General features: G+C 42.9%; 5 protein-coding genes across 6 annotated transcripts; 3 read left to right on the forward strand and 2 right to left on the reverse strand.

Annotated features, from left to right (window-relative positions):
- Positions 1-7910: 7910 nt before the first annotated feature.
- On the reverse strand, positions 7911-10226 carry LOC144608665 (uncharacterized). Its single transcript, XM_078426651.1, has 3 exons — positions 10178-10226; positions 9645-9756; positions 7911-8820 (listed from the first exon to the last, which is right to left on the reverse strand). The coding sequence occupies exons 1-3, from the start codon at positions 10224-10226 to the stop codon at positions 7911-7913; spliced, it is 1071 nt and encodes a 356-aa protein (XP_078282777.1).
- Positions 10227-14737: 4511 nt separating this feature from the next.
- Positions 14738-34497, forward strand: zpr1 (ZPR1 zinc finger). The gene is made up of 14 exons (XM_078426700.1): positions 14738-14976; positions 16368-16529; positions 18875-18965; positions 19374-19444; positions 20092-20178; positions 20876-20998; positions 23563-23616; positions 23824-23890; positions 27173-27243; positions 28649-28738; positions 28923-29033; positions 30396-30485; positions 32145-32210; positions 33120-34497. Exons 1-14 carry the CDS (start codon positions 14794-14796, stop codon positions 33255-33257), a joined length of 1404 nt encoding a protein of 467 aa, XP_078282826.1. The 5' UTR covers positions 14738-14793; the 3' UTR covers positions 33258-34497.
- Positions 34498-36175: 1678 nt separating this feature from the next.
- On the forward strand, positions 36176-52070 carry bud13 (BUD13 homolog). The gene is made up of 11 exons (XM_078426753.1): positions 36176-36318; positions 38394-38478; positions 39746-39827; positions 40652-40706; positions 41565-41914; positions 42382-42662; positions 45902-46016; positions 48433-48571; positions 49126-49310; positions 49454-49535; positions 51155-52070. Exons 1-11 carry the CDS (start codon positions 36194-36196, stop codon positions 51246-51248), a joined length of 1593 nt encoding a protein of 530 aa, XP_078282879.1. The 5' UTR covers positions 36176-36193; the 3' UTR covers positions 51249-52070.
- LOC144608641 (uncharacterized) lies at positions 51817-73691 on the reverse strand. The gene is made up of 8 exons (XM_078426615.1): positions 73612-73691; positions 70942-71051; positions 69512-69648; positions 67392-67569; positions 62459-62666; positions 60359-60491; positions 58421-58536; positions 51817-52309 (listed from the first exon to the last, which is right to left on the reverse strand). Exons 1-8 carry the CDS (start codon positions 73689-73691, stop codon positions 52204-52206), a joined length of 1068 nt encoding a protein of 355 aa, XP_078282741.1. The 3' UTR covers positions 51817-52203.
- Positions 73692-78034: 4343 nt separating this feature from the next.
- Positions 78035-107359, forward strand: LOC144608653 (T-cell surface glycoprotein CD3 delta chain-like). Of its 2 annotated transcripts, none has more exons than XM_078426632.1 (7): positions 78035-78149; positions 78253-78318; positions 100671-100691; positions 101646-101837; positions 104627-104758; positions 105823-105866; positions 106806-107359. In XM_078426632.1, the coding sequence occupies exons 2-7, from the start codon at positions 78264-78266 to the stop codon at positions 106863-106865; spliced, it is 504 nt and encodes a 167-aa protein (XP_078282758.1). In that variant the 5' UTR covers positions 78035-78149; positions 78253-78263; the 3' UTR covers positions 106866-107359. The 2 variants fall into 2 exon arrangements, with proteins under 2 accessions (XP_078282758.1, XP_078282757.1); XM_078426631.1 differs by lacking the exons at positions 100671-100691; positions 101646-101837; positions 104627-104758; positions 105823-105866; positions 106806-107359 and adding exons at positions 86201-86221; positions 87850-88041; positions 88380-88502; positions 90663-90709; positions 92647-94005.
- The last annotated feature ends 12083 nt before the right edge of the window (positions 107360-119442 follow it).

The raw sequence follows: 119442 nt of genomic DNA on the forward strand, positions 1-119442 counted from the left end.
GTGATGTTTCGGGTCGAGACCCAAAACATCACCTGTTCCTTCTCTCCAGAGATGCTGCCTGTCCCGTTGAGTTACTCCAGCATTTTGTGTATATCTTCGGTTAAAACCAGCATCTGCAGTTCTTTCCTACACAGCACTCAGAGGACATTGATTTGAGATAATCGGCAAAGTAAGCAGAGGGGAGACGTGGGCATCATTACACAATGGGTAGCTATGATCTGGAATGTACCCTGAGAGAGGGTAGAAGTAGACATAACTTCCCTACGCAAAGTGGATGAGGGGAAATAAATTGTCCTGGGGTAAGAATATGGATGGAGGAATTAATGCCTTAAAACAAACATGATGAGTCTGAAGAAGGGTTCTGACCCGAAAGGCCACTATTCTCTTTCTACAGAGATGCTGTCTGACCCGCTGAGTTACTCCTGCATTTTCTGTCTATCTTCTGTATAAACGGACATCTGCAGTTCCTTCCTACACATGATGAGCCAAACAATCCCGCACCCGAGGAAGGATTCTAATCAACCTCATTTGAGCTGTCCAAAATTTGTCATAGCATTTGTAGCATATGTGGAAATGGCTGTACAAGGGTAATCATCACTGTCAGCCTGACTTTTCTTTACCATTGAGTCACAGAGGCAGATAGCACAGAACCAGCCCTTTAACCCTCTGAGTCCTTGCAGATGGCAGCACGGTGGCGTAGCAGTAGATCCAGACACAAAATGCTGGAGTAACTCAGCGGGTCAGGGAGCATATCAGGAGAGAAGGGGAGGGGTGATGTTTCTGATCGAGACCCTTCTTCAGACTGCAGTAGAGCTACTGTCTTACAGTGCCAGAAGCCCGGGTTCGATCATGACGAAGGGGGCTTGCCCATATAGAGTTTGTACGATCTCCCCCTGACCTGTGTGGGTTTTCTCCGAGACCTTTGGTTTCCTCCTACACTCCAAAGACATACAGATTTATAGTTTAAATGACTTGGTATAAATGTATAAATATAAAATTGTCCCTTGTGTGTGCAGGGTGGTGTTAATGTGTGGGGATCGCTGGTCGGTGTGGACTCAGTGGGCCAAAGGGCCTGTTTCCGCGCTGTATCTCTAAACTAAACTAAACTAAACTAAAAAGATCATCAATGTACGCTAATCCCACCTTAATCTCATTTTTTTAATTCACCCGCTTTCTCATCAACCTTCCCCAGTTTATACCACTCACCCACACACAAGGGGTAACTTGAAGTGGACAATTAACCAACCAACCTGCATGTTTTTGGGATAGGGAGGGAATTGGAGAACCTGGAGGAACTCATGCGGTCACTGGGAGAACGTACATACTTCACACAGGCGACACTCAAGATGAAGATTGAACCTATGGCATATGGCAGTAGCTCTGCTAGTTGTGTCACTGGCTACTAGCACAATGCCAGGTGGCTCACACATCTTTGGGGTAATGGCAAGGCTGCGAAGACTACAGCAAGTGACACTGATTAAGTGAGCGTAGAATCGTTACTACAAAAGGTGCTTGAGGAGAATGGCAGGCTGGATATATTGGAACATTAAACTATGATAAGGCACAGGAAGTGTTTAATACATATTTGAAGCAGCTTTTCGCTGTTAACAATATAACAAAGTATTGGGAGGAGGGGACGGCAAGCAGAATAAGTACATTTACTTTACAGGAAAATTATTCTTTTAGCAGAAATAGATTTGAACACCTCTACATTGGAAGGATATTCTTGCTATTGAGGGCGTGCAGCGTAGGATCACTAGGTTAATTCCCGGAATGGCGGGACTGTCGTATGTTGAAAGGCTGGAGCGATTGGGCTTGTATACACTGGAATTTAGAAGGATGAGGGGGGATCTTATTGAAACATATAAGATAATTAGGGGATTGGACACATTAGAGACAGGAAACATGTTCCCAATGTTGGGGGAGTCCAGAACAAGGGGCCACAGTTTAAGAATAAAGGGTAGGCCATTTAGAACGGAGATGAGGAAGAACTTTTTCAGTCAGAGAGTGGTGAAGGTGTGGAATTCTCTGCCTCAGAAGGCAGTGGAGGCCAGTTCGTTGGATGCTTTCAAGAGAGAGCTGGATAGAGCTCTTAAGGATAGCGGAGTGAGGGGGTATGGGGAGAAGGCAGGAACGGGGTACTGATTGAAAGTGATCAGTCATGATCGCATTGAATGGCGGTGCTGGCTCGAAGGGCTGAATGGCCTACTCCTGCACCTATTGTCTATTGTCTATTGTCTATACTTAGTCTTTTGATATGTATTTGACAGCCTCACCGAGACAGTCAAATATTAGGTGTCCACTTTAATACAGTGCCCCAAATAATTGTCTAAAGTTATAAATCTGGTACATGGGAGTCTAAATCCAAGAGATGATACGTCATAGGGGATTTGACATCCTTCGCACTGATGCCGTCGAATATTAGACTCCTACTTTAATCCAGTGCCCCCAATAATTGTCGAAAACTATAAATCTGGTACCTGGAGTCAAAAGCCAAGAGATGCAACTGAGGCAATTGAATGGACAAATCCGCACATCTCTGTAACTGTGGGATCCTCTGAGATTTAGCATTTGTATACTTACACATTTCAATCATTCAACCAAGATTTTTACTACACTAGATGTCACATTTAATATAGTGCATTGGGTTATTATTGCCATGAAAAAGGCATAAAAGAACCAAAGGGAGTTGTGTTCTGTGCAAGTGCAGATATGAACGTATGTGATGTATCTAAGCCAATCTGTGGGGTCGAGGAAGCATCTTCTCCATTGGGACAGGGTTACGCAAAAGCCAGGAAACCACATTATTGTTGCCAAGACAACCATTCAGATCAAATGTACATTCAGGTTAAGCTCAATGCTTCAAATGCAACAAAATGGGACACATTGTGCAAGTCTGCAAAGTTGATGAAGTGATAAGGTGCCACATCAAATATATTATTGTGGAAAATAAAGGCTGATAGTAGAGTTGGTAATGTACTTGATTGAAGTCTGGCTCGTTCACAGAAAGCAGAGCAAGTCAGCATAAATGGTCCTTTTCTGATTGGGAAGATAAAATGGTTAGTGTGTCTCAGGGATTGGTGCTGGGGCATCAACATTTATGAGCTTACATAAATGACCTGCATCAAGGTATGGTGTTAAATTTGCTGATGACACAATGATAGATGGGATATATTATGTATCATTACACTGATGGCATATAAGAGGTTACAAAGGGGCAGAGAGGTAACACATCATCCTGTGATTATTTATGACTACAGAAACGTCATTCTGACCTTCTACCATCGACTCACAGGGCTGAGTCATTAATAGTGCTGTGGACTTGGCTCTGGGTTTACCTGCCTGAGAATCATTCAGTTCTGTGGTTTTGTTTTGTTTTAGTTTTAGAGATACAGCTTTGAAGTAGGCCCTTCGGCCCACCGAGTCCACGCCGACCAGCGATCCCCACACATTAACACATCTTACACACACTGGGGACAATTTACACTTATACCAAGCCAATTAACCTACAAACCTGTACGTCTTTGGAGTGTGGGAGTAAACTGAAGATTTCGGAGAAAACCCACGCGGAGAACGTACAAACTCCATACAGACAGCCCCCTTAGTTAGGATTGAACCCGGGTCTCTGGCACTGCAAGCAATGTAAGGCAGCAACTCTACTGCTGCACCTATTCGTGTTCAGAGTTGAACAACACTTTGAATCAATGCAGCATTCAGTCAAGTCAAGTCAAGTCAATTTTATTTGTATAGCACATTTAAAAACAACCCACGTTGACCAAAGTGCTGTACATCAGTTCAGGTACTAAGAACGAACATACAATGGCACACAAACATAACAGCACATACATAAACAGTTCACAGCGCCCCCTCAGAGGGCCTCAAACGCTAGGGAATAGAAATAGGGTTTGAGCCTGGACTTAAAGGAGTCGATGGAGGCGGCAGTTCTGATGGGGAGAGGGATGCTGTTCTACAGTCTAGGAGCTGCAACCGCAAATGCGCGGTCACCCCTGAGCTTAAGCCTAGACAGCGGGATAGTTAGTAGCCCCAAGTCGGCCGACCTGAGGGACCTGGAGATAGAGTGGTGGGTTAGAAGATTTTTGATATGGGGGGGGGGGGGGGGGGGCAAGCCCATTTAGGGCTTTGTATGTGAATAGGAGGAGCTTGAAGTTGATTCTGTATTGTACTGGGAGCCAGTGGAGAGAGGCCAGAATCGGGGTAATGTGGTCCCTTTTACGGGTACCCGTCAGGAGTCTCGCTGCGGTGTTTTGGACCAATTGCAGGGGGGACAGGGATGATTGGCTGATCCCAGTGTATAGGGAGTTGCAGTAGTCTAGGCGGGAGGAAATGAGTACGTGGATGATTTTTTCAATGTCGTCAAATTGGAGGAATGGTTTGATTTTAGCTATGGTACGAAGCTGGAAGAAGCTGGCTTTTACCACAGTGTTGACTTGCTTGTCAAACTTTAATGCAGAGTCAAATATCATGCCAAGGTTTTTGACATGCGGTTTGACTAGGGAGGATAGGCTTCCAAGGCTGCCTGTTATTGTTTTGATGGAGTCGGAGGGTGGGTGGGGGGCGAATAGGATGACCGAGCTTTTGCGGTTGCAGCTCCTAGACTGTGGAACAGCATCCCTCTCCCCATCAGAACTGCCCCCTCCATCGACTCCTTTAAGTCCAGGCTCAAAACCTATTTCTACTCCCTAGCGTTTGAGGCTCATTGAGGAGGCGCTGTGAACTGTTTTGTATGTGCTGTTATGTTTGCGTGCTACTGTATGTTTCATTTTTTTCCTTAGTACCTAATCAGATGTACAGCACTTTGGTCAACGTGGGTTGTTTTTAAATGTGCTATACAAATAAAATTGACTTGACTTGAATTGACCTCAGACTTGCTCTCGTTTAGTTGAAGGAGGTTCTGTGCCATCCAACATTTTATGTCCTCAAGGCAGTGCATGAGGCAGGAACTCATTCTGCTGATCTCCTCAAGTCAAGTTGAGTTATTGGCATGCGTACAAGTTCGGTGAGGTCCAGGTACAATGAAAATCTGCTTGCAACAGCATCACAAACACATACTGTAAACTCAAAAAACACACAAAAATATAAATTACATATCAATTAGAATCATAGAGTCTTACAGTGTGGAAACAGGCCCTTTGGCCCAACATGCCCACACCGGCCACATGTCCCATCTACACTAGTCCCATATGCCTGCATTTGGCCCATATCCCTCTAAACCTGTCCTATACATGTACCTGTCTAAATGTTTCTTAATGCTTCTTACACATAAATTCAACAAGACCATGAAAATAAAATGACTACATTGAACAAAACATTAGTGTAAGAATACACCATTAGAAAACAAGGCAGGATGAGGGTTGTGCAGGTCAGTTCAAGAACCTAATAGTTGTGGGGAAATAACTTTCCAGGCAGTGTGGGACTTCATGTTTCTGTAACTTCCATCAATTAGTGGCAGCGAGAAGAGGGCATGACTTGGATGATGAAGATCATTAACTATAGATGCTGCATTCTTGAGGCAAAGCCTCATTTCGATGCTTTCGATGTTGAGGAGGACAGAGTCCACCACTACCTGCACCCCCATATTTCTGTGTGCTGGAATTGCCATTCCAGGCCGTGATACATCCAGTCAGGATACCTTCTACAGTGCATCAGTGTAAGTTTGTTAAATTATTCCGTTTTTATATTAAGAAAGTAGAGGCAATGGTGTGCCTTCTTCATGATTACATCTGTGCAGTGGGCCCAGGATGGGTTATCCAAGATCCTAATGCCCAAGAATCTGAAGCTGCTACCTCTTTCCACCACCAACCTACCCCAATGTAAACTACCACATGGTCTTGTCTTACCGTTTCTGCAGTCAACATTTAGTTCCTTGGTTTTGTTGATATTGAGCGGGAGGTTGCTGTTGCAGCACCACTCAATTAAGTGTGCCATCTTTCTCCTGTATGCTGACACATCACCTCTGGTGATTCAGCCATCAATGGTGGTGTCATTCACAAATTGATAAATGGCATTATAGTTGTGCCTAGCCGCACAGTATTGGGTGTGGGTGAACTGAGGTCTGCCAACGAGGTCTTGCTTGAGCAAGGTAGGGATCCATTTGCAAAGGGAGGTGGAGGCCCAGGTCTTGGAGCTTGTTGATGAGACTGGAGTGTTGAACGCCAGGTTGTAATTGATGAACAGCAGCCTGATGTTTGTGTTGCTGTTAACCAGAGGGTCCAGAACAGAATGCAGAACCAGTGTGATGGCTGATGATGGTGACCTGTTCCTATCTTCTGCTTCACCTGATCTCCATTTTCAAACTCGCTGTCCCCACCAATTACATCCAGTCTCACTCTCTAATCTGTTCAATCCCTCCTCGATGCCTGGCCTCATGATCTCCTGCCCTGACTAAAGGTTTCTGTCCCCTGTCTCCATGTTTTGATCTTTATGATCTTCCAGCAGGCTGATAATAAAAAGCTGATATGAAAGGGGGAGTTGACTTCAGAGCATGAACCAATCTGCCGACACCACCATAGCATACATGGTGTGTAACAGCAGATACTCAAGCACAGTTCTGAAGTGGCGTGGGAACATTGTGCGTGTTCAGCAGACATGTGCATGTGAACAGGGATATGGGATTTTCTATCCCCCAGATATATCTCCAGTAAATCTGTTTGTCAGAAACTCAGTTGTAAATAATGAGGAACATTTTAACAGAAATCATGAAGGTGTAGATCTACTGGTGAAATGGCAAATGATACTTAACACAAAGGATGTCATTAAAATGGAAAGGGTGCAAAGTAGATGAGCGAAGACGTAACCCTTGCATCCCCTCTCACTCTGTCCCAGCCCCACACTAGTCGTTGTATTAGTTTCACTGTTGTCCTGTTGGGCTTCATTGTCCATATAACTCATTATCACCCAGCCCACAGCAAACAATGCTCCATTGTGCGCTCCACTTTCTTTGATCATCATTACTTTTTTACATATCTTTAATTCATTTGTTCTATATCTCTCTATATCACCGTCTACATCTCTCGTTTCCCTTTCCCCTGACTCTCACTCTGAAGAAGGTTCCTGACCCGAAACATCACCTATTCTTTTTCTCTGGAGATGCTGTTTGACCCACTGAGTTACTCAAGCTTTTCGTGTCTATCTTTAGTGAAGACATTGGCCAGTCTGGATGGTTTGCACTATAAAGAGCAGTTGCACAGGCTGGGGGATTTTTCTCTGGACAATGGGAGGCTGAAGGATGATGAGGTGAATAAATTTGGGTGAGTTTTGCACCAAATATCAAAATTGGCAGATTCAGTTGGCTGCTGCAAACATGAAGGCATTCCTTGCTTTATTAACAGAGCAATAAAGTAGATACCCATGAGGTTGTATTAGACTCCCGATTGGGACATAGTTCAATTACTGGACTGAATTATGGGCAATAAACTTTATGAAGGACTTCAAAACAAGTGTTTAGAAAATGTTCGACCAAAGAGGATATATGCGGTTTCAATGAAAACCTTCAAAATGGTATTGTACAAATGTTTGAAGGAGATATTTGCAATGAAATGAGATGAAATTGTGTGGGAAAATAGTTTGCACTGCCTTGCACTCCGAAAGATATGTGTGCAGAATCGGCTGGCTGAATGGCTTTGTTCTGTGCTATGTTATTTTCATGATTCTACAAAAAGCTATTTGGTCACACATAGTAAAAGCAAGGAAACATTTTAGTCATTAAATTCATTCATTCAAAGTTTTAATGAAGATATTTTACAGATTAAACACTAGAAATGCAGTCACTAATTTTTTTATCTTTTCCTCTCTGAAAAAAATAAATATATTTAGCATATTATAATTTGGAATAATAAGAGGACCCCATTATCCTGACACATGGATTGACTGAGTCACTTCCGGCGTCTCAATTAGTTCTGCAGATTCTGCCAGAAGTCGTCCCATACAGTTGTGAGCTTGGTTAGAAGATCCTGCTGAAAGTTGCCTCCATTCAGGGCAAGTCTCTCTTGCATCTCCCTCACATTCTGACTGATGATCTTGTTCAGCTGCTCAGTGTAGGGGGCCACGTTCTGATGGAACTCCTCGATTCTCTGGTTGATGTTGGTGTTGAGATTTTTGATGTATGGGGCCAGGTTCTGGTCCATGCTTCCCACGTTCTCGTTAAGTTTTACTTTCAGTTCGGCGATGTAAGGGTTCAGCCTTTGGTTCAGATCTTCCACGTGCTCGTTGACCTTTGTCTGGAGCACCTTAGCATAAGGCACCACCCTCTGGGTCATTTCTGCAATCTGTTGGTTCATCTTCAGCTGGACATCTTCGGTGTAGGGAGCCAAGCTATTGCGCAGCTCCTGGACATTCTCATCAAATCTGGAGCGAAATTCTTCAGCTTTGGCAGCCACATTCTGCCTCAGGATGTCCATATTTTCATCAAGCTTCATCTGGAGCTCTTCAGTGTAGGGAGTCAGGACTTCCCTCAGGTTCTCTGCACTCACTTCCAGTTTGGCCTGAAGCTCTTCAGTGAAGGGAGTCAAACTCTGCCGAAGCTCCTCTGCATTCTTTTTCAGCTGTTGGCGAAGTTCTTCAGTGTAAGGTGTCAACTTCTGATGAAATTCTTCAATGTTCCTGCTGATTCTCTGATGAACTCCTTCCGCAAAGGGAGAAAGTTTCTCCTTCAGGTCTTCCAGCTGCTCTCTTATCTGCTGGCGAAGGCTCTCAATGTCTATTGTCATCTTCTCATGGAGACCATCTGTGAAGGGAGTCAACTTCTGTTGGAGATCCTCAGCATAGTCATTGACACTCTGCAGATTGTCCTCGATAAGGTGACTGGAAAAGAGAGACAATTGTTTCTTAAACTTGTTGGGAAAGGACATTTGGATCAGAAAGCCTTTTGGAATTAATTCCAGGTGTTTCTTGGTAACACGTGATCAGATTCATCTAATGTCTTTCATTCATTCTGTTCTCCTACTATTTCATTTTGGGTGGTAAAATAAAGCATTGATTTCAAACAAATAGGTTGAGGTCTCCTTTTATGCTGGGATTAAATACTTCTAACAGAGCAATTATACTGCTTGCTTAAACTCCACCAGAACTAGAGGTGCCAAATAATCTAAGGAAAAGGGATGGTTAATGGTACAAAGATCTTAGAGTTTAGCAAGTGGCCAACTTCAAGGAAAATCAAGATTAGAATGAAGATCAAACATTGAGTAGAAATTGGGCATCAGTGACTGGGAGCAGTAATATACACTGCACAATACTTCGTTTTCAACTATACCTGAGCTTTATCTGTATTCTGACACTTCCTGCACACGCATTTATATTTATGTCTGCATTTCCCATTTCTTTATTTAAATGTAGCTGCATCCCACCTGATGTAGTGCCGCTCCAAAGTCTGAGTCTATACCTGCATGTGCTCACAGCTTTATACAGTGATCACGCTTAGTTGCAGGAATAGATTTCAGTTGTTGAGAGTCTGTTCTGCCATCCCCACCAGGCAACTTCCTTTATTTCAAACATCAGTCTCATCCCAGTTTGGCCTCAAACAGGCGGAGAAAGCCACACTTTAATCTATCAGTCAACGTACTTGTGAAACATTTACTTGTTCTCTCATTTCTAGCTCTGCTGCATGTGACATAACTACCAACACTCACTTGAGTTGTTGCCTGATTTCCGAACCTTCGTTTAGGTCATTGTTGGTCAATTGGCTGATGTAATCCCAGAATGCATCTTGAATCTGATCTCTACTGAGTTCAGCCTGGGAGCCTGTATGAAAACAAAAGAACAAAGTTGGGGTTCAGAGTGGTAACACAGGAACAAGTTCATTATATCTAACATTCATTGCACAGACAAGCAGCTTGCAATGGCCCATGATACTTCACCATGTCTCATCAAGCCATAAAAGAATAATCTGGTATCCCTCCCTGGAGATGAGTTTGGATGTTTCTTAGAGTAATGTCACTTGTCTTTTGGAACCTGGATTTAAAACTTGTCCAGGATGAATGCTGAAACAAGTCTTTCACCAGGGAAGAAACACTGGTCTCTGAGCTCAGGGTCTGAACATAAAACTGGGCTGAACAGATGGAGTGCCGGCCTTTTGTCCAAACTCCATAAACTCAAAAGAGATAGTAAAAAATTAACAGTTCAAGTATATTTAAAACAAAGCCATAAATTTAAAAACTCATACCTGTCATCAAGGTAGCAGCTGCTAACAAAAGGATTGCCCGGTGATACATGGTTTCACAATGCTTGTTTTACTGTTCAGAAAATCTGTGAAAATAAAGAAAAAGATTTGTCCAAGATTTAACTCCAATTCCATTATCACCAGTTATTCCTTTCTAAGTGGAATATTTTCTCACTGATAATTTTGCACACTGGATATTCCTGCCTCACTCTGAACTCCACACAATTCTACCCTGCTACTTGAATGAAAATAGAAAAATGAATTCTTGATGCAATGGATTTTCTTCAAACAGTTATCTAAACACCACAACCTTACACCAAAACGTTTGCCAAACAGATGCATAAATAATTGCACTCTCTGTGTCTTCTTAATTGCACCTCAATCAAGCACAGAAGTTGCTCTCTAGAGCTCCTCTTACCAGCCTCTGCTCTGCTCCTCCTCCTCCTCCTCCTCCTGAAGCTCTGTGACTGGGGCCCACAAGTGCTCTCTTTTTAAGGGCTCCTTATCACCAGTTGATAACAAATTGGTCTGCTTGTATTCGATTCATGGACTTTCCCTGACGCCGAGACAACGTGGAACTTCCAACAATCCTGTCACTCTGAACTGTGATGTGTTTCCTTACATATGATTCCAACTCAACCAAAGGGATCAAACTCCAATCAGCAGGTATTCCTTGGTACAAAGGGCATATATTGATAACATCCAACAGTTGAATGTTCAAAGGATTTTATTTGTGTGAAGGTGATTAGTGATAATTACTTTCAAATGGTGCTTTATTTCAATGGTGCTTTATTTGTCACATGTGCAACTGCTCAGTGAGATTCTTTTTGCATTTTACACATGCAGGTGCCATCATATTTTGCCGCCATTTCCAAAGTCCGGTCCACCCATGCACTCAGTCTACTGGAATGGCTCCCAATCCAGGTAAGCCCCAGGCTCCTGCAGGGCCTCCCTCCAGTGCCATCAAACAGATTGAACGTCCCTCTCCTCGCCCAGCCATCTTTGTGTACCGGGGGCGCCTCCTGCCGCCAACCTTGAAGGTGCTGGAGTTATTACCCCAGTTCACCCCTCCTACCGGCACTTGGTCCTCATGTCCGACGTCTCCTGCAGCTCCCTCCTCATCCATTCTCTGGTCATCGGGGACGGGTAGGGTCCACACCTGGTGGCCTCCCTCAAAAGTCTGGGTCCGCTGAGCATTCAGGTCCTCCAGACGGGTTTCCGGTTCCATGGCCGCAGCACCTTGGGAAGGCTTAAGGACATAGATTGAAGAAGAAGCAAAGGAAGATGGTCATAGGTGTAAACATCACCAAAATTTGCCCTGGTCTGATGTTACAACCATGAAAGCACACCAATGCCTTTACCTACTCAGAACTCTAAGGATATTCGACCTTGGTGTGGCAACTGTTCTGCTCAAGACCCGAAGAATCTGCAGAGCTATGAATGCAGCCCGGTCCAACACACAAACAAGCCTCCCCCCATCAACATTTCATGCTGCCTTGGGAAATCAGCCAAAATAATCATGACGGCTCACACCCTAGACATTCTCTCTTCTCCACTCATCCATCAAGCACCCACTCATCCATCAAACAACGGGCCACAGTTTTAGATTAAGGGGTAGGCCATTTAGAACTGAGACGAGGAAAAACTTTTTCAGTCAGAGTTGTGAATCTGTGGAATTCTCTGCCTCAGAAGGCAGTGGAGGCCAATTCTCTGAATGCATTCAAGAGAGAGCTAGATAGAGCTCTTAAGGATAGCGGAGTCAGGGGGGTATGGAATGAGCTTCCGGTGGAAGTGGTGGAGGCAGGCTCGATTTTATTGTTTAAGAGTAAATTAGATAGGTATATGGATGGGAAGGGATTGGAGGGTTATGGTCTGAGAGCAGGTAGATGGGACTAGGTCGGAGAAAGTGTTCCGCATGGACTAGAAGGGCCGAACTGGCCTGTTTCCGTGCTGTAATTGTTATATGGTTATTATATGGTATGGGGAGAAGACAGGAATGGGGTACTCATTGAGAATGATCAGCCATGATCAAATTGAATGGCGGTGCTGGCTCGAAGGGCCGAATGGCCTCCTCCTGCACCTAAATGAAATAAAAATATTGAAAATCTTGAAAGCATGTACTGCCAGATTCAAGGACAACCTTCCCTGTTGTTATTAAAATCTTAAAAGGACCTCTCATATGCTAATGATGAATTCCCGACCTTTCAATCTACCTAATTGTAGTTCTTGCACTTTTTTTTAATCTGCACTTTCTCTGTAGTTGTAACATTACATTCTTCACTCTGTTTAGTTTCTTCTTACACTGTGTAACCCGCATCAGGTCATCTCTTTTTCTCTACGGATGCTGTTTGACCTACTGTGTTTCTCAGGTCATAAGATGGTCAATTCATGCCAAATGTTTTTGAGATATCCTGAGAAGTTAAGGTACACAACAGCCTCTGTTGCTTTTTAAAAGCAGGGACTAATTGAATTCCAGTGTTATTCAAATCAGTGCAGGTGAGAAAGAATGTGGGAGGACATTTTGCAATTATGAGAATATAAGAAATGGAAGTAGGTCTAAGTTATTGAAGCCTTGCACATACTCCACTTTCAATCAAGGCTAATATTTTACTTGAACAGTTTAGTTTACCTCAGTACCACTTGCCATTTTTAACGGTGTTTCCCTGATTATCAAAAACTGTATTGATCTCTGGCTTGAATAAATTCAGCAACTGAGCCTTCAGAATCCTCAGGTGCAGTGAATTCCAAAGCAACACTACCGTCTGAGTCTAAAAATCTCTTTTCATCTCAGACCTGGACCTCCAACCCATTATTTTGAGATTATGACCTCAGCTTCTAAACATTTAAGCCAGGGAAAACATCAATAAATAAAATAATATTAAAACTGTAAGTGCTAGAAACCAACACAATGGCAGAGATAGAAACACTCTGCTGGTCAGGTAACATCTGCTGAAAGAGAAAAAGAGTTAACCTTTCAGGTCAAAGATATACTGTCATAACTAAAATTTTAAATGCGTTTCTATCTTCCACAGTTGCTGCCTGACTGAATGAGCTTTCAGCATTTCTGTTCTTATTTTAACATCTTGCCTGCTTGTACCTGCCAAGCCATGTATTTATGTTACAATGTGATCACCTTTCATTAGGGTTGCCAACTTCCTCACTCCCAAATACGGGACAAGGTGACGTCACTGCCCCGCGCCCCACGTGATCTCACCCAGCCAGTAGCCACGTGCTCCCACTCCACCAATGGCAGCCTCCTGGCCCGGGCGGCTGCCATTGGTGGAGCGGGAGCACGTGGCCGCTGGCTGGGTGAGGTCAAGTGGGGCGCGGGGGAGTAAACGTCACCCTTTGCCCCTTATTTGGGTGTGAGGAAGTTGGCAACCCTACTAATACGGGACAAGTGCGGTCCCGTACGGGACAAACTAATTTAGCCCAAAACACGGGATGTCCCGGCTAATACGGGACAGTTGGCAACCCTACCTTTCATTCTTCTAAACTTTGGAAAACATAGGCCCAATCTCACCTCTTGCAACAATCACACACTCTCGGAATCATACTGGTTTGGAGGCTTTGTTGCAATTCCTCATCCCAAAAAATATTCTTCCTTGGAGCCACAAGGGGCAGCAGATGCAGGAATCTTGAGTAAAACTCAAAGTGCTGGAATAACTCAGCACTTCCTTGAGTAAGGAGGTCAAAGCCCTACACAATACTCCAGCCACAGTCTCTGGCCCTGTATACTTTCCATGTGATGTCTTAATTCTTACAGTCAATTACTCTTGCAAGAAAAGCCAATATAACATCTGGTGCAAGAGATGCCTTCCAAAATGCAGCACCAGCAAACTATCTTTCAGTGATTCAGCCTAGTGGGGCGTCCAGTCTCTGTGAGCCTGTCCATTTCAAAATATCACCTGTCCATTTTCCCCAGAGATGCTGCCTGATCCACTGCATTACTCAAAATGATTTCATTTTATCATTATATAAGAAAATAACTGCAGATGTCGGTACAAATCGAAGGTATTTATTTCACAAAATGCTGGAGTAACTCAGCAGGTCAGGCAGCATCTCAGGAGAGAAGGAATGGGTGACGTTTCGGGTCGAGACCCTTCTTCAGACTGAATTTTATCATTATATCTTTGATCTAAATCAGCATCTGTAGTGGTACCTTTCAATTATATTCTCTATGAACATTTGTAGCTTTTAATCTCATGTCATTTAAAAATTATACTTTTATACTTTAATTTATATATAAATTATACTTTATATCTGCACTTTACCATTGCTCTCAAGAAGGATAAACTCTGCATTTACTATCCCCTAAATGCAACATAAAACAATTGTTTTTTCACAGCACCCTGTGTCTGTTTTTTGTAAACGAGCATCTCCAGTTCCTAGTTGTGTAAGGATGGCTGGTGGTGGTTTAATTGGAAGATAGACACAAAAAGCTGGAGTAACTCAGCGGGACAGGAGAGAAGGAATGGGTGACGTTTCGGTTCAGGTCTGAAGGAGGGTGTAACATTATTGCCTGCAGTGTTGCCGAGGCTGGTCCTCCCAGCGAGGGGGCAGTGCAGTGGCTGCGGTGGAGGGGAGTGTCGTCGTTGCTCCTTACGACTGGGAGGCAGATGCGTGAGGCCGAGGACCAGGACCAGGACCAGGCCCGGGACGGGACGGGAGGCGAGATGTCGTTGAGCACCAGCGAGGACAGCACAGGCTCCGGGACGATGTTCCCCGAACTGAGCGCCGAGGATTCGGACGATTTCGGCCCGACGCAGATCGAGAGTCTGTGCATGAACTGCTTCCAGAATGTGAGACAGGGCGGGGGGGGGAAGGAAGCTGATGGCGGGGCGGAGGGTGAGGGTCGGCGGCCTCCCTGGCATCAGTGGGAGGTGAGGGTGAGGGAGATGGACATTAATGTGAGGGTGATGGACATTAATGTGAGGGTGAGGGAGATGGACATTAACGTGAGGGTGATGGAGATGGGCATCAGTGTGAGGGTGAGGGAGATGGGCATTAAGGTGAGGGAGATGGGCATTAACGTGAGGGTGAGGGAGATGGACATTAAGGCGAGGGTGAGGGAGATGGACATTAAGGCGAGGGTGAGGGAGATGGGCATTAACGTGAGGGTGAGGTTTGGCGGCCTGGCATCAGTGGGAGGTGAGGGTGAGGGAGATGGGGATTAATGTGAGGGTTAGGGTCAGTGGCCTGTCATCAGTGTGAGGGTGAGGGTGAGAGATGGCATCAGTGTGAGGGTTAGGGAGATGGGCATCAGTGTGAGGGTGAGGGAGACGGGCAATAATGTGAAGGTTGGCTGCCTGGCATCAGTGGGAGGGTTAAGAACCTGGGCATTAATGGAGTGGGAATGAGGGTGAGAAGCCAAGGCATTAATTGACGGTTAGAGGCCTGGCATTAATGGGAGGGTGAGAGTTAGGGGGCTGGGCAATAATTGGAGTGTGACGGTTAGGAAACTGGGGATTAATGGAGTGGGAATTAGGATTAGGAGCCAAGGCATTGAGTGTTACAGACCTGACATTAATGGGAGTGTGAGGTTGGTGGCCTGGGCATTAATTTGGGGTGAGGGTTACAGGCCTGGGAGTAATTGGGGAGGAGAGGGATGGTTAGAGGCCTGGGCATTAATTAGGGGGTTGAGGGTCGGGTTTGGTGTGGGTTAAGGGCCTTGTTGCTGGCAAGGATATTGATGGATGGAGAATGGGCAGTGGTGAGGATTTGTCATTGAAATTTAAGGTGAATTGGGCATTCATGGAGGATGTGGTCTATGGACAATTGTGGGGGATCTTGGGGGGGTGAATAGTGTAGATGTGGTCTGAGGATGGGTTGCGGGTACTGGCAGAAGAGGGGGTTGAGTGCTGATGTTGGTTGGGGATGATGAGGAAGTTTCAGAATGCAGATCTTTTTCACGCCTCTTAATTTTGTTCACTTGACTCTGTGGGGAATATTGTCAAGAATTGTAACTGGTTAGCAGAAACAAGAAACTGCAGACGCTGGTGAATGTACAAATGGTCACAAAGTGCTGGAGATTGCAATTAGTTGCCATCTTTATTAAATGGAAGCAGCAGTCGTTATTGTAATGTTCTAAACCCATGATTAGATGCTTCATCTTGGGAATTACATACTTTATTTTTGTTTTGATGGATGATGTAGATCAATAATTCCTTCTATTTGTGTTTGGCTATTAAAGGGGATGACCAGGTTGCTGTTGACAAAGATTCCGTTCTTCAAAGAAATTATTGTTAGTTCATTTGCCTGTGAAAACTGTGGTTGTGTGAATAATGAGATCCAGTCAGCTGGGATGATCCAGGAGCAAGGAGTGCAGTACAGTCTGCATGTTTCTTCCAGCCAGGTGAGCCTCTCGTAAACAATCCCAGACTCTTCCACCCTATCATCATTGTATGTTCAAACTCCAGTATCAGTTTGTTACCCTTTTCTTTATTGCTTCTGAAACTTGCTGCAGAATGATGATGAGACTTTTCTATTATGCAGTATATCACGTGACCATGTGCAATGTGGGGATTTGTTACTGTGCATCCTAATGCAAGTTAAAGCTTTTATACCAGCTGTGTTACTTGCACCATCACCAAAATCTTAACTGACTTAATGGTGTTTTGCTAAACTATTAGACCAGGAAAGTCTTGGGCTAGTCCTTGTTCTGCACTTTTAGCTAATAACAGTTGTAGAGGGTAATAGCAAGGCATTGTTGGTTGGTCCCAGGACAGGGGGTGACTCAGGAGAAATTCAGCACGACTTGCCTAATTGAAATGAGTTTGTCTCGTATTTCATGAAAGGATAGTGGATGTAGATTTAATAATTTTCAACATAAATTGGATATTTAAAGGCAATATTTACATGCCTATGAGGAAAGAGTAGTTGAGGAAAGCGTGATCAACTGGGTAGCTGTTTGAAAGGTTTGACATTGGCCATCAACTGTCAGGGTGGCACATTGGCGCAGCGGTAGAGTTGCTGCCTTACAGCGCCGGAGACCTGGGTTAGATCCTGACTACGGATGTTGTCTGTGTGGATTTGTACATTCTCCCTGTGACCGCATGGGTTTTCTCTGGGTGCTCCTGTTTTTTTCCCCACACTTCAAAGACATACAGTTGTGTAGGTAATTGGCTTTGGTAAAATTGAAAATTGTCCCTAGTATGTTGGTGTTTGGGGTAGTCAGAGAGAGAGTATGGAAACATGCCCTTCGGCCCACTGTGTTCGCTGGTTGGCGTGGGCCATAGGGTCTGTTTCCGTGCTGTATCACAAAAGTCTACTGTGACTTCTAACGGTGGTAAAAAAAATGTATGTGTGATTTTATAGATTGTTCATAAGCTCAGCAAAAAGTGTTTCCAGCGGGGTTTCTGGAAAGCCCCCCCCCCCCCCCCCCCCCAGAATATTCACACTCTTGATGCCACTTTTTTTGGGCGGGGGGTGGCGGGAGGTAGAGTGGTTTAATTAGCTTGGAACTGGAGTACAATCCACCGGGTGGCGCCAGCAATGGCTGCCTCGCCAACAGTCTGTCCCTTCCTTATTTGTTGTCTTATGTGTTAAATGTATGTTTTAGTGTTATTTAGTTTGTTTTATGTGGGGGGGGAGGGTTGGGGGAAACATTTTTAAAATCTCTTACCTCGACGTAGATGCGATTTTTTTTCTTTTCTGTATCGTATCTCCGTCTGCACTGCGGCCTAACATCGAAGAGTTGGCGGCCTCTGCTGGAGATCGACTTTGGGAGCTCCAACCGCAGGAGCGTGCAGGACTTACCATCGTGGAGCTCACGGTCACCTAGCCAGGGATCGACCTCAGAGCTCCAACCGCGCGCGGGAGCCTGCAGACTTAACATCGTGGAGCTTGAAGTCCCTGGTTAGAGGCTGACTTCGGGAGCTCCAAGCTGCAGGAACTTCGACCGTCCCGACGCAGGGGCTTCGACCGCCAATTGCGTGGGCTTCAATCACCGCAACTGCGGTTGGTTCGATTGCCCCGACTGTGGGAGAATAAGGAGTAAGAAGATTGGACTTTATTGCCTTTCATCACAGTGAGGAATGTGGAGAATCCGCTGTGGTGGATGCTTATGTTAACTTTTATGTAGTTGTGTGTCTTATTGCTTTAATACTACCATCTGCAGCATCCCAGATTTTGATTGCTCCTGCTTGCCTATCATGCATCAAGCTCTCATAATGACAATCCTCCCTAATTCTTCCACTTTTGATTCTTCACTTTTCTCCTAATGCAAGACTACTTGACACATGCTGCTTTGGCCAGGCTTTGTCATCTACTCTAATGTTTGATTACCTGGCCTGCTGTGAAATCTTTGGGTGCATTCGCCACTCCTGTGAAACATTTTGATGATTTGCTCCATTTCTGGTGCAGTATAAATAATTGTTGTTGACGTGTTTAGTCAGAGTTTGGATTTAGTTCCTGGTGGGAATGACATTAAATAGTTTTGAGCCCTGAGGATGAATATTGGATCTCATTTTTTGATTGCTGCACAGTGAGTGTTATTTTCCATGTGGTTCTTGTGAAAGGACAGTATACATGTGGCTATGATTCTTTGAATAGTTTATAGGCTTTTTCGGTTGAGATATAATACTGGGAAATATAATTACAGGGAAAAATGCCACATTGATATTTATTAACTCAACTCTTCAATTACATTCTCAGACTTAATCTGACATATCATTATTCATGCTTTCCTGTACTACGCAGGACCTAAATCGCGAGGTTGTGAAAGCTGACAGTGCGACGACCAGAATCCCTGAACTTGATTTTGAGATTCCACCATTTACTCAGAAAGGAGGTAAGACGATCATTGGATTAAGCAATCCCTGTAAAATTCGCAACTGAAGTTACAAAGGGAGTTGGTCATGATGGTGTTTGACCTGGGAATATCTTTAGTCTGAAGTAGGGTCCCGACCCAAAACATCACCTATCCATATTCTCCAGGGATGCTGCTTGACCCACTAGGTTACTCCTGCACTTTGTCTTTCTTGGGGTTGTCTGTTGTAGGCATCAGGAATGTTTGCTTTAGTAACATGAAGATATGATTGAAGAGTTTAATTCTATAAGTGTATGAAGTTAAGGCGTTTCAAGGATTATGTTTGTATATTGGTTGTAATAAATGTGAATGCTCTATTGAATGCAATGATTCACTATTTTTAACAAATTGAAGAATTAATTCTCATACTGAACTATTCTGTTTCTGCAGTTCTTTCTACCGTCGAGGGTATAATCGACAGAGCGATTGGGGGTTTAGAGCAAGAGCAGCCTATAAGGAAGGTAAGTGCTTTTGAATAGTGGGGTATTTCTCTTGCGTTTGGACTTTGCAGAACTAGTTTCACACTAAGTGCAAGAAACTGGATTCAGTTCTGAATGTGTGTTTCACATCTGTTCAATCAAAACCTCACCCATCGTTCAAATCACTAAATGAACACCATTGGAAACAAAATGGATTTAAAAAAAAGTAAAACTAGGGGTTGGTATTGTGGAAGCATACGATCCTTGGGAAAGATGAATACTTTGAAGATATGGATATGAAAGAATCACTCAAATCTGAGCTTAGATTCAACACGTGGAATCTAGGATGAAGGAAGGATGAGAAAGTATTCATAGGCCGAGCACATGGAGTTCAAGAGAAGCTGGAATGTTCAAGGAATTCATTCTGTAGATAGTATTAAGAAATTATATATAAGGAAGCATTGTGGAAAGATTAGAGGCCAGCAATAAGAGAGATTAACTATCAGATAAAAAGCTTGTACTTGTGTAGTCTCAACATGCTGAATTCCATCCCTTGATGTGAAAGCAGTAATCCAGACTTCAGTTAACTTTGAACACTGCCAACAGTTCCTAAATCTATATTGTGCCATTTATTCAGGAACGTTACCGAATAAAATATTTGGTTAACTGTGTGCCTCTACTGATTGCAGGCAACCAATCCAGAAGTGGCTTCCAAGGTTGAGGAATTCATTGAGAAGCTAAAGAAGTTGAAGGAAGTCGAGACTCCCTTCACACTGGTAAATGACATGCTGCTTGTCTGTTGTGGTGTGTCACTGCTGATTTTCTTACGGTGGGACCATGTTTGATTTCACATTTTGCAGGTGGGCTGTCCACCCTATCTATGTCTCATAATTTTATATACTTCTATCAGGTTTCCTCTCAGCCTCCAATGCTTCAATTGAAACAATTCAAGTTTTTCCATCCTCTTATAGCTAATGCCCACTTATCCACGCAGAATTCTGGCAAACCTCCTCTGCATCTTCTCCAAAGTCCTCCACATCCTTCCAGTAACGGGGCGACCAGAAATGCACATAATTCAAATGAAACCCAACCAAAGTCCTATAAAGTAGCTTCATGACTTCCTGACTCTTCTACTCAATGCCCAGACCTGTGACGGCAAGCATGCCATACGCCTTCTTTACCACTTCTTCTACCTACCAGAGGACAGGATTTGTATAAATAGACATTTTGAATATTATAAGGACTGAAATCACCACATTTAATATCAGATTTGGGCTATGGCCAGTATTTTTTGTTTTATTTAATTGGTGACAGTGGAACGCATTATTAGAGTTGGTGATTGAAAGGAGGGACGTGCTTATTAATATCGTTGGTTGAAGGACATGGTGAATAAAGGAATGGTGTAGATTATGATATGACGTGATGAGCACCAACGATAATTTATTTATTTCTTGTTTCTGTTATCTTGTACAGATTATTGATGATCCTTCTGGGAACAGCTTTATTGAAAATCCGTATACCCCTCAGAAAGATGAGGCCTTAACAATTACTTATTACAAACGAGATGCTGAACAGGACAGTATGTTGGGAATCCAGGTAAGCACAATTTCACAGGTGTGTATGTATGCTAAATTATTTGTGTATTTTAAATTGTGTGCTTGAAATCATTGTTTTTGATCTTTATTTTAATGGATTAAAAGTGGCCAACAATTGGTGGACTTCCGACTGAAAAAATATTCCAGATGACCTCCCCTTGTAAAATCCATTCAAGTAAGCTCAAGCAATTGTTTAAGGGGATGCCTTTAGCAGTGAAAATAACATACCGAAGAAAATGTTTTTGAAAGACAAACTTGACCGAGATGTCTGTCTCAGACACAGCTGTTTTTCAGTGTGTCATGTCTGATGGTCTTGTTTAAAATAAGAGTTAATCTTAGACTCATTAGTGGAGGGCCCTTCACCAGCTGCAATGGGTTAGGCTCAAAGTTGAGGAGAACCTCTGTACATTAATGAAACTGCAGCATGTGGTGGGTTTACTGGTGCAATTCCCTTGTATATATCATTCATGGTACCTCGGAACCAATATAGGTAGAAACTCCACAAATAACTTGTTCGTCATTCCCCAGTGATTAAGTGAGCAACTTGTCTGACCAATAATAACGTCATGTGTAAGAAAAGTAGATGTGAGCATCAAATTACAATAGGAGACGGGGATAAATGCTTGTAGATCATTTAAATCTCATGAAAAGGGACAGAAAATAATAAAGAGATTATTTGCTAGATTACAGTCAGATAAAAGTGTGGTTGGGGCATCGTTGAAGTTTAGCAAGTATTTCTGAGCACACAATTTAGGAAGGACAATAGCCTAGTTTATGAGAATTACACCAGTTTAATAGATTACTAGGTAAGTTTGGAATTTAGAAAGTAGGGGCAATGGGTGACCTAATTAGACTTAAATATATTAGACCAATATATTCTGGAAATTGATAGCGTGGATGAGGAGAAATGATTTCCTCTGACTAGGGACTCTAGTACTGAAGCTACATGGTTTTAAGTGCTGAATTTGAGAAACACGTATATGTGGAAATGTTGGTAGAAGTTTTAGATGTTTCTTTTGCAAGCAACAGTTGATGTTAGGCCAGCTGTTCAGTCTCAGACTTAAATTTAGCCAATGTATTAAGTGCTATTGAATGAGGACGGGTGTATGGATATGGATTTTAGATCGGCTGTGATCTCATTAAATGCCAGACAAACTTGAAGGATAAAATAATTTATTCTTGTGTCCCTATATGAACTATATTTTAAAAATCCACAAATTTTATAAGATTATTATGACATAACTGCCAAAAGTAAGAGAAGAATTTGCTTGGAATTATTGTACAAAAATGGCCAATTCAACCCTTGTGCCTCTCCTGTTCCTGTTTTATTCCTTCCTTCCTTCTTCTGCCTGGCTGGCTTCCTCTGAATGCATTTGAGTAAACAATTTGATACAAGTTAGTGAGGTACGCAGGGATCAGCGCTTTGGCCCCAGCTATTCGCGATCAATGTTAAGGGTTTGGCCGGGGGAACTAATACCTTATTTTTCACATTACTGATAGTGCTAAACTCGGGTGGTATTGTGAATAGGAAGGAGGATTTAGAGAGACTTCAAGGCCTATGAAAAAGCTGTGCACGAGAACATGGGTGAAGGGAATATAGTGTAAAAAATGTGAGGTTATTCACTCTGCTGTACGTAAAAGAAATGTAAAGTGTTTGTTAATCTGCAGTTTTGGTGTTCAAAGGGCCTTTGTTGCTGAAGGTACAGCAAGCAATTAAGAGGGCAAATTTTATTTTGAATGTGAAAGGAGTCTTAATGTGATTGTTGAGATTGCGACTGGAGAATTGTGTACAGTTTTGGTCTCCATACAAAAGAAAGATTGATCGAGTAGGTTCCAGGGCTGATGGGTTTGCCAGATAAGGACCTTCAGTGGACTGGGATTGCATCCGTCAGAGTGTAGAAGAATGGGAGGTCTCATCAAAAGCATGCTGATTTCCTAAAGGATTTGACAGATTTGATGCAGGGAAGATGTTTCCTGGGTTGAGAAATTCAGAAATAGGCCATTTAAGACTGAAATGAGGGGAAATCTCTTCATAGGATGGTGAACCATCTGAATTTTCTACCCTGAGTGGCTATAGAGGCTCAGGCATTGATTCATTTAAAGTAGAGGTCAATTGATTTCTGGACATTGGCAATCAAGGGATATGGCAACAGTGCGGGAAAACAGAGCTGATGTAGATGATCCATCATGATCTTAATGACTGATGGGGTGCCTCGAAGGGCCAAATTGCTCCTATTTCTATGTTCTTACATTAGTAGTTGTGTCATGACAATTTTTTTCAAAACTCCAATTCGAGGCACAAACGGTGATACAGTCTTTGAAAATATATATTTTTTGTGTGGCCATTACAGTCAGATGAATTTCCAAAGCTGATTGTGGAGATCCTGAATAGCGCCCAGATTCAACCATCCTCCTTGGAGGTGAAGGCAACCGAGACGAGATTTTCAATTGTTCGGTAGCCATTTGCAGTGGGACCATTGAGCAGCTTGGCTAAACAGTGACGATGAAAACGAAATGAAGTCTGATTGCCAACGATCATTTTTAATTTGTTTGCTCTCTTTACAGGAATGTGCACAAGAGGAAAAGACTGAAAATACCATCGCAGATTTAAGAAATGAAGTAAGTTTTTCTGTGAGGACTTCAAAGTAAAATGTATTGACTGGTTCATTCTCTTGCATAGGATCTCCCATTGAGATGGAGTTTAATCACTCAGTAAAGATGCGCTCAACCAGCAACACAGAAAATGATCACCTAGTATTTTGGAAGTGTGGAAGGAAGAAGGGAAGTTGTGTTGATAAATTAAGACATTTTCACTTTTTCCTATAGGTGCTGAAATTTCCTACCAACTGTCCAGCATGCAATGTGCCGGCTGAAACTAATATGAAGCTAGTACGTATCCTTTTACACGTGTGTGAATTTGCAGGTAGGAATGAAGCTGTTTGTTGGATTATATTGTTCAGCAAAGGTTAAATGTTGGACATATTAATTTTATTCAAGTTATTTTATTTAAAAAGCACAAATCAATGAAATCTTTTGACATTTTCTTTCATCCACTGATTGCATTTGATGGATGGTGTAAGTGCCTTTGCTTCTTGTTCTCTCAGAACTTTGCTCCAGAACCATTCTTTACACAAACCTAAACAATTTAAGAGTATCAAGCTGTAAGGGATCTTTTCTGCAACTACATTTCCATTGTTTGCTGGCAAGAATATTTGTGAACACAGATCTATGGATTATAATATAATGGATATTATAGTGAACAGTGGTAGTGGATATGTGTGTGAAACTGTATTCATGGGTACAGATATCTCTTGGGACTGTAAAATGTTGGATTACTTCTCCTGGCCGGACCTATGTTCAAGATTTTATTCTTGTGAAAAACAGACATTTCTACCTGAATGTGAGGAATTCACAGATAAAATGGGTGCATGAAGCTCAATGATTTTTATTTAAGGAAAATATAGAGGAAATGTGTTGGCTTCTTAGGGGAGGCTGAAGTGATTACTGTTAGACAAGAACATTTGAACAGATAATGTTTTGGCAGAAAAAGAACTTATGGATTGTTTTCTGAATGGCCTGAAATATTACCTTCAGGATTTTTTCTTCTAACTAACAACAGCCACTTTAAGAACTGCATTAGTTTCAAAATCGGCGGATCGTGATTATATATGTTTTTTCCCTTTTCCTTTATCAGTCCATACAGAGGAAATGGCTGGACTTGTCATTATCGCACCAATAACAAGCCCCACCATCAATCTAATCATTTTTGTTGGAGTACTATGTTAGTAATCCTGGGTGGCAACCTGATGGTGGTAGCAGGGCCGTCTTAACGCATGGGCCTGATGGGCATTTGCCCGGGGGCCCACGAGCATAGGGCCCCCATGCTGATCTGTGTATGTTAAGTGACTTGCAATAAATAAATACTACTTTAAAAATGTAGGTTCAATAACTGCTTTTTTCGCAACATTTTCAGTGCTTCTCACAGCGATCCATAAGTGCTTTTCGCAACAATGTAGCACCCTAAGTCCATCGCTAAGTGCTTTTCGGTAAGTGCTTTTCGCCGGCACGACGGGGGGGGGCTGGTAGGGAAAGGGGGGTGGGGGAGAGTAACGGTAGGGGCCCCAGTACACTGCTTTGCCCGGGGGCCCATAATGCTGTAAAAACGGCCCTGGGTGGTAGGATAGTGTTGCTAGATACTAAAAGCTGGAGGATCTCAGCGGGTCAGGCAGCATCTCTGGCGAAAAGGAATAGGTGACGTTTTGGGTCGAGACTGAGTCTTGAGAAGGGTGGCGACCCGAAATGTCCTTTCCTCCGGAGATGTTGCTTGATCCGCTGAGTTTCTCCAGCTTTTTGTGTCTATCTTCGGTTTAAACCAGCATCTGCAGTTCCTTCCTACACAGCATAGTTTTGCTGTTTGGAATGGTGAGCTGGACAAGCCAGTGTGTCTTTGGCAAAGGAAAACATTATCATTGTATTGGGGCAAAGACCAATTGCTCATTACTAGGCTAAGTATGACTAAACAAATATGGCGCAGAAGGGCAATTCAGCCTGTGATTCACCAGGTCTTTGTTGTTCATTTACACTTTCCTTATTTACTGGTAACTAACTAAAATGTCCAACGATAAACTAATGCATCACTCCATAATATGCTTTGACTTAATTAATGTGAAATATTTCCTAACAAATAATGTCGGTGAAAATGTGACATATTTTGAGATTAAATCTTCAGAATACATTGGAAATAATGCACCATTCTGGAATCACTTAAAAGATCAATCAACATCAGGGATGGAAAAGACAAGTTAATGTTTTAAAATGTAAACTTCTCATCGTATATTTAAGAACGAATTTCAGCTTGTCCCACATTAGCAAGAACTGCGAGTCCCATTTTAAGGTGCTTGATCTGGAGGGAGGTGGTTACTGGTCAACTAAAATGATTACAACTAGATGTAATTAAAATGATCTGAAAAGTAATGTGCCTGCATGCTTGGTAGGACTTGAAATGGCTTGGCAAAACTTGCAATGACTTGGCTATTCATGCATCACATCCGTAGTAGCCTATAACAATAGTCAAAGTAGCAGTATTCAGCTTTATCTTCCAACTGTTTTATTTCCCGAATAGTTTTATGGTCAGAAACGGAGAACTTTAATAATAATAATAATAATGTATTTTATTTATATAGCGCTTTTCATATACTCAAAGACGCTTTACAGAGATTTAGAGAACATAGGGAAATGAATAAATAGATAAATAAGTAAATAAATAAACGAACAGAGAAAGGAGACAGAAGGTGAGGTGACCTTCAGTGGTTGAAGGCAGTACTGAACAGGTGAGACTTCAGCGATGTTTTGAATGTGGTGAGTGTGGAGGAGTCTCTAACGGTTTGGGGTAGTGAGTTCCATAGGGTGGGAGCAGCGATGGAGAAAGCCCTGTCCCCCCAGGATCTGAGTTTGGTCCGGATGTGGGGGGATAGGAGATTGGCAGCAGCAGAGCGGAGGGTGCAGGTGGGAGTGTGCCTGTGGAGGAGGTCAGTCAGGTAGGATGGGGCCAGGTTATGGAGGGCTTTGTAGGTTATGAGGAGGATTTTGTACTGGATTCTCTGGGGGATGGGGAGCCAGTGGAGTTTATAAAGGACGGGGGTGATATGGTCACAGATCGGGGTGTGGGTGAGTAGACGGGCAGCGGAGTTTTGAATGTATTGAAGTTTACTGACGATTTTTGAGGGTGCGCCATAGAGGAGGCTGTTGCAGTAGTCCAGACGGGAGGTGATGAAGGCGTGGATGAGGGTTTCTGCAGCTGTGGAGGAGAGGGATGGACGGAGACGGGCAATGTTTTTGAGGTGGAAGAAGGCTGTCTTTGTGATGTGTTTGATGTGTTTGTCGAAGGAGAGGGTTTGATCAAAGATGATTCTAAGATTCCGGATGTGAATTCATTTCTGACTACTTCACTGTGTCCTCAGGAATCGTGAATATTATTCCTTGGAATTCATTATTTCAGATGCTGCTTGTCACAAATAAACTAAACTTGTAAATAAACTAAACTCAAATAATTAATTGCTGGCAAGCCCAAGCATGGCAGACTCACTGCCTATCTTGCAGTCACATTGTTAATATGTTTGAAATTAAGTCTTGATCTGGAGTCCTGTCAGTGGCTTCCTTTACCAAAGGCTTCCAGAAATCCCACACTTCAAGGAGGTGATCATCATGGCAACAAACTGTGAAACATGTGGACACCGGACCAATGAGGTAAATCGTTACTTGTTGGCTCAGGTTTTTAATGTGTGTATATTTATTTTACCCCTCCTGTTCTTTATTTCGTAAAGAAATTGATTCCCCTCTAATTGTTCCTGTATCCTGAGCCATTCCAGAAGCACGTGGAGCGTCTGGCGACCTCATCCACAGTTACTGACAAAACTGGTGTGGATTAATATAATTAAGAATAACTATGGGTAACTGGTCTTCCACCACCCATACACCTACTGCCTTCAAAGATTTGTGAAGGAGTTGCAGGTTTGCATGTTCACTGATGCACTTGTGTTTATGCTGTAATAATAAGGCACTTATTTTGTCCTCCTCAACACAAGACATACACCGATCAGCCAAAACATTATGACCACTGACAGGCGAAGTGAATAAAATTGATTATCTCGTTACAATGGCACCTGTCAAGGGGTGGGATATATTAGGCAGCAAGTGAACAGTCAGTTCTTGAAATTGATGTGTTGGATGCAGGAGAAATGGGCAGGAGTAAAGACCTGAGCGACTTTGACAAGGGCCAGGTTGTTAAGGCCAGAGGACTGGGTCAGAGCATCTCTGAAACGGCAAGGCTTGTGGGGTACTCCTGGTCAGCAGTGGTGAGTACTTACCGATAGTGGTCCGAGGAGGGACAAACCACAAACCGGCGACAGGGTGTTGGACGCTCAAGGCTCATCAATGCGCGAGGGCAATGAAGGCTATCCCGTCTGGTCCGATCCAACAGCAGGTCACAGAAAATTTTAATGGTGGTCACGGGAGGAATGTGTCACAATATACAGTGTATCGCACCCTGCTGCGTATGGGGCTGCACACGGAGGACCAACAACATATTAGGCAGGTGGTCATAATGTTTTGGCTCATCAGGTCATAATGTTTTGGCTGATCGGTGTGTGTGTAAATATATAGCCCTTGCAAAAGTGTATTTCAAAGAGTAACCATTAAAATGTATTAAACCTCACAGGGGATGTTGAGTAGAATTATTGACTAGCACATCGGCAAGAGCTGCTAACAATTTGCTTGTGTTCTGGTTCTACATGCATGGAGGATTCTAATCTGGTCAATGCACTGTTCAATTTATTCTCGTGGTCACTAAACGGGTAGATACAAGTGATCTTTTATGTCCTTCCGTTAAAAGGTGAGAAAACGAAAGACCTTTAGTGGCTTGTGCTGCAATGTTTGCATCCATTGTTGATTGTGTTGCACATTTTAGTAAAGTAGGCTGCATTGCTCACTGATGTGCCCACAAGGGTACTGGAATGTGGCGTTAAAAGCAAAACACCCACCCTTTGGATGGTACCTTCTTCAGGTGAGTGGATTGGGATGAATGAAAGTAAGAAAAAAACCTAAAAGCTGGAATTATACAGTGACATTCATCAGAGTATTTTTCTAATTGTAGGTTAAGTCCGGAGGAGCGACTGAAGCTTTGGGTACCAAAATCACACTACGTATTACAGACCCATCGGACCTGACCAGGGACCTGCTCAAGGTATACCATCTTTTTAGTGCTACTTAGATGTTGAGTTTTTTTGTAAGATGGGCAAACCTACTTGAATTTGTACATTTAACCTGGTTTATAATTTTACATTTATCCCTAAACTTTTTCAAAATGTTATTTGCAAATGTCCTGTGCTTTTCGTGGCCATGCTTTTAATTATGTCCTTGTTTTTCAGTCTGAAACCTGCTTTGTATCTATTCCAGAGCTGGAATTTGAGCTGGGCATGGGAATTCTTGGAGGAAAGTTTACTACCTTGGAAGGACTGTTGGCAGATATAAAAGAATTGGTAATCACCTTTATAATCTCACAAACTTTCAGGTGTGAAAAGCAAGGATACGTAACAAAGGTCATTGTGGGTCCTTGTGCTGCAGCTTTTATGAAGGGAAGGGAAGGTGATCTCCCGGTTGCTAAACACTTTAACTCCCCTGCCCATTTCCATACCTTTCTGTCCTGGCCCTCCTCCACTGTCAAAATGAGGCCCAATGCAAATTGGAGGAACAGCTCCTCATATTTTGCTTGGGCAGCTTACAACCCAGCGGTATGAGTATAAACTTCTCTAATCAAGTAATCCTTGCTTTCCCTCTCTCTCTCCATACCTTCGCCCATCCTAGTTCTCCGGCCAGTCTGGCTGTCTTCTTGATTACATTTTTATCTTTGTAATCTTCGTTGTCACGCTCCTTTAGCTAACAATGATCTATTCTACATTTTCCTTGAACTCCATCCACTTTGATATCTCGTTTTCACACCTTACATTCTTTATCTGTGTCCCTCTCCCGTGACTCTCAGACTGAAGAAGGGTCTCGATGCTAAACGTCACCCATTCCTTCTAACCAGAGATGCTACCTGTCCTGCTGAAATACTCCAGCATTTTGTTCCTATCTTCAAGGGAAGGAAATGGTTTTGCTCCTCTCCTCTAGCAGTCCCAAAAGAAAAGTAGCACTGATAAATTAAAAAAAATCAATCTAATCAGTCAATGGGAAGCATCAGCAGGGAGAATATTTTCACTGAGAAATGTTTGGAATAATTTATGAAACAAGGCAATACCAAAAGTTATTATTTAAAATGCACAATCGAAATATTTGTCTTCGTGTCTTTTTAAATGTTGTAATTGTACCCGCCTCCACCACATCCTCTGGCAGCTCATTTTATATGCCCACCATCCTCTGTGGAGTAACCTGCCCTTCAATTCTCCTTTAAATCTTTTCCCTCTCACCTTAAATGTATGCACTCTAGTTTGAGACTTCTCAACCCTATTCACCTCTCTATGTCCCTCGGGATTTTATAAACATTTGAGGTTTATAAAATCATATCCATGCTCGCGTATCAGAAGCAGGAATATGAATCCTGAAATATATATTCGTCTGCTCAATTTGTAGCAGAAATCTATCTGAAATGTTCCACTGTCAGGGTGAGCAGTGGAGTGAGAGAGGATACTAGAACATTATAATTCTAGTGATCTTGCATGATTTTTATTGATGTACTGATAGTAAGGTAATCACCGGCAAGAACATGGGAACAAGGGAGCAAATGGAAAAACTGTAAGGTTACTTGTGAGTCAACTTTTGTTTTGTTAAACATTGTTAACAATATGATAGCTTTTGTGGATTGAAACACTGAAAAAAGGCTTTCATATTCTCTCCTTTGTTAGATTGTGGCAAAGAACCCATTTTATGTAGGAGACAGCAATGTTCCTGAAAAATATGTAAAACTTAAAGAATTTGCAGACAAGTTGAATGAGGTAAAGTTTTTATTTACATTTTGTATTTATCATATCATATCATATATATACAGCCGGAAACAGGCCTTTTCGGCCCACCAAGTCCGTGCCGCCCAGCGATCCCCGTACATTAACACTATCTTACACCCACTAGGGACAATTTTTTTTTTTTTACATTTACCCAGCCAATTAACCTACATACCTGTACGTCTTTGGAGTGTGGGAGGAAACCGAAGATCTCGGAGAAAACCCACGCAGGTCACGGGGAGAACGTACAAACTCCTTACAGTGCAGCACCCGTAGTCAGGATCGAACCTGAGTCTCCGGCGCTGCATTCGCTGTAAAGCAGCAACTCTACCGCTGCGCTACCGTGCATATATATTCCAAGTAAACGAATGATGTACAGGTGCTCCTCAGTTTAGATGGGGTTCTGTTCCGAGAAACCCATCACAAACTGAAAATATCGTATGTTGTAATGCATTTAATAAACGTGATCACGTGGCTGGAAGCGAGCTGCGGCTCGTTACGCGTCGCTGCCGTTTGCACCATCGCAAAGTCGAAATATCACAAGTCGAAGCATCGTAAGCCAGGGAGCACCTGTATAAAAACCAACAGCTGAGGGAACTTGGCTTTAGGATCAGGCAGCATCTGTGGAGGGAAATGGACAGTGCGTTTCAGGTCAGGACCCTTCTTCAGACTGAAACATCATCTGCCCATGTCCCTTCACAGATGCTGCCTGACTCGCTAAGTTCTTCCGGCAGTTTATTTTTCGTACAAGATTCCAGCGTATACAGTCTCTTGTGTTTCCAAAGTAAGGTAGATTTCCAGTTCAGTTTACTCAGAATATGCACAATGGCAGAATGTCATGGTAAAACTGCAACTGAGTATTGTTGCAGCTCATCTTGTCTGAATGAATTCTGGCGGGTACACTGATTACACAGGAAGCTAGTATCAAACCAAGGACTAGTGATTACCTTGGTTAAAAATAATATATCATAACAAGAGTAACTGTGGTGATTGCAAAGTTTGTACTTTTCCTCATGATTGGGCTTTATGTGAGCCATGTTCCTAATTCTAGCAGTATAATGTTTACAGGACTTTCTGTTCTTCTGTAAAGGACAGTCAAACAAAGCAAATTGTAAAGTGAGGGAGCCTGGTACCTGCCACTGTAGCTGTGCACAAAGAAAAGAAAATCTTTGACAGGTCAATAAACCTCCACTTGTATTTGGTGATAGAATAGAGAAAATGGTTCAAGCCCATGCATCTTGAATCCCAGCGGGGTATGACTAAAACAGGTTCTGAACCAGTTCACCGTATCCATTTTGTCCCCTTTTATCATATATCCATCCATCATATATTTCACTGTGATATGAGTCATTTGTCCATAGTAATCTAGATGGAACAATCTTCCATTTATTCTGCAAGATTATTAAAACCATTGTTTATGTTCCTTTTGGATTTGGTGCAATCTCGTGATGTTGTACTGAATTAATTCATTATGTATGAAGTTGAAATGCCAGGTTCTCTATGCATCTACAAAGGATGACCCACCAATGTATGAGTCACATTTTTCATTCATCAGGATTCCTCAATTGCATGCAGCTGTGTTATTTTTTGTGGATCATTTTGATTTTTTTTTTGCTTGTGATAAACACTTTGAATTATGATATCCCTCTTCAGATTATGCTGGTTAAAAAAGAAGCTCACCTTATTCTTGATGATCCAGCTGGAAATAGTTATCTCCAGGCAAGTACTAATGCAATTACTTCAATGATGTAAAAACAGGAAGCTTGAGCAAATAGTGGAAAAGCAAATAGTAACTTCACGGGTGAAAAATGAAAAATTACAGCAATGAATGAGGCCATTTGGCCCATCATATCCATGTCAGGAGTCAATGTTTTTTTTACCCAAGTCCATTTGTATGGTTTTTACATGTGAAATTTTGTTATGAAGCTGAGCACTGAACAGTCACTATTTACAGACGAACCAGTCACAAAATATTGCTTATTTTTCATGTATTCACTAGTTGGATGTATATTTAACTGGCAAGTCGAATATTTTATGCTTCTGCTTATGCTTAATTGCTCCTGAATTGAGAATCAACTATCTTGGTGGCTCTGGTGTTACATACAAGCCAGGATGTGTCAGCGGGTAGACATAAAGTGCTGGAATAACTCCGCTGTCAGGCAGCATCTCTGGAGAAAAAGGATGGGTGACATTTCAAGTCGGGATCCTTCTTTAGATCTAGGTCAGCAGGTTTCCTTCCCAAAACGCTACTTATGATACCAGATTTTTTTCTGACAACCCAGTAGATTCACAATGATTATATGTGAGACTGGACCAGATTTCAAATTCCCCAACTACCGTGGTAGGATGCAAACTTTTGTCTCTAGATCAAAAGTCCAGATCTCTGACTGTATCCAGTCACTGAGCCTCCATGCTATTGTACTCGCCGTCTCCATTCAGTGAATGATCAAAATGGCCAAATGCAGACTCTGTGGGTCTTTTGCAGTGACAACGAACCGCTTGATGTAAAAAGGCTGATTCTTGAAGAGATTTTGCAGAGTAGAGAATTATAGACACTGCAGAAAATTATCCACCTAATTGTTTTTCTCCTGTCATTACTAATGTTGAATGTTTTTTTTCTCTCTGCAGAATTTGTATGCCCCAGATCCTGATCCAGAAATGAAGATTGAGAAATATGAGCGCACGTTTGAACATAATGAGGAACTTGGTTTGAATGAAATGAAAACTGAAAATTATCAGCAGCAGCAGCAGATTGCATCAACCTGAATTGAGAGCAGGTTGTAGTGGAAGAGACAATGTGACATTTTCAAGATGTGTTCTTGTCAAAAGGAACCCTATTTAAGTAAAGGACAAGACATTGGATTATTTATAGAGGAACGTGACATGAATCTGAACATGTTCAAACAAGATTAAAAAAAAAAAACTTCCTGAACATTTGCGTGATGTGTGATGGAAGAAGATTTTTCTGGGGCATGTACCCAATCATCTATTCTGCTCCATTCCTCTCCTGTTTGGGGAGAAGATCTCTGTATATTTCCTGATCAGGGTGAAATAAGGGGAACTTACAGGCAATGACCTACTTGCTGCATCTGAAATGCAACCATCCACCATAATTCTGCTGGGAGACTTTATGCAATTTGATTTCCAAGAACTATTTCACAGTCTTAATCTTGAATAACCTTATTCAAACTTTTTATTTCACGTCCCAAAATGGGCTGAGTTTCCTCCATATCTTAAAGACATGGCTGAAAGGTGGTATCTACATTATTTGCCAATTGTCTGTAGACTATAATGCATAAAATGACTCGGCCTATTGAAAAATCCCAAGTACATTTGCATGTCCGGACAGGGAACATTCATTAATACAAAGTGGAGAAATTGCAGATGTTGGATAGTCTGAAAACTAAACAATAAGATGCTGCATTCTTGAATCATGTAGCATCTTTACATTTTGCTGTCAGTTTGAAACAATTTGTTCCTATTTCCATTAATAAATGTCCCCTATGTTCCTAGTTTTGTTGTAACTTTTCATACCCTTTGAAAGTGTAAAATTCAGTCACAAGGTATCTAATAAATATCATGAGTATCCCCTGTAGTTTTTCTCCTGACCAGCTGGCAAAAACAAATCTAAATAAAATGCGTTAATGATCAAAATGACCAATCGAAGGTATTTATTCACAAAATGCTGGAGTGACTCAGCAGGTCAGGCAGCATCTCAGGAGAGAAGGAATGGGCGACGTTTCGGGTTGAGACCCTTCTTCAGACTGAAATTACCAATGGAAGGTGTTAAAAGAGACTCAACTGAATTTCCAATCTGTATGGAATGGTGACTTCTGTCTGGTCCACTAGGTAAAAGATGTATGAAAATTAATGGCTTAGACTTGCTCATATTATTCTGTTTTGTAATTGAGGAGAAAAGGTCTTTGGAATCTTGTCATGAAGACTGAAATTCTGTCATTTGTTTCATGTTGGCATTTGAGGCTCTTTCCCTCCAATGTTCATTATTGGGCAAAATATGAACATTCCAGATTGTTCTATTTCAGAGGAAGAAAAAATAAATAAATCCAATTTTAAGAACTGGAAAAGGGGGACCTCTACTCCTTGAGTTAAATATGCTTGAAGTTTGAATGAAAGGGAATCTTTCTTTCATTTGCCCAATTAGACATGTTGGTCTGACCTGATCCTTCAAATCAGTTTCATTTTAGTATAATGTAATCTTTGAAAGCCTCCTATCGCTCATAACTATTGATCGCTACAAAGAGGCAATGATCAGACCAGATAGAAAAGATTCTCATTTAAGTTGAGTACAGGTGGTGACTTACAGGGCAACATATTCCAACAAACCATCAACCTTTACGTATAAAAGATTTCAGTCACTCTCAAAACTTGTCCAGCTCCTTTTTCAAAAATCATTGATTTCATTTTCAAATTGTTTAATTTGAACCACCTCATCTTATTAATTAAAAAATAATCTAAAACATAGGGTTGGCAATTGCCAATATATACTTCTTAATAAGCCTTGGAACCAGCACTTTGTAAATATTTTTGTAACTTTTGGCAGCACATTGGTGCAGCTGGTAGAGCTGCTACCTCACAACTCGGATTCGATCCTAATCGTGGATGCTGTCTGTGGAGTTTGCATAGTCTCCGTGTGACAGCGTGGGTTTCATCCGGGTGCTCCAGTTTCCTCCCACATCCCAAAGATGTGCGGGTTTGTAATTTAGTTGGCTACGGTAAATTACCCCTCGTGAGCGGGGCAAGTGGATGAGAAAGTGGTATAACAGACTTAGTGTGAATGAGTGATCGATGGTCGGCATGGATTCCATGGGCCAAAGAGCCTGTTTCCATGCTGTCTAAACTAAGATGCTAACTGATCAAACTTCCTGATTGTATCCATGGACTCTTCACACTTTTAAATTCTTCTATCTGTTGACTTTCTGATTGGTGTTTAACAAAAACCTTGTAATTGGTGCCTTGTGCATTCTCGATTTGTACACAACATATTTCCTCAAGTGAGATTTGAGGTTATTCATTAATTAAGCCAGTGCTGGAAATTTAAAAATAAATACTGGAAGCACTGTATGTGCAAGCAGTATATGTGGTGAAAGAAACTGATTCACTTTTTTTGGTCAAGGACCCTTGATCAGTTCTGGGAAAAGTGAGAAAATTAGTTTTAAGTTGTGAAGAGAGCAGGGAAGTGTCTGTTAAAGTACGGACATAAGTTTAGTTTAGAGATACAACATGGAAACTCCCACGTGAATTAAATTTGCAAGAATGAAGGGGTTCTGCAAAGTGTGGAAAGTGAAACAGTAAACTACTTCAATTCTGAGAATCATCAGAAATGAATTAGCATGAGGCTTGGGTGTTTTAAGTATATCATATCCAGTCTTCAATCTCCACCTCTAAGTTCATTATAAAAGGGTTAAAACACACTGATGAAATTATTCAGTCATTGTGATTGTTATTTTGCCATGTCTGCAATAGGGGCCAAAAGATCAAACCAGATCATGTAAAACTCCAGGACCATGAGAAAATTCCCAATGTCTCCTTCACTAAGATGGCGAAGGCGCCTTTTATATGGAGATGACGATTTTTTTGGGGGGGGGGGGGGGGGAGGGTTCTCCTTGACCAAGATGGCGTCGCGACGACGTCATGACGCCAACGTTGCTTAGGTGACGGGCGCGGTGCTGGTTGGGATTGCCATGGCGGCGCTCAGCAAAGAGGAGTATTTGAAGCGGTACCTCAGCGGCTCCGAGTCCTGCAAGCAGGGGGACCGGGAGCTTCCAGCCGGGAGGAAAAAGCGAAAAGCGAAGACCAAAGGCGGGGGGTAAGAACCCCATTAGTTGCCGAGGCCCGCGGGCTGCGACCGGTTAATGGAGCGCCCGCTTTAAATGGTGTCAGGAACGGCCCATGTTCAGGCGCAGGCAGCTACTAGGGGAGAGGCAGTTATAACCCCCACCATAAACGTAGCTCCTATGTCGTGAGCGGTAACCCTCATACTGGACGCAACTCAGCCCACTTCAACATCTAATCACTACCCGACTCACTCCGACCTGCGCTAGTAAAACAACCACTTATGAAGTGTTAGAAAATAACTGCAGATGCTGGTACAAATCGAAGGTATTTATTGCACAAAATGCTGGAGTAACTCAGCAGGTCAGGCAGCATCTCAGGAGAGAAGGAATGGGTCGTTATGAAGTGTAATCAACCAGACACAGAATTTGCCCTCGTGTGCAGTTCTATTTTAAAAACAAACTCTGAAGAAGAGTCTGGACCCGAAAAGTCACCCATTCCTTCTCTCCAGAGATGCTGCCTGTCGCACTGAGTTACTCCTGCTTTTTGTGTCTATCTTTGGTTTGAACCAGCATCTGCAGTTTCTTCCCTACACACGTCACTCATTAAATAAGAAATACCGTGCAATCAGTACGTCACGCTATTTACAAATCACCAATACCACTCATTTGGCCTCTTTGAACAATATATCCTTCAAGTGTTTGAAGGACTGTTACCCGGGACTGTCCCTCAGTGTTTAAGGAACTTCAGATGCTAGAGTGCTGGAGTAATTCAGTGAGTCAGGCAGCATCTGTGGAGGGAATGGATCGGCAACATTTTCAGGATGGGTATGGGGGTATGGGGGTAGATTGTGGTATGGGGGAATAAAGCCTACGAATAGGTGCTACAGGTGAGGGGGATTGATAGACAGATGGATGGAGCAAGGGTCAACTGTTATAGAACTGAACAACTGAAAAGGAGACCGAGGACTCTCAGATAAGGAGAGAAGAATGAAATGTGAAGCCAGAAGAAGAGATATAGTGGAAGGGATGTGGAGGAAGTAATGTAGGAGACATGGGGGAGGAGGGGGGCATTGGAAAAAGAGACATGAACACCCCTTTCCACATTCTGCAACTCCTTGGTTCACATCCCTTCCCACTCAAACGGTCCCCTCCCCAGGTACTTTCACCTGTAGGGTATGTATCATGTTTGCTCAATCCTCCTCCCCAGTAGCCCTTGCATGTGAGACATTCACATGCACTTCTTCGAACCTCATCCACTACATTTGGCTCCCTATGTGGCCCCTTTTACATTGACAAATGTAGATTAGGCAGCCATTTTGCTGAACACGTGCACTTAGTCCTCCAAGAGATGCTGGATCTTCCTGTTGCTAAACCATTTTAACCCCCGTTTCCATCCTCACACCAATATGTTTTGAATAGGGCCTCCATTGCCAAATGGAGGCCACATGTAAACTGGAGGAACAGCACGTCGTATTCCACTTGGGTAGTTTACAACCCAAAGGTATGAACCATTGAATTCTCCAATTTTAAGTAACATCTCCCCCTTCCCCCTATCTCTTTCCTGTTGTCCCCCTTACCTGCCACCCTCCTCCCCCCCCCCCCCCCCCCCCCCGTGCTGTGTACACGCATTTCTCTCACTATCTGCCCCTCTTTCTCCCTCCTCCACCTATATCCCTCCCACTAGCTTTACATTGCACTCTTGAATTCCTTTCCATCAGCAAAACCAAGCATAGACTTAGGGTATAGTTTCGCCGAACACTTGCGCTAGGTGCGCCCGGTCTGCTGAATTTTCCCATTGCTTTCTGTTTTAACTCCCCTTTGCATTCCCATAACAGATTCGTCATCCATGATACTGCACTGTATACCCGTTCCTAGGTCATTATATCCTTTATAAAGTGTAGTGTCTAGAGTTAAACAGACCATTACTTTATAGTTGTTTGGCATAAGCGCTTTGTTTTTTTACCATTGTTGTTTTATCATTGTGGTGCAGGCAGCTTTCTATTTTTATTTTGCTATTTAAACATTGTTCTTACTAAGCATTTGTATGACGTGGTTCTGACATTAGCTCACAATAAGTTGAAAATCTCTCCTTGTTGTCATTACACAGAATGCGGATTGTGGATGATGATGTGACTTGGAAGAACCTTGCGACGTTGGAGGTGGAGTCTGGTGATGATGATGAAGATCCTGTGGTATGTATAGACAGATAACTTTATTCCTGGAAATTGCTTTCTGCCCTGACGCTTGTCACATCATAACATGGCAACTCAAATAGTATTTTTAATAGTAGTCTGAAAGATTGCTGCTAACTGAATGGTGCAGGAAGCATAGTATTGAAAAATGTGCTGCATCCATTTGAACAATTCCAAAAGATATCCTTTTTCTCTTCCAAATGTCTTTCCAAAGTATCCTTATCAAAAGTTAGTTCATTTTGTTTACTTTATTATTGTCACATGATCCAAGATACAATGAAAAGGTTTTTGTTGCGTGCTATCCAGTCAACGAAAAGACTATACACAATTACAATCAAGCCGTTCACGGTGTACAGATTAGGATTAAGGGTATAACATTTAGTTCAAGATAAACTCTGATTAAGGATAGTTGAAAGGTCTCCAATGAAGTAGATGGGAGGTCAGGACCACACTCTAGCTGGTGAGAGGACGGTTCAGTTGCCTGATAATAGCTGGGAAGAAACTATCCCTGAATCTGGAAGTCCTTTGGTGTGCAGGGGGCACTCCTAAGGACTTTCTACAACACTGTGGTGGCATCAGCCATTTTCTATGGAGTGGTCTGCTGGAGCAGCAGCATCTCAGCAGCAGAGGAGAAGAGATTCTACAAGCTGATCAGGAAGGCCAGCTTTGTCCTGGGTTGTCCCCTTGACTCAGTACAGGTGGTGGGAGAGAGGCGGATGATGGCAAAGATAACATCGCTGCTGGGCAACGACTCCCACCCCGTGCAGGACACTGTCACTGCACTGAGTAGCTCCTTCAGTGACAGACTCCTTCACCCCAAGTGTGTGAAGGAGAGATATCGGAGGTCCTTTCTTCCCGCTGCTGTGAGACTGCACAACCAGCGCTACTCCCAGCAGACCAGTCAACAGTAACATTAAAGGAATACACAGTAAATGATGACAATTTATCCTTGTCTTTATTTTTATTTATAATGAATGTCTCTTGCTATCCACTTTGCTGCTGTAACACTGCAAATTTCCCCGGTGTGGGACAAATAATGGAATATATTATTATATATTATTACCCTTCTCAAAAATAATCCGTAACACTTACCTCTTTAAGCAAAGTCTTTCCTCATCTTTTCCAATATTTTTTTCAGCTTAGTGCCAGATATTTTGGTGATGTTCCTGTGGAATGTTTTGGAACATTTTACGACATTAAAGGCATTATGTTACTGAAAGTCAACGTTATATTGTATTTCATGTTCATTCCAAGCCTTCTTTCTTAGGTTGCAGAATTAATCGATGAGAGACCTGTAATTATTCAGCAAATGGAAGAATTTCGATCCAGCAAGTGGAAAGTTTTAGGCGGTATGTGGTAAAATCAAGATGTCAACTTTTCTGAATGGTTGTATATCAGTTTCATGGTGGGATTTTGAAATCCTGTCAAAAGCAACAGCGTCCCTTTTGAATGCATTATTGAAATGAAATGTCAACATTGCTGCCATGGCCAGAATCTGTTACCCACTCCCGGGTACCAAAGTATTAATGGGCCATCTTGAACCAAATAGTGTGTTGGGCTACTTCAAAGGGCCATTCAGAATCGAACATGTTATTTTGGAGTCATGATCACAAATAGATCTGGTTTGATGGCCGCTCTCTTGTCCTAAAGGATTGAACCAGGTAATTGGAGCTGGAGCACTACTGTTTTCCCGTCATTTTGTTTGAAGACTTCATTAAATACTCACATTTAGGTTAAGGTGAATTTGGATTCAGTGCCACATATGTTTAAATTGCCAGGTGAATTCTGGTGATTTCCTTGCCGTCCCCACAACACCCACCCTTCAGTTCAAGAAAATTGGCAAATAGAGACACTGATAGTTAACCTTTATCCTCATCAATTAAAAGGAAGTAATAAACAAACTGGGGAACTCAGCAGGTCAGGCAGTGTCCACCATGGTGGGAAATGGATTGATGACTTTTCATGTGAGGCCCTTCAACCAAAAAAGCGTCATGACCCAAAATGCCATCTGTCCATTTCCCTCAACAGATGCTGCCTGACTCGACGAATTCCTACAGCAGTTTGTGTTTTACCCTAGATTCCAGCATCTGCACTCTTGTGTCATCATTAATAAGATGTATTAGAGAATAACGCCTGCTTTAAGGGCCATTAATGCTTTTGTGTTTTCTTTTAGATGAAAATACAGACTCACAGGGCTCAGACCTGTTTTTACAAACACAAACTGGCAGGTAAGTTTGAATTGCTGGACGCTGCTCTTTTGTCTATTATTGATGTATCTAATGCTTGCTTCAATACCTATAAGGAAACCTCCGGTTTTGGAGGCATTAGATATCATAAATATTGGAAGAGGAAATCCATGACTAAAGGGCATAACAAATAAGATGAATGCTAATATCTTCAGAAAAGTCAGTAAAGAGGTACATAGAGTAGATTAATTTCAGAGGAAGTTCGATATGCACACTTGGGTGAAACAAGCTGAAGAATGTGCGGTAATAGTAGATGGTAGGAGAAGATGTGGTGCATAAATACCATTAGCAGTCAGATGGTCTATTTCGGTGCTGCAGGCATTTATATTCATTTGCTGATTCTTCAAATGGGCATATCACTCAGTTCTTCATTCACTGCCCTTCTTTGGGCCTGTTTACAATAGATGATTAACCTACCGTTTGGGGTTTTATGAGCATTTTTCCAACACCAACACCAGACAACCCAAGATGGTTCACAGGAGCTTTATAAAACCATGATAAAGAAATGATAGGGTGGATGATTAAATCCTTGATAAAAGAATTAGGTTTCAATAATCTTTTTGAAGGAGAGAGAGAGAGAGAGAGAGGGCTAAAATTGATTGCAGAGAGGATTTTTGCTGAGGGTTTGGATGGTTGAAGGCAGGACTTCTAATGGTGGAGTAGAAGCAAACATATCATTTGCAATGCAGTCGATAGAGACATGATGCCTTTACACTTGTTGTACAGCCAAACTAATAGAAAGTATTGTGTAGACAATTAAAGTGGTGAGTAAAAGTGCTGACATTGTTATTGAACCAAGAACCTGTATTTTTGATACACGAATGTGTGTTTTTCTTTTAGTTCATTACCAGGTTTTGATTCTCTACCAGGAAAAGGGATGAATTATGGTTCTCAGCTTTCTAAGAAAAAAGTGGGAGCAGATTCACCTGACCACTCAGCGACCAGAAGGCAACGCCATGATTCATCAGATGTTTCACCTGGTCCGGACAGGTGGACCGATTCTCCTGACCTTTCACCATCTCGGAGGGGACGCCACGATTCTCCTGACCTTTCACCGAGGAAAGGACGTCATGATTCTCCTGACCTTTCACCTCCAAGGAAAGGACGTCATGATTCTCCTGACCTTTCACCTCCAAGGAAGAAAAACGCAGAAAAATCAAGCAGATCAACAGACTTGTCACATGGAAAGAGTATGTATTATCTCCCTGACTTTTCCCCTAGCAGAAAAAATACATCCTGACATCTTTCATCATCTAGAAATGCAAAAAACTGTTTTGACTTTAACCTATCTCCAACCCATAAAGTATATTTCCCAGAGACAACGGGAGATGGGGAATTGGATTGGAAACACTGCAACCCAATTTCCTTTTTTAATATTTGCTATCAACTCAAGCAATGCTAAGTCAAGATAGATGCAGCACATATTAGATGCAGAATAAACTCACACAACATAGTTTAAACGAATAATTATAAGAAGGCTAAGTATAATGCAAGTTGAATGTAAAGTCATCATAATGGTTAATGAACTACCTGCTCCATCTCCTGTGTGGCCAAGGCTTTCATCTTGATGTCTAGATGTTGCTGATTTGTGCCTGGCTTTGCAAAATTATATATTTTAAAATACTGATTTTTGATTGTGAAAACCTTTCTTACCTAGCATTGTCTCCAACGAGAGACAAGGACAGAAGAGCAAGAGGATCTCCACGGAAACCAAAGGATTCTGATTCTGACCTTTCACCCCCACGAAAGGGAGGTCAGCATTCTTCTGACTCAGACCTGTCGCCACCACGCAGGAAGAAGGTGGAGATTGAAACCTCAGACTACAGGTCTGGTTCAGGAAATGCATATCCATCGCCAACTCAGCAGAGGCAACGTACCCATAAGCAAACTTCCTCAAGGGGACAAGTTGTCAGTCGAGACTCAAGTCCGAGCAGAAAGGTAGGACCAAGTGCTGATCTACTGGTATGATTTAGTAACAGCCTGCAGAGCAGTCGGTAGGTCATGTCAATGTTGACATTCCTATGTGAGATCCTACCAATATTGTTTGCTGCTTTGGAGCACTTTGGGAGGATTAAATATGATCTATAAAAGAGACTTTGTAGATAACTGGTTTGGAGCTAGGCAGTATTAAATTGGATTTCTTTCCCTTCTAAAGCATTTTCTTGTAAGGCATGTTGATATTGCCTTGTGCAGTTTATTGAACAGGAATATAGATGGCAAGGTACACCAGGATAAGAATCCATCAAATATTCCCCTTCCCCTCTGCCCCAACCACCCCTTGTTTTTGTAAATGGTATTCTCTACATCGGATCTACTGACATGGTTTCCATTCGCCTAATTTTGATCTGGCTGATGTATAATCAGGAACCTAAGGGCCAAGGTCTGGTCATGAAACTTATGGAATATATTTCCCTTTCACTTTTCTCTCCTAAGGAAGAGTGTTGTCGGGAAGGCTACAGTTGCAATGCCACACCTCAGACAACCATTTTGATTTTCTTAAGGATCTATGTCATAGAATAGAATAGCCTTTATTGTCATCCACAAACATGTTTTTGGACGAAATTACATTACCCACAGTCAACAATGAGAGGCAATTAAAAAGAATGTAATAAAACACACAATCACAGAAACCAACATAAAACAAAAAACATCCATCACAGTGAGTCTCCTCCAGTCACCTCCTCACTGTGGTGGAAGGCCAGAATGTCTTTCTCTTCCCTGCTGTCTTCTCCTGCGGTCAGGCAGTCGAAATTGCCACATCGGGGCGGTCGGAGCTCCCGACATTGAAGCCCCCGCCGGGCGGTGGAAAATCCCGCGGCCTATTCTAGGCCGCCCCGAACGGTGAAATGTCCGCAGCGAGCCGACCCAAGCCTCGCGATTCGGGGCGGATGACAACGCTACCGCTGCCGGAGCTCCCGAAGTCGGCCCCCACCCAGGGACCTGCGAGCTTCTGCCGTCCACAGGGCCTGTGGCCCACGGCCGAACTCGCAGGCGAAGGCGAGTCGCAATTGCACTCGCAGCGCCACCACAGCCTCCGAAGACAGCCAACTCCGCAGGTGGTGAGTACAGTCCGCGGGCTCTGCAAACCAGAGCCCCAGGTGATCCCAGTTGGAAGCCGCCAGCTCCAGGTGTTTGGCTGATGGTAAGCCGCAGCGTGAACGGAGACACGACCCAGAAAAAAGGTTGCGTCTCCGTTCGGAAGACCATTTTTATAGGTCCCCCCCCCCACACATAGTACACAACCACAAAAAAGACTACATCACATCCAACACCTACAATTAACACAAAAAAAACAAAAAGACAAACGGACTGCAGGTGAGCCGCATCTGCTGCGCAGCATCATGTCTGGAGGAAATTCAAATTATGCTCAAAGGTTGATTCTAGAAGTTGAGTTGTTTGATGAGGGAAGTTGAACTGATTGGATGAATACCAGTTTAGAAGAATGAGAGATAATCAGCAAGACAAAATTTTGAAAAAGATTTGATAGGGTAGATGCTGAGGCAATGTTTCCCTCAAAATAGAGGTTTTGGAATAACGAGTCTCCAAGTTGAGAAGGAATTTTTCTCTTGGATTTGTAAATGTTTGTATCTCTACCCACACACACACATATTATTTGTATGAGAAAAAATATATATATGAAGACCGCAATCAACAGATTTTTGTAATAAAGGGGAGGGTTTTAGGAAACAATCAGGATAGTGAAATGAAAGAAAGAAAGCTATTTTCTTTGGAAAGCAAAGACAGGTTTGAACTCGCATAAATCTTACATTATGGAAGAGTGTACAACAAGCGTGATCAACTTTTGGCCATTTTCAGGTCAGCCGAAGTCCTATACTTTTTTTAAATACTTCTGCAAAACTGTACATGGAAGACCGTGCATGGAAGGCCCATAAGAACACCAAAGCATGTCCAAATATGAGGCTGAAGCCTGCTTCAACAATAGCTAAAGATTTTCACCCTTACTTTGCTTGCTACCAAAGAGTCCATGTCATGAATCGCCAAATAAGTACCTTCTTTAGTTTTACATTGTAACGGATAACTCCCTCCAATTTATCTTCCTGATCACAGACACCACCATTTCCATCAATTTCTCATCACCCATATTTTTCCACATCCTCACCTTCCCTTCAACCATCGTCATTCCTCTGCAATCCTGTTTCCAGCTATTGTCTCGCAGAAGCCCCCACTTCACCAACACCTATTCCAGCAATGATCTTCTCTCCAACATGTTACCACAACAACACCTCTCCCTTGTACAAGTTGTCCACAACTCTGCAGTGGTACTTGATAATATCATTCCCAGTGGTGGCCCTTTCGGGGTTCAATCCAAGAGTCGTCATGGGCCATATTTTCAACAACCCTGGTTTGCAAATTATATGTGGAGTCAAATATTTCCACTTGATTGTGCATCTGTTATAAATCAGATTGAGAATTCAGAGGAAACTTCTTTATGCTGAAAGTACCATTCACAACCTCTAGGAGGACTTATAGACCCTAAAACATAGGAGCAGAATTAGGCCATTCGGCCCATCAAGTCTTTTCCTCCATTCGATCATGGCTGATCTATTTTTCCCTTTCAACCCCATTCTGTCTTCTCATGGTAACCTGTGACACCCTTACCAATCAAGTGTTTTGGGTTCTACAGCCATCTGTGGCTATGAATTCCAAAGATCTACCACCTTCTGGCTAAGGAAATTCCTCCTCATTGGAAGATACTATGAATTATTTAATGGGAGGCTGGATAATCACATGAAAAAGGAACGGAAGACATAATAATGACATTGTGTCTTGAATAATAAGGGGCCAGTGTGAAATGTAAGCACCAGCATAGACCAGTCAGGCTGAATGTCCATAAAGAATCTTTATGGGATTGCACAAAACTTTGGAGTTTTGATTCCTTTGGAGTTCAAGATGAAATGCCACTCATTTTTGAAATTGTCAAGGTGGTCATTTCTTCTCGTAATTGAATTAATGGGAAATTCATATTCATCTAAAACATGTAATATCTCAAACAAACCATTTACAGCTGAAAACTAATGGCAGAGGGTGGAAAGAGGAACATTTGGTCTTTAAAACATCATTTATCTGTTGAATGTGGCCATTGGTGGATCTTAATCTTGCTGTCTTTAAGTTACTAACATGAAAAACAGATGAACTTGCAAAATCTTGTGTTTCAGTCACAAGGAAATGAGATGCTCTCTGGGGGTAAGGCTGGTCTGGTATCGACAGATACATTAAGAAAAGAGAAAGAGGACCGGAGGAAAAGGGAGCGAGCAGCCGAGCACTTAGCAGGTATCGATGCAGCTTGAGGGACCTCCTAGCAGTTGTAGTATTACACATTCATTTAGAACTATTTTTCCCCCCTGAAAATGCTGACTCTAAAGGTCTCTATACTTCTGCCACAAGCATAAGCAAGGCATCAACATGGAGCCTGTTACTTCACTTAATCTGTTGTTTAAGTACCTGCACGTGGAATTAAGTATAGTCAAGATCAGAGCCCATGGCTGACGCAGCCCGGTGATGCCGAACTTCGTTAATCCTTCCCCAGTTTATAAAACATAAGATTGGGAAGAGAGTGTGGGATTTCCTGACTTGTTGGCTCAATAATATGAGAGTTAATTTGTCCCCGATCCCAAAAATTAACCTGCTTTGCTAACATCAATAACTATGATTTTTTAATAACATTAAAGACTGGGAGTGAAAGAGCTCTAGGGTCAACGATGAGACCAATTTTAACCGTTTTTCCTGTTCCTTGTTTTTCACTTTCTCTCTACTCTCTCCTCCACACTTTCTCTCCACAATACTTCTTTCATTTTCTTTATAATCTTTTACTTTCTCTTTACTTCATGCTTTCACCTTTCCTTTTATTCTACTTATCTCTCTAGAATTCTCATGGGTGATTGCAAGTTGATTATATTGGTCAATAAAAAAACATAAAGATGGAATCATAGAATGCAAACACATGTTAAACTTACAAAACATAGGTTAAGTCACTGTAAATAGTGTCCAAAATCAAGTGTTAAGTGTTTATTTCTCTTATGCACTGGATATAAAATGGAACAATGAAATTCTTACTTGCTGCAGCTTTATATGTACATTAGAAGCAGCAGCAACAACAACAATAGATATAAAATAAATTATCAGTTATTCTAAGCAAACTAGACCATGATTGTGTACAGGTGCTCCTCAGCTTACGATGGGGTTCCATTCCGAGAAACCCATCAGAAACTGAAAATATCATAAGTCGAAATGCATTGAATACATGTGATCAGGTGGCCGGAAGCTAGCTGTTGCTCGTTACAGGTAGCTGCCGTTTGCAGCATCACAAAGTCGAAATATCGCAAGTCGAAGCATCGTAAGCCGGGGAGCACCTGTAATAGCAAAAGTACATTGAGTTGCCATAGTAATGTAAAGTCCATAGTGGTTCAGTTGGGTTGTGATTAGGATTGTGCAGGGTGGTTCAATAACCTGATGGTTGATGGAAGGAATCTGTTCTTGAAGCTGCAGGTAATGATTGTCTGGCTCCTGTGTCACCACCTTGCTGGTAGCAACGAGAAGTGAATGGGCCTAGATGGTGTAGATCTTTGATATTAGCTTGCCTCTTGAGGCTGTACTTCATAGGTGAAGAAGTCAGTACCCATGATGGAATGGGCAATGTCTATCACTTTCTGTAGCTTCCTTCATTTTTGAACATTCAAATTTCTGAACCAGCCCATGATGCAACCAGTCAGTATGTTTTACACCATACACTTGTAGAAGTTCAATAGAATATTCAGCTCTATTATTTGGTCAAAGGGTTTGGTCAAAGGAGTTTATTTGGATAATAGTGATTATTTGATGAAAGGAAGAGATTTGTGGCATTCACTGTGCAACAGAAGAAAGTGTACCAATTTAATGAAGGATTCTTAACAAAATGAAGAATTCTACCATTGTGAATAATTCTAAATGGAGGAAATATTTGACTTCCAGGTGGGCAATCCATAACACGCTGTTATCCATTTAAAATTGTCTCTAGGAGAGTAGAAAAAGAAAGCTAGGAGATATTCCACCAGAGCATTTTTGAAACAGGGAATGCTTTTCTGTGGCATGAAGTAAATAAAACTGGATAAACATTTGTGGTTAGTTGTGGCAACCATCTTGGTTCCAATCACTTGTTCACCTCTCAGTGAAATGTTCTCTCTAATGAGGAAACCTGAAAATGAGGGAACAAATCATTACCATACTTCAGAGATTTAAGGAAATGAAAAGATTTAGAAAAAAGTATTTTTCGAACATTAAACTTGAGATAATTGGAAAGTGTGTGCTGTTGTTAGAAATGTTAATAGGCCAACATGTCATGCTTGGTTAGCTCCAAACCTATGTTCTCTTTTTAACTTCAGACAGTGCTGTGGACTAAAGTGAATAGATTTTCTCCATGTTGTTTCTCTGCATCCAAACCCTTGTGCTTTGTAACATTTCCCAGCTGAGGGGAGCAATAGATAGCTCGCTCTTACCCAGCTGTTAATACCCTGTACTAACCCAAGAATGCTTCTGCACGTCATTCCAGCCGTGTGCTAGTCCATAATCCTGCCTATGTTGTAATCGATAATCTGAAATTCCTGTGCATCAACCCAGTGTGGGGAGTGGCTGGTAATCAGAATGAGGTGTTTTAAAAACTCCCAATGCAGACCACCTGACAATGCTGACATTTTAAAATTCTATTTTAAAGATGACTCTAGAAATGCTACCACTGTGTTCCGAGATAAATCAGGGAAAAAGAGGGATTTGGATCAGGAACGGCTTGAACAGAAGAAGAAGAATGAGGAGAATGCAATAAAACTTGAAAAATATGCCCAGTGGGGCAAAGGGTAAGTACAGCAGAACCTTAATATATCTTCATCAACATAATGAGTAAGATGGGCTACAGTAAAGTTGAGTAGTTCCACAGCAGCTGGTTAGTCTATTCCAGTTCCTTACGATTATAGGTTGACATACCTCTTAATCACCTTAAGTTGTGGTCATTTTCCCTCTCTACCAATCTGCTTTCCAATTTCTTGTCACATTTCATCCCTCTTTCACATGTTATCATTTTTTTTCATTGCCTTCTTCTCTAAATCACACAATTCTTACCCCTTCGCACCATTTCCCCATCCATTTTTCTTCCAATCATAAGTTCAAGCCGTCTTTTCTCCTTCACCACCCTCTCACCCTGCCCCTATCTTTGCCCCCAATTGCAAAGATATGCATTCCCCCTCCTTCAGCAGTCTTCCCATCTCTCTCCCCACCCTGGACATTTCATATTTACATAGCTTCTTTACCCCCCGACTCTGCCTCAAATTCTACAATTCCTTTCCTCAGTCTCTTGTTTTTGCTCTGTCTTATTTGTGCTAGTCCTACTCATTCTTGATATGACTTGCTTCAGGTTGGCTCAGCAAGAGCAGCAGAGACAGAACATAGAGGATGCTGTTCGTGAGATGCAAAAGCCACTTGCCCGACATATCGATGATGAGGACTTAGACCGCCTCCTACGTGAGAAAGAGCGGGATGGTGACCCAATGGCTGGGTTAATCAGGAAGAAGAAAGAAAAGGAGGCCAAGAATAAAAATGGTGTGTTTTAAGCAAAATGATGAAATGGCGGGGTTCCAGTACTGAGGGGATTTTAAACATAGTTTTAATCTATAGCACTGTGAAAGGATGAGGATTCTGACTCCATGGATAAAGACTGAATATGTTTTTCTTTCCCTTTTTAGAGAAGCCACAATACAAAGGTCCTGCACCACCTCCCAACAGGTTCAATCTGTACCCTGGGTACCGCTGGGATGGCGTGGACAGGTTGTGCTCAGTTTCTATTTTAATAATTTTTTGCGGCTTAGTTTTAATCCTTAATAGATTTTTAAACTATGTACAAAAGTTTTCACCCATGATAATCAGATAACAGGAGAAATTGCTGTGTAAATGGAATCAGAAGCTGCTGCTGCTGTAAGAATGTTACGTTAAATCATAAGTATTAAAACCAAAGGTCTATTGAAGTAAACAAATAGCATAGGATATGAAGAAAAGATCCATAAATGACGTTGCCATGATCAAATTGAGTGGCAGGGTAGACTCGAGGGTTGAGTGGTCTTTGGTTTATAAAATTGGAAAAATAAAAAGAAAGGGAAGAGACTCTGAGCAGAAAGACCACACTTGTTCAGGAGAAACAGGCCCATGGAGTGCCCTATGTGTAAACATTTCACTATTGTACCCTCAGCTGATCAACAGCTCCATTTACTGCACCAGCAATAACATTTTAATGTAAAATGTTTGAAACGACTTGCAACTATTTCATTCATTATAAATTTTGAGCATAGATTTAAAATTAAATTCCACTTTCGAAGGGGGCATTCCTGAGAGCTTTATTGGGGCTGAACCTTGTGTTGGCTTTAAGTAACTTTGAGTAATTTAATCCTCTATAAATGGGGTACTTAAACAAGTTGCAGCAGTTGGTTAATTATCACATGAAGGCAGACCAGGTAAATTCTTTGAATGATTGCAGTGAATCAGAAACTGAAATCATCCAACAGTCTCATTTCAGTTCTTGGGAAGCCCAGTTAAAAAAAACTGCCACAATTTCGCCATTCATTTGTAATTTCAGCATGCTAAGATGTCCATTTTGAATTTTACCTGAGCAACATTGAATGAAGAGTTTCATTGGCACTTTATGTCCGAAGTAACCACGTGCTGTACCTGTCCAGACAATGTTTTGTAGATAAATGTAGAAGGAACCTTCTCTATATCTAATCAGTGTTCATAAGGTCATAAGGAATAGGAACAGAATTAGGCAATTGGGCTCATCAAGTCTACTCCGCCATTCAATCAGGGCTGATCTATCTCTCCCTCCTAACCCCATTCTCCTGTCTTCTCCCCATAACCTCTGACACCTGTACTAATCAAGAATCTATCTTTCTCTGCCTTAAAAATATCCACTGACTTGACATCCACAGCCTTCTGTGGCATAGAATTCCAAAGATTCACCACCACCTGACTAAAGAAATTTCTCATCTCCTTCCTAAAAGAACGTCCTTTAATTCTGAGGCTATGACCTCTAGTCCTAGACTCTCCCACTAGTGGAAACGTCCTCTCCACATCCACTCTATCCAAGCCTTTCACTATAATGTTTGTTTCAATGAGGTCCCCCTCATTCTTCTAAACTTTCAAGTACAGGTCCAGTGCTGACAAACACTCATCATTGGTTGCACCTGGCCAAAAACATTTGATGGGGCTGTTGTATATTGGAGCCAACCCTTGATTTCAAACAGTGTTTTTTTTAAATGCAAATCATTCCATTTTCCATTGATAGCCACATTTGCATGATGAGAAGGAATTTCACAAAAATATGCCATACAGATATCTGCCACATAATATATTTGAAGTAATTTCAACCTCAAAACACTATTGTTTTTAATTTGCAGGTCGAATGGGTTTGAAAAGAAGCGGTATGCCAGACAGGCTGAAAAGAAAGCAGTGGAAGAGATAGCATACAAATGGAGTGTGGAGGATATGTAAACCATTAAACATAATAGCTCTCAGTACACAGAGACTTTTACACTGGGACCTGAGCACTCCATGAAAAAAGACTTCACTGAAAGATGTTTATTCATTTCTCTGCAAAAGGTGGTTTGATTTTTTTGGGGACATGAGAGAAGTGAAAGTTGTTTTTTAAATCAGTTAATATTTTGTCCTTTTGAATACAAAGTTTATATTGTATGATTGTGGGTCTTTCTTATGAACTTTTCATTTTTATTGATTAGTTTGCAGGCTGAACTGTATCCAGCTGGTAAATGTTCTGCTTTAAATATGCAAGTTGCATTTTGATCATTTGGTGTGATCTGCATTAAGCAAACCCATTTTTTCGCACAAAATTAACACAGGCTATTAAAATATATCAAGCAAGAGAGTATTGACCTACATGATGCCACGGTTAATTAAATATAAGCAACTTCTGCTTTTAATTCTACAATCATCACAGCAAGTTCAAGTCAGTAATGATACACTTCTTACAACTGATGTTCAATTGTTGAGTGATTTTAGGGTTCAGTAACAAAGATTGTTTGGTGTATTAAAAGAGCAACAATTTTTATTTTTTGAACAAAATCATGGTTACTGATTTCTATGATTTTAATAATACCACACTGCAATCACCCACATGGTTTGAAGAAGCAAATATGTGTTTACAAAGAAAATTCCCCAAAACATGTACATTGATTAGCCAATGTTAAAACACGAGATGTAATAGCTGATCTGTCCGAGAGACATTCCCGCAAAAGTCTTGAATATGTGGTATCCGCCATCCCTGAATAGTGAGATTGCTTCCACACTGCTGCTAGGGACGAATATCTAGTGATGAGAACCTCAAGGCAGATGGCTCATACATGATGTCGATAAACTTTGATGGGATGAAGTGCTCTTTTGCTTGGTATTGCTGTGCCAAGACTATGGTTTAGCAGCTCTGGTTGCTGTCTTATTGCACGCATGCTACAGGCACAGATCGGTTGGAATTTTTCATGTTCTTGAGTTGCTGGTAAATCAGGTAGGCTTGCAGCTTGCACATGGGGAAGGGTGGTGAACTGGGAAAGTGAGAGGAGATGTTTTAAGAAAACAGATGTAGATACAAAGTACAACTGTAGACCATAGAGAAAGAACATTCAGCCCATTGTACAAGTTCTAAAACTTAGAAAAACATGATTCAATTTGTCTCCCTCTGGTGCACCTTCTCCATGATCTTTCAAATATATATATTCCTTTGAAAGTTATTCCCCCCCGAATCTGTATCCAGCACTCTGTCAGTACAATCCAGATTACAATAGCTCAGTACATAAAATTACAAATAGAGTTCCCTCTCGTTACAGATTTTTGTTTTTAAACATAGCAATAAAAAAATAAAAGCTAGCAAAATACTTATTTGAATAGTGTGTAGGATTTGAATTAGGATGTATTTTAGAAGAATGTTTTAATCTAAAAATGAAAATCATAGTTTTTTAGACTCCCCATGCATTTAAACTCACTACATATGCTTAACATAATTTCCTTGCTTTTGTACTTTACCCCTCTACAGAAAGCCCATGATACTTTATTAACAACCTTAATGATATCTGGGATTTATTTCATATTGATTTCCGTTTAACTGTTATTAATTGCATACTTGCATAATGTTTATACCATCACAGCAACATTTCCAGGCCCTTCACTATTATTAAGTGCAGCAGTGTTCTGTAGCCAAAAAAAGTGGTTGTTATTACATTCCATAAACAGAGAACTAAGAAAATGTATTTTTGGGTGGAATAAAGGTGGCCAGGACAATGGCAGAATTCCCCAATCTCCCCAAACAGTAGCCTCGACTTAGGGTGCAAGTTAAATCAGGAGATAAAATTGGCGTGTCAAAAATGTAATGCTACGGTGGTTATGGGAGATTTCAACATGCAGGTAGACTGGGAAAATCAGGTTGGAAATGGACCCCAGGAAAGAGAGTTTGTAGAGTGCCTTCGAGATGGATTCTTAGAACAGCTTGTACTGGAGCCTACCAGGGAGAAGGCAATTCTGGATTTAGTGTTGTGTAATGATCCTGATCTGATAAGGGGACTAGAGGTAAAAGAGCCATTAGGAGGCAGTGATCACAACATGATAAGTTTTACTCTGCAAATGGAAAGGCAGAAGGGAAAATCGGAAGTGTCGGTATTACAGTATAGCAAAGGGGATTACAGAGGCATGAGGCGGGAGCTGGCCAAAATTGATTGGAAGGAGGCCCTAGCAGGGAAGACGGTAGAACAGCAATGGCAGGTATTCCTGGGAATAATGCAGAGGTTGCAGGATCAATTTATTCCAAAGAGGTGGAAAGACTCTAAGGGGAGTAAGAGACACCTGTGGCTGACAAGGGAAGTCAGGGACAGCATAAAAATTAAGGCGAGGAAGTATAACATAGCAAAGAAGAGTGGGAAGACAGAGGATTGGGACTCTTTTAAAGAGCAACAAAAGTTAACTAAAAAGGCAATACGAGGAGAAAAGATGAGGTACGAGGGTAAACTAGCCAATAATATAAAGGAGGATAGCAAAAGTTTTTTTAGGTACGTGAAGAGGAAAAAAATAGTCAAGGCAAATGTGGGTCCCTTGAAGACAGAAGCAGGGGAATTTATTATGGGGAACAAAGAAATGGCAGACGAGTTAAACCGTTACTTTGGATCTGTCTTCACTGAGGAAGATACACACAATCTCCCAAATGTTCTAGGGGCTGGAGAACCTAGGGTGATGGAGGAACTGAAGGAAATCCACATTAGGCAGGAAATGGTTTTGGGTAGACTGATGGGACTGAAGGCTGATAAATCCCCAGGGCCTGATGGTCTGCATCCCAGAGTACTTAAGGAGGTGGCTCTAGAAATAGTGGAAGCATTGGAGATCATTTTTCAATGTTCTTTAGATTCAGGATCAGTTCCTGTGGATTGGAGAATAGCAAATGTTATCCCACTTTTTAAGAAAGGAGGGAGAGAGAAAACGGGTAATTATAGACCAGTTAGTCTGACATCAGTGGTGGGGAAAATACTGGAGTCAATTATAAAAGACGAAATTGCTGAGCATTTGGATAGCAGTAACGGGATCGTTCCGAGTCAGCATGGATTTACGAAGGGGAAATCATGCTTGACAAATCTACTGGAATTTTTTGAGGATGTAACTAGGAAAATTGACAAGGGAGAGTCAGTGGATGTGGTGTACCTCGACTTTCAGAAAGCCTTCGACAAGGTCCCACATAGGAGATTAGTGGGCAAAATTAGGGCACATGGTATTGGGGGTAGGGTACTGACATGGATAGAAAATTGGTTAACAGACAGAAAGCAAAGAGTGGGGATAAATGGGTCCCTTTCGGAATGGCAGGCAGTGACCAGTGGGGTACCGCAAGGTTCGGTGCTGGGACCCCAGCTATTTACGATATACATTAATGACTTAGACGAAGGGATTAAAAGTACCATTAGCAAATTTGCAGATGATACTAAGTTGGGGGGTAGTGTGAATTGTGAGGAAGATGCAATAAGGCTGCAGGGTGACCTGGACAGGTTGTGTGAGTGGGCGGATACATGGCAGATGCAGTTTAATGTAGATAAGTGTGAGGTTATTCACTTTGGAAGTAAGAATAGAAAGGCAGATTATTATCTGAATGGTGTCAAGTTAGGAGGAGGGGGAGTTCAACGAGATCTGGGTGTCCTAGTGCATCAGTCAATGAAAGGAAGCATGCAGGTTCAGCAGGCAGTGAAGAAAGCCAATGGAATGTTGGCCTTCGTAACAAGAGGAGTTGAGTATAGGAGCAAAGAGGTCCTTCTACAGTTGTACCGGGCCCTGGTGAGACCGCACCTGGAGTACTGTGTGCAGTTTTGGTCTCCAAATTTGAGGAAGGATATTCTTGCTATGGAGGGCGTGCAGCGTAGGTTCACTAGATTAATTCCCGGAATGGCGGGACTGTCGTATGTTGAAAGGCTGGAGCGATTGGGCTTGTATACACTGGAATTTAGAAGGATGAGGGGGGATCTTATTGAAACATATAAGATAATTAGGGGATTGGACACATTAGAGGCAGATAACATGTTCCCAATGTTGGGGGAGTCCAGAACAAGGGGCCACAGTTTGAGAATAAGGGGTAGGCCATTTAGAACGGAGATGAGGAAGAACTTTTTCAGTCAGAGGGTGGTGAAGGTGTGGAATTCTCTGCCTCAGAAGGCAGTGGAGGCCAGTTCGTTGGATGCTTTCAAGAGAGAGCTGGATAGAGCTCTTAAGGATAGCGGAGTGAGGGGGTATGGGGAGAAGGCAGGAACGGGGTACTGATTGATAGTGATCAGCCATGATCGCATTGAATGGCGGTGCTGGCTCGAAGGGCTGAATGGCCTACTCCTGCACCTATTGTCTATTGTCTATTGTCTATTGATGTATTGTCCAGCTGGATCAACTGACTGAGCCCTTAATTAATCTAAAAACGACCCACATTGTTGGAGTAACTCAGTGGGTCAGGCAGCTTCCCTGGAGAACATGAATAGGTAACATTTTGGGTTGGGAACCTTCCAAACAACTTCAGACCAATCTCCAACCTACCCTTTCTGTCCAAAGTTTTGGAACGTGCTGTAGCTTCCCAACTAAAATACCACCTCTCTACCAATGACCTGTATGAAACTTTCCAATCTGGATTCCGCTCAAACCACTGTACTGAAACTGCGCTCCTCAAAATCACAAACGACATTCTCCTCTCCTCCGACGCTGGCAACCTCAACATCCTCATCCTACTTGACCTCAGCGCCGCCTTTGACACCATAAATCACTCCATTCTCCTCACCCGACTTGAAACCTCCCTTAACATCACCGGCACAGCCCTATCCTGGTTTAAATCTTACCTCTGACAGACACCAGTTCATCTCCATTAACAACTGTAAATCCCCCACCGCTCCCCTCCCCCAAGGTGTCCCCCAAGGCTCAGTCCTTGGCCCCCTCCTCTTCATCCTCTACCTGTTCCCCCTTGGTCAATTAATCCACCGTCATGGTCTCAACTTCCACTGCTTCGCCGATGATATCCAGCTCCTCATCTCCTCCACCACACACTCTACACTGACAAACTGCATTACTGAAATAAAATCTTGGCTTCAATCAAACTTCCTCAAACTCAATTGCAACAAATCTGAAATCATCATCATTGGTCCAAAAATGCTCACCAAATCCACCCAAAACTTCATCCTCAACATTGATGGTCTCCCAGTATCCACCTCACCTCACATCCGGAATCTTGGAATCATCCTTGATCAAACCCTCTCCTTCGACAAACCCATCAAACACATCACAAAGACAGCCTTCTTCCACCTCAAAAACATTGCCCGTCTCCGTCCATCCCTCTCCTCCACAGCTGCAAAAACCCTCATCCACGCCTTCATCACCTCCCGTCTGGACTACTGCAACAGCCTCCTCTATGGCGCACCCTCAAAAATCATCAATAAACTTCAATACATTCAAAACTCCGCTGCCCGTCTACTCACACACACCTCGATCCGTGACCATATCACCCCCGTCCTTTATAAACTCCACTGGCTCCCCATCCCCCAGAGAATCCAGTACAAAATCCTCCTCATAACCTACAAAGCCCTCCATAACCTGGCCCCATCCTACCTGACCGACCTCCTCCACAGGCACACTCCCACCTGCACCCTCCGCTCTGCCGCTGCCAATCTCCTATCCCCCCACATCCGGACTAAACTCAGATCCTGGGGGGACAGGGCTTTCTCCATCGCTGCTCCCACCCTATGGAACTCACTACCCCAAACCGTTAGAGACTCCCCCACACTCACCACATTCAAAACATCGCTGAAGTCTCACCTGTTCAGTACTGCCTTCAACCACTGAAGGTCACCTCACCTACTGTCTCCTTTCTCTGTTCATTTATTTATTTACTTATTTATCTATTTATTAATTTCCCTATGTTCTCAAAATCTCTGTAAAGCGTCTTTGAGTATATGAAAAGCGCTATATAAATAAAATGTATTATTATTATTATTATTAGATCCTTTTTGATTCTGAAGAAGGGTCCTGTCCTAAAACACCATCTATTCATATTCTCCAGGGATGCTGCCGAACTCACTGGGTTACTCCAAGCACTCTGGGACTTTTTTTTGTAAACCAGCGTACACAGTTCCTAGTTTCTACTCATAATTAATCGGGTGCACGGTCTGGAATGAGTATGTTGAGTGAATAATTCTAAATGATCTCAAGGTAGTTTAGGAGAACGGACATGCAATGGTGTTCAAAAATGGAGGTTAATGGGGTTTTTATCTCCTCCACACTTGCTTGACCTAAGAGCTCTCAAGACAGCCCACCTAGGCAGGATAATGGCAAAACTTACCCTGAACCACTAGTGGTGGCTAATGAAAAGTATCCTTGTATTATCATTTTTTACCTGACTTTAGTTTATCCCATCATGCTTTATAGTTTGTGAAGTACCTTAAATAATCTGTTCTACCATAGTCACTGTAACCATTTTATATAAAGCAAAGTCCTACATACAGCTGTGAAATAATAATATTTTTAAAAATCCAACATTGATCAAGTTGATGCAGCTGAGGGTATATATGAGGTAAATCTTAACACAGTTATGGGTGCTTGGAATATGACACAAGGGGTGGTGGTGGAGGCAGGTACGATAATGGCATTTAATAGGCTTTTGGATAAGCATACGGATACGCAGGGAATGGAGAGATGGATCAGGTGAAATTAATTTAATTTAGCATCATGTTTGGCACAGACATTGTTAGCCAAAGGGCCTGCTATTCTGTTCTATGTTCCGTATCGTAAGTCATTTGTGATGACACGATTGATCTTTAAAATTACATGTTTCATAAGAAACTGAGAGGGCAAACAGGGCATTGGTTTTATCTCATTTGTAAAGACGGTACCTCGCTTAGTACAGTACACCCTAACTTCTGAATTTTGGCGGCAGCCTACATTATTATACCCAACTCTTCGGAGTTGGACTTCAACTACAATCTCCCAAGTTGGATGAGAGTACTCTGTAGGCAGCCCTGATCACTCCCCCTTAAAAATGTACCGCATTAGCTGTTTCTAAACATGGAGGCTTTTTACACAAATAGATAGGCTTTTGCAGTTTCTAATAAACTATGACGAGAATGGGTAAGCATTCTAGGTATGCTAAAAAGTTGTGTTACCTGCAGGCATTATGGTGGTGAGGAGTACTCTTTTGCACGGAAGGTGAATAGTTTGGCTGGCAGACATTTTTCGGGGTGAAATCGCGTCCAGTGACTGATTTACTTTCAATCTTCCCCTGATATACAAACAACAATGGTAAAGTTACAGCACTAGTAGAGAATATCAAAGCAACCGAATGTGTGTTCAATCATACTCCTCATACTTTGGATACAGAAGGAAGTACAGGTGCATATATATGGTGCTATGCAGCAAAATATCATTTACTCACTCAAGGCTGAAGAATGCATTTTACAGGAAACATTATTGTAGCGAGATATCATCTGGAAAAAAATCCAATTGATCGGGGGAAGAGCTTTACCTCGTATCTAACCTCTTTTATACCTGCCCTGTGGACGGTTGTTGGAATAGTTTACGAGCTTTAATCTATGTCTAACTTATATGGCTGCTTACTGGTGGCGGCTCGTAGGGTTTGTCAAAAGGGTCACCATAGCGTATCCTGGTCTTAGGCTCCCATTCCTTGTAGGATATTGCATATGCTGTTTTTGGATCAAATTTGCCACCAATAGTCTGCTTCGTTGTAGGGCGGAGCATTTCTTGCTTTTTAGGGATAGTTTTCATATTATAGTCAAGCTGAGGAGATAAAGTACAGAAGAATGAAACTAACAGGCAAAAACTAGCTCCTGTAAAATGGGGATGAGGAAGATTATTATTCACCACCGATGAACTGTGACAGATGCACTGAATAGATAACTGATTGAAGATTGGGATGCAGTGAACAATTACATAATGAAATGTCAAGTGAACACAATAGAGGTAACTTGCCTCCCTCCAGTCGCCCCACATGGGATTCAATTACTTATTGGGAATATAAAAACAGATTTGGGGTAATATTGGTATACACTAGAACGAAATGGGACGGTGGAGGTAGAAAGGGTAATGGAATCCATGATAGTGTAAGTTAAATAGATGCTGGAGGAGTGAGAATGGAACAAATAATATATTTTTATTCCAAGGTTCCTAATATGCAGGTGTTCCACAGTTTGCACATAAGCTAAATTATCAAATGTTGATAATTGTTTCTGAATCATTTAAAAAATAACAAGTAAGTAGCAGACTGCCACTGGGTAATGAGTTTTGATAGGAAGAGGGGGTGGGGAGGTAAGTCATATTGCCCTTGGTGTTTTGATCTGTATATAGGTGGAGTTCAGGGCCAATGAGCTTAATTACTAACTACTGTAAAAAGCCATTCTTTTCTACCACACCATTAATCTGTAGGGGGCAGCACAGTGACGCAGCTAGCAGAGCTGCTGTTTTGTACCTCCAGCACCGCAGGTTCATTCCTGACCTCTAGTGCCGTCTGTGCGGAGTTTCCACAGCATGGCTTTTGTCTGAATGCTCAGGTTTCCTTCAGCATCCCAATGACGTGCAGGGCAGTGCCATGGGTCACTGTGGATTACTCCTTGTGTATGGGTAAGTGGTAGAATATGGGAGGAGCTGATAGAACTATGGTGAGAATAAATGAAATGAGTAGGATTTGTATAAATGAATACTTGATAATGGTGTGGACGTAGTGAGTTGAAGGCTCATTTCTATGTGGCATGATTCTTCAAATATGTAGCTCTACTCTTTTTTTTTCAGGGCAACTAAGGACAAACAATAAAAGCTAGTTTGCCTGCAGGTGATCAGTGTATTGGTTAAGTGGTGAATGGAGGGAGCATTTCTTAATGTATTGCAGGTTACAGTTCTTCACCAGGAACTACCCACATTTAGCCTATTTTCCAACTTTTTACAGCTCCTTGAAGATGTGAACTCTTATTAGGTTGCGTGGTTTGAAGGATAAGGGAGCTACGTGCCCAGGGTTGACATTCTAAATCACTGCTAAAAAGGGAGCTTTGCATCCAACCCACAGGGCTGATAAAGCAAGAGGAATTAATTACCTTTGTCACTGTGCTGGTCTCCATGAGTCCTTCCACACTCAACTCATTCTTACGTTTAATGGGATCAGGGCGGGGATATCGAGTGGGGTCCCAGCCAATATATGAATTTTTCTGAATTGTGTTGAAGTCCGCACTGCAAGATGGGGAAGATGCATTGGGATTAAGGATTATAAGACATTGTTATTTTCGTGCAGCAAAAATTCCATTCATAGGACACCTTCAGCTTTGAAAAATGTTCGAAGATGGTTTCCAAACTGGTAAGGCACATCACATAATCCCACTCTTCCCCGAAAATATCACATGGGTCCAACCCAACACATTAGTCCTCAGTGTCACCCGTTACCCAGACCACATATCAATCAATAAAATCATATGCTTCCTACCTAACCCTTCACAATGGGCTCCAGGAATACACACTTTCCATATCCACTCCTTACATTAATCTCAAGGGCCAGATGCCTTCACCTTGGTTCCAACCCTTTCCATAAATATTACATCATTATACTACATGATAAGCTTCATTGATCAAAGCTATTCCAAAACCATTTCTTAAATTATTAAATATTTGTTAAAATGTATCCCCAATGGCCTATGCTACCTCAGCTGCATTCACTCAACCGTAAAGACCCACAATAACTATGTGTATGGCTCTGTAAACTAGAAGTATCAATGCAGCGAACATTGAGTTGCTTTAGTGATCTGGTAAAGAAATGGACCTGTGTTCATGCTGCATTCGCAGAGGCTAATCCAGTAGACTGGTTCTATAAATAGTTGTAATTCTCTTGTTAACATGAGAAAGAATAATTATCTAGTGTTCCTCTTTGTACTTGTTGTATTTTGAGTCTTGGGCATTACACGTGAGGATTGGATGGTAGCATCCATGTGGACTGTAGTAACCTTGTATATGACATAAAGCCAAAATGGATGGAAAATGGAAAGCTGTGCAGCATCTATTTATGCTTGAGATTTAGCACTATTGAGGGAGACTGAAATCTGGTCAGAGAATTTAAAGACTGGTTCTTGCTAAATGAACAAGATCATTTAAAATTTACAATGTGATGAAGTTGAATATTCTGATTTGAATAATACATGTAAAATGTTAATGCCAGTGTTTCAAAGTATAGACAGAGTCAATCAAATGATGTGCAATTCTTTAGACCCGTCACTACAAACGTTCCCTGGTAATAGAATGCAATCAGTTGCTTTGAGACCATTGGAACTTTATCACATGTTTGAATATCACTGTCTCTTGCCCAGAGTAGGGGAATCGAGGACCAGAGGACATAGGTTCAAGGTGAAGGGGGAAAAGATTTAATAGGAATCCGAGGGGTAATTTTTTCACACAAAGGGTGGTGGATGTAGGGAACAAGCTGCCAGAGGAGGTAATTGAGCCTGGGACTCTCCCATCGTTTGAGATAGTTCGACAGGTACATGGATAGGACAGGTTTGGAGGGATATGGACCAAGTGCAGGCAGGTGGGACTAGTGTAGCTAGGACATGTTAGGCTGAAGTGCTTGTTTCCACACTGTATCACTCTATGACTCTAATAGTGAGTGTCAACAAGGTATCTGACCTTGTCGTTGCACAACACCACTTTGCAATAAATTGAAACAAAGTACTGGGAAATAAAAACTCAGCAAGTCAGGCAGCTTCTGTGAAGAGAGAAACAGTTAATGTTTCAGGTTGAATTCTATCAGAAATGGTCGAGAGCAAAAATAAGTTTGGTTTCTCTTTCCCATTCCTGATGAAAGGCCTCAACCTGAACCATTAGCTCTGTTTTTCTTTTCACAATGCTGCCAAGTTTCCAGCATTTTCTCTTTTTATTTCAGATTTCCTATATCTGTTTTCCACCATTTGACAAGAACCTGAATTGATATTTCTTGATATTTGAAAATGGATATTTCCCAGTACCTTCTTTCTGGCGGGTGACATGGTGCAGGAAATAGTTACGCGAGGGAGTTAGAGAAGATTAAGTTACATTTTCTAAAGAACTATTCAGAAACTGAAAACAAAGTTCTAACATTTGTCACATTCCTCTGCAAGATGCAACACTGCCCCTCAGCAATGTGCTATTAACGTGCATCAATGCACTGATCTTACGGCAGATGACGGTTAACATGCAAGTTGTCCTGCGCCGGTATCATTGACACCATCTTCTGTTGTTTGTGTTCAGGGTAATCTTTGCGGTAACTGCTCTGCAGGTCCATCGCACCATGCTTGGATTTTGGTCGCTTCTTGATTATCTTCTGTCTCGCATAGGGCAAAGGCTGAAATTCGACTTGGTAAGTGGTATTCAAATCATGAACACCTTTAGTGACAGAGTAACATATTGTGAACAATTTCATTCAATGTATTATAACTTTAAAACACCTGCAAAACTGTAAACTATCACTATCTTCTATGTCTACTTGATCCACAGATTATTACAGTATCCTGTATCACATCCATGTCGTATTCACCTTGTGAGTGATTGGACAGTGTAGAGGAAGGTTTGTACTCCACCTGTCCCTACACTTAACTGATCTAACTAATATCATGCATGTCCTGGAATCTTCCCAACTGGAAGTTCCAAGCAGCCCTTGTTAAAACCACAAGTGAGTGTTGCAAAGGTGAAGTATACTTCTTGACCTCGCTGTGTTCTTTGTAATGGCAGAACTCTCCGGGTCCAATATAATCTGTCCAGTTGAAGCCAAAGAATCACCTGGAAATCTGTGCCATTACCTTTTAGTGTATGCCAAAAATGAATTCTTAATCTCTCCTAATTTTCATTTACTGCCTGCCTTTAAGAAACATCTAAAATATAGTTGCCTGGACACTTTAATACATGGTAATGTAATTTTGATGCAATGGGACAATTAATTTAGACATTGTCATCTTGCATCAAAATTTAGTTTAAAAAGAGGCCTTGGTCACAACAGGCTGGGTATTGGCCATTTTTGTAGTATTCATGTGTGCTGCCTGGTGTCCCTCCCATCCTCGAGAGGTTGACGCCAGACCTGAAATGAAACATTTGTTGGCAATTACATTTCCAGGTAAACGTTGGTTTCTACAAAGACACTGATTACAGCCAGCAGAACCTCAGCATTGCCTCTTTAATTCCTCTGCCATTTCTAAATTGTTAAACTACTTGTCCAACATTCAGCACTGAATCTGTAGACATTTAGTTCAGTTAAGAGATACAGTGCAGAAACAGGCCCTTCGGCCCACCGAGTCTGCGCCGACCAGCGATCCCCACACATTAGTACTGCCCTACACACACTTACATTGATACCAAGACAATTAACCTACAAACCTGTACGTCTTTGTGTGTGGGAGCAAACCGAAGATCTCTGAGAAAACTCCCTCGCAGGTCATGAGGAGAATGTACAAACTCCGTACAGGCAAGCACCTGTAGTCAGGATCGAACACGGGTCTCTGGCGCTGTAAGGCAGTAGCTCTACCGCTTCACCACAATGCTGCCCTCCTTTATGTATTGGGAATGCTGAAGCCAACGTCAAAGTACCATCCACAAGCCCCAGCTCCAAGCTCCATTCAATTCCTCCCTCTAGCAGCTGAAACCAATTGCTCTGCATTTCCATGACCATTTATTTCTAGACCTGGCCGTTTCAAAGCTCGGCTGACTGATTTCACCCTTTCAGCCTCATTAACGTCGTGAAATTGAGGTAAACTGCTGCCCATCTATTAGCTTTCCCTTGATGATTTTCAAATTCTCATCTTATTTTCCAAATCTGTCCATGTCTTTACTTAGCCTACCCAGTCCCACACCTATTTAAAGATATCAGTCACTTTCATTTCTGAAACATGAACATTCACAAATGTATTCAGTAAAAACAAAACTGCTGGAGGAACTCAGCAGGTCAGGCAGTATCTGTGGAAGGAATTGGAGTCAATCTTAAGGACCTGTCCCAAAACGCCAATTGTCCATTTAGTCCATAGATTTTTGTTCAAGATATCAGCATCTGCAGTCTTTTGAGCCTCCATTTCACAAATTTACGGTCTTAATTTCGACCCAAAACATCACCTGTCCACGTGCTCCAGAGATGCCGCCTGACCCGCTAAGTGACTACAGCGTTGTGCCATTTTTGTAAACCAGTCTCTGCAGTTCGTTATGTCTTCATTCAACCTATGTAAGCTCCAAACCAGAATTCACCATGAATCCCTCTGTCTTCCTGTCTGTTTATACTGTAGTTAACTGACTAATCTGTGTTAAATTCTGTTTGATAACATGCCTGTGAAGCAACATGGAATAAAAATGAACTGCAGACACTGCTTATACATAATATATGCTTATACATTTTCTCCAGTGATGCTGCCTGTGAAGCACCATATTTTTCAAAGTTAGAGTTGCTATGTAAATTGGTATTGTTGTTTGAATGACAATGTAAGGCAGGCTTATCCTTTTCTATCCATTGTTGTACTGGAACTGAAGATGATGATGTGACAAGATATCTTCCAACACAAGGTGTAGCGACCATGGGAATATTTCATGGTGAATAACTGGTGTTCATTATCCAGCTCTTACCTCACTGAGCTTGAACCAATGGAAAAATACAAAGCCCACTTGAAGTACACTCTGAGTGGTGTACAGAAGGGCTGTTTTGCTGGACCCTGCTCTTATCTGTGGCTCAATTTGCCATACCTTCGAACTTTAAGTTATCTGGTAAGGACTTTCCACGTTCTGGCATATTGCAGAAATTCTGACGAATTTCTGCTTCTCTTGTGGGTTGCTGGATACTGTGCTGATATTGGGGACATTGATATCCTAGAGAATAGAAACAGAATGTTAAAGTTCTGGGTCCCTTGCTTTCTATATGTTGGCAATGATGGTACCTCATAGAGTTTGAACCAATATTCTATGCTACAAAAGCATTTTTTTTCCCTCAGTATATTTGTGCTCCTTGAAGTAAATGGCAACGTTTAATTTGCCTATCTATTCATTTTACATATATTTATGTCCACTAAACTTCATTGATCTCTGTAATGGAGTCCCAAGTCCCATTACTCTGTGAAATTGTACTTAATATTTATTCATTGTGTGTGGACCATTTGTCATATATCACGCCACGCTCGCCTCTGGACTGAGTTGGGAGTCAGCCAAGTTAATGGGTTTGAAGTCACAAAGACCAGGGTGGATGATGGACATTAATAAACCAGTTGGGATTTAATCAAAAAACAGTTGTTGTATCGTCACTGGGAATATTTCTTTAATTCCAAATTTATTTTAAATTCTGTCCTGATGAAATTTGAACTGGTGTCACTGGGCCAACGGTCCAGATTTCTGACTGTAAGTCCAGTAATTGAGCTACAGTCTCCACTGTTCCAATTTATCTTCCTTAGTCTGAAAGGGATGACTTTACACATTCCCACATCAGATTCTATTTGCCAGACTTTCATCCACCCACTCTGCCTTCATCCCTTCACAATGGTCTGCTCTCTGAACAATGTACATTCCCCTCATTAGCATTGTCATAAGAACATAAGCAACAGAAGCAGGTATCGCCCATCCAAGCCCCATATCTGAGCCCCCTTCTCCCCTGGTTCTCAAACTCCTATTAACCAAAAATGTATTTGTCAGCTTTGCACACACATTCCTCTGAGGTGAATGAGATAATCTTCCCTTCTTTTAAACGTCTCACTCACTCTCATTCTCTCCTGCCTTCCATCCTAAAGCAAACAATGCCTTTTATTCTTTCCTGCCACCATCACTTTTGATGCATCTCTAAACACGTTTACCTCAAATTTTTCCGAGTTTTGATGAGAGGGCATCAGTCCGAAATGTGCTTCTTTCCACAGGTGCTAGCTCGCCCGCTGAGTACTTCCATCGTTTTCGTTATATTCAGGTCTCCTTACCCTTGCAATCCAGTCCCCATGAGCCAATCCTCCACTTGGTTTCCTAATTGCACACTGTAACTCTGTGTTTTATCTCCCAGCACAGTTCAATAATACATTATCTAATCTTTCATCAATGAAAAAGAAGTTCCGTCCTTTCATTCTTCCCACCAAAATGAATATCATCATCTTTGTCCACAGTTTAGTTCGGTGATGCAGTACAGAAGCAAGCCCTTCGGCCCACCCAGTCCGCGCCGACCAACGATCCCCGTACACTAACACTGTCCTAGACACATTAGGGACAATTTACCATTATACTAAGCCAAGTAACCTACAGATCTGTAAATTTCTGGAGTGTGGGAGGAAACCAGAGCACCTGGAGAAACCCCACACGGTCACAGGGAGAACGCACAAACTCCATATAGACAAGCACCCGTAGTCAGGATCGAAGCCGTCTCAGGCATTGTAAGACAGCAACTCTACCACTGCGCCACTGCACCACCCTGAATTATACCCCATTTACCAATTTCTTGCTAATTCAAGTGACACAGCACAGAAGCAGGCCCTTTGGCCCACACACTCCGCCCTGACCAGCGATCCCCGTACTCTAACACTATCCTACACAAACTAGGGACAATTTATCATTATACTAAGCCAAGTAACCTACAAATCTGTACATTTCTGGAGTGTGGGAGGAAACCAGAGCACCCGGAGAAAACCCACATGGTCACAGGGAGAACGTACAAACTCCATGTAGACAAGCACCCATAGTCAGGATCGAACCCGAGTCTCTGACGTTGTAAGGGAACAACTCTACCACTGCGCCACCGTGCCACCCTGAATTATACTCCATTTGCCAATTTCTTGCTAATTCAATTAACAACTGTTGGAACCTCTTCATATTCACTTTGTATCCTTCTCTCAGGTCACTTTTCTAAGTGGGAAACTTAGATAAGCTAACTTTTGCTCTGTAATTCAAGTCATTAATGTAAATGAAAGTAAAGCGGGCCCCGGGGTAGTGTTTCTTGTGAATGCCCCGCCATTAAAAGCATCCCGCCTTTCAGTTTTGAACTTATTACCCCATCTCCTGCATCTGATACTATCCTCTACATTCATATCATATGATTCCAAAGCATGAGGTATGTAAAAACACCATTAACAAAGGAGCAACCAACTTAAAGCTCAGAGTATTAGGCAGCTTCACCTGATGCGGTCAAACGTTCTCCAGATCTCGCTGCAGGCATCCAACACTTGCAGTTGGTTTTGCTTCTGGAACTCGATCGACTAGACGGTACGCTATCTTTGAGACATTTCTGGCCTGTCGTTGGACGTTCTTTTAGAGTCAATGCCTGGGCCTGGATAGATTTAGAGTGAAGTTGTTCCTGCATAGGTTTATAAATGTGAAATAACCCATCAACAAGGCACAAGAAGAGAAATGGACATTTTTGCTCATCATTAATGCAGAGTCTTCAAATGAGTGCCATTTCTAAACCAGCATTCAATAATTATTGGCAGACGTACGTAAATCCTCGACAGAAAATACTGGAAATGCTCAGCAGGTCAGGCATCTTTGATATAATCTTTCAGGCCAAAGGATCTACAACCTCTGGCAAAGGGGTTTAAACCTCAAGTGTTAACTAATGTTTCTCCTTCCTCAGATGCTGCCTGATCGGGTGAGCCTTTACGACATTTTCTGCTTGATTTTGTATTTTCAGCATCAACAGTTTTTTAAAATTTTCACTCAGATTTATTTCAAATGGCCAGAAGGGAAATCCTGTTGAAGGAGATAAAAGGTGAGGACAAGGAGGACTTTGTCCTTGTTACGAACACTGCATACAGCATATAATCCTCCAACATTTTCGCCACCTCCAACGGGATCCCACTACTGGCCATATCTTCCCATCTCCAGCTCTTTATGCTCTCCGCAGAGACCGTTCCCTCTGCAACTCCCTGGTCAACGTCCCTTCCCACCCAAACCACCCCCTCCCCAGATACTTTCCCCTGCAACCACAGGAGATGCAACACCTGTCCCTTTACCTTCCCCCTCGACTCCATCTAAGGACCCCAACAGTCTTTCCAGGTGAGGCAGAGGTTCACTTGCACCTCGTCCAACCTCATCTACTGTATCCACTGTTCCAGGTGTCAACTCCTTTACAGCGGTAAGGCCAAGCGCAGGCTCGCCGATTGTTTCGCTGAACATCTCCGCTCAGTCCGCCTTAACCTACCTGGTCTCCCGGTTGCTCAGCACTTTAACTCCCCCTCCCATTCCCAATCTGACCTTTCTGTCCTGGGCCTCCGCCATTGTCAGAGTGAGGCCCAGTGCAAATTGGAGGAACAGCACCTCATATTTTGCTTGTGTAAAGCAGCATGAACGTTGACTTCTCTAACTTTAAATAGCCCTTGCTTTCCCTCTCTCTCCATCCCCTCCCCCTTCCCAGTTCTCCCATCAGTCTTACGGTCTCTGACTACATTCTGTCTCTGTCCCGCCCACTCCCATGACATCAGTCTGAAGAAGGGTCTCGACCCGAAACGTCACCCATTCCTTCTCTCCGGAGATGCTGACTGTCCCGCTGAGTCTCTCCAGCATTTTGTGTCTACCTTCAATAAGAAAAGTTTCATCAGCTACATGATTTAAATCTAGTCTTTAATCTGCAACCCCTCTCCACCTCATTTTTATGATCTCATCCTACTGACGTGACTATATTTAATTCTTTCTGACTTCCCCTCACAAATCCCTGATCTATTCTACTTCTGGTATCATTGCTATACGGTCTCAATGTTGTGTACTGGCTCCTGTCAAATTAAATTTGCTATTTTTGCAAGTTCCTGGATACTAAATCCCAAATTTGTGTCATTTGAAGTAGGTGGCATTGTAGACAGGGAATATGGTTCTCAACAATTACAGAATGATCTTGACAAGCTGGGCAGAGGAATGGCTAATTCAACTTAATTCAGTTAAATGTGAGTTGTTGCATTTTTTGGAAGTCAAACCCTGGCAGGTCCTTCACAATGAACAGTAGTGTCCTGGGCAGTATTGTAGAGCAGAGGAATCAAGGAGTACATTTTCATAGTTCCCTGAAAGATAGATAGGGAGAGAGGATTGTGAAGGTGGCTTTTGGCACGTTGGCCTTCATCAGTCAGGGAATTGAGTATAGAAATTGGTTTGTTATGCGACAGTGTGGAAGGCACTGGTGATACTGCACCAGTTTTGCCGGGCCGGTAGAATTTGGCCATTCCACTCTCCTGCGGCACTGGACCTTTCCCCGGGATCGAAGAAACATAACCACAATGAATGTCAGCACATGGCAGTCACACTCTACTCACTCTGCTGCCAGCTTTTGCCTGTTCTCTCTGGACCCTCGGGCCAAATTCAGAGCGTTGCGTGGTTTCACTTTGCATGGCTGGGGGGTTGGGGTGCGGCGGTGTGCGTAACGGCCTCTTGCTGCTGCGCGGCAGGACATCTGAGATGGAGTTCAAAGTGAGTTATTGAGTCTCTGCTCCTTGTGAATTCATGAGAGAAAAGATGCAAGCTCGGTTTAAAACGAAAGATGAGGCAAATTTCTACAATGGAAAATAAAAAAACTTCAGATGTTGGAAATTCAAAATAAAACCAGAAAGTACTGGAAACAATCAGCAGGTTGGGTAGCATTTGTGAAAGAGAGAAACACAGAATCTGCCTGACCTCCTGATTTTTTCCTGCACTTCCTGGTTTCATTATGCATCAGTGTAGTATCTTTTCAACATGGGGGTGTTTATGAAATACTTTTGTGCTGTGATCATTGTTGTAAACAAGATTTCTTAATTGCACATCAGAAATGTCAAATTGTTGTTGGCTGAGGATTAAATACTTTGATCTTTTAGTAAAGATATTGTTGAGAGGACACTAAGAAATTTTACGGATCAATTGTGGCAGTTTTGGCTCAATTTCAAATTTGTCCTATAAACAACTCCCTCCTTCAAAGCATTTATATATTTTCAACTCTGGGTCTTCTGCACATCTCAGATGTTGATTGCTATATCCTTGTTAACTGCCTAATATTTTGAATATCTCCCAAAAACCATTCCACTTCTCTTGTTTTCATTTTTAACCTGTCTCCTGGGCCAATCTTTTGGTTGCCTGTTCCTTTACATGCCTTAGTGATGAATTGTGTTTGATTGCACTCCTTTGATTGGCATGGTTTACTACATGAAATTCACATTGTTTTTGCAAAATGCTGTGCAAAGATCTACAAAAAATATCACATTTGTCTACAAAGAAAATAAATCCCAAATCAGAATTTTCGTCAAAATCTCTACAATTTTTTTAGGGGGATTTTTCTCACAGTCGTATCCAGGAAAATTATCCTTAATTGTTGAATACTCCCAGTATATCTTAAGAGTTGTAGTCCTGAGCCTGGTTGTATAAAAGGGCAAAAGTGGTGAACTACCTGCCTTGTGTATATTAGACCTGACATAAAGCATGGCAGATGGGAAAGGGTGTCTTCCTTTATTAGATGTATCCCAAGGAACAAGGATTTAGGGAGCATGGAAATCATTGGGGGAATCTGAGCCTAACAATCTACCCAATTTTAAGACATGATGCACTGCCCCTTTGACTGAAATTTATTTGAGTCTTATCTCCAGCTTATGGGTCAGTCCAGATTGCTCCTTAAAACCAGAAGCAGACCTAAGCAGAGAAGAGAGAAAGCAGATATCACCTAATCACGATAATGTGGAGATAGGCAAATATATCACAGTGTAATACAGGTTCTTACTCAGAGGTCGCCTGAAAGACGACTGGTAGTTGGTTTGGAGCCCGTCTGTGCTTACTGAGAGCCGCTGAATTGATTGCTTCTTCTTGCAATTCTGATGATATTTGTGTTGACTAGAGGAGATGAGAAGGAAGAATTCATCAGGGAGCTGTAACCAGGTGAAACTAGTTACCGACCAACAACAGACATTTTATATATTGTCAACCCTTATCAGTTATAGAGACATTTGCCTACTTTTACATACTCCATGTCCTTTACCACAAAGGCCACACTCCATCTTCTCTCCTATTTGTGTGCTGTGATGTTTCATATGACGTCACCCTCATCCCTCGGTATGTTATAGTCTCCTTCTGTCAATGCAACAATCTGTGTTGCTACTCTTACTCTCAAAGTGCAAAACCTCACATATTTTTACATTATATACTCTCTGCCAAATTTTTGCTTAGCCGATTCAAGTTCCTTTTCAGATTCTTTGCTTCTTTAGCGGGAGTGTGGAAGTATTGGGCTTCTGTACCACCTTCATCTTAGCAGCAAATTTGCACAAAGTATACTGAGTACTTTATTACGTCACTAATATAAACTGTGAATCATTAAGTCCCTACTACGATCCCAGCAGTTACAGCCACCAACCTGAAAAAGACAATTTTATTCTGATCTTAGTTAGCCAATTCTCTCTATCCACGTTACTGTATAGTTTAATGTTGTTTATATACAATGTCACTAAAAATTAGGATAATAGTATACTTGTGTCCGTAAAACCCTCTCTTCTGCAGTTAATTGCATCCTAGCATTTAGATATTCTGATCATTCTTTAAGTCCTAAGAAGATGATGTCATGCGTTCCTACATTAAGTGCCGTCTCTCGCAGTTATGTTCACTCACATCTTGTCAATATTAATCAACATGGAACAATTGGAATGAGATGTGCTTATCACTACCCATTGAGAGTGCCTAAAAAAGTGGAATGTTTAACAGAAACTTGCATGCTTGCCAAACCTGACAGTCTGGAAACAGAAGAACACAAATTTCAATTTCCAGCATTGCAAAGGATAACCTGTAACCTGCACGTCCTGTTTGTCATGTCTTCAGTGAGGCACAACATTCTCACGAAATCAGCAAGAAGCATCACCATTTGAAGCCCAATACTTCCACACTCCCGGTGAAGGAGGATGGGATTAAGATTAGAAACATAGAAACATAGAAAATAGGTGCAGGAGGAGGCCATTTGGCCCTTCGAGCCAGCACCGCATTCATTGTGATCATGGCTGATCATCTACAATCAGTAACCCTTGCCTGCCTTCTCCCCATATCCCTTGATTCCACTAGCCCCTAGAGCTTTATCTAACTCTCTTAAATTCATCCAGTGAATTGGCCTCCATTACCTTTTGTGGCAGAGAATTTCACAAATTCACAACTCTCTGGGTGAAAACGTTTTTTTCTCGCCTCAGTTTTAAATGGCCTCCCCTTTATTCTTAGACTGTGGCCCCTGGTTCTGGAGTCCCCCAACATTGAGAACATTTTTCCTGAATCTAAGCTTGTCCAGTCCTTTTATAATTTTATACGTCTCTATAAGATGCAAGCACTATGATAGTCCAGGGATTTCTTACAAACTTGAGGCAATGCTCATAATAGAGATCTTGTAAGTAGAGCCAGTCATGCCCCACAGAATACCTCAAAGTGCTCAATGGCCAATAAAGAACTTCAGAATTACAATCACTAATGTTTTTAAATGTCTCTCGTCCAATCTTGAGGAAATTGACTGGTTACCTCCCGACACCCTCATTCAAAAGATCATTATTCAAATGTGAGAATAGGCAGGGCATTCCAAATGGGACATCATGGTTAAGATAAAAAATCTATGGACACGTACCAGCAGGAGAAATGGATAGTGATCAAGAGTTGTAGCTCGAGCTCAATTAATCCTGTCCTAAATTTGGGACTAATTATTCTGAGATGTCACTGATATTGTGATGTCAGTTATGTGGTAATCAGTGACCTGCTACCTGAGCAGATACTGGTGTTGAATTTTGCTGGCAAGGGACGACTATTTGTTGGCATTGGACCCCAGCCACTGGTTGCTTAGATAGAAGGGTAGAATTTGGAATGGAATAGAAGGTAGAGTTGGGGTTCAGGTGGAAGGACGTAGTGAAGTTACTGCAGTGATAAGTAGAATGAATCGGGTTAGGATAGAACTGCGGTTATGGTAGGCAGGTAAGGTTAATGTGGAAGGAGTAGAGTTTGGTACAAAAATGGTACAAAATAGAATGGCGTTGAGATTAAAGGCGTGGCATTGTATTTGAAGGGGTGGAAAATAAAGTACAATGCTGAGCTGCTAGGCTCAGGTGGGGGTAGAAAAGATGAGCTTGGGTAACAATGATTTTTTTGGGGGGTGAGGGACTGAAGAATGGAAGGATTAGGGTTTACTGTTTATGGATACACCTAAACAATAAGTGGAATGTGGCAAAACTAAATGTAATAATATTTCTTGCAAATTCATTCATGATCAACACACAGTACTGATTGACCATAGTACATTACAATATTACAACAGAGTTTACAGTTCAGAAGTGCTCTCTCAGCTGTGATAAGCTTTCGACTGAACTGAAAACATTACAAAATGCGCTGTGTTAAACACTAACCTATTTAACCTTGCCTATATTGGAGACACTCTTACCCACAATCACACAGCTCACACAGGCACGAAAACTCCGAGAACTCCATGTCTTCCAGCTTTCTCAAATAATGCAGGGCCATTTCAATAAACGTTTCTTTTTGAAATAAGTTCCTCGAGAAATGTTGCTCAGAATCTGAGCAAATCCTTTCAAAGTGTCCCACAGTGTAGCCAGGAAGCACTCCCTCCTAGCTGTGGTCAGTCAGTGTTCCTTAATCATGGTTAATTATACGCCAATCTCTTCAGTGTACGCCTGTTGCTATGGCACTTTCTCACAACCCATACTTTAACTTCTCAATGGGGGGTTGTTTAAGTTTGAAAAGCATAACGATACCTGAGCCTCAATTTAATTGTGGTTGAACAAATGAGTAAGCGAGTTTACTGCAGGCTCACCAGAGAGAGAGAAAAGGAGGGAGGGTACTATCAGGTGCCAGTGTTGGTTGATTATTCAGGGCTCCTTTGTTCCAGATTAGCTGGGCTGGCCAAACCCAGAGCCTTTATGTAACAGCCCCTTGCACTGTAATTCTGTTTGGTGAATATCACACGTGTCTCTGAGTGCAACGTACAACTGGGGTCATTTGATCACATAATCGAGGCTGGCACCTCCACAAGGATACCGAAGGATCACAGTGTTGTGACCCTCTTTTGGAACAGACTCGGGCCTGTTCTACCTTCCCCATTGAACCTCACTATTTTGAACGAACGGCAGGTCCTACTCCCCAGTGCTCTGGCCAATACTTACCCCTCGACAGGCCGAGTAATCCTGAGAATTAAAGCTACATCCCTCATACCCCCAGGTACCTCAGTCACACAGCACTTGGTGTGTCAGCTTGGAAAGTGAATGTTAGTCGGCAGGGAAAGCTTTGTGGGCAGGTCTGAATCTTGGCTCCATGCAGTAGGGTTTCAATATCAACCAGTACATCAACTTATCCATCTCTAAATAGAGTGGGTAAAATGGGGTAATGGCTTATGTGGAGGAAATCCACCAGACTAATCCCTGGGAGAGGATTGTCCTTTCAAGAAAGGTGAGATAATTAGGGTCTGAATACCTTGGAGTTTAGAAGAATGAAGGGGTTCCTATTAGAAAATGAGAATGTTACGTGTGTTCATGAAGGCTTTGTTATCAGACTTGAACATTTCATCTGGAGTTGAGTATCTCTTTTGTGAATGATGTTCAGCCTCCAAATGAAATGGCCTGCCCATCAGACTCATCTTTGAGTGACTAAAGTTTCAATGCTGGGGCATTGGGCTGGAAGTGTACATCAATGCTGGTTATCTTACCCACCTACAGTGGATTGGACAATCTTGCCCAGACACTAATGCTTTCGGATGAGCATTGAAAGTTGGCCCTATCTCATGTGGGTAGGAGGGTGGGAATCACTGCTGTCATTTAGACCATGAGCATACTGCCAGTTTGAGAACTTGATCTTCATACACTCTCCAACAGCCAAAGATTGTGCTAGTGCTCTGATGATGATGATGTCCAAATTACTGGCTGTAATTGTTGAGAGATGGCTCTCAAGATAGTGGGAAGTGGTCTGCATTTTCCAAGGTCTCATCATGAACCTTTATTGGCAGGAGATGTTCTGTATATTGGGAACAGTTTGAGAGAGGGTCTTTATTCTGTAGAGGTTAAGTGTGTGGCTCATCCATTCATATGGATCTGTGAGTGAGTCAGTTACGACTTGAAGCTCAGCCTCTGAACATGCACAAGTACCAGTGTTGACTGTGTATTGCAACTCAACAACTGAGTGACCTTGGTTCTCAAGTGTGGGCATGTTGGGCCGAAGGGCCTGTTTCCATGCTGTATGACTCTATGAGTGGAGGTGAGTAGGTTGAATGATTTCCTGAATGTCCTGTCGATGAGTTCCTCTCCACTAAGGGAGTTTGTTGGAGGTAAACGGCAGTATTGCAGCAAGAAATTTCAACCCAAAGTTTTGGGGCAATGATGCCAAGTTGCCTAACACCAATCTGCAGTGAAATTGGGTTTGTTGTGGAACCATTCGTTAAAATCAAGACTTGCAGGCCGACATGGAGCAGATTAAAATCGAGAGAAATGTCCGTAGCCAGCTAAATATGGGGATGCCAAACAGTCCCTCTCGACCAACCAAGTGAAATGCTTTTATAAGGTAATTACACACGATGTCAAGTAATTCGTGCAGCATCCTGCAGTTCTGGTGAACAGATCTTTGGCCACTAGGAGGAGGCAGTTGACAAGATCTCTTACCAATGACTTACCTTGAGACAGACAACACCGTTCAATCACCATTACCATCAAAGCTCAGGTGGTCATTGATATCCCTGGAATCCCCTGGCATTATCTCCTCCTCCCAGATGGGAGACATGGAGATGTGAATATGTCGTTGAAATTCATGACCGGCAAGTTTTATCACCTCAGCGGGGAAGCCCCCGAGAATGTTAGAAGGATGAGAGGAGATCTTATCGAAACGTATAAGATTATTAAGGGGTTGGACACGTTAGAGGCAGGAAACATGTTCCCAATGTTGGGGGAGTCCAGAACAAGGGGCCACAGTTTAAGAATAAGGGGTAGGCCATTTAGAACTGAGATGAGGAAAAACTTTTTCAGTCAGAGAGTTGTGAATCTGTGGAATTCTCTGCCTCAGAAGGCAGTGGGGGCCAATTCTCTGAATGCATTCAAGGAAGAGCTGGATAGAGCTCTTAAGGATAGCGGAGTCATGGGGAGAAGGCAGGAACGGGGTACTGATTGAGAATGATCAGCCATGATCACATTGAATGGCGGTGCTGGCTTGAAGGGCCGAATGGCCTCCTCCTGCACCTATTGTCTATTGTTGCACAGTCTCATGGGGTGTGTGGTGTTTTCAGCTAGTTGTTGGTCAGGGATGGTGGTGAGGTGGGTCTGAATAATTTACTGTGAGATAGCGTAATGGACACGTGTGGCACGGCCAAACTCAAGGTTGTGGAATTCTTCAAAGCTCCCCTTCCAATCAGTGCTGGCTGCTTTTCTGTCCTTGATAACCGTTCCTCCATTCGTGGCTCTCAGTTTTGGTCACCCAGCTCGCTGCAGGAAAGATGCCATGAAGCGGGAAAGAGTGTAGAAAAGATTTAGATGTTGTCAGGAGTCAGGGACCTAGTATAAAGGGGGAGATTGGGCAGGCTGGGGACTTTATTCCTTGGAAGGTAGGAGACTGAGGGGGTGATCTTTCAGAGGTGCATAAAATCATGAGGAGTATAGAACGGTTGAAGGCACACATCCTTTTCCCCGACGTTGTGGAATCAAGAACTAGACGGCATAGATTTAAAGTCTAAGGGGAAAGATTTAATAAGAGCCCGAGGGACTGCAATTCCACACCAGTGGTACTGTGTGGAAGAGCTGCCAAAGGAAGTGGTTGAGACAAGTAGAATAACAACAGTTTTGAAAGTAATTTGGACAGGTACAAGAATAGGAAAGGGTTAGAGGGATATGGCTCAAACGCTGGCAAATGGGACATCTTGCTCTGCGTGGACAAATTGGGCCGAATGGCTTGTTTCCACGCTGTATGATTGTATGGTGTCTGTAAGGCCAAGAATATTGAACACCGTGTATCTGAGATGTAGAAACAAAGAAGTGTAGATGCTTGTTCAAACCAAAGATAGACACAAAGTACTGGAGTAACTCAGTGGATCGGGCGGCATCAAGGGTCCAGGCACCCATGCTTTTTTTTTCTCCAGATATGCTGCCTGACCCGCTGCATTATTCCAGCACTTTGTGCATTGTTTTACATAGACAGTACCAGCTTTGATTCTTTTGAATTTAAAGATGCCTTAAATTCAAAAGAATCAGAACTTCAAGAATGTAGTTATTCACAAAATGCTGGAGTAACTCAGCGGGTCAGGCAGCGTCTCAGGAGAGAATAGACAATAGACAATAGGTGCAGGAGGAGGCCATTCGGCCCTTCGAGCCAGCACCGCCATTCAATGTGATCATGGCTGATCATTCTCAATCAGTACCCCGTTCCTGCCTTCTCCCCATACCCCCTGACTCCGCTATCCTTAAGAGCTCTATCTAGCTCTCTCTTGAATGCATTCAGAGAATTGGCCTCCACTGCCTTCTGAGGCAGAGAATTCCACAGATTCACAACTCTCTGACTGAAAAAGTTTTTCCACATCTCAGTTCTAAATGGCCTACCCCTTATTCTTAAACTGTGGCCCCTTGTTCTGGACTCCCCCAACACTGGGAACATGTTTCCTGCCTCTAACGTGTCCAACCCCTTAATAATCTTATACGTTTCGATAAGATCTCCTCTCATAATTCTAAATTCCAGTATATACAAGTGTATACCAAGGAATGGGTGACGTTTCGGGTCGAGACCCTTCTTCAGACTGTACTGTTCAAGAATGTAGTGTTGCTTAAGCAGATGCGACTGACGCTGTGACGTCTGTTGTAGATTCGAGACTCGCCGAGTCCTCACGGTGTGTGTGAAAGCGACATCTGCAGGTCCCCGTGTCGAGACTTCGCGGGTTCCTGTTGTTTATCTGAAGGGGAACCTTCGGCACACGGCGCCTTCTCAAAGCCAGGAGAAGTAACAGTCTTAGCATCACATTCCAATCACTGAGTCTGAGAGATTTAACATCACAGTCCTTTAAAATAAACTCATTGTCTTGATTTTTCTTTCGTCTCTCAAGGGATCGGAAAGATGCATTTTCACAGGAACCTCGTGTTCGTGATAGGCGCGACAATCTTGCTCTTCGGTAAGATCAATATCAAAAGGTTTATACTCTGGGGGGAAATTGTGCAATTAATTAAACAAAATATCAAACTGCTATGCTTTAACTTTAGTAACAGGACCGACACAAATACAGCCGAATGTTAATGGGATCCTTATTAAAATTACTATTAGTAATTATACTTTTCAGTATTCACTGTCAATACTCAACAACAAGTATTTACAAATATATATTTTGTAATAAATCTTTGCCCGGAAATTGTAAGGCTAAAATTGCGGCCAACGTGGCAGGCTGTTTATTTGTGAAATATGTTCTCTTTAACGGTAAAAAATATATATTAATAACGTTGAATGTAGACTCGGGTTTGGCAGGTGAACGCGAACCAACAGCAAATGGGATTAAATTCGTATTTTCGCGTTAATTTAGAGTTTGCTTCGAAGGATGAGGACAAACAATTTTATGCAAGGGTTGGACAGTAAAGAGTAAATATTTGGTTCCATTTTGGGGGGTTCGTGATATAGTTTTGCTACTAGTCGTAAGGCCGCTTTAAAGTCAAACTAAAATCTTTCGGTGCAAGTCCTGGACTTAACTAACTGTCCGAGTGAGATCGACATTCTGGCCTTCCATCACAGTGACTGGAGGAGACTCATTGTGATGGATGTTTCTTTTGTTTTTTTTGTTTGGTGTTAGTTTATGATTGTATGTGTTATTGCATTTTTATTGATTATTCTTATTGGTCTTATTGTTGAACTGCGGGTAATTTTTCATTTCACTGCACATTTATGCGTAAGTGACAAATAAATGACTATTGACTATTGAACGTGAGCGAATAAAGCAGTAACCAGACCTGACCAAACCTCTTGGCTATAAATTAATCACTTTTTAAAAACCCTACATGCACGCTCGGTTGATAACAATAGTTAGTCCGATTTCTTGACAGACTGTACGGTTTAAAACACAAACTGCGGTTAAGTAGTATTTTCCCAGCGCATATAGAAATGTTTTTATGTTCTGTAAATTATGATTTTTATTTTAGAAACTGCAAATATATTTCTATATTTTGCCTGGATTGCGTGTCCTCGGGTCTGGCTTTTAATTTCAGTTGCTCCCTGACAAAATACATGCCTTGAATTAAAATATTTCTTACAAAGTAGATCAATCCAGCAGCTTGTCCTTGCGGCTTTGCTGTATAAGAGTAGCAAATGTCGCAGGTGTCAATTGCAATATGTATAATATCTGCAGCCTTTAAACTATTTGCAATTGAGAGGCTAGTTTTAATTCAATACTTAGTTCCGCTGGTTCCCCGGTTCCTCGTCTCTAACCCATTACCTGCGCACACGGCCCGTGCCGCCCCATGTCGGGCGCTCCGGGACCGGCCTCGGGCACTATCTCTCCAATGCTCCGGAGAGCCGCCCGATGCACACGCGCAAAACCTTCACTCTCCGCTCCTCCCTTCCCTCCCCCGCACCCACCCCCCTTCCCTCTGCCCCTCTCCTCTCCACTCCACACCCCTCCCTTCTTCTATCCTCTCCACCTCCCTCTCCTCTCCATCCTTCCCCTTCCCTCTCCTCCCCTCCCCTCTCCTCCCCTCCCCCCTCTCATCCCCTCCCCTCCCCTCTCCTCTCCTCTCCTCTCTTCCCCTCCTCCCCCCCTCCTCCCCCCCTCCCCCCTCCTCCCCCCTCCTCCCCCTCCTCCCCTCTCCTCCCCTCCCCCCTCTCATCCCCTCCCCTCTCCTCCCCTCCCCTCTCCTCCCCTCTCCTCCCCTCCTCTCCTCTCCTCTCCTCTCCTCTCCTCTCCTCTCCTCTCCTCTCCTCTCCTCTCCTCTCCTCTCCTCTCCTCTCCTCTCCTCTCCTCTCCTCTCCTCTCCTCTCCTCTCCTCTCCTCTCCTCTCCTCTCCTCCCCTCCCCTCTCCTCTCCTCCCCTCTTTACAATGCCCCCGTTAACTTCAGACTAATTGTGCCGTCATTATAAATGCGTTGCGACAGATCGATCACCACAAACTTGACAGAGCTTTATTGATAGAATCAGACCTATCCGATTCTTCCTCAGTTCCTTCGGTATGTACCGACCCACTGTCAGGACAGACCCTCCACAACGGGTCATTGCCTTGAACCCCATAAAATCCATCCATGAATGATGTATTCAAGAGACAGTTGGATATAACTCTTAGGGCTAAGGGAATCAAGGGATATGGTGAGAAAGCAGTAACGGATGATCAGCCATGATCATATTGGATGGCGGCGCAGGCTCGAGGGACCGAATGGCCTACCTCTGCACCTATTTTCTATGTCTATGTTTCTTTTTAGATCAAACACGATCAAGGAAACCTATTTTATCACAGTTTATACACTTTGCTGAACTCTTCCATGTTGAATGTCCCTCGGAAGAATGTGGCGACTATTTGCATACCTTGGGTATCCAAGCAAAGAATTTCACTGTGACTTCTCACATGTGACAATAAAGAGTTCAATTCAATCCAATTCAATTCAACGAGAGTAGCAAGGGCGCAGAATGTCCGGCCCTAAGATGGGAATGCCGTCCAACAGAGGTATCAGCATCAATCAAGCTGAGTCTGGGAGGACGTTACAGGTGGCAATAGGAGCAAGCGAGGGAGCTGAAACAAAGTGCTGCCAATACACAACAGGCCAGGCAGCATCTGTGGGAGAGAAAGAGGTGACATGTTAGACCGATGATCTTGGGTCATTGAGGCTGAACCGTCCCAAACTACCCCCTGCAGGTGAAAATACAAAATAGAGCTTTAGCATTTATATTCGACGGTTGGGAAGAAACACAACACACAGAGAGGATCCACTAGGCATCCAGGTGATCACGGTGTCTAAGGCTTGCCCTCTCCACTGCTGCCGCGTGAGTTTATTCCGTTTCTAACCGAAGATATTCCGCAATTCACTGATATGAATGAGGAAAAATGTCAGCATTCCTCAGCCTGGCGATATTTCCCCATATTGGGGGGATTAGGTGCTGTTGCAATGGGATTTGGAAGCTCACAGACTTCTAAATGAACTGCCAGCAAGTCTGTCGTAGATAGACACACAGGCGTGACTCAGTGGGTCGGGCAGTATCTCTAGAGAAAAAAAAAGATATGTGACGTAAAATATGTGGGACCCTTCAGACGTAGACTGGTTACGCTGGTAAACTGGTTCTGGCAGTTTGTACGCTGGTTACTAGCATGGCGCCATTGAAACGATCACATTAACGCTTTTGACTATATAACATCTTTTCCCCCCACAGCGCGGTGTCTTCGAACATTGTATGTGTTCTATCAATGAAGGAAACGTTTTTGGGTTTGGGGGAAGAAAAGTCCAATTGGCCACCCAGTTAAAAATTGTAATGGAATCTGAGAGCGATGTGAGGATTTATGAGGATATTGGACCTGGAGAGAGAGAATTGTCTGTTGGGAGCGAGGCAGATGGGCATCCGGGTGCAGAGTGGACCACCGATCTGGAAGATGTCCATGTGCCGCCCTTCACGGAAGCCAGCGGCCCCCAGCACCAACTTGCAAACACTGCCACCCCACTGGATTACTTCACTCTCCTCTGGCCACACGCTGTGTTCGACACCATCGCCGTGGAAACCAATCGCTACGCTGCCCAGTGCCAAGAGAAAGCAGGCAAAAGGGATTCCTCTTGGACCCCCACCGAGTCCCAGGAAATCAAGGCTTTCCTGGCTATCAACATCATGATGGGCATCAAGCAACTTCCTCGCATCTCCTTGTACTGGAGCCAAGACACCTCCCTCCGCTGCCCCTGGATCTCTTCTGCCATGTCCAGGGACAGGTTTTGGAAACTAAGCCAGTATCTCCACCTCCGGGACAACACGGGCGCCCTGGACAGATCGGACCCCAACCACGACCCAGTGTACAAAGTCCGAGCTCTGCTGGAGGTGGTGCGCGGCCTCTTTGGCCGATGCTACCGTCCGGGCCGTGACCTGAGTGTGGACGAGGCCATGGTGGCTTACAAAGGGCGGCTGTATTTCAAGCAGTACGCCCCGGCCAAGCCGACAAAGTGGGGGGTGAAAGTGTGGATGCTGTGCGAATCTGTCACGGGCTACTGCCTGAACTTCAACGTGTACACGGGGCGGCGGAGGTTCGTGTCGCTACACGGCACCGGGCACGACGTGGTGATGGACCTCTGCCGCCCTTACTTCCACCGCCACCACCACGTGTACTTTGACCGCTTCTTCGCAAGCCCCGTCCTGCTGGAGCACCTGGAGGAGCTGGGGACCAGGGCTTGCTCCACCGCGCACCTCTACCGCAGAGGTATCCCCGCACAGGCCAAGAGGATCAAGCTGAAGAGGCAGGGGGAAGTTAGGTTCTTTCAGAAGGGATCGTTGCTGTTGACCATCTGGAAGGATAAGCGACAGGTAGTCACGCTGTCAAACAACCAGGGGACCAAGATGATTGCCAACTCGGGGGCACTCAAACCTCAGGCGGTCACTGAGTACAATAAATACATGGGCGGCGTTGATATTTCGGATCAAATGAGAAGCTATTACCCCGTGGGTCGTCCTTCCAAAAAGTGGTGGAGGTGTCTTTTGTGGTTTTCATTGAATATTACCATCGTCAACGCCTGGCTTATCTTCAAGAGGTCATCTCACGACCCACCGCTCCCCAGCCGCTATGACCACCTCAACTTCAGGACGGCCCTGGCCAAGATGCTCCGTGGGGATTACTCTGCGGGAGGGAGGAGGAAGGGCAGACTGTCCTTGTCGGCGGAAACCAGATACCAGGCGGGCTTCAGCAACGCCGGAGCGCACAACATGGTGAAGATCGAGGGGCGCAAGAAAGTGTGCCGGGAGTGCTCGCGATGTAAGCGCAAAACCGCGTCCGGGAGATCAGTGGAGACCTCCTTCAAGTGCGAGTTTTGTGAAGTGCCACTGTGCAGGGTCCAATGCTTTAGAGATCACCATCAATCTCTCCCTTAACTTCACATCAGTGGGCTTGTGCGTTGCCAGCTCGCCACCATTGTCCTGGCCATTCCAGGGCTGATATCCAGGTCCCTGTTGGCAGTGATCCCGGGGATGTAATCAGACAAGGCTTTCAAAAGCCTTGGAGGTCACCCATTCCTTCTCTCCTGAGATGCTGCCTGACCTGCTGAGTTACTTCAGCATTTTGTGAATAAATACCTTCTCTGTGTTCAAGATTCAGTGACACATCTACCTGGATTTCACTTGCCTCGAAGGATGAGAACAGGATCCAATTGTGACTTGAGTGATGTGAACGCAACACATAATACCTCGGTGGATCTTTCAGAGATGAACTCTCCCTCTGAATAGTCCGTACAGTGACTTGTGAACCAACTCATCTCCAAATGTTGCTCTGTCCATGCAGAACAAGAATATTCCCTTTGTGGGCTTGCAAGTATTAGTTATAATCTATATACTAAAACTCTTATTTGTTTGTTTGTTCGTTCCTGAAGTCCAGCCAAACCAGTACACGATAGCGCGACGATTTTAGGCCCACCTTACTCACCGTCGTCTCTTTGGTGCTAATGGAAGAAGTTTCATTGAAATCAGTGTTATGTTTTTAAAGTTCTTCATATTTTAAAGTTTAAATCTATCTCCTATGGAGGGAGGGAGGGGGGGGAGGAGGGATAAGGGGGGTTGAGGGAGATAGAGTTGGGGGGAGGGGGAGAGGGGAGGAGAGGGGAAGGGAGGAGATGGGGGGGAAAGGGGGAGGGGTAGGAGAGGGTGCTGCACCAATGCAGGAGAGGCTTGGGCCCAACGGGTCCACTTGGTCTAGTAGTTATAATAATACTTTAATCATTATAATACAGGAGATGAGGAAGGTCCCCATTTGGTGGTAAGGTTGTTGATGGCATGTCTTGTGATGAAAGCTCAGGAAGATGTCAAACTCAACTACAGACCCAAACTCTTTTTCTATCTGAAATATTCAACTTTTGTCACAGTTTCCTCCCAGGCACTGCTGATTTCTTGTACAGATATGCTTGCAGATGTCCTATGCTGACTTATGTAACAGAGAACCATGTTTGTTGGTCAGAGGTGCGAACCTGTCCTTTGCAGCAGCCCTGACCTTTAATGGCACTGCATAGATACCCCTTGAGGGGAAATGGCACATCATAAAGTTCACTGGAGGATATTAATTAAGGATACACATACAAATATTTTCAGACTTTTGAAAAATACTGGCTCCCATAATTCATATTATGGTTTCGGGATATAACTTTTTTTTTTAATGAAGCAAAATTGGTTGTAAGATTTGGACAGAGTTTGCAATTGATGCATTTTTTAATGAAGGCTGCCACATTTTGGTGCTGGGAAGGTTCCTTAATGCCTTTGCATGTTCAGTAGTGCATCTTAACGACAAGTTATCTCCTGTGCCAAAAGATGAACACTTGTACAGTATTGTTTTTTCTGTTTAGCCATCATGTTTTGCTTGCTTCATAGCTGGGGGAATCCAAGTGGCATTTAATTAAATAATTAATGGGATTTTTCTGAATCTTCAGTGATACATTTTTCTTTAGATCTTTTTCCATGAGAACTTCTTGTATTTCAAAAAAAGTGCTGGAGTAACTTATTGTATATCTGTCTATAATTAAATCCTTCATATGTGCATGATTCGGTAAATGTATGGAACAATTTCGGCCACATGTAACATCTTAGCATCTTCAGGGATTATATACTGAATAAATGTCAAATCTGAAGAATGTTTCATGTGTAGCTGCAGGGCTTTGCTTATCATTTATCATTGGCAGAGTGATTCTTAAGTTGCCAGGGCAACCCCTAACTTCATGCTTTACTTATCTGTGGCTCAACTTGCAGCTAATTTACCATTGAAACAGCTGCTTGTAGGAGGATCACATATCTGTCAAAATAAATTTCAAGATTGACTTGAGGTTTATATACTTGCATCACAAGAGTAAGAAAGGAGGGAAACTAAACTAAAGCTAAAAATAAACTAAAATAAAAGCTAAACTAAAACTATTCTTACAACACAAGAGCAAGAAAGGAGAGAAACTAGGCATTGTTCATTGCCTGCAAGGACTTTGGTCACATCCAAGGACATATCCTCACTTGATCTGCTCCTTGATATTAAGTTGTTTTCACTGCAATTGTTCATTAATCTTTTTTCATGTTTATAATTTACTTTTGCCCCAAAACCGATCAACTGCGCGTCTGCCTAGGAAGGGGTATCAGATTTCAAGTTAACTTCCTGGTTAGCAACATGAGCAAATAGAAGCATGGTCCACCATTCAATATGATCATGGCTGACCTGTCTCTGGACTCATCTCCTCTGGTGTGCCACTTCCTCAAAGGTCACATTTTGAAAATGTTTCTATTTCTACTTTTAAGTACACCCAATTATCTCATCATGTCAACACTCTAGAATAGAGAATTCCAGAGATTCACCACCCTCAGTGAGAGGTTCCTGTGCACATCTGTTTTAAACGACTGCTCCCTAATTTTGTTCATTCTTTTGAAGTAAGGAAAAGATGAATCAAACCATATCTCAACCGCACTCACGAGGCCCATTTGCATTGTGGGTTACACAGTTCAGGGACATGTACACAGTGTACCTGGTTATGAAATTAAGAGGCAATGAGCAGAGCAAAAGCTCATGACAACTCTAATTGCTTGGAGAATACTGCAGTTATATGATCCAAACACTGAATACAATCATGGTATATACTGGGATTTGCTGGTTGCTTGAATCGCGTGAGCGTGTGAGTGTGTGTGAGTGTGTGTGTGCGTGTGCGTGTGTGCGTGTGAGTGCGCGTGTGTGCGTGTGTGTGCGCGTGTGCGTGCATGCGTGTGTGTGCGTGTGTGTGTATGTGTATATCTGCCGCCTTTACTGTCAGCTTTTGCATATAATTGTAAACTGAAATTCATGCTGCCCTGGTGACTATTTTCCCAATTTCTTTCTATTTAGGGTTTTCTCAAGAAATGGTTGGTAAGCCGTTGCTTTTTATTATTGGGGTTTATACGTTACTTTGTGACTTGAAAAGCAAGAAACTGAAGGTTAGGATTTGTTAGATTTTCCACAGTTTTTAATTGGGTTTTCAATGAAAACCTTATTGCATAGATAAAAGAACAAGTGGGTAATTTCTTACTCCACCTTTGCAGTAACATCAAGCTGCCCAGATCTCTGCTATTTCTTTGTTTGCCTCTTCCCTTTGCAATTGCTTTGATTTTGCCAGTCATAGATTAAGTCAAGTCAAGTCAATTTTATTTGTATAGCACATTTAAAAACAACCCACGTTGACCAAAGTGCTGTACATCAGTTCAGGTACTAAGAAACGAACCTACAATGGCACACAAACATAACAGCACATACATAAACAGTTCACAGCGCCCCCTCAGAGGGCCTCAAACGCTAGGGAGTAGAAATAGGTTTTGAGCCTGGACTTAAAGGAGTCGATGGAGGGGGCAGTTCTGACGGGGAGAGGGATGCTGTTCCACAGTCTAGGAGCTGCAACCGCAAAAGCGCGGTCACCCCTGAGATTAAGGTGTAAAGATAATTCCTAGCACTGAAAACTTGGTTCACTGAACCTCCACTTAAATTGCAAAAGAATGTGACCTAGAAAGTGAATCAAGTTTCCAAACTTCGGAGATCCTGATAGTTTGCTTACATGTCTCTCCTCGACTGCCAACACACATAGAGTAAAAACACAAAATGCTGGAGTAATTCAATGGGACAGGCAGCATCTCTGCAGAAAAGAAATGGGTGACGTTTCGGGTCGAGGTGCTTTTCCAGCCTGAAACCCGACCCGAAACCTCACCCATTCCTTCTCTCCAGAAATGCTGCCTGTCCAGCTGAGTTACTCCAGCATTTTGTGTCTATCGTGTGCTGGTGTGAACCATTATCTGCAGTTCCTTCCCACACATAGAGTATAGATCAGCAGTCGAGAATAAACAGATAAACAACTGAACAGATTAATAAAATATCGTGAAGACAAATAAAATACTACAAAGAGCAGTCCAGAGCTGAGTGCCCAAAGTTTCGTATGTCAATTTGAGTTCAGGGTTTAAAATTCTGGAAATGCTAATCTTGTCTCAGGCAGATGACAAGGGCTCCCTCTTCTTTAAGGACATTAGCGATCCAGTTATAATTTTCTGACGCCTTGGCTATTTTCAAGATTATTTTACCTTTCAATTACAAATCATCAAATTTAAGAAAGCAATTCTAGAAAACTATGGATAGACACAAAAAGCTGGATAACTCAGTGGGTCAGAAAAGGAATAGGTGACGTTTCGGGTCGAGAACGTTTCTGTTCTTTGGACTGAGAGTGAGGGGCACAGAAAACTATGCTGGGGTGTGAACTTGCAAGTTTTTCTCATGTTAAACTGTTGCCAAGCATCACCCATGTGGGAAGACCCATTCCTTTATCTCTCCCTTCTTGGCTTCTTTTCCACATCAGCATTCTGTTCTCAGCTTGACACTAGCTAAGGAGACAAAGCTGAGTGCAAACTAGCTGAATGCTAGTTGGGAATCAGGCTTTGAATTCCATCAGGGAGCTCACCTCCCAGTCAGCAGCACTGTCAGAGTGCTGCTCAGCTCCTGTGCTTCGTCCCCCTCAGTGATCAAGGAAGAGTCTGGTGGCATCATAATGGAGTGTCCAACTGTTGGAGAATGGGAGAAGGACGGAGTGATCTATGCAGGGAAAACGCACAATGGTAATATGAAACTGATAAAGCTCTCGGACACCGATACTGGAGAATATACCTGCGCCGATGGCCAAAAGAGATCGACTGCTTTCGTGTTTGTCAAACGTAAGTGGATCTTTTCTATGTAACACTTGAAGAGATGTGATAACTAGAGTTGGGCATGATGTTAGTGTTGCTCTTTGTTATATTGCTGTCCCTAACTTACTTGACCCCGAGTTCCTCATTGGAACCATTGCCAAATTGGGTTGGGAGCAAAAGAGGTGGTGGACTATTTGAATATCAGGGCTGTGTTCTCCAATTCAGCACTGGCTGAACATAAGAAGGTGGTCAGCTGCAGCACCACAATGAGTGCACAAAACAGGGACAATAGATGTTAAAAAGATTATATTCTGTTAAATATAAAATAAAATGTTGGTACGTTTTTGTCCTACCTTTGTTTTCAGTTTGTAAGAATTGTGTGCAACTGGATGCCAACACGATCTCTGGAATTGTGATTGGAGACCTTATTGCTACTATCTTTATCGGTGTGGCAATCTACTGTGTGGCCTCTTCGAAGGGGCGAAAAGGTTACCATTTATTTTATTAGTTCTCACCACACCTGTACTGATTGTCTCATCCTCTACTTCTACTAACTATAAGGCCATTGTGTACTTGGCCGACCCTTTGGCCTTGAGCCAGGTTGGGTCGATTCACGGCCCATTACAAACATGTTCATATCCCAGCAATTGGCATTGGAGATCCCATACGAGATCATTGGAACTTGAATTTGCAACTTTCTGAGTGAAAAGCAACTGAACCATGATACACTAACAATTGAATACTGTGCTGCCCTTAGGAAAATAAAAGATCTCTTGTGAGAGGTTCAATTAACCTCCAGACACCAGAACATTTTGGGGAAGGGAATTTTAGATTCCCACTATGCCTTGTGGAAAAAGTGCTTCTTGATTTCCCTCCCAAAAGGTCTGGCTATTTTCAAAGACATACAGCAACTCCTTGCACCAGATTGCTCCACCAGTAGATGGAAAGAAAAGGAAAACACAAAAGTGCTGGAGTAACTCAACGGGTTAGGCAGCATCTCTGAAAGACATGTGTAGACATTGTTTTGGGTCGGGACCCATCCACAGATTAATTGTAGCAAGCGGGAGGAAGTTGGAAAGTAGGTGTGGGTGGGACAAAGTCTGGCAAGTGATAGGTGGATAGCGGTTTAGATTGGCAGATCGGTGGATAACGGCCACAGTTTCTCCCACTCCACACAATAGAGTTTGCTCATTCGCTTTAAAGATCTCATTTAAGTCATGCCTCAAGATAATATAAGGCAGTACAGGCTCATGCTTTCCCTGTATTCCAAACCTTTGAACAATGTTGTCCTGATGATTTTTCATTGCTCGGTGCTGGAGCCAATATATGAAGTATGGCCTTCAGGCCTCCAGGTCTGAACTGAGCTCTCTCCAATTGCCTTGTTGAGATAAAGGCCCAACATTCCATTTGATTTCCTCATTACAAGTATGCTGTCGAGTAAGATGATTTCTCAGTAAATAATCTACTGCCCCTTATCTTTGAATACATCACATTTTTCAAAATGGCAGCAGCACAGACACACACTTTGATAACAGGGTGCCATAAAAAAGTAAGGTATCTAGCCTTAATGACAATCGTCCAGTGGCTCAGACATCCACCATCATGAAGTGCTTTGATAGACTGATGATGGCACATATTAGCTCCAGCCTCCCAGCCAGCCTTGATCGGCTGCAGTTTGTTTAACGTTGCAACAGGTCCACAGCAGGTGCCATCTACCTGGCCCTAAACACATCTCTGGAACACTTAGATAACAAGAACTCCTATGTATCGACTACTATGTATCGACTATAGCTCTTCCTTCAACACCATAATCCTATCCAAACTTATCTCCAAAATCCTGGATCTAGGAGTCAGGTCTCCAAGGTCCCCACCAGTGAGGATAGGAGACAATAATTAGACCTCCACAATAATTCTAAACATGGACCCACGCAAGGATGCATTCTCAGTACCTTACTATACTCCCCATACTCTCATGGCTAAACTAGGCACTAATTCTATCACAAACAATGACGAGACAGTGTCCAGGAAGGAGATGGAGAACTTAGAGATATGGTTTCAGGACAATAACCGCTCCCTGAATGTCAGCAAGACAAAGGAGCTAGTTATTGACTTCAGGAAGCATACATGCTCCAATCAGCCATCAATGGTGTGGAAGTTAAATGGTTGAGAACTTCAAGTTGCTTGGCATTAATATTACCAATGATCTTTCATGGACCAAGCACATTGATGCGACAGCCTAGAAATCTCAGCAATATCTTTACTTCCTGAAGAGACTGAAGAAATTTGTCATGTTTCAGCAGCTTCTTCCCCTCTGTTATTTGAACAGGCCATCCATATGTTGGGGTGCTGTCCGATTCATCGCTAGCCTATTGAGGACATTAGACTTTTGTCAATGGAACTGAGGCCCTGCAATGCTGGGAAATATATTCTGCACTCTGTGTTTTCCCTTTTTCTCTATCTATTGTACTTGAGTTTGACTTGATTTATGTATGATTAATCCAATCTGTTTGGATAGCATGCAAAACAAAGCTTTTCTCTGTACCTTGGTACATATGACAATGTTCAAACCTAGCTCTTACAGAAATGGTATTGGTCGTGCCTTAGATAATACCAAGTTTCTTATTCCTTTCCTTGTCCTTTTCTTCTAGCTTCTGACAAGCAGCACCTTGTTCCCCATAACAATGATCTGTATCAGGTAAGGATAGTCAACAGTTATCAACTACAGTAATGCCTTAATTATGAGTGGGTTTTGGGCTTTGATCAAGTCATTAATGTGGAGCATCACGCAAATGAATGTGTGGAGTTTGCATGTTCTTCTTGCAACCAAGTGAGTTTCCCCTGGGTGTTGCAGTTTCATGTAATTTGCCCCTGGTGTTGGCAAGAGGTACAAAAATCAGTGGGGGTGTTGATGGGAATATGCGAGAGATCAGGTTACAGTGAACTAGGAGAAACCAAATCATGTAAGCTGACGGTAGAGAACAAAGTTTTGCTCTCTTATTGGCTGAGAAAGGATGACTTGACCCACCTTAGGAGCCAATCCAGGGTATGCCGAATGATCTGCTGGAGTCATACAGTGTAGAAACAGGCCCTTCAGCTCAACTTGCCCATGTTGACCAAGATGCCCCATCTATGCGAGTTGTACCTTCCTGAGTTTGGCTGCTGTCCCTGTAAACCTTTCCTATCTATCTATCTGTTCAAATGTTGTTATAGTATCTGCCTCACCTACCTCAATATTGGCAAAAGCTTCAAATATTTGTCATGTACACACTGGATATTTCCACGTAACCAGCAGGACTGCAGTTTTACAACATGCTCCAGTTGTTGAAGTGGGAAGAGGATACTTGGTCCTAGACCTCTGCCGAGTGTGTCCATAAAGAGATGTACAGGAGATTGACACAAAAAGTTGGAGTAACTCAGAAGGTCTCGTCCCAAAATGTCACTCATTCCTTCTCTCCAGAGATGCTGTCTGTCCCGCTGAGTTACTCCCACTTTTTGTGTCTATCTTCGGTTTAACCCAGCATGGGCAGTTCCATCTTACACAAGGGATGTACAGGGATGGACATGGTAGCTGTCCTTCCTGAAGGAGATCATTTTATCTATCCTGCTCTGGGATGAGAGAAATATAGATATCTCAGTGCAAAGAGCTGAGAGTGTGATTTCATCCTGACTAATTTCATAACCCAGATCCCGTGCCGTGAATAAGATTTTGTAGAAATTAATGAAGCATCAAGATTTATAGCAGAAAGAGGGCAGTAATCGGCTTGGGAGTTCTCATGCCAACCAAAAGCAAGTTCATTTCGATTAAAACTACTTTCCAGTTCTTGGTCATTGGCTTTATAAGCCATGATTCTTCAAGGATTCATCCAGGTGCCTCCTGTGTTCTGTGAGAGTTTCCCCTCTCCACTACTCTTTCAGACCGCAAATACTAGACTCTACCCCACTTGCCCCATCACTGTCTTTCGGGTGAAGAATTTTCATCAGCCCTTAGTCCTTCCGCTAATTGACCAACTGTCTAAACCCTTATTCTATAGTTATTCATCTCCCTTCGGAGAAGCTCCTGTTGATTCTTTCCAGCTCTTTCATACATTTTATAATGCGTCAAAAAGAGTCCATTCAGCACAACTGCTCCATCACTCTGACTAATGCGCATATCCCTTGAGGAGCCATTGCCTCCTCTGGGGGTATGGGGAGAAGGCAGGAACGGGGTACTGATTGTGAATGATCAGCCATGATCACATTGAATGGCGGTGCTGGCTCGAAGGGCCGAATGGCCTACTCCTGCACCTATTGTCTATTGTCTATTGCCACCCAACACTGCCACCCCTCTCCAAGCCTGGCACCCAGATCTCCCTTGTTCTGGATCTCCTTCAGTTCCCCTTGTTCTGGATCTCCTTCAGGTCCCCTTGTTCCAAAGAGAATAAGCCAAGCCCAGCCAGAACATAACTGACAACTAGAACGTCCTCAGAATTCCTTTCCGCAGCCCCTCACATGCTTTCACAACCTTCTCCTGCAGTGGCAACCACAACTGCAAGGGGCAACCGGGGTTTCTCTGCCTGACACATGGGAGAAATAAGGCAGTGGGTAGTCACATATTTATTATTTGGATGTTAATACTATCTTGGTATTTTCTAGGATCTTGGGAATCGTAGAGGGAGCTCTGAATACAGCCAGCTTGCTCCACGCCTGAAAATATAAAAAAGCGCACAGCTGTGATTCAACACCTTTCCGCCGAGCATCTTCTGTTATCCCGTGCTTCTTTATTTTGCTTTTTTATTGATGGAGCCGCTTTTCTAAGTAGCTATTTTGCAAATAAAAGTTTAAAAAAAAAATGTTATTCCAGATGGCAAGGATGTACTTTAGCATCTGTCATGCTCGCTGGTCACAAAGGTCCCAGTCATGTGGACACCATGTGCTCCCTCTCCAGGGGCAGGTACCTCGATCATAAGCTGAATCCCAGAGGGACAGGCACTCAAGATTTATGGACCCTTACCTGGACCATCAATGTTTGGTCTTGGAGCGCTCCAATTTTGTTTGTTTCTTGACAGACCCATTATCACCACCCAATCCCACCCTCACATCAGTTGCCCAAAGATCAGGAGAGTTTGACAGATGGTAAGGAGCAGTTCCTACAAGTACACAGAGGGATAGAGTCATAGAGTCTTACAGCGTGGAAACAGGCCCTTCGGCCCAACTTGCCCACAAAGGCCAACATGTCCCATCTACACTAGTCCCACCATATCTCTCTAAACCTGTCCTATCCAAGTACCTGTCTAAATGTTTCTTAAACATTGCAATAGTACCTGCCTCAACTACCTCCTCTGGCAGCTTGTTCCATACACCTATCAACCTTTGTGTGAAATAGTTCCCATTAAATCTTTCCCCCCTCACCTTAAACCTATGTTCTCTGCTTTTCGATACTCCCACTCTGGGCAAGAGACTCTGTGCATCTACCCGATCTATTCCTCATGTTTTTGTCCATGATTTTGGGATGGGGAAGCGGAACACAGAATCTTCGGAAATTGCAAGCATTCCAAAAAGCCGTGAACTTGGTAAACATCTCTTGTGTTACCTTGCTCTGTGCACCATTCTCCACTCCGGTTTCCTAATGTGAAATTCTTGATCGGGGACACTCACTCTCCACGAGATGTCAAAACCAATCTCCACCATGTGCCTGAGTGTCAAATGGGTGGAGAATGTGTGAAAACAGCTCAAACAGCAACAACTCCAATATCTCCCACCCTTCCCTTCACTTTTTCCCCCTCACTTTTTCCCCCTCACTTTCCTGTGCCCCATCCGAATTTACACCCATATCTCCCCTTCCCTCTCCCCCTCACCACTCCCTTTCTACCTGTAATCCTTCCAATGGCTTCACGCCTCTTCTATATCTCACACTTTTTGGCTTTTCGTCACTGGCCTGTCTAACCATCGTCACTGTTTTTCTGCAATCAGTTTTGAATTTGTAATTTGATTGATAACTATGAAATAAATGATCTGTGGGTTCCAAGTGGTGTGAACATGTCCCTGCTGTTTGTAATAAAACCGGAATTCAGGATGTATCATCAGTTTTCAGAGTGCACACCAGTACACACAAAAACCCTAGAAGATAAATATATTCTGCATACAAATGACTAACTCCTTTATCAGCCTGTAACACACTCACCAGTGTCTCGATTGTAAGTATAAAGCATCCAAAGCCTTTTGTTACATTTCAGCCTGTAAATTGCATCCAGGTATTGATTATCCTGCATGTAAACCCTTGGATTATGTTGCAACTCACTGCAAGGTGCAACCAACCCCCACATTAGGAGCGGGGAGATTGAAATTTTTCAATAACACAAAGCACAAAACACAAAGCATCAGCACAATTGCTAATAAATGCGAGACAAAACTAAAGTAAAACTCGACGCATAAATTCTGTCAGAGGGAATTTTGCTCCATAGCTCATATTCAGGTTGTGACTTGTAATTCTGCAACGGAGAATTTCTGTTACCCAAATAGCCGTATCGTAAGGATTATTTAAATCTTTTTCCTGTTACATAAACTTCCCGAATCTCTCAACTAGATTTCAGTCTTTAACTCACTACAAATTATCCAACTCTAATAGAATGGCAAGCAGGTCGGGATATTTGTAAACTATGAGATTGTGCAAATAACTCGCTGAATTATGAAGCACTTCCTCATACTGACTGAAATATAAGATGCATGGTATTTTGTAAGGATAGGCCTTAGTGCCACATGGTCCATTTGAAGAAGTGTACCCTCAGCTACAAATGTGCTTCCTGCCATCGGCAACATTCCTTGTGACTCAATGAGTGAGAATGCATCTAATAACACATGAGTTAACAGTGTATATTGATAACTGCTGCATGTACTGATGCTGGCTAGAGGTAACAAAGATGCAAACGAAAGCATACAACAGGAAGAGGAAGGAGGTAATGTAATGTGGGCACCTAGAATCGCAAGCAGTTGGCTGTGTGTGGGAGGTGTAACTCTTATCAGATATTGGGACGTGGTGACTGCTGAGATATCACAATCTCTTCAGTCTTGTACATCTGTCAAAGCTTACATACTTCTCCAGCTGCCAGCCAGCATCATCAGAGACCCGACCCACATCTCCCTGGCCACACACTCATTTCACTCCAACCATGGGGAAGAAGATACAGGAACCCAAAAACTGAAACATCTGGAAAAGGAATAGCTTCTTCCCTACAGCCAAAAGGCTGTTAAACACTACAACCTTCAAATAAGCTCTGAACTATATAGACTTGGGGGCATTGGTTTTGTCTTTTTGCACTATTACTATTTGTTTGTTTTATGTGTGCCAATGTATGTATGCATAATATATATATATATATATATATATATATATATATATATATATATATATATATATACACACACACACATGTACACACACACACATGTACACACACACACACACACAGAACTTTTTTTCATTTATTATATTGTTTACAGAGTGCTATGTTTATATATTCTGTTGTGCTGCTGCAAGTAAGAATTTCCGGGAATACAATTGGCAAGAATCAAAAAGATTTATGAAAGAGAAGTTATTTTTCATAGAATCATCGGTCCATTAAGTCTGTCTTTACTTTTGGTTGTGGAGAGGAGATCAATTAAATAAACCTGTAGATGAAATATATTGGGATTTTTGAAAACCATTACCATGAGATTCATAAAATAAGCCACCGATCCATGATTACAGCCCTTCTCTCCCTCATACTGACTGAAATATCAAGTTGATGGTGCTTTGTGAAATAGACTTGAGGTACAGTAGGTTTATTGTGCAAAACTAGGATCATGGAATTAGGGTAATACATTAGCATGGGTTGATTCAAGGCAAAAACAAAGCAACAAATGACAAGGTCAATAATCCCAAGAATTTAGAAAAATGGGAGGCGATTTCTGGAGAACATGAGGAGAGGCTTTCCTTGGCTGCGAAATACAGAACCATTGATCATAGAACCAGGGGTCACAGCTTAAGGATAAGGGGGAAGTCTTTTAGGACCGAGATGAGAAAACATTTCTTCACACAGAGAGTGGTGAGTCTGTGGAATTCTCTGCCACAGAAGGTAGTTGAGGCCAGTTCATTGGCTATATTTAAGAGGGAGTTAGATGTGGCCCTTGTGGCTAAAGGGATCAGGGGGTATGGAGAGAAGGCAGGTACAGGTTACTGAGCTGGATGATCAGCCATGATCATATTGAAAGGCGGTGCAGGCTCGAAGGGCCGAATGGCCTACTCCTGCACCTATTTTCTATGTTTCTATGAAACAGAAATCATCAGAATCAGAATTTGTCTCAGAATAAAGGGTTATCCCTTGACAATTCAGGATTTGTTTCAAGGCTTCCGAAAGTCTGGAATGCTTTTAAGAAAATGCTGAACAATTGATAAATTCGATGAGAATTTTTTGAATAAAAAGTGAGGGAGCAGAGCAGATGTCCACAGTCATTGAGCATTGCGCATGTGACAAATAAACGGGATCAGAGCATTGATCTCACTGGATGTCAGCACGGACTTGCAGGCCTTTCAACGGCCTCTTGCTGCCCTTACCTTGCACTTTCTTAGAAGCAATTAAAATAGTTAATTGTGAGTTCTGGATCGTTTAGGTAGAATTCAATGAGAATTTACCGCTAACAAACTGCACAGATGCTGCTCTAATAATTAGTTGCCACCAGTCGTGCAAATTTAAATGCAATCAGCGGATAACCGCGTTCAGGCATGTTAAATGCCGAGAGTAAAAGTTAAATGCCGAGAGTAAAAGAAGGGACTTGCTTTGTACTGAACGTAGTGTCAGAAGTTTCCCCATGACAGATACCTGAGTCCTGATTCCAGGCTGACAGTCCAGTGTGGTTCTAAGGTTGTCCTTTAGTTTCTTAGCTTAGAGAGGCAGCATGGAAGCAGGCCCATCAGCCCACCGAGTCCACACTGACAACTGATCGCCCATTCATCCCCCCAGAGAGGCAACCAGAACTGCACATAATGCTCCAAATGTGGCTGAACCAGTTATCTAAAGCTGCAACATAACTTCCTGACTCTTATACTCAATGCTCTGACTAATCAAGGCAAGCATGCCAGGCACCCATTTGCACCCATCCCACTTTACCATCGACTCCCTACACACCAGGGACGATTTTATACCAGCAAATTAACATGCAGACCCGCACACCCGCACATCTTTGCGATGTGGTTGGAAACCTATGTGGTCACAGGGAGAACATGCAAACTCTGCACAGACAGCACCCGAGGGCAGGATTGGACCCAGGTCTCTGGCGCTGTGCGGCAGCAGCTCTACCTGCTGCACCACTGTGCCACCGTGTCATCTCCTTTTGGAGGCACTCGCTCTTTGCTGTACCAGTAATCTGACTTCACTACATTGCAGTCCGCACACTAACCCCAACTATGAACTTTTATGAACTGTCTTTGGTTGCACTAATGTCTTTGGGCTTTCTTTATCATATCATCATATCATATATATACAGCCGGAAACAGGCCTTTTCGGCCCTCCAAGTCCGTGCCGCCCAGCGATCCCCGTACATTAACACTATCCTACACCCACTAGGGACAATTTTTACATTTACATTTACCCAGACAATTAACCCTCATAGGATGACACCAGCATTGTGGTTATTGAGCTATTGAATTTTTGTTCATTATATACCATCTGTATGTATTGTGTTTACAGGCCTATTATACTGTTGCAGGTAAGAATTTCATTGTTCCGTCGTCGGTACATTATACAATTAGACACTCTTGACACTTTTAGTTCAAAAGATTAAATGATTCCATCACCTTATTTAAAGAAAGAGTTGGAAATTCTCCCCCACTTTCTTGACAATAATTATTCCTCAACGAGCATTGTGTTCCAAAAAAATCCCTCGTCATTGTCGCACGAATGTTCTTGGGACTTTGTTGTACAGAGATTGGCTGCTGCTTTTCTCACATCATGTCTATATATTTGCTTTGTATTTCATTGACTCTGGGACCTCCAGCGGTCATGACAGAACTGGATTATAAATCTTTCATTAGCATCTAACTTTTCATTATATTGACAATTTATTTATTCGAAATGTAGACTTGAACTCATTCACTTCTTTTCGCGAAGGAGGGTGTGACTTGCTGCTTTTAAATATATTTATCAGAGAAACAAACCACTGATAAGAACAGCTCATGGCTGATTGGTTGATAAAGTCAGTTAGCGCTCACGTATCAGCCTCTAATCTCCACCTTCGTCTTCCAACGCGGCCACCAAGCGAGGTCCTTTCACCCGCCTTCAGATAAACCCAGCTCGTTACCAGCCGGGCATCCCGGAGAGAAAGGGTTAATCTATTGCTTACATGCCAACTTTCAATGAAAAGCGATGGTTCAATCTTTCTGAAGTGAGCTTATTTTGACATTTGAAGTTGTTTCGTCACCTTTAAATATTCTTTAATGATTTTGCTGTGCTGAATATTTCATGCATTGAAGCACAGACTCTCTTCTGATGTCCCTCACTGATGGTATTACACATCTTGAATGAACGGTGCCGAAGAACATTATCCCTTCTACCTTGGTTGCTGGTTTGCCTTTCTCTTTTAACCACTTTGATTGTGCTGCTCAGCTGCTCTGCATGATCTTCACATAATTCATTCTGTGCTCCCATAACTTTACGGGATGTTATGTTAACATTATGGTGTAAAAGTCACAAATAGGCAGCTAAATGATATTCAATACTCCCGTACTGTACAGAAATTTCAAAGAGCAACCTTGTATTTTGTTTGGTGTTACAACTGAAATATGATCTAATCATCAAACGATCATGACAGTGAAATGTTCGTTATATTCACACAGTACATGTAAGGTAACTAAACTAGATGTCAGATACGCTGCACCATTGCTTCACAGTCACCATCGTATTGTCCCAAACACTTAAGAAGTTAAGGATTTCCGAGTAGAAGACCATCTAGCTCCTGGATCAAAAGGTCATAAGTAATAGGTGCAGAATTAGGTCATACGGTCCATCAAGTCTACTCCACCATTCAATCATGGCTGATCTATCTCTCCCTCCTAAACCAATTCTCCTGCCTTCTCCCCATAACCCCTGACACACGTACAAATCAAGAATCTATCTATCTCTGACTTAAAAATATCCATTGACTTGGCCTCCACAGCCTTCTGTGGCAAAGAATTCCACAGATTCACCACCCTCGAACCAAAGAAATTCCTTCGCATCTCCTTCCTAAAGGAAGGTCCTTTAATCCTGAGGCTGTGACCTCTAGTCCTAGACTCTCCCACTAGTGGAAACATCCTCTCCACATCCACTCTATCCAAGCCTGTTGCCCCTTTCATTAAGGTATAACAGGAACATGGTGCAATTCCATATGCCTCTCTTTTCCTCAGCCCTTGATTTTAAATGCTACAATTAAATTAATCTTAGTTTAATATTAATGTCTAACCAGCACCGATAGTCATTTATACACTTTCTGAATTCCAGGAAAATCTGTCTTCCATTCTAGCAAGTTAACCGTTAGACTCGATATTGTTCTGGTAATCTACGTACTGGTCTATTGAACGGCGATATCTGTTCACCATGGTGTATTATCCAGGAATGAAGATAGTACACTGAGTATAAGCTAACTGGACATTTGCACAGTGGAGTCTAAATTCCCCCATGTTACAGTTCCCCCAATATTTGGACCAATATCTCATTACACTATTTTGTTATTTTTTGTACTATCCTACACCAGTCTTTATAATCTATTTGGACCTGACCGTTTTTGGACCTCACCATTTAGAAAAATGGCAATTCTATACAACAAAAACTATCATTTATTTGCCGTTTGAAATTCATTTGCAAGTAATTCATGCAACCGTTTAAGATTAGTAATTGCTTTTCATAATCACGTTAGTTCTTTCTTCACTGCTTTAAATGCCACTTTGTTTATACAATTGTATTTCTATCCTGCAATAGATTGTTAATAGTTCATAAACAGTCCATAAATTGATGACGTTCTAACCCAGTCAAATCCTGCCCATTTGATCTCTCATTACTGCTTAGCCCGCTCAATAAATTGTCTTCAATTCCATTCGTTTAAATTTTGGCTCACAATCTCTTATCAAAAGACTTCTAGAAGTGTACATAAACCACATGCGTTGGCATTACCTGACCACCAGTCCAGTTACCTCTGCAAAATGTTTAGTCAATGTCCTCTAACAGAGCAGATATCCATGCTGGTCCATTCCCACACTTCAGTGTCTCACTCCTTTATCAAAGGCTCCAGTAATTTCTCATCAATTAATTTGTGTAAATAGGTACGCAATTGCTTGGATTTTCTCCCCTGCCGTTCTCAAATAGTGAAATAAAATGTGCAGATTTTCAGCAGTTGTGCCAAAGAAAAGTTGAGTAGGGAGTGGGATGTCGTGGGGGAGGAAATGGCACGGGAGATGGAAATATGGGTGTCAATTGAATACTTTCTTCACCAATTGGTATAAAACCTTAAGGGGTGGAACATGTGGCATCCCTACCCAGCTAAAACATTGATTTGAAAGATGGTCACAATGTTCTCATGGAGATAGTGCAAAGTATATGCTATTCACTCAAGGTTGTGAATTGTGTGTCACACCTTACCCGTGACTCATTTTCTATTTCTGTTATTTTCAGGGATCAGCGAGGCAAACATAAGTAAGTGATATTTTCACTGTCATCAAGAGCGACTTAAATTTTGAGGAGATGCTATTCGAGCCAAACCTGCTTTCAAGAGGGAGCAGACAATGTTTTCATAATTACATGGCAGAGTATAGATTATTTACCACTGATCAGAGTTTGAGTGGTAAAGCTCAAAAAGGAATGAATCCTTTTCACAAGCATTAGATGTGTAGCTCTGATTGCCACCCAACAAGACCAGTGGACCACTGGACGGGCATCAATAATGTCCTTTGGCATGGAGGTACAGATACCCAAATGGAAATGTGATTGGGGATTAGTGTACAAATGTGGTTGGATATTTCCACAAATGCTTCATGATCCAACGTTATTTGTACAGATTAAGGGAAGATGTATTGGACTGACTGTAGCTGTGGACTATGAATCAGTGGCATTGGTGGGTTCAAAAGCCTATTCCATTAGCAGGGTTCCAACCACTATGATGGATGGAGCATGGATGGCTGGAGCTCATGAAGCAAGGAGTTGTTCAGCTCCCCTTCCTATGGAGCATGGATGGCGAGAGCTCATGAAGCAAGGAGTTGTTCAACTCCTCTTCCTTTACTTCGGATACAAATCTCTTGAATTTCTTACTGGCTTGAAGCACAAGGACACATTGATTGCATCTCATGGCCTTGCGTTTCAGACCACCTATTGTGCCACGAGAGACCCTTGCTCTTTCACTTGCCGATTTGATGATCAGTCTCAGGCTGGGTCCTGTGTGGGGTGGGTGAGGAGGGAGGAGGTTGGCAGAGGAGGTTGATTAGTTGTGGAAAAGGAATGAAAAACCGGAGCCCAGAGAAATAATTGTTGCCATGTTAGTCACCATGTTTCCTACATTAAGACAGTGACCACATTGGCAGTGTGCTGCGTTTTGAGGCTCGATGAGGTGATGAAAGGTGCTGTAGAAATGCAACTCATTCTGTCCTTTCTTAGGGATCATACCCAGTGGATCAACACTCCAACTCCAGTGCAGTAGCAATGCGAATGTAACAATCACGTCCGATTACAGCGGAGGCCTCAGGGAACTGTCCTCCTCCTTACTAATGATACAGAAAGTCACTGATGCAGACACAGCGACATACGGCTGCACTGGTTCCACAGATAAGACCTTCGTCTTCATCAAAGGTAAGTTACAAGTTAAAAAGTCTCTTTATTTCGTTTAGTTTAGTTTAGAGATACATCGTGGAAACAGGCCTTTCAACCCATCCAACAATCACCCTGTACACTAGTTCTAACCGACACACCAGGGACAATTTACAGAAGCCAATTAACCTGCAAACCTGCACGTCTTTGGAGTGTGGGAGGAAACCGGAGCACCCGGAGAAAACCCACACGGTCACAGGGAGACTGTACAAACTCCTTACAGACGGCCCCCGTAGTCAGATTCAAACCCAGGTCTCTGGCGCTGTAAGGCAGCACCTCTTCCACTGCACCACTGTGCCGATCCCTTCTGCCTTTCTACAGTGTCGGCCACATGGTGGTCATGCTACCTGACTGGTAACATAGGAGCCTAGACTATCAAACCACAGGAGTACAGGAATTTACATGAGAGTAACTTATGAGAATAATTTATAATATACATAATATAATATACAAAATTCTAAAATTAAAAACTATGGATTAAGAAAACAAATGCTATTTAAAGCGATGAGCTTGCAGCCGCTGGAATGTTATAAAAACCCACCTAGTTCATCTATACCCTTCAGAAACAGAAGGGTATAAATGAAACAGTCACAGGATGCTGGTTTACAAAATAAAACCAAAGTGCTGGAGTAACTCAGTGGGTCACGGAGCATCTCTGAAGGACATGGATAAGTGACATTTCGGGTCAGGAACTTTCTGGAAGATAAGAAAACTCACTGTTCTCACAATACACTCCAGACCACAGCTGTGCGTTAGGCTTCTAACTGACCTCTAATTCAACAAGATGCTGGATTCAATGCCATTAAGGACAGCCAATGATTGTTGAACCAGTTAACCAACAAATGTTATGAATGCCTTTCAATGGAGTGGACCAGTTGACCCCTCAGGATTGTGTTGGGTCTGTGGAAAAATGATCTAATCAGTCCCACTCCCTGTTGTCAAACACTTTGTTTGAGGCAGACTGCACAAGCAATAAAACTGCTATTAGTCGTACTGACACTAAAAGGCTTGTTTGCGTACGAAGGAACTGCAGATGCTGGTTTAAACCGAAGATAGACACAAAAAGCTGGAGTAACCCAACGGGACTGGCAGCATCTCTGGAGAGAAGGAATGGGTGACATTTCGGATCGAGACCCTTCTTCAGATAAAATCACCACTTCTTCTTTTCCCCTTGGGTATTGACAAATGAAACTCATGATAAATGTTCCAGTTTTTGTCCGGTGCCACGTTCCAATGTGTTGAATTAGCCGAGCTCAACCTGGGTAACAGCGAGGTGGCATATAACAGTGAGTTACACGGCACCTCAGTGCCACAGAGTCAGCCAAGGATTAACCTCAGTGAGGGTCAGCAACCTCGAATGAAGAACATAGAACATGGAACAGTACAGCACAGGAACAGGCCCTTCGGCCCGCACCGTCTGTGCCCAACATGATGCCACGTTAAACTAATCCCTTCTGTCTGCACATGCTTCATATTCCATCATTCCCTGCATTTCCATCTGCCCAGATTAAAGCCTCTTTAATGCCACTTTCATATCTATTTCCACTACCACCCTGGCAGTGTGTTCCAGGTACCTATCGCTCTCTGTGTAAAAAAACTTGTCTGCACATCTCCTTTAAACTTTACCCCTCTGACCTTAAAGCTCTCTAGTATTTAACATTTCTTCGCTGGGAAAAAAGAACCCTCCTGTCTACCCTATCAATGCCTCTCATACTTTTTACAAACTTCCATCAGGTCTCCCCTCAGCTGCCAAAGCTCCAGAAAAGACAATGCAAGTTTGTCTAACCTCTCCTTACACTGTAGCTAATACCCTCTAATCCAGACAGCATTCGGCGAACCTCTTTGCATCGTCTCCAAATCCCCCACATCCTTCCTGTAATGGTGCGACTAGAATTGCACATAATGCTCCAAATGCGGCCTAACCAAAGTTATCTGAAGCTGCAACATGACTTCCTGACTCTTAGACTCAATGCACTGACTAATAGAGGCAAGCATAACATACATGTTCTTTAACACTCTACCTACTCATGTTCCTACTTTCTGAAAGCTCTGGACTTGAATTTCATCAATGCCATTAAGGGTCCTCTTTTTACCAATTGTTTTCAACATGTTCTGGGAGCCTTGGTGAGATTCCGTACCTCTGGGGGACAAAGAGAGAACATATAGTGATTTGCCTTCAGCTTGTTGTGGCATCCATTTATTTTCACTGGTTTAACATATGTTTTGAAGAGTAAAGATAGTTGAGTTTGGAGATATAGCGCGGAAACAGGCCCTTCAGCCCATTGAGTCCACGCCGACCAGCGATCCCCGTACACTAGCACTATCCTACGCACTAGGGACAATTTACAATTTTGCTGAAACCAATTAACCTACAAACCTGTACGTCTTTAGAGTGTGGGAAGAAACCGGAGCACCCGGAGAAAACCCACGCGGTCATGGGGAGAACTTACAAAGTCCATACAGACAGCACCCGTGGAGAGGATCGAACCTGGTTCTCTGGCACTGTAAACAGGGGTGCAGTGCTGCCGGAGATCACCGGAGCGCCGCTCCGGCACCTCTGTAAATAAAAGCCTAAATAAACAGCGGGGAATTTTAACTAGTGCGTAATTTAACAGCGGCCGCTCCGGCAACAGTGACAGCTCCGGCACCTAAACAATTAGCACTGCAACACTGACTGTAAAGCAGCAACTCTACGGCTGCTCCACCATTCCACCCTTAGATTTAGACTTCTGTTTAGTCTTTCATCTACTCTGTTCACTCCTTTTTTTCAGCTTGTCGGAATTGTGTGGAAGTTGATTCAGGGACCATGGCGGGGCTTGTGATTGGAGATCTGCTCGCCACATTTCTCATCGGTGTGGCCGTTTATTGTGTTTCCACCCCACGCAAAGACAGGATTCATCGAGGTAGGACAGGCCAGTTTTTTGTCTGGCTGTTTGACACAGTAACTCTTAATTAAATGGTGATAAGAAGCCGCTGCACCTTGAAACTCTGACGTTCATTGTTTGACCAAGGAGATTAACAACCTCAAGTAAATGTTATTCTACATTGTGGTTGCTATTGCTGGTGAGATGCTGGGTGCAGATATAATGTCTAAAGACAGGAATGGGACTCCATGGTAATATTACTGCAAAGGTATTGATATTGATTTTTTTTACATCGAATGAAAAACTTTATTTGTACAATCTTTAGTAAAAACATTCCACGCATGAGTAAGATCAAGCCGTACACAAGTACCAAGGGTCGTGCAAAGAGAGAAATAACCAGAGTGCAAAATATGGTGCCCTAGTGTTACAGAGAAAGTGAATATATGTTTTTATAAAAGTGTAATGGCCACAATGACGTAGGTTGTAAGATTTGGTGGTATGTGCTTTCAAACCTTTGTATCTTCTGCTCAATGGGATAAGAGCGAAATAAGGAGGTAGTAAGTGAAATATAGATGGAGTCAATGGCGGGGGCAGGTGGGGGGCTGGTTTGATTGATGGACTGGGCTGCATCCACAACTCTCTGTGGTCTTAAGCAGAGCTGCTGCCAAAACAAATGGTGATGCAACTGTAGATCCATGTCTGGTTTAACTGTTGCGCATCCGGTCCATAATCCAGATCGGGTTTTGTACTGCGTTGTCCTAGTACTGGCGTGGTTAGTCACCAGACTATCGTGGGAGTTGGGGGTGACAGTAGCCAGCATCTGTACTGCTAGTGATTTGCTAATAAATAATTTATATACAAAGACGTGAGTGACTCTGAATATATACTCTCACAAACAGCAACTCGATAGGATGTTGTCTATGATGCATCGATAGAAATTAGTAAGAGACATGTTGAATTTCCTTCATCCCCTGAGGGGGTTGGGGCATTGGTGAGCCTTCTTTGCTGTTACATCAATGGAGTTGAAGCATTGTCACAGTTATGTTGTAGAAATGAAGGACATTTTATTCTTGTTCATGACTGTTTTCTCTCCTTCTGTGCAGGTGTTGATCGACAGGCACTGATTCCGAATGATGCACTTTACTCAGTAAGTAATGGACGTGGTGTGAAATATCTCACGCATATATATGCCTGTGATGCCGCTTAATGTCAAGGCTGGCAATCAGTGAGCAATAAAGCCAATGAGGAGAATAAGCATGAAGGGCAATCCAAATCAACTCTTGAATGGCCCAGGAAGTAAGCTGGGTGGAATTGTCAAAGACTAGAGGTCATCTATATACTAAAACTCTCGTTTGTTTGTTTATTTGTGATCGAACTACAGCCAAAATGGTACACGATAGCTTGACAATTTTAGGCCCACCTTACTCACTGTTGTCACTTTAATGGTAAAGCAAGTCATTTTATTGAAACCGGTCTTATATTTTTAAAGTTATTCACATTTTAAAGTTTCAATCTATCTCCTAGGGAGGGAGGGAGGTGGGGGGGGAGGGAAGGAGGGGGGAGGAGGGTAGATAAGGGGGGTTGAGGGGGAAGTGGGGAGGGGGAGGGGATGAAGGGGGGTAGGAGAGGGTGCTGCACCAATGCAGGACAGGTTTGGGCCCAACGGGTCCACTTGGTCTAGTAGCTTTTAAAGTCAGAGTTTAGTTTAGTTTAGTTTAGAGATACAGCGCATAAACAGGCCCTTCGACCCACAGAGTCCATGCTGACCTGCGATCCCCGCTCATTAACACTATTCTACACACACTAGGAACAATTTTACACATACACCAAGCCAATTAACCTGCATACCTGTGTGTCTTTGGAGGGAAAGTTTAAAGGAGATGTGCGGGGCATGTTTTTCGCACAGTGGGTGGTGAGTGTATAACATGGCCTGCCAGGAGTAGTGGTGGAATCAGATAGAGTGGTGACATTTAAGAGGCTTTTGAATGGGCAGATGGAAATTCAGAGAATGGAGGCATTGGAAGATGATATATGACTCAGATTCCAGAATTGCATTTGCTAATAACCGCATCTCTTTTGGTTCCAGGGAATCAGACAAGGCGACAGAGAGGAATACAACAAACTGAAGTATAAGAGCAAGGAATAAGTTCATTGCTGTTTCATCAAAAAGACTATTCTTCGATCTGTTCCATACTGCAATTTCAATTTTTAATAGCATGTTTTTAAATAATTAGTATCTGATTCCTGGCGAGATGGTGTTTAGGAGCAGATGTTAGCAGATTTAATAAAAAGGGAAAATGCTGGAAGTACTCAAAAGGTGTGGCTGCAATTTCGGACAGTACCAGAGTTCACATTTCAGGCAGATTTGCATTTCAAAGATAGACACAAAGTGCTGGTGTAACTCAATGGGTCAGGAACCATCTCCGGAGAAAAAGGATGGGTGGCTTTTTGGGTTGGGACCCATCTTCAGACTAGGGCGGCACGGTGGCGCAGCGGTAGAGTTGCTGCCTTACAGCGAATGCAGCGCCGGAGACTCAGGTTCGATCCTGACCTCGGGTGCTGTACTGTACGGAGTTTGTACGTTCTCCCCGTGACCTGCATGGGTTTTCTCCCCGAGATCTTCGGTTTCCTCCCACACTCCAAAGATGTACAGGTTTGTAGGTTAATTGGCTGGGCAAATGTAAAAATTGTCCCTAGTGGGTGTAGGATAGTGTTAATGTGCGGGGATCGCTGGGCGGCATGGACCCGGTGGACCGAAGGGCCTGTTTCTGCGCTGTATCTCTAACAAAAAAAGAAAGTAGGGGGTGGGGGGATGTGGAGGGTGGGGGGATGGGTGCGGTGAAGAGCTGGAGGCGAGAAAAGACCAGGATTCATCAGGCCCAGCCACAAATTATCTCAGGCAGGGCATTGCCTGGTAGGTCCATTATTGGTCAGGGAAGGTGCGATCTCAAGAGAAACATTGCTTTTGTGGCCATGATGTTTGTATCAGAGAACAAGGATAAGAATTGTGCCTTTGCCACGGAACAGGGAAGATTGCGGGATAGTGATAGAGATTGATAGTGGGAAATGGAGAGAATATTTGCGATCGTTTCTAAGGCAGGATTAATTAATGGTGAAAGGTGCAAGGGGGGTGGTAAATAGGACATACAAAAAGAAAAAGATAGGTCCTTTGTGGATGGCAACAACATAATCTTCGCTAATAGCAGCTACTTTTTTAAAAAAAGGGAGCAGAATTAAAATTATCGAGATAAATTTTAAGACTGGGAGGATGTAAAATGCTAATAAAAGAATTTCCTTTCCTGATGAATATTTCCAGCAATTTAAGTTTTTATTTCAGACATCTTGGATCAGCGTTATTTTGCTTTGTATTTGACCACACACAATAAACTGCTTTTACCTGTATATCTCATCAGTATTTCCAGAGGTAGAGGACTCAATCTAAACCACTGTGCACTCTTCACTGTTCCGCTGTTTTACCCCTGGTTGATGTCAGGCAGTGTTGGTAAAACTCACTGGTATCCTCATTGACGCAACTGAATGGCATTTGAAATCACAGGTGGGCTTCCTCTGAACAGATCACACCCCCAAAAGAACAGACCGCACAATATGGATAGGTGATGTTTCGTGTTGGGAAGCCAACTTTGAAGAAGTTCTCCTCTCTCCATGTTCCCCAGAGATGCTGATTGACCCATTGAGCAACTCCAGCACTTTGTGTCCTTTTTTGTAAACCAGCGCCTGCAGTTTCTCGTTTCTACGTCAGGACAAAGGGAGAGAGTTGGCCTTTACGCACTGAACAGGAAAAACCTGTTTGATGATTTTTATTGTGTGAGGATAAGAAACCTAAGGAAATGGAAGTCATAAATGTTTACACTTGTTATACTATTGCAAGAATGAACAGGGAACGATAGCACAAAAAGTAAGGAAATTTGTTTTTGGTAGATTATTTCTTTGTTGTAACAATGCTTCTTGGCAATAAATCTTATACCGTTGGAAAGCCTGTTTATTTCCCTTTTAAATGGTGCCACATTTGTAAGGAACATGCATCTGTGGGATGAGCAGCAGAGCTGAGTATATGGGTTGCGCCCATGAAAAATTTGCCAAATCTCTGCCAATGCCAAACAGCTTATTCTGCCATTGACTCTTGTTCGGTGTTGTTTGGTGGATTGGATGATTGAAGTCTGAAGAAACAAGACATATTGGCAATTTAACAATTTATTCATTTAATAAACAGGAGCCACAGTAGCGTGTGGAAGAACCATACACAGCCATACACAGCCTGGCACCTCCTCCTCATGCTGGTCACCAGCCTGGTCACACACTGTTGTGGGATGGCATCCCATTCTTGTCAGCACCTGGGGGTACCAGAAGCTCAAAACAAGAGTCAATAGCAACAGCAGAATAAGCTGTTTGGCATTGGCAGAGAAGATTTGGCAAATTTTTCATGGGCGCAACCCATATACTCAGCTCTGCTGCTCATCCCCATACCCCCCTGACTCCGCTATCCTTAAGAGCTCTATCCAGCTCTCGTTCCTTCCTCTCGCCTCTCTCTCCCAGCTTTCTCCCCACAGATGCTGCCTGGCCGACTGAGTTTTTCCAGCACCTTTTGACTTGGATGTGATTCTGTTGCCGGGTGTTTGTGTCCACTTCCACGGCACTCACTCCTTTAAATTAGGACAGAATCAATATCTACACGCATAACACGGGAAACTAGGGGGGGGGAGGCAAATGGCAAGGAGTTGACTTTGGGACAATGCAGTTCCAACACGATTACATGTACATATTTCTCTTCAAAGAACAAAAGAAATAAAAGATCCTGATGCTGTAATCAGACCGAACAGATGTTCAGAAAGAAATGCTGGAGAGAGGCCCGAGGGGAGGTGGAGGGGAGGGAGCGTGGGCTGAGTACAACGGCACTGAGGAGGATGAGGGGCAAAGGGATAGAGAGACTGAGGGCAAGAAGGCAGTGGGAGATTGCAAAGGTAGGGAGAGGGGTTTGGGACAACAGGATGAGCAGAGAAAGGGAGACTCCATTTCTTTCAATGTCTTTGCAGTCAACGTCTCTGCAACTTGTCATAAATGTCTCGTTGTCCACCTTTGATCGGCTGAAAGACACAAAGATCAAATCAAAACAGGGAATCAACTTTCTGAAGAACATTTTAGATAAACAGCGATAGGAAAACGTGGCAGCAAGCACAGTGTGGCGATGGCTGAACAGAGGGAAGAGGGAAGAAAAAGGGGGAGGTTTCAGGAATGAAAGGGAAAGGTGAGGGGAGGAGCTAGGAAAAGCGAGGAGTGAATGGGAAGGAGGGGAGGGAAAAATGGGGGGGGGGGGTGTAAGAAGTTAAGGAAGTTATCCCAAGAGAGATTGGGAAAGATGGGAGGGAGAGTGAAGGATAGGGAGGGAGAGGTGGAGGAGAGGGAAGGTACGGTAGGGAGGGAAAAACTGACAGGAAGGCAGATAAGGGAGAGCAAAAGGCAGAGTGGTGCTCACAGAATATTTCAACATAAAAGAGGCCATTCAGCTCATACTGTCTAAGTCATTTCATTAGTGGAGCAATCTAGTTATCCCATGGTGCCTTTCCCTGCCACTTTCTGATTGGCCGTAATTAATTTCCATTTGAAGCCTTGTGCTGCATTGGTATCCAGCCCGTCAGGCAATCAGTGGTATGATGTTGTCAAGGTGGAGGTTGAATTTTGCAAAGCAAGATTCAAAAAATATAGCAAGAAGATAATGACCAGTTAGTCCGTTTTAATCATTCTGCATGCAGGATCAATATCATCAAGGGCAGCAGGGAGAATAGCCTGCACTCTCATGGATATTACCAAGGAAACCTCTACACCCGTCTTAGAGGGCAGATGGAGCCACGTCGAATATTCAGCATTTTTTAGGAAGTATGGTCACTCCAAGATCATAATGCTCCCTTAGAACAGCCACCCGAGAGTGCAACACCACTCAGTGGTAGCTTTCTAATTGTGCAGAGCCCATCAGTATTATCCACTGCTACCTCCTCCATCCCCTTCTCCAGAATGCAGAGCTCTCTCTGGACTGTTCCCTGAGAGTATAATGCTACCTTGGTGGTGACCTGCAGACAGCACAGAGACTTCATTACCACTTGACATTCTAGTATTAGGCCAGTACCTGTCCCAAGGATAGGCCACTGTTCCCTTGGGACTGCATCGTTGTATCGACCAAGAGCTTCAGTCTTAAGAGCGGAGACGTGAATCCAAAGCCTTCTGATTCAGAAGCAAGAATGCTACTCGTTGAGCCAAGGATACTGAGTTCAACAGACTAAAACCATAGCACAGAATGGGTTTGACCAGGGGAGATGGAAGGAGTCTTGTTGAGTGTCCATCGTATAAGATAAGGTGCAGTTCCACCAGGTACATTTTAAAGCCAGTGCCCTCAAATGGAGTTGATAAATAACCAGGTACACCAATGACCTTCACCATGAAGGGAGGATAGGTTCATTTGAAAGACTTTACCGCGTATTCACTCTGATGTGCCGCAGCTGCGTGTGGTGGGCGACTCGGTGGAAAGTCCCCAGGTTCACGTGGACGGAAATCTGGACGGGAAAACAGAAGAATAGTAAATACAGGGAGGCAATGGCTGTGCTCGCCAGAGAAACAGACACCTAGCACCTACAGTGTTCCATCAAGACCCTCCGAGAACAGCTGCTACACAGATAGGATACAGGTTAAAGTTCCTTCCTCAGTGTCCCTGTTCAGGAACATTCCCAGTTCAGGAACATTGCAGAGTAGACTAAATTTCCAGCTGCACTCCGAAGCCAAACTCACCTTCAGCTTTCACGGACAGTTTCTTCCCAGCTGTTATCAGGCAACTGAACCATCCTATCACCAACTTGAGAGCGGTCCTGACATAGCAGCTACCTCATTGGAAACCCTCGGACTATCCTTAATCGGACTTTACTGGACCTTTCCTTGCGCTAAACGTTATTCCCTTTATCCTGTATCTGGCTTGATTGTATTAAGTCTTTCCGCTGACTGGATGGCACACAAACAAAATGCTTTTCACTGTACCTCAGTACATGTGACAATAGACTAAACTAAACTACTCATAGGTTAGATGTAGGTACTAAGTAAAGCTTCCTCTACACCATGGCATCAAATACTTCCAGGGCTCTTCTGCACTGGTCAAATTACAACAGTAAATCTCTGTTTACTCAATCCCATTATACAGTCCCAGATAGGTGTATAGAAAGGAACCCCAGATGCTGGTTTACACTGAAGATAAGCAAAATGCTTATTTATTCACATTTTAAAGTTTAATTCTATCTCCTAGGGAGGGAGGGGGGAGAGAGGGGGGGAGGGAGGGAGGGGGGAGGTAGGATAAGGGGGGTTGAGGGGGATGGAGTGGGGGGGGGGGGGGGAGGAGAGGGTGCTGCACCAATGCAGGAGAGGTTTGGGCCCAAAGGGTCCACTTGGTCTAGTATATTCTATTTGTGTTCAAATTCTTTATGTAAAAAGGACCAGATAAACAAAAGTAAAGATGGTAACTTTATATGGCTAGGTGATATTTTGGGTCAAGACCCTTCTTCAGACAAAATACAATGTGCCGGAAGAACTCAGCAGTCAGGCAGCACCTGTGGAGGGAATTGACAGACTATGTTTTGGGTCCGGTTGGGTTTAAAAAAGGGAGCCTAAAACGTTTTCTGTCCTTTCTCTTTATAGATGCCACCTGATCCGTTGAGTTCCTCCAACACTTGACATTAGGCTTGATGGGATCTTTAACAAAAACAGCATACATATAAAAAAATCAGCAAACTGAGGCCCAGACATGAGTTTCAAAGCCTGAGACAGGAAACAAGTGGACAATTTCTTTATAAAGTTTAAAATATACTCAGTATTTGAAAATTCTTAGAAACCGTCAAGGTGATTTGCAATTCAGCCTATTTGGAATTCAGTAAAACAAGACATGCAGGAGGAAGGGTCTGAAGAAGGGTCTTGACCCAAAGCATCACCTATTTATATTCTCCGGAGATGCTATTTGACCTGCTGAGTTACTCCAGCACTTTGTATCCTTTTGTGTATCAATCAGCATCTGCAGTTCTTTGTTTTTACAAGTGGTAACTTTACCATCTGGGACGTGAGACTTTACACTGAGGAATAAGGAAATGGCAGAAAATGTTAACAAACATGTTATGTCTGCCTTCACAGAAGAAGTCCCGGAAATAATGGAGAACGACAGAACTAGAGTGAATAAAATGAGCAATAGTGAGAAATGATTTTTGAGAAATTCATGGATCTGAAAGGCAATAAATTCCCAGGAAATGATGATCTGCTCCACAAGGTTTTGAAGACAATTGAGATGAAAGCACTGAATGAACATTGGCAGTTAGTGTGTATTGGAATAAGCTTTTCATACTACAACAGCTGCAGGTTTTACTCCACAGGTGCAGCCTCATCTAAAGGCCTGGGAGCAGACCAGGTACAGGATGGCAAAAGGTAGCAGTTGTACTTTGAAATATACACGTTGACAAAAACACAAAAATGCGACAGGATTATATGAACTGACCCATCGAGCATGGCCATCATTCAATACGATCATGGCTGATCAGCTCCAGGTTTTATTTTAAACAGCTTGCATTTCATTGCTCAACAAGAACAAAATAAACTTGAATGACAGAAGCTTGAGTAAAGTAAACAACACTCATACCCTCTCCCCAATTCAATACAACCTTTTACCTCAGTGCCACTTTCCCGCCTTAACCCTCTATCCCTCCATACCCTTCATATCTAAATATCTTATTGATTATTTTCTTTAGCTACTTTTATCATTATTTTCTTTGACCAGTCATTCCAAATGTGTGGCATCTCCTAACCATGTTCCAGTTTTCAATATGAAACAAAAAAAGAAATTCAGTTGCTGGAAATTTCTCTTTTTTGACAAATGGTCTTTGTCCTGAACTGCAAACTCTGTTTCTCTCTCCACAGATGCTTCCTGACCAGTTGAGCATTTTGAATGTTTTCTGTTTTTGTTGTATTTGTCTCGTTATAAGTTCATAAGTCATAGGAGCAGAATTAGACCATTCGGTCCACCGAGTCTACTCCGTCAATCAATCATGGCCGATCTATCTTTCCCTCTCATCCACATTCTTCTGCCTTTCCCCCCTTAAATTATCCAACCTTTGCAACTTGATATAGCTTTTCATTTGCCTTTAGTGTCACAATCATGTCCTAGATGTAACTTCTATCATTACCGCCAACAATAGGGTTAAATTCAATTTTGTGAAAATAAATATTTCAACCAATACACTGACTATCCCAGAGTAAGAAAGGGGGAACGCTCTGGTTACAAAGATGGGGGAAATGTAGCATGTCACTGGTAATCCTACATATCATTGATGATCCTACATGTCATTGATGATCCTACTGTACGTGATTGAAGATGCTGTATGATGCTGGTGACCCCACTTATGACTGGTAATTCTATGTATTAATGATGACCCTCTGTGTGGTGCTGATTCCAGTGTCAATGGTGATGCTGCTTCTTTATCACCAGATCAGTGTTAATGTGCCTCAGAGACATGGAGTTATGGGGTTACTGGCAAGGCATGCATCTGTCATCCATCATTGGTAGACTTGAGATATCTACGCGTGTTGGCTCATTTTGTGGAACTGCAGCAGACCCTGCTGTAAGCTGTAAGCCTCTCCTTATGCGAGTATATATTCGGTACGTAGATCATGCAGGAGCGGCTTGTGGTAAGGTAAAGGCAGCCTGAACTCCTCCAGATTCATTGAAGCAACACCGAGCTCTGCTCTGAGCTCCACCCCGACTTCCCGTCTGCTCACAGGGCGGCGCGGAGGGTGGCTTTCACACGCCACCGCCTCATGCCGGCTCCCCACCATTCCACCAGTTAGGAGCGAAAGGGTTAAGAGCCCTCACGTTCAGTCTGAAAGAACAACTCAACCCAACGCATTCCAAAGCTTTTGTCTATGAATCTGGTTTATATTTAAATACTTGTTGCTGTAGTCCACATCTAACGTATCTAACTCAAGGATGATTGCAAAAAGTTGAACATTTGATTTAGATCTATTGCCAGTCTCAGTAACAAGATGGGGTCGATTGTTCTTCGCTAATACTCCTAAAAATGGTAAGAGTATGTTCTCCACTTGAACCGCTGCAGTCTGACTGTTGGGAGTGCTCCCAAAGTGAAGTTAGACTGGGACCTCCAGGGTTTTAACATAACTACATAGAAAGAGGTGCTGTGTTCCAAGGCGAGTGGAGACGTTGTGTTTCTGTGCACCTTTAGATGAGGTTGAAGCAAGTTGTTGCAGTGCTTCCTGTGGATGTTACAAACACCATCAGGCCCGTGCAAGAGAGAAAATGTGTAGGAAGGAACTGCAGATGCTGGTTTACACCGAAGACAGACACAGAAAGCCAGAGTAACTCAGTGGGTCAGGCAGCATCTTTAGAGATAAGGAACAGGTGACGTCACCTATTCCTTTTCTCCAGAAGTGCTGCTTGACCCACGGAGTTACTCCACCTTTCTGTGTCAGAAAATAACTGCAGATGCTGGTACAAATCGAAGGTATTTATTCACAAAATGCTGGAGTAACTCAGCAGGTCAGGCAGCATCTCAGGAGAGAAGGAATGGGCGACGTTTCGGGTCAAGACCCTTCTTCAGACTGAACTCCACCTTTCTGTGTCTATCTTCAGTTTAAACCAGCATCTGCAGTTCCTTCCTACATATTTTGTCTGATTCTACTGAAATGGGCACTCACACAAGACAAATTACAAAGGGGGACACATATGTCTCTTAAACAGAGACTTCCAGAGAAGAGATCCTGCTGGTTTATGTAAGGTGCTGGGGTAACTCAATGGGTCAGGCAGCATTTGTGCCTGACCTGCTGAGTTACTCCAGCACTTTGTGAAACTTATTTAGTGATTTATCACATGCATGTGGGGATACAGTGCAAAGGCTTTTCCATAGAATTAGGTGATGAATTTTGAGAAAGCTTTGCTGGTCCATGCAAGGCCTAAGGATGTCCATGCCTCAGAAACTGAGACGCGAAGCAATGGAAATCCCTTTCCAAACCTTTCTGTCTCACTATCTCTCCTTCCTTTAAGATGCACCTGAATAAATATATCTGCAACCAAGCTTTTGATCATCTGGCCTAGCATCTTATTCTGTAGAAAACAAAGACACAAAGTGCTAGAGTCACTCAATGGGTCAGGCAGCATCTCTGGGGAACATGGATAGGTGACATTTTAAATCAGGACCCATCATATCATATCATATCAATACAGCCGGAAACAGGCCTTTTCGGCCCTCCAAGTCCGTGCCTCCCAGTGATCCCCGCACATTAACACTATCCTACACCCACTAGGGACAATTTTTAAAAAAACATTTTACCCAGCCAATTAACCTACATACCTGTACGTCTTTGGAGTGTGGGAGGAAACCGAAGATCTCGGAGAAAACCCACCCAGGTCACGGGGAGAACGTACAAACTCCTTACAGTACAGCACCCGTAGTCTGGATCGAACCTGAGTCTCCGGCGCTGCATTCGCTGTAAAGCAGCAACTCTACAGTCTGAAGAAGGGTCCCGACCCAAAACGTCACATATCCATTTCTCCATAGAAGCTGCCTGATCTGCTGAGTTGCTCCAGCACTGTAACTTTGTGTCTTTTTTTGTAAACCAGCACCTGCAGTTCCTTGTTTCTACATCTTAGTTTTACTTTTCAGTTTTAAAGATACCGCATGGAAACGTGCCCCTCAGCCCACCGAGTCCACACTGACCATCCATCACACATACACTAATTCCATGTTCCACACACTCGGGACAATCTACAGAAGCCAATTAACGTACGAACCTGTACATCTTTGGAATGTGGGATGAAACCAAAGCACCCAGCGGAAACCCACGCAGTCACGGGGGGGGAAACGTACAAACTCCGCGCGATCAGGATCGAACCCGGATCTCTAGCGTTGTGAGGCAGCATCTCTACTACAGTAGCAGTGCCACCGTCCTTATTCTGCATCATTGTGTAGCTTGGCGGTAAATTGTGTTTGATAGTGCTCCTATGAATAATCTTGGGAAGTTTGATGACATCTGATTCAATTTAGAACATTAACCAGTGCACAAAGGGACGTTATTCACGTTTCCGACTGTTTGAACCAAGTCTTTCGTTCAATGAATGTAAAATTGAATTTGTCTCATTTTCATTTACAGGCCCGGCTTCAACGGAGATGAGTGAGTCATCATTTTATACTAAAACAGTTGGTGGGTTCAAGGCATTCTGCTGAGTTGATCAGAACATCAATAACAGATGTCTGTTCCCAGCTCAAAATCACCTCTACACAGCACCTCATATTTCGCCTGGGCAGTTTGCAGCCCAGTGGTATGAACATCGACTTCTCCAACTTTAGATAGTTCCTCTGTCCCTCCCTTCCCCTCCTCCTTCCCAGATCTCCCTCTATCTTCCTGTCTCCACCTATATCCTTCCTTTGTCCCGCCCCCCTGACATCAGTCTGAAGAAGGGTCTCGACCCGAAACGTCACCCATTCCTTCTCCCCTGAGATGCTGCCTGACCTGCTGAGTTACTCCAGCATTTTGTGAATAAATACCTTCTATTTGTACCAGCATCTGCAGTTATTTTCTTACACCTCTACACAGTTGCACCTTTAGACTTTAGAGATTCAGCGCGGAAACAGGCCCTTGGCCCCACCGAGTCCGCGTCGACCATCAATCACCCCGTACAATAGCACTATCCGACACACTATGGACAATATACAATTTTACTGAAGTCAATTAACCTACAAACCTTGCGTCTTTGGTGTGTGGGAGGAAACCGGAGCACCCAGAGGAAACCCATGAGGTCACAGGGAGAACATACAAATTCTGTACAGACAGCACCCATAGTCCCTGGGATGTGGGGACTGCCATATGAGGAAAGATTGGAAAGACTAGGCTTGTATTCACTGGAGTTCAGAAGGATGAGCGGGGATCTTATAGCGACGTATAAAATTATAAAAGGACTGGACAAGCTAGATGCAGGAAAAATGTTCCCAATGTTGGGGGAGTCCGGAACCAGGGGCCACACACAGTCTAAGAATAAAGGGGAGGCCATTCAAAACTGAGGTGAGAAGAAACTTTTTCACCCAGAGAGTTGTGAATTTGTGGAATTCTCTGCCACAGAGGGCAGTCGAGGCTAATTTACTGGATGAATTTAAAAGAGAGTTAGATAGAGCTCTAGGGGCTAGTGGAATCAAGGGATATGGGGCGAAGGCAGGCACAGGTTACTGACTGTAGATGATCAGCCATGATCACAATGAATGGCGGTGCGTACAGGCTCGAAGGGCCGAATGGCCTCCTCCTGCACCTCTTTTCTATGTTTCTAAGAATCAGGGTCTATGAAGCTGTAAGGCAACAACTCCACGGCTGTGCCACCATGTCACCATTAATGCTCTCAATGCAGATCCCTGTGGATCGTAGTCCAAGAATGCACCATGTCCATTCCATTCTCAACCAGTCTTTGCTTTCTCAATGACCTTCAGGAACGATGGGAATTTCAACTGGTGAGTTAGTCCGTTTGTTTGGCGGTGATCAGACGTCTGACTGAAACCTAAAACTTTCACTTACATAGCCTTGACATTTCTCCAATAATTTGCAATAAATTTGTTTGACAAACCCCCCCCCCCCCATGAATCCATAGTGATCCCCAATACTACACAGGATATTTGCCATCTCTTCCAGTTCACCACACATTTCAACACAAGATGCAGAGCAAACTTTAGGGTCAATTGCCTGATTGGGCTTTGTGTCTTTTCAAAGGGTAAAGGGGGATAATTGCCGGAGAGAACAACATCTTGCATTTCTGCTGCCCTTCTTCCTCTGAGAAAAGCTACCAATGGTCGATCAATCTCAGAATACAGACTTGCCAATGCTATTCTCCAGTTATTTATATATCCAGGGCCAATGGATACCAAGTTGGGATCTGGGTGACTGTGGGTGAAGTAAAAGCGAATTCCAAAAATTAAGGTTCTCCGTCTTTCTAAAATATGTTTTTGATCATTATATCTGGAAGTTATAGGTTCTCAAATATCCATCCGTTAATCGTGAGTTGATACTACTGACAATGAAATATCTCTGTGGATGGTTTCATTTTCGACCCTGGTTAACTACAGAAGCATGCTCTTTTAGATCCTTTGATCCACAGGAAGCTGCATGATTGACAATTGCAAGAGAGAGAGAGAGAGACAGACAGACAGACAGACAGACAGACAGACAGACAGACAGACAGACAGACAGACACAGACAGGGGGGGAGAGAGAGAGAGGGAGAGAGAGAGGGGAGAGAGAGAGGGGAGAGAGAGAGGGGAGAGAGAGAGGAGAGAGAGAGAGGGGAGAGGGGGAGGGGAGAGAGAGGGGGAGGGGGAGAGAGGGGAGAGAGAGGGGAGAGAGAGAGGGGAGAGAGAGAGGGGAGAGGGGGAGGGGGGAGAGAGGGGGAGAGAGAGGGGAGAGAGAGGGGAGAGAGAGGGGGGGAGAGAGGGGAGAGAGAGGGGAGGGAGAGAGGGAGGAGAGAGAGAGAGAGGGGGAGAGAGAGGGGGAGAGAGGGGGGGAGAGAGGGGGGGAGAGAGGGGGGGAGAGAGGGGGGAGAGAGGGGGGAGAGAGGGGGGCAGAGAGGGGTGGAGAGAGGGGGGGGAGAGAGGGGGGGGAGAGAGGGGCGGGAGAGAGTGGTGGGGGGGGGAGAGAGGGGGA

This window comes from Rhinoraja longicauda, chromosome 32, assembly GCF_053455715.1.
Source record: "Rhinoraja longicauda isolate Sanriku21f chromosome 32, sRhiLon1.1, whole genome shotgun sequence".
Taxonomy (NCBI): Eukaryota; Metazoa; Chordata; class Chondrichthyes; order Rajiformes; family Arhynchobatidae; genus Rhinoraja; species Rhinoraja longicauda.

What these genes read in the sequence shown, in the direction of transcription:
- bud13 (XM_078426753.1), top strand. Translation starts at nt 36,194, where the DNA reads ATGGCGGCGCTCAGCAAAGAGGAGTATTTGAAGCGGTACCTCAGCGGC. An exon ending in AGACTTGTCACATGGAAAGA is followed by an intron (nt 41,915 to 42,381) that starts GTATGTATTATC and finishes TTTCTTACCTAG; the next exon opens with CATTGTCTCCAACGAGAGAC. An exon ending in GGAGGCCAAGAATAAAAATG is followed by an intron (nt 49,311 to 49,453) that starts GTGTGTTTTAAG and finishes TTCCCTTTTTAG; the next exon opens with AGAAGCCACAATACAAAGGT.
- zpr1 (XM_078426700.1), top strand. Translation starts at nt 14,794, where the DNA reads ATGCGTGAGGCCGAGGACCAGGACCAGGACCAGGCCCGGGACGGGACG. An exon ending in AAGAGCAGCCTATAAGGAAG is followed by an intron (nt 19,445 to 20,091) that starts GTAAGTGCTTTT and finishes TACTGATTGCAG; the next exon opens with GCAACCAATCCAGAAGTGGC. An exon ending in CTGGAAATAGTTATCTCCAG is followed by an intron (nt 32,211 to 33,119) that starts GCAAGTACTAAT and finishes TTCTCTCTGCAG; the next exon opens with AATTTGTATGCCCCAGATCC.
- LOC144608665 (XM_078426651.1), bottom strand. Translation starts at nt 10,226, where the DNA reads ATGTATCACCGGGCAATCCTTTTGTTAGCAGCTGCTACCTTGATGACA. An exon ending in AGCTGCTACCTTGATGACAG is followed by an intron (nt 9,757 to 10,177) that starts GTATGAGTTTTT and finishes GTTTTCATACAG; the next exon opens with GCTCCCAGGCTGAACTCAGT. An exon ending in GAAATCAGGCAACAACTCAA is followed by an intron (nt 8,821 to 9,644) that starts GTGAGTGTTGGT and finishes TCTCTTTTCCAG; the next exon opens with TCACCTTATCGAGGACAATC.
- LOC144608641 (XM_078426615.1), bottom strand. Translation starts at nt 73,691, where the DNA reads ATGGCCCTGCATTATTTGAGAAAGCTGGAAGACATGGAGTTCTCGGAG. An exon ending in TGTGAGCTGTGTGATTGTGG is followed by an intron (nt 71,052 to 73,611) that starts GTAAGAGTGTCT and finishes CATCTCCTCTAG; the next exon opens with TCAACACAAATATCATCAGA. An exon ending in CACCACCATAATGCCTGCAG is followed by an intron (nt 52,310 to 58,420) that starts GTAACACAACTT and finishes TCACTTTCCCAG; the next exon opens with TTCACCACCCTTCCCCATGT.
- LOC144608653 (XM_078426632.1), top strand. Translation starts at nt 78,264, where the DNA reads ATGCATTTTCACAGGAACCTCGTGTTCGTGATAGGCGCGACAATCTTG. An exon ending in CGCGACAATCTTGCTCTTCG is followed by an intron (nt 78,319 to 100,670) that starts GTAAGATCAATA and finishes TGTTATTTTCAG; the next exon opens with GGATCAGCGAGGCAAACATA. An exon ending in CGAATGATGCACTTTACTCA is followed by an intron (nt 105,867 to 106,805) that starts GTAAGTAATGGA and finishes TTTTGGTTCCAG; the next exon opens with GGAATCAGACAAGGCGACAG.